The 144,179-nt window shown below is 38.0% G+C and overlaps 1 protein-coding gene across 1 annotated transcript; it reads right to left on the reverse strand.

Annotated features, from left to right (window-relative positions):
• Window positions 1-6,395: 6,395 nt before the first annotated feature.
• Snx7 (sorting nexin 7) lies at window positions 6,396-88,735 on the reverse strand. The gene is made up of 9 exons (XM_057793692.1): window positions 88,556-88,735; window positions 67,240-67,422; window positions 61,175-61,285; window positions 60,437-60,601; window positions 58,669-58,867; window positions 54,888-55,087; window positions 51,415-51,501; window positions 25,019-25,171; window positions 6,396-6,888 (listed from the first exon to the last, which is right to left on the reverse strand). Exons 1-9 carry the CDS (start codon window positions 88,715-88,717, stop codon window positions 6,811-6,813), a joined length of 1,338 nt encoding a protein of 445 aa, XP_057649675.1. The 5' UTR covers window positions 88,718-88,735; the 3' UTR covers window positions 6,396-6,810.
• Between the last annotated feature and the right edge of the window lie 55,444 nt (window positions 88,736-144,179).

Below are 144,179 nucleotides of genomic sequence, written 5' to 3' on the forward strand. Positions count from 1 at the left end.
TTTCTATGCATAGACTTTTACATGTTTTATACAAAGCAATGCCTATTTGCTAGTGGTCATTTTTTATAGCATAGATAATAAAAAATCAACATAAATGTAGCTCAGTTGATAGAGTGCTTGCCCATTGTGCTTTAAGCTATGCGTTAAATCCTCAGTACTCTATAAAATCTCAGAACCTGAAAAACAGAGGTAGGAGGATCATGAATTTAAAGTAAACCTATGCTACATGGTGAGTTCAAGTTCATCCTGGGCTATGTGTGGCCCCACCTCTAAAGAAAAGAACATCATGACAAAAAGCACGAAATTTGTTACATTCATATGGTCACAGAAATATAAATAAAATACCAGATTATAAACAAAAACATGACTCTAAAGCATGTTTCAAAACAGATTTCATGTACAGCCTTTAAGAATTCTTAGGGAATTCTTTCCCACCCATGATGTCATATTACTATTTAATGTTTGTCTTTGCACAGGAAGCACCAGTATGCCATGGAGGGTTGTTACAAATATTTCACTCAGAAGGACTAAATCAAAATCCAAACACTAATAAGATGCTCAGGTAACTTTAATACATGTCCAAGTTTAAGGACCAATAGTGAAGGGAAGATGAGAGCTGCAATTGATCAATTTGAAATAAATGTCAGTGTCAGGCATAGATAGAGTCATGCCCCATATTTGATGAGCTCAGGGGACTGGTAGGCAGGCAGCAGTCCAGGTGAGCCTTGAACATAATAAAATCTTCCTTGTTAAATGCAAAAAAAGACCCCAAAACCAAAAACCAACCAACCAACAACAAAAAAAGAAAAGAAAAGAAAGAACAAAGAAAGAGAAAGCAATAGAAGGAAAATATGGGAAGATATGAGAAGAGAAAGTGACCTATATGAAATCAGCTCCCAGGAAAGTAGACAATTATATGGGGCCTTCAAAAGCTAATAGTTCAAGTTCGAAGACAGGGGAAAAAAAAGTCAACACATCCATTCGCTGAGGTGGATGGGAGGACTTTGTACTTATGTGTGCAGTTTATTGAGACCCACATGAATTAGGGAGGGCAATCTGTTCTGCCACTGTCACTTCAAGCACCAGTGTTAAACTCCCTCGCACACAACCTCATAGAAACAATCACAGCAATTGACCACATACCTGAGTACCCTATGGTCTTGTTAAAGGGGCCCTCTGAACACTTACTTTTTGTTTTTCTAGGTAAAGTTACTACAACAGCTCTTAGTATATTCTAGAATCAGTGTGTCTAAGGAGTTTAAAGGGAAAAATTCAAAACAACTCAAATATAGTTATGCTTGGCTATATGACTAGCACAGTACATGATAATTCATTTTTCTCACTGTCTGGCGGACCATGGCAAACTCTGCCTGGATGAAATGAGTCAGAACATTGTGGCTGGATGTCCAGTAGTCAATGTCTTTGAAGGAGTGAGAAGGAGAGGCCTCCACACTGGCAATGCTGGAGTATGTTCGACGCGTGAGATGAGAGAGACAGGCAGGGGCTACTTACCCGTGGCATTTTTGTAACCTACTAAAGGCCAATAGAAATAATATGAGGTCCTGGCTCCTAAACACCAGGATCCAAAGATGATCCAACTAAGCAGATCAGTGAAAAGACAAAATTCAAGTAGCTTTCCCTGAGCTCCCCTCTTAAGTCTGGCTGAGGGATGAACTGTGGACAGAAATTTTGGAGGTCATACCACTATGGTGTTTGTGACTCTCCAATTGTTAGAGATCCTTGGTTATCCCTTTTATCCACAGAAGAAAAAGAAATAAGGTAAATACTACTTAAAAATAATGCGAAAGAAAATGCCACAGTAAGTCCCTTGCAAAACATCACATAGAAGGATATAAATGACTACATTACTGCTTAATCCATGAATGTGTTTCTCTATAATATTGTACTAATGAAGGTTTCATTTCAGGTCTATCAAACCAGTTGCTTCCAAAACACAGCCCTCTCTGTCTCATATCACCTGAATGAAGAGGTGCATTATAAAAGGGAGGTCCAGTCAAAGCATCACTATGATGATGGGGTTCAGCAATTGACTGACACACTAAAGGAATCATGTTACAGTTGTGTCGACACTTAATTGAGGTGTTCAAGTGCCATTAAACTGTTAAGCACCAACCTGGCTTAAAAACAAAAAAACAGAAAAATAAATCTCTAACCACAGAAACTTCCATGACTTTGAACTTTCTGTAAACAGTAGCTTGAACTTGAACTTCAGGGAATGGTGAATGTAGCCGTGCCTCTTTGTTCCTTTCATGGTAACATAATCACAGCTCAACCTCCTTGTTAAAGAGAAGATCACAGCCTTATCATTCATTATCTTCTCCACAGGGATGTGTCTCAATGGAATCTCATTTCAGTAGTTAGGATAGGAATGCATTTCGCATACTAAACTCATGTTCAATCAAATCTAATGTAAAGGTTATTCTTAATATAGACGAGCAGACTAACAGCTCTAATTTCATACTGTTGTGCTATTCCTTAGCCAATAAAATTATGACTGACTTTCTATGTAATTATAGGCACTGCACTAATGGCTTATTTACACTTGTAATTTCTCATCCATGTTCTCTGAAGAGCCATTTTTACATTAGTCCTTGCTTGCTGAAGAACTTCAGGCATAAGAACAGCGCTAATTAAGTAAATGTAATGCAATTCTACATGGATCATGTTCATTTAAAATTGTATTATGGACCTGTGATGTGATTGTTTTACCCTTTTGTTTTTCTACTTTTTATGTGTATGAGTATTTGTCCAAGTTTATGCATGTGTACCAGACATGTTTCTAGTGCCTTCAGTGACCAGAAGAAGGTGGCAGGTCCCTTGGAACTGGAGCCAAAGTTGTTGAGCTGGGAACCTAGCTCTAATCCTCAGCAAGTGCAGCAAGTGCTGAGCCTTTGATCCAGGACCAAGATTCTTCTTTCTAGTGGGCATCGATATCCTTTCTTTTGGATGATGAACATTTGTCATGTAGTCTGTACATTTTTAATTTGGCCACAACATTCCTATCTGCTGTATTTGGTTAGAAGGATGCACTAACTTTGATTCCTATGCACAAGGAATGACCTGTTGCAGGCCTGGATGGTGGAGATGACAATGGGGCAGGTTATTTTCCCCAAACCATTTTTCCTGGGGATTTTCAGCTGACTTTAAACTGGAAGGGACAATGTCTTTCTCTGTACAAGGTGGAAACCAATGAGCAATGAGCTAATGCTCCACTTTAAGCCAAGGTTCTGAATCTCAGCTCCACTCACATTTTCTGTGAGCTGAGTCTTCATTATCCCAGGCTATCCTGTGTATCCAGGACATTGAGCAGCATCTCTGATCTCAGTCTATTTTTTGCTAAGAGCACCCTCCTCCCCACACTGTGACCACCAAAAATACATCTGTGCTTTGCTGGATGTCCTCTGAGGATCAAATTGGTTACCAGTTGAGAATCCCAGATATAACCTCGAGGATAGGTGAAGCAGTGGTACCAAGCAATATCAGAGGTTTATGGAGACAGTGGTAAAACAGGAATGCTCAGAAATAGTTTTGTTCAATTCCTTTTGGGTACATGAATGGATCAATTTTCTCCCTTTTTTAGTTTGATTAGTTCTTTTGTCAAATGTAATAAGAACTGAAAGCAAAAGCCAGGCAGTGGTGGCACATGCCATTATTCTCAGCACTTAGGAGGCAGAGGCAAGGGCATCTCTGAGTTCAAGGCCTGCCTGGTCAACAGAATGAGTTTCTAGACGGGGTTACACATAGGAACACTATCTCCAAAAACCAAACCAAACAAATAAAAACACAAAATTAAGAGAAAGATGTGGGAAAATAAGCCCAAAAGGCAATAAAAATTAATCAATCAACAGGTTTTGAGTGAAGCATAGATTTATCTATGACATATGGAAAGTTACAGTTTTCAAAACAAGCAATAGTGGATTTGGATAAAAGGATTTTTGTTTTTGTTTTTGTTTTTGTTTTCGATACAGGGTTTCTCTGTGGTTTTGGAGCCTGTCCTGGAACTAGCTCTTGTAGACCAGGCTGGTCTCGAACTCACAGAGATCCGCCTGCCTCTGCCTCCCAAGTGCTAGGATTAAAGGCATGTGCCACCACTGCCTGGCAGATAAAAGGATTTTTGAATTAAGTCATTTATCACATATATGACATCCTAAGCAGGCTCCAGAGCAACATAAATTTATCCAAGGTAGCCTTGGTTGGTGTAAGAAGGCCCATTTGTATGTGCACATGTTCATTCTTGGGAATATATACAAATCATGATTTTCTGTTTAAAATGTGTTTGTGTGGGGATACATTGGGATATATCTTTGTGCTCATCTGCTTTTGTGGGGTGAGCCAACAAGTATTATACAGTAAATGAATAGCTGACGGTTCTATTGGACTATCCACGGGAAGTGTATACGTACATTCTACTTGGAGTAACCCGTTTGTGCCGAGCTACGGGGACATCTGTCCTTTGGGTAAGTTATTATCAGTTCTGTGAAATGTTGTGAAATCATGGCATTTCTCCCTTCTATAGCATCCCAGCAGTGTATAAACCTGATTTTTCCTGTAGGACAACCAGATACGTCCCCCCCAGACCATGCAGCCATGGTGTGAAAAAGATTCAGTCAAGTCCTTGTTCTCACAGCCAAAATCTACATAAAAAGAGTCCCCCACAAACTTTCTCTACAGAAGCCATTGATAAGAAAGGAGCCTCAAACAGGAAGGAGTATGTCTGCTCTAGCAGCAGACTCAGGGAGGTGTAAGCGACTGGTCTTCTCCTCTGACTTAACAATCTACTAATATTCTGCATTACCCTTTCTTTGCCTTGGTTTCAACTAACATAGGATCATAGCCCAGGAAATTAACAGTTTATACAGAAAAAGGCCTGAGTCACTAAGACTAGATTTAAAGAAAAAAATTCTCACCTGGGCATCATGAAGTCAAAAGCAGGGTCCGCAGAAGAGATTCCCACAGGTTAGTATAGTTACCAACACCGTGAGTCCAGCCACACCCTCTCTGAGACATAAGGTACCTCCTTGCCAGAGCCACTGGTTTCTTGTGACTCTGAAAATGCATGCTTCATACTATTGTTACTGCCTGTTGGACTGTATGTATGCTGTTTGTATTGTTAACTTGACTGAAAGCTTTGTGAAGATCACCTCCCGCCCTTTTTTACCCTTATCCCTTATGACCTTATGACTTCCCCCCCAAAACAAAGAAACAAGCAGGAAGAATGTGCCCGAGTCAGTCAGTTAGTTCTACCCCTCAGATCCCATTACCAAGATAGTTTTCACTTGTCGTAGAAGTCTGTTCTGAACCCTGAAGGAGTGCTGAGGCTGAAACTCAGTAGCTCCCAAGACTTTGGGTGGAGACATATACCAACTAATGTTCCCTTTTCAGTCAGTTCTGAGCTCCCGACCATCGTGAGCTGCAAAGTGAGACCTTGCCTTAGAAACCAGAATGAATAAATCGAAAAAAGAAGAAATATCAGCAATAAACATGGGATGCTGCATCTGTGAAGAAAACAGACTCAGCAGTGCTTCCAAGTCAGGTGTTAAATCTTGCAGCTCTCCTCCCTACCCTTGTCTCCCACCATGCCCCTGGCCCACCCAACAATTTCACGTCCACAGATAAGTAGATTTATTATACATACGTGTGTGTGTGTGTGTGTATGTGTGTGTGTGATATTTGAAACAGTGTCTCGTGGCAAAGACTAGTTTCAAACTTGCTATGTAGCCAAAGAGTCTCTTCAAAGAAAGTCTTGATTCCCCAGCCTCCACCTTAAGCACAAAGACAGCAGGCTGGTACCACTTTACCAGTTTATATGGGGCTAGTGATTGAGCCAGAGCTTTGTGAATTGAATGGAAGATGATCATTCTACCAAGGGAGTAAGCCAGTACTTGGGAGGAAGAGACAGGTGTATCTCTGTGAATTCTGACAGCCTAACCTACATAGCAAGTTCCAGGCCAGCCAGGATGACATAGCGAGATTCTGTTAATTAATTGATTAGTGGGGTAAGGTATAATGCTTTTAGCTTTTCTCCAGGAAACTGAAATGAAAAGGAATTGTAAAGATATGCAAAAAATTACCATAAAAGAGAATCCATTCGGTATTGTGAAGGAAGTTATACGAGGATTTCTAAATAATAAGATAAATAATAATTTGAGCCTTTTTGGAAAATTTTTACATTGTTGAAAACAACTACCTAATTTTTAATAAAAGTTTAAGAAATTGTTATGGATATTAAATCATTTTGTATATTTATTTCAAGTTCTTAATATCAAAGTAAATTATGATGGCATTAAGGTACATCTATAATATCCTTGATAATACATATGGAATTAATGTTAAAAATGTTAAAACAAAGAACGTATCATGGACACCAGTTTCTTATTAAAGATTTTATTAAAACCAAGCCTTTACAACATATTGAAAAATGTAATGTTCCACAGTAAAATATGTAAGAAAAAAACTGTATACGTCATTAATGGCACATAAATTTAAGAACAAAATTAAAATTACACTAAATCTCTTTCTAACCACATAGACATAGATAAATATCTATCCATATAGCAGATCTATAGATCTATAGAATATACATCATATAATAGACCTATATATCGAGATAGATATATTTATATCACAAATTCACGTTGATGACCTGGAATACCTGAGTTTTTAAGTTGTTGGTTTTCCAGAAAGTGCAAAATCATTTGTCATCCACTTCAGAAAGAGCACAGCCAATCCAGAAAAAGAAAAAAAAAAACCTTTGGTTGATAGACGCTGTCTCTCAAAGATCAAACAGGATTAAATTTTATCTTCAGAGTCTTCTTCCAAAGGGAGGTCAGTCTGTGATGTGAGGAATGATTCCCACGTAGCAAGGCACTGTGGAACAGAAATACCATGAGAGGGGTCAGCTGTATGCCCTACTTCTGTCAAATGGGAGTCTCTGTCATTTTTTAGATATTTTAATACCCTCCCATGTGTGAGTGTGTGTGTGTGTGTTTGTGGGCACACACACACGTGCACATGTTTTGTATGGGTGTAGACATTTTCATTGTGTGTCCACAGAGGCCATTGGCTGTCTTCTTTATTTGCTCTCTATATTGCTTTTTGAGACAGGATCTGTCATTGAATGTGACCTTCCCTGATTCAGCTTGACCGGCCAGCGATCACCAGGGATTCTTCATACTCCACCCATCTAGCACTGGCTGACTGACATGTTCCTTGACCCCAGGTACTTTCCATGGGCTGTCTTAGGTGTGCAAGCTGGTACAGCACTTTACCAACTGACTCATCTTCCTGTTCTGACATTCTAATTCTTAATGAGAGTACTATTGACAAATAAGAGGAAAACATATAGAACGGTCCATTGTTATCCCACTGACAGAAGAGAAAAGAGAGCTCAGATTTACTCAATTGGACATGAAACGGTGCACATTGGCATTTAAACCTGGTCATGATGCAAACAGGTTTAGGTGCCTCAGGATCGCACTACATTGGGTATAAAACACACGTTTGCCCCTCTTCGTACACTTCATACACACTGCCTTGCACAACGGTTCTGAGAAAGCTATCTGTTATTTTATTATGTGCGGGGAGTGGGTGGTAAAACTCAACATTTAGTGGCTAAAACATCATTAAAATCATGGAACAAAGAAATACACACAGTACACCAACAACAGGGGGGAAATAAATCATATAAGTGTCTATTAATCCCCCAAAGCCAGAAAGAAAACCGAAATAATGAGATGAATAAAGAAAATAACAGCAAGACAACACACTCAAACTTAATCCTGTCAATAGTCAATTTGAATGTCTACAGAGAACACATCTCAAAAGGAATAAATTGTGAACAGAAAACAAAGGCCCACCTGCACTGTGATTAAATTTCTTATGAGTATTTAAAAATAATGGCAAAATGAAAAATGACATGTGTTTGACAGGTTCAAAGAAAAGATTGAATAATAACACTACATTAGTATTAAAGACTTCAGGAAACAAGATCCTTATAAAGATAAGGATGATCTCTTAGTGCAGTAAATCTGGAAATTCAGGACACATTAAACAAGGGTAGCCATACAAGGAGAAGGACAAGAATATTTATAATTGGTTTTGAGGTCCTCTCATGTTTACCATGCAGGCAGAGAAACAGGGATACAAATTTGAAGCATGTGATCAATCACATTGGCCTAATGCACATCTAAAAAACAGAACCAGAGAGCACATCTTTTATACACCATTTTCCAGAGCACATGAGATGCCTCAACAGGCAAGAGTGATGGCACACGCCTGTAATTCCAACACATAGGGAATTGAGGCTTGAGAACTGCTCTTTGTTAGGATCGTTGTCCGGGCTGCATAGTGAGTCTCAGGCCAGTCTAGGCTACTGATGAGATCCTGTCTTAAAAAATATTTATACATACAAGCCACATGAATTACGGTCTCTGAATACTGTGAAACGAGGTTGGGAACCAGTAAGAGAAACGCCCATGAAAGCCCCTAAACAGGATTAATCTAAACAGGAGAATCTTAAATATCCAGACCACAGAGAAAACCAAAAGTAAAATAATGAAGTCTTTTGACTGAACGAAAAAGAAATCACAATGTATCAAAAACTTCCACATACTACTAAACACCACCAAGGGAGCGAACAGAGAAAGTCTAACTGCCTACAATAGAGAAGAGAAAAGTTCTCCAATCAATGAATTTAACCTCTACTTTAAAAAGCAAAAGAGCAAGAGCAAAACAGCCAACAACAAACATATTACTACCCAAAGTGAGCCGCAGGATGCTCATGTATGTATATGTTTGTGTGGGCAAACCAGAGTATGAATCAATACAAGACAATAGAAAAAATTTAGAGGAAAAATAATAGCACTAAATGTTTAATCTTTAAGAAGGTTAGTAATATGGTGAAAGTGCCTTACTGATGATAAAAAAGGAAAACAGTACAGGGTGATCGGGTGATAGTGGTACAACCCTTGCCTCGCATGCACGAGGTCCCAGGTTCGATCCCTCATCCTGTAACAATGACAAAGAAAAGAGGAGAGGAATCATCAAGAGTGGAGAATGAAAGGAAAGTGTCAGCTCAGATCCCCCCGACCTCCAGACGAAATGGAACAATGACCAATTACTCAAAAGGAGAAAATCACAAAAACAACTGCATAGAAAAAAGGTAACCCAGATGAATTTAAACTGAGGGGGTCATTTTCATTTTGCAAATAATTCAGTGGTGAATTCCATAAAACATTTAAAGAAATCATAACCATCCTGTACAAACACAAACGGAACTGAAGACACAGGAGCACTCTGTAGCTAACCCGAATCAAAGACACTGCAGAAGAAAACTGGAGACTGATTTTAATCAGAAAGATAGATGCAAAAATTCTAAAAATAATTAGCAAAGAAAAGTCAGTAATCTCTTCAAAAATTATATGTAATAGGTAAATGGTCTTATTCATGAAATGCAAGGTTTGATTAACTCTCAGCATTCCTAAGACCACATAAAAGACAGAATTTCTCAACAGATACTAGAGAGCATTTGGCAAATTTCAAAGTCATCTATTCCCGATTAAGACAAAAAGTCTCAGCAAGTCAAGAGAAGAGAAATTCTACATATTGAGAAATAAAATCTGTAAAAATAAAACCCTATAGCTTACCTCCTATGCAGATATGCAATAAGCACTGGTTGTTTAAGAATTTGTTTTTCTTCCCAATTTAGACACCGTTTCAGGTCTCCTTCACCAAATATAAACATTAAAAACGACAGAAGATCACAGTGAGAAAACTAACCCACAATCTAACACACAGTCTGGGAGAGCCATTTTCCTTGCAAACCCTTCGGGTGAGCTCTTGCCCCTCATCTGAGAGGTCACCCAGAACCAGCGGCATTTACTGCTTTCAGAAAAACAGTGTACCTTTTTTGACAACTCAGGGAAACTACCACTTTTAAATACTGACCATCCCCCAGGTGAAAGTCAAAGGGAAATTCCAAACAGCTTTCTTTGTTGGGAAGTCATGACAAATAAAGACTCTGAATAGTACCAAAAATGATGCTGGTTCACAAACAAACTCTCTTCTTTCACTACCATACTGTACTTCAACTCATTTTAATAAAGGCTATGACATGCTAGCTGCTATTCAAGTCAGTTAGTACAGTGGACCAACAATCATTTATAAAGTAAAAACTGAGGCTATCGAAACATGGTAAAGAGACGTACATTATTAAGTAACTTCGTTACCATTCTCCTAGTAAAAGGAGAGAAAATGGAAATCACAGAACAACCTCTACAGAATAACACATATAATCAACATTGGATACATTGCTATGAATACACAACAGGCATCACAATGGTTCTTTTATACATCATGTTTTTTTTCAGTGAACAATTACTATCACAAACTCTATTTTACAAGTAAGGGAGCTGAGCCTCAAATAACCTAGATACACTTAAAGCACTCAAATATCCCGGGGACTATAGTTAATGTTTATTTTTCAACACTTGGAGAATGACAGATCTCCTACATCATCACTGGCTACATTTAATATGTCGTTAGCGAACATGAAGATGCCTTTCTTTTACACAATGGAAGGACTATTGTGGGAGAAGAGGTGGGCACAAAAATAAGGGATATCAGGATGATCAGTTTTTTTTTAAAAAGAATATGTATAAAACTGTGGATGTGGAAGCTGATTCTCTTCAATCTCTTGTGGGAATTGGTTCTCTCTTTATACCATATGGATCCTGCCATGGTGGCAAGTGTTTGTGCTGAACCGTGCTGCTGGTGCTCTTCTGGAATTTTAGTGTAAGATCTTCTACTTTAAATGCATATATTTGGTAACTGTTCTTTCCCATTCACCTGGGGCTAATATTCACTTGAGTCATCTGGTAACTGGCACATATATCATGCCAATCTACAAATCCATTTTTAAAAGCAATAAAAAGAGGCCAGACGGCTCAGTTGGTAAAGGTGCTTGCTGCTGAGCCTGCCAACCTGCGTTCATTTCCTAGAGCAGTGGTTCTCAATCTTCCTAATGCTGTGACCCTTGAATACAGTTCCTCATGTTGCAGTGACCCCACAACCACAAAACTGTTTTCATTGCTACTTTATAACTGCAATTTTGCCATTTTTATGGATTGTAACGTAAATATTTTGGAGATAGAGAGTTGTCAAAGTGGTCACGGCCCACAGATTAAGAACAGCTGCTCTAGATCCACATAGCAGAAGGAACCAATCCACTCCTACAGGTTGTCCACTGGCCTCCACATGCATGTCATAGCATGTGCCCAGACACATGTACACATTCAAACGCTAAACAAACAAACAAACAAATAAATGTAATAAAAACTAAAAAAACCTTGATGTCTAACATACTTAATTTCTTGTAATTCTTTCCTGCTTTGCTTTAAACTAGAGAACCTGAATAAGACTTCAAGCAATGGGCAGTCCACACTGCACAGTTAATCAGTTTAGAGTGGTGAGCATCTACTGTGCTTAGCATTGTGACAATTGAAAAATATTAAGGATAAAGATAACAAAATCTCAGAACCTACTGACTTTGAAGTGAACTTTTTAAAATTGTCTATATTGAGCTATATATTTGCCCTGCCACCCTCCCTTTCTTCCTCCTCCCCTTCTACCCTCTCACATGATCCCCACACACTCCCAATTTACTTAGGAGATCTTGTCTTTTTCTACTTCCCATGTAGATTAGATTCATGTATGTCTTTCTTAAGGTCCTCTGGTTGTGAATTGTAGGCTGCTTTTTCTTTGGTTTATGTCTAAAAGCCACCTATGAGTGAGAACACCTGATTTTTGACAAAAAAGCAAAAAATATAAAATGGAAAAAAAAAAGAATATTCAACAAATAGTGCTGGCACAACTGGATATCAACATGTAGAAGAATAAAAATAGATCCATATCTATTGCCATGAACAAAACTCCAAATGGATCAAAGACCTCAACACAGAACCAACCACATTGAACCTCATAGAAGGAAAAGTGGGAAGTACACTTGAACTCACTGGCACAGAAGACCACTTCCTAAATATAAGTCCGGTAGCACAGACACTGAGAGAAACAATTAATAAATGGGACCTCCTGAAACTGAAAAGCTTCTGTAAAGCAAAAAACACAGTCAACAAGATAAAAAATGGCAGCCTACAGAATGGGAAAAGTGCTTCACCAACCACACACTGGACAGAGGGCTGATCTCCAAAATATACAAAGAACACAAGAAATTAGTCATTAAAAGAACAAATAATCCAATAAAAAATTGGATACAGACATAAACAGAGAACTCTCAACAGAGGAATCTAAAATGGCTGACAGACACTTAAGGAACTGTTCAACATTCTTAATCATCGGAGAAATGAAAATCAAAATAACTCTGAGATTCCATCTTACACCTGTAAGAATGACCAAGACAAAAAATACTGATGACAGCTTATGCTGGATTATGCTGGAGAAGATGTGGGGGTAAACGGAACGCTCCTCCATTGCTGGTGGGAGTGCAAACTGGTACAGCTTGCACTGTACTTTGGAAATCAGTATGGTGATTTCTCAGAAAATTAGGAAACAACCTACCTCAAGACTTAGCAATATCACTTTTGGGTATATATCCAAAGGATGCTCAAGTGTATCACAAGGACATGTGCTCAACTATGTTCATATCAACATTGTTTGTCATGGCCAGAACCTGGAAACAACCTAAATGCTCCTCAACCAAAAATGTATAAAGAAGATGCATTTACTCAACAGAGTACTACACAGCAGAAAAAAATGACATCTTGAAATATGTGGGCAAATGGATGGATCTAGAAAATATCATATTGAGTGAGGTAACCCAGATCCAGAAAGACAAATATCAAATGTACTTATTATTCATAAGTGGCTCTGAAGTAAGTTCTTTAAATCAAGTGCTTCTATCTATTTGGCCTTGAATTGAAATTAAGCATTTACACTTTATTTTCTTTAAAATAAATTCACTACTATCAATGAAGTTAGTTAGTAGTAGCATAAATCAGGATGAGGGCCAAAAATAAATTTAAAGATGATATTAATGATAGGCATCCTCACTGGCCTAGTCTTTGTAGCTAGCCTAAATCAAATTTAGCTTCTTATGCTACCGTGGTACTACAACCACAGGGTTCTACTTTCATTTGAATACTGTGTCACCATTTTCCACATTTTATTTTATGCAGTCATCTTCTGATGGAATCAGATAATCCTGTTTTAATTAAGAGAATGAGTTTGGGTGTACATGGCTCAGAGAGTTAAGGCACTTGCCATGCAAACCAGGTGACCTGCGTTGGATTCCCAGAACCAACAGTGGAAGGAGAGAACCAGCTCCACCATGTTGTCCTGTAACGTCCCCAGGCATGCCATGGCATATGCACACCTTCACATATATACAACAACAAATATTTTAAAAAACAAAACCAGCTGGGCGGTGGTAGCGCATGCCTTTAATCCCAGCACTCGGAGGCAAAGGTAGGCAGATGTCTGTGAGCCTAGTCTACAGAGAAAGTTCCAGGACAGTCAGAGCAAAACACAGAGAATCCCTGTCTCAAAAAACCAACAAAACAAAACAAAACAAAGCAAAAAGCAATCCTCGCTCCAAAACTGATTTACAGACTATTCTGCTTCTCCCCATAAGAACACAGAGACTGCTCTATACCATGGAACCCTAAGTAAGGTAGTGCATGTATGTTAGCCAGGAGGAGGCAGAACTGAAAAGGAGGTTCACCATAAATCTGTAACTGAAAATCCAGCAAGCATTCTCCCCAGGTTGCTCTGTTCTGTAGCCAAAGGATAAACAAGCTTTCTGAGAGCAGAGAACTCTGAGAGACAGTAATTGGGCAAAGGAGCCAGACCTGTGGATGCACACCGCAGAGAACACACCCCCTTTCGACATACTTGCTTCAAGCCTTTCTAAAGAGGATGAGAAGCTAGGAAAACGAATCCCCAATTCCAAAAGTAACTCTTAGTTTTGAAAGGAAATCTCTAGTTGCTTCAGCAGAGATGGTGATGACATTTCGCTACCAGAACAGGCAAATGTCTCCTTTGTTCCCAAGTGCATAGTAATCCCACAAACAGATGTGATCAAGGTTTCGAAAGAATCAGCGGTGACAGCACTGTTCCCATAGACACAGCAGCTTTCCGTGGTAGTGCTCATATTTAGGAGCCGGTATTAATATTGTGTCACCTTGTGGGACGTGAGGAGGTCTACCGTGACTCTCTGCTTTGTTGGGCTTATTCATCTACACATAAAATAAATGGGTTTCCATTAAAATGGTGGGTTCCAGAGGCTGACTGGAGCTGACAAGAAGTTGGCAAATGAAAATACATATGATTTACAATTTCGTCTAGTTCTGCTTGCCCAGAGCCATTATGAGATATGGTGATCATAAAAATTTAAACATTTCCCTCAAGTATCTGGTATTTGAAAGATAATTACCATTGTACAGTTTCCAAAAGTAAGATCCACAGGCACATGAGAAATCTCTGCCGTCTTCACTGTGGCTGCTGTAGTTCTGTTAGCTTACATGTGGCACGCGCTCACTGCCAGGTGGGCACTGAGTCTGGGGCTTTTCATGAGCTCATTTAACAGCTTTGAAGCCAGTTGTCTATACTGAAGATTCAGGTTCAAGTAAAATTAGTAGTTTTGGAGATAGGCTAGTCAGGCCTGGTGGTAGAAGACCATAATATCATATAGTTGGGAGTCTGAGGCAGGGAGATTGCAACTTCACAGCAAGTATGGACTACAGAGTGAGATCAGGCCAGGCTGGGCAAGCCAGTGAGCCTCTGCTTCAAAATAAAAATAGGCAAAAATTCAGAATATGTTTCTCAGTGACAGAACACTGGCGTATCATATGAAAGGCTCTGGGTTTACTGCCCAGTATTGCCAAAAAAAAGAAAAAAGAAAGGAAGATAAGAAAAGGAGAGGGGAGGGGAAAGCTCACTTCTGGAGAAGTCTGAATCCAGATTCTAGGAATTATCTGCCAAGTTTCAATTTTAGAAGTAGCTCTAAAATTTAAAATAACAGGATGTGCATATTACTTTTCTAAAAATACAATGTAAGCTGTGTGTTTAGCTTAACCACTGCAAGGGTTAAAGTAAAAAGACTCATTAGCTACAGACGCCATCTTGTGGCCCACTTATTTATTATTCCATTGGCTGTCTAACTCAAAATTTGATAAAGACAGCAGGCATCTCCGGTATCATTTATTCCATTTCTCTTACTTTTACACAGGGGTAGCAAGAGGTCTAACATGTTAATAATCTTTGTGGAATAAACTAATCCAATGGCCTGAACTTGAATTCATATTATTTCCATTCATGTGTTTACTACATTCAATCGTTTCTTTTGATATGACCAGCCAACTGATGGGGCTCATCAGCTTAAATATGGAATTTCAAGCTTACTTTTTCAATCTCTTGTTTTAACTATCTATTGACTCTACAGATAATTACAGTGAACACATTTCTCTCTGTCTTCTTACAAAATGCTGCTGACACACAATTCTATATTTTCATTAGTTAACTCTCGTTTTTAAAATATTATATTCTTGTATATATTCTCTGTATGTTTTAAAGCACTTATCCCTTTATAATCGTTTCCTATTAAATTTCTAAATAACTTAGCTGCATAAACCATCCCTAGTTTAAATTCTGGGAAGAGGCAGATAGCCATGCTTTCCCTCCATTGCACACATAAACTCATTTTTCAGGGTGGATAATTGAGAAATAATTATATTACAGGTCATAAGTGATGAGACGATTTCAATAGATGTTTGGGAACAGCAGAAACCTCCAAAATACCAAAAATGTTTACTAACTATGTGACAGAATAAAAAATAGCACAATCGAGTAGAACAATGGCTAGCGATGACCTTTCAATATCTAATTTGGATAGAAATTATCATCATTTGCTTTTTTGTTAATTTTTAGACAAAAATTCACTTTATAACTCAGCCTAACCTGGAGTCAACCTGACTCTTCTGCTTCAGCCTCACACAGTACTGTCCTTTAATATTACACGTGGATTTCTTTGAGTTCTGTTTATAATTCTTGCTTCTTTGCTTATTCAAAATTTCTAGTGACCATTTTCCACCTGATAAGGCAGTTTCCTGGTATCTATGGAAGCTTTGTTCCAGAATATCCCTCTTTCATATTCTTTATGGTGTATGGAAAGTATATTATTACAACTCTCTCCAGTGAGCAAGCCAGAATAATTAAAAATAAAAATAAATCATCAACTGAACATTAGGATGTATAGTCAATTATGAAGCCTCTTCTCAAACAGTGAAAACAGAATTTTTAGCATCCTAAGGCCATAAAACGTCATTATATTTCACATTCTCTTGTTCTATTTATTCCTATTTTACACCTCCTGGTTTTATTTGAAATAGGATCTTATTACTCACATGAAAAATAATTTTCCATAATGTAGACGGTACAAAAATGACAGTGATGACACAGCTAATTATTAAAAACTTAGTAATGTTGATCTTTCTCAAAGAAACAGAAATCTCTTAGATGGTCAATAGACGGCCATCACATGGCACTGATATGGCAAGAAGTAGCTGTTTCCTATCTGATGAAGATGACCACACCTAAGCAAATTAGGTGGTCCATAGGAAAACACTAGATTGAGTCTGCATTTCCTAATCCAGATGTTTTGGCTTCTAGTAGGTATCTTCGAGTGACTAAGAAAAAAATAATGAGGGTACAGGGACCCAATGGATTAAAACATTTAATGGCTCGGTTCAGTGAATTTCTAAGTCTCTGAGCTTCCTGAGTAGGTATGTTGGCTTTACAGTACTCTCACACCCCTGGCAAACACACACACACACACCTTAATATCCCTGACACACACACACACACACACACACACACACACACACACCAGAGCACTGTTCAATCCTATGGTGCATAATGAAATTGTGAGACAGTCTTCCCAGCGACTAAGACACTAAGAATTATTTTCTTGGGGAACTGTTTTTGAAACTATTAAGATATTTGTCTCCGTTCAGAGGCTCCAAGGGTGTGTGTGTGTGTGTGTGTGTGTGTATACCAGATATCAGTAACTATTAGGAGTTATTTTAGCAAAAACAAACAAAAGAGCACAAAAACCAAACCAAACCAAACCAAGCAAACAAAAAAGAACAATCAACCAACCAAACCAACCAGCAAAGCCACTCTGATATGGATTCCAAATTCCCAGTTCTAGACCATTCTAGAATCTTCTAGCTCAGCTATGCTGCAGCTCTGCAGCTTGGTCTTGGAACCCTGACTAGGGGCAGTGAGGGAATGAATAAAGGACAGACACAGAGACACACATACAGAAAAGCTGGCATCAGGTGAGGTGTGGGTTCTCTGATGGAGTGGCATCTAGGACCATAGCAACTTGGAACCTTTGCATGTTTATTATGTGCAGCAGAGGGGAAAGGGTTAATTAGTCTCAGTAGGAAGGCTCTGTAGGCAGCAGAGGTTGCAGTCACAATCATCTGGGGAGGAAGCAGCAGTTGCTAGTTTTTGTACACACTGGCCACTTGCTCCCTCACTAGGTAAGCCTTGCCATCCCGTGAGTTTCACCTGGGGAAGGTTTTGGCACTCCCATGAGGCTGAGGCTTTAGACTCCTGAACAGGGACAAGCCCATGTCTGCAGTACACATTCTCTCAGGACTCACTCACTCATGGCTTCCTACACTCCTTATAGCTTGACTTCATTTTTACAGTAAAACAGGAAGGTGTATTTTAACGAAGGTGCTTCTTTACTCAAATCTAGCCTGATACTGAAACTAAACAGCCCAGTTATAAGGCATCTACAAGATCTCTGTCCCAAGATTTTAAAAGGAAATTCAAAACATTGCCTGCATTCCTGAGGCTTAAAAACCACAGGAAAAAAATCTCTACATGAGTAAAGTTTCTGTCATGTACACCCTTGCCTTCCCAAGGTGATTCATACAGAGAATTGAGCAGTACTGGGTGACTGTGTGTGGTACTCATCCAAATGACAGAGGACATTAACTGGAAATGGATGGCAGTGGTTGCAAGTTTCTGGAGTTAACATTCATAGCCATCTAGGAAGGAAAGAAGAGATGGGTAGGGGAAGGGGAAGACCCACCAATCTTTCACTACAACTGAGGCTGTCACTCTGCTTTCCAGCTGGTAAAGGACTATCATAATACTTGGGAAGAAAATAATGTACCCAGCCTTTTCTTTCTGTAAAATGGACAGTTTTTATTTAATCTTTTCAAATATGCCATTATGTTTTGTTTTGTTTGCTGATGAGCAAATCCATTGTATTTCCATGATGGAAAGAGCAGAATCAGAACAAAAGCCAAGCAGCCATTTCCTCTTTTTATGACAATCTCCATTAGAGATTCCTTGTAATCATTTTATTATCTTATTAGATCTTCATTTTCTGTCGTCCAAAGAGGATCCACACACTGCACTCTGGTATGACTGGGACATTTCTCAACTCCCCCTCCTCAACTCTCACTCTCTCTTGAAGTGTGACCCCTGATACTTCCCATTCTCTTCTGGACTCATCCTTAAATGTATTCTGCTTTTATCTCCCTTTTCAAGGTCCACAGTCCACAGTGTAATCACATCCGATTCTCTCTATGATCCACACCTCACACGTTAAAACTGCCCCCTCTCCTAAATCACAGTCACTTTCAAAGTCTTTGAAAGTGTGACTAACTTTTCCCTAGTTTTTCAACCCACTTTACTAAATTCTAGGGAATATGGAAATGGCTAGAATTTCCCTCCTTTGCTTTCTCCTTCTGGATTGAAAAGGCACTTTATCCTTAGGTAAATGGCAGATAACAGTCCTCCTTTGCTAGTTAGAATTAAATTTCGCTAGACTATTCTCATTGCTCCTTTCACTAAAGTAATTTTTCTGATTTTTCAGCTTCCAAAAGAATGAAATTTGACAGAAATCTAGATCAGAGTCTTTCCTAGGCAGCGATTTTATAATTATAATCAACATATTTTTTACCGCGCATGATCAAAATTTTGGGGAGCTATCTTTACTTGGACCAGGGCGTTTTTCAGCATTTTTTTCCCACATCAGAAAAATGTGTCCAGTCCATAGTGTAACACTGAAGCTAAAGAACCCTTCGGCATTGCCCATTTTCCAAATGTAAGAAAGTATGCATTCTAGAAGTGAAAATGGAAAAGGAAACCACGCTCGAAGAACATTCGGGATTCTTGCAGCCCATTTGTCAATTGCTTAATTTTGTAGGCTCACTATAAAATCCAATTTAAACTATTTTGGGTAATTTTTAAATGACTCACAAATAACTAGGTTTGGATATTAGAGAAGCTTCAGCAGTAGAGTTCATTTGGATATAGATAAGCCTTTGTCAAGACATTTTCTTCTATATTCATTCACCTCCCATAAATGATTTCCCACTTCCTGGATGTCTGTGTGGACCCAAATATTTGTGGTGCCCATTGATACCAGAATCGTTCTTCACGTCTGTCCATTACAGTTCATCTGAACAGAAGAAATTTAAATAAACTCCCATTAAACATATTAGCACAAGCAGCAGTGGTGCCTGCCTGTGATTCCATCACTCAGAGGGTTGAGGCAGGAGGATTGCCATAATTCTGAGGACAGCATGGGCTACAGTGAGTTCTATGTCAACCTGGGCTACATAGCAAGACACTGTCTCAAAAACCCAACTATAAAGCTGTATCAAGCAAATGAATATGTATATTATTCTTCGACAACAAACGTTAACTGTATGAGCAAAATTGGAGCTTAAAATTAGATCTACCACAGTGCTTACCACATGGCTTTGATAATAGATCTTTTTTTGTTATTAATTTTGAAGGCAGTATACAAAGTACTGGGTTTCATTATAACATTCTTGTATATATGTGTCATTGTACTTTGTTCTATTCTGTCCCCTCTCCACAAATGCTCACCATATGTCCCCTGCCCTGCTCTGGCTGGTCCCTTAGTTCACTCAGATAATCCCCGACTTTGAACTTAAAGGTGTTTGCCACCACATTGGGCAATAATGGAATTTTAAATAAATCATCTTTTTACATGAGGAAAATGACATTCTAAAATAAGATATAATAATATAGTGATTACAAATGTAGAATAATAATCACTGATTAAGCAAATCATTTCTTTTTATTTATTTTAAAGGTAGTATATAAAACAGTGGGTTTCCTTATAGCATTCCCTTTGTACATCTTCGTTTCCATTGTATGTACTTCTCATTTGCACACATCCCCTACTGCACTGTCTCAGGTTTCCTGCCTGCATTTGGGATGCAGTAACCAGTGCTCTGGGTATTTAAAATTCATACTACCCAAATTTAAACAACTAATATTCATAATTATCTTAAGAGATGATGATGATGATTAAAAAAATATTAAAATATTTCTGTCCCTGTCTTACAAACAGCTTTGACTGCAGGTGTATGATGTCAGGTCCAAAAGAGACACCATTTCTTTCAAAAAGGGCAGGCCCACAGACTTGGTCCAATATTGAGTCTAGACTCAATTCAAGCTGGACTATAGAAGGATTTCTGGCTGTGAGATAAAAGATAGTATTCTTCAGGAAATTGTGAAACACGTTCCCTTGCCTCTAGCTCTCCACTGATATGTATCTGTGGTAGGTATCATTATATTCAAGTCCATGCTGGCATCCAGGCTCTCTCAGGCCCTGTTCAAAAATACCTATTCCTTGACTGTTACCTCACATAAATATGTTAGTATAACTAGCTTAATAGTTATTCAAATTTTAAATATAAAGAATTATCTACTCCCATTATGATTTATAAATATGAAAATTATAACTACATTAAAAATTGATGTGAGAAGTCCTTTTGTATATGTGTTGCTTCTATTGGTTAATGAATAAAAAAGCTGCTTTGGCCTATGGTAGGGCAGAGTAGAGCTAGGCAGGAAACCTAAATTGAATGCTGGGAGAAAGAAGGTAGAATTAGTGGATGCCAAGTAGCCTGCTGCAGGAGGCAGACGTGCAAGTACCTTGCCGGTAAACCATGAACCTCATGGTAAAATACGAAATAGTGGAAATTTGTTACTTTAAAATATAAGAGTTATCCAGAAATACACTTAAGCTAGTGATGAAACAGTATTGCAATTAATATAGTTTCTGAGTGGTTATTTCAAGTCTGGGCAGCCAGGAATGAACAAAAAGCCTCTGCCAAAAGAAAATTACGTAAAACTGAAAAATACTAAAAACCAAATATATTCATTTTAATTATCAATGCCTAAAATAAATAAGTTATGTATTTCCTGTGGGCACTTTCAGAAAGGGGCATGTAAACACTTTAATAAGTATGATAATCTTATGTTAGCAATTATTTTTCTATAATTATATATGAATCTATTTTTCTGTAGGAAGTGGGGTTAAGAACCTTTATTTCTTCTTTACATTATGATAATTATTTAATTTCTATGTGTTTGTTTTCAGTAAGTATGTACTTTTCTTGATTTTATATACCTACTAGTAATACTAAAATAAACTTTGCAAAGAAATAGAGTTTATTTGTTCATTATTACTTAATTATCATCTGTTTAGTTTGACAAAAGTCACCATCAGAAGTTTCTATTGCTGGGAGCTTGGGAGGGATGGTGTAGAGGTGGAGTTAAGGAGAAAGGCAAAGGAGATGGTTCATGTCACACTTAGAGCAAGGCTGATCATAACAGCTCTCAGCTGTGGAAAGCCTAGTATTGATTAAGAGTGTTGTGAGCTGCAGATGTTCTGGAATTCAGGTCCTTTTATTAACTCTGCTCCTCGCCACAACTTTCAGGTACTTCTGGTGAATTCCTTACTCTTTTTATTACTGTCAGGCGCCCTTGGTGTATGAGAGACAAAGAAAGCAAACACATTACGATGACAAAAGCATCTTCAAGAGAACTGGAAAAAAGACCGGGGCTCCTTGTAAACTCCTTAGCAACAACATTGATGTCGCTTGACAACATTCCCACCCCAAAGGTCATTGTTCTCTTTTCTAGTTTGGGTCAAAAGCAGAGTCATTCCAAAGCTACTTTGAAACTAACTGCACTCCCACAAGGCCCAACTACGTATGCAACGCTCATGCCTAGGAGGAGGTAGGTTAGCTAAGTAGATTCAATAATACTAAGATAAAGCTTTCATAAGAATGCAATCTTCTAATCCATTGTTTCTCTCAAGGATCAACACCATCTAAGTTTTCTCCAACTTTATAATAAGCATTGAGAACAACCCAAAACTAGTTTCTTTTTAGCTAGAGGGGAGCAGTGGAAAGCATCCACTCCCTTCGTTCCTCATGTCATTTTGTACTGTTTCAACATCCCTGGCACATTACCACATTAGCAAGATTTCCTTTGGATGCTGTTGTACAGTCATGCCCTGTTTCACATTGTTTCAGTCAAGGACAGAGCCCCCAAATGATGGTATTCCACAGTAATCCATCTCCTAGTGATGTCCCTGTGGTCTCAGTGTATGTAAACACACTTCACAATGTTCTCAGAGCAGTGCAATTGCCAGCGGCCACACTGTGCAGAACAGAGCGCTGAAGCAAGCAGATGCATGCCTATACCATCCAAGCGGGGTGTGGTTTCATGCAGAAGATAATGGAGTAACATATTATGTATCCACTATTTAGCTAGAGTTCGATGTCTTGTCCAAAATTCGTGAATATAGGTGTGACATTTCAGAACGGCAGTCACTCCATATATGTGTAATCTCATTCCCTTTGTCATTCTGATATTTAAATTTGAAGTTATACAAGCTGTGATCACTTCCCTTCATATAAGTCAATCCATAGGCAGACGTGTGAGCACTATTTTATCTTCTGCAATAGGAACAGACCCTTTGGGGATTTTCTACGTGAATGTCGATGAAAATGGAGGTATTTCTGTAAGGATGTGATAAAATGAAATGGGATGGAAAGATCACGAAGACTTCCTGTCTCCATCTATCTGAGACGGCCCGAATTAACAGACGACAACACACTGCTGCTCTTTAGGCCTTCACAGCTTTTCGACTGATTAAGCCTTCTTGATTACTTAAGGACACCAGTTTTGTTATCCTTCATTGGTGGACTGGATGTGACAGATACGTGAGAAGTTGCCACTGCGGGAAAAACAAATGTCCTGAGCAGGGGCTTTGTAAGTTATACTAGCGGAAACCAATCATCCTCCCCAATAAAGTGGCATAGTGAGACCCTGTCTCAAAACAGAAGCAAACATGCAAAAGAAAATGCAACCAAACAAAAAAGCCCAAACTTGGAAAAATCAGCAGACTTTACCTTTAAAAACTTAGCTGCATTTGCCATATTTAATATCTTCATGCATTTATGTTTCACGATAGTAACCAGGTACACTACATATTCTCATTTTTCAAGTCATTTTCTTTTGTTAATAACACGCACAGACACACAGACAGACAGACAGACAGACACACACACACACACACACACTCATGAAGCCAGAAGAAGGCATCAGATCTCTGGGAGGTGGGCTACAGGCAGCTGTGAGTGGCCTGACATGGGCACTGGGGCCGCACTCAGGTTCTAGGCAAGAAAGGACACGCCCCTAACTGCTAAACACCTGTCCTACTCCACAAGGTACCTCAAAGGCATCATCTTAGCAGATTGTCCCTGGGAGCCCATGACGTAAACACGCCCAGGTGGGAACATTGTCATACTAATGCCTTATGTGGATAAAAGGATTTTATTAAGGAGAGATATTTTAGATCATTCAAACCTGAGTTTTCCTGACATTTTTAGATACTTGAATTGCTTAAAGGGTATGTATGCCAGATCAACAATAAGGAAGGAGGTTGGAGGTGACAGGTATCTTCAGATAAAAACTCAATGGCCTCCTTAGAAGGAATGATGACACTGAACTTATAACATACTTGTCTTTAACTCAGCAGTACGTCCACTTCCTCCAACGCGGTTAAATGTTTGAATATTTCTCTCACGTCTATGTTTTTGTTCATGGGTTTTTGGTTCCTGAACTTTGATTTCTTACCTTGTCCTGTGGAGGTATCTCGTTCAACATTCAGATCCCAGCTTCAACCTACTCTCTGTGGATCATCCCATCCTGATATGAGGTTAGGTCTCCCTGCAATGACTTTCTATATTAGAACATGCATTGCAAATTTTGGATCCCTTGTTTCAACTGTTTCCTATACTAGCTCTAACTCCACGAGGACAGGACTGTCGTACATGCTATGCTTGCTCTTCACGGTTGCTGCGTGATGTTTGGTTGTGTTCATTTAATTCTCATTTTATGAAAATGTCCATATTAGTTAGTCTTTCAAAACAGATGACTTTTGAATTTCAAGTATTTGTATAATGATAATTATCGTAGGTACATAGTATAAATTCCTTAACCTAACAATTTCATATATTTGCTACTATCTTCAGAAGTAATATGAGAGACCTGAATTTTAAATATTCTTCCAGGAAAGTATGTTTAGACTATGTTAGATGGGATAGTGATTAGCATGACGAACTTCACTTAAGAAAGTAACTTCTTTGAGGAACATTTAGTTGCAACATTGAAAATGATTGTCCAAAAAGAAAAAAAAAAAACCTAACTACACATTATGCCATTCCCCAAATAGGAGTTACTCTTGTGTGGATACATAGATCAGTTGCGTTTTCCACGCGGCTGCGTTAGTTACGGGAGAGCAGAAACACAGGAGTCAGGGACAGCTGGGATTGATTTGACTTTTTCAAACATCTGCTCTTCTTCCTTTGTAAATTCTTTAGGAGACAGACACAGAAAAGGGGAAAGCAAACAAAGGGTCAGAACATTCCACCTTAGCGAGCAATGCAATTCCTTCCGGAATCATCAATAGGGTGATGGTGGAGTGCGGGGAAAACCCAGCAAGAAGTCACCAAGGACGCACTGGATGGTGGCAGCTGGCTCTTTCCTTGGAGTCTTTGAACAGTGCAGATAGACAGTCAAGAGCACACCGCTTAACAAGGAAGGGCTTTCAAGAACCGCGGCTTACCTGTTCGTAGTAGCGGATGTTCTCCTCGGCTGTGTCAGTGAAGGCCGACTTGAGATCATTCTGCATATTCTGCTTCCACCGCTCCCAGTCGGCTTTCAGCGCATTGTTAGCGCACTCCACTTTATCTTCAAGTTTCCCGATTTCTTCTGTAAGCTGAAGCATGCCACAGAGAAAGGTAAGTCGAGCTGTGTGGTCTCAGCATGTGGAGAATTCACTGAGTCCATGTAGACCATTGTGGGACGAAAGTTAAAAATAACTCGAGTTTGGGGTGAGAAAGGCAACCAGAACCGACCATGCACAGCCGTTAAAATGGAAAAGGCATGACATTCAGTAGCTATTGGATAAAGTCCTATGGTCTGCCACAAGACCATGTCAGCCTGGATAACATCTCAAAGCCGGTGCTTCAATTTCATTATTTATAAAACAAGAAAGACTGAAAAGCACATATCTGGAAAAGAATTATATTAATAACTCTTGTGATTGCAATCATTCATGGTGATATTTACATTTACGTTAAAAGACATGAGACTTCCTTCACTTCAGCTTTTAAGTTCTGGTTCCTCATTTTTAATTATTTATAACCATAAGCTAAATTAACTACATGTACAGGGACTATGTTTTCAAATACGCAGATTTAGGGGATTAATTTACACCATCTTGTTTGGGTAACTGGATGTCTTAGTTTGGGGTTACTGTTTCTGTAATGAAACATGGTGACCAAAAAGGAAGTTGGGGGAGGTAGGGGTTTATTTGGCTTATGCTTCCACACTGTAGTCTGTCACTGAAGGAAGTCAGGACAGGAACTCAAAGAGGACAGGAACCTGGAGGCAGGAGCTGATGCAGAAGCCGTGAGGGGTGCTGCTTACTGGTTTGCTTCCCATGCCTTGCTCATCTTGCTTTCTCACAGAAACCAGGGCCACCAGCTCAGGGATGGTACCACTGATAATGGGTTGGGCCCTCCACCATCAATCACTAATGTCCTACAACTGGATTTTATGGATAAATTTTACCAATTGAGTTCCCTCCTCTCAGATAACTTTAGCATGCGTTAAGCTGACATAAAAATATCCAGCACACTGGATACACAAGCAAGTTCACAGGCTCAAGATATCTGACATACAGTTCATCCTCTATTTGACAGGCTTAGATTTTTCTTCCCCTTCCCTACCAAACTTGGAGCATGATGTCATTGGTTCCAGCTTTAGATTTAGCACATTGAGACATTTTTCATAAATGTATGTGTTTGCTAATAAACTCAGAATAATTTATTAAGTGCCCCGTCTGTGCCAGGCATGCCTCTGGGACTGGAAGATTTAGCAGTGAAGAAATTAGGCAAACATTTTCACTCTTCCTAGAGTTTATTCTCTCCTGGGGAGAGACAAGCTATAAGCAAAATAAATAAAATATGAACCATCAACTAGTATAAAGGCTGAAATGGAAAATAAAGCCTAATGCTAGAGAGAAAATGTGAGGCCACTGAAATTTTTGACAAGGTGACCAAAGGAAACCTAAAGAAAAAAAATGGCATTAGAATTGAGATCTGATGTTTGAGAGTGAAACACGGGGTCATCTTGGTCAAAGCTCTCTTAGTAGAGGGCATGAGTAAAACATGAACCAAGGGATGAACACAAGGCTGGCCAACCCAAACAACATGCTCGAGTAGACTGAACAAAGTGGATGAAGTCCTCTGAGAGGAGGGAAAAGCAGCAGCAGGAAGATCTGATAACACCACAGTCCATGGAAAGGCTCAGGAGTTTACAGAACCATGACACAGTCCGGAGATACGAGCAGAAACCGTCCCTCTCCTGTTAATGATACCATCTTTTCCATGCTTTAAAAGGGACACTATACATAGCCATCATTTGTAGTTGTAGTTGGGGTTTATAAAGGGCCACCATTTAAGAAGCATTTCTTATTTCAAAGAAATTACAATGTGGAAATGTCTTAAAGTCAATAAAAATATTTCTTACTGATAATTAAATAAATTTTCATTTAATTTAAATTTTCCTTGTATGTTTGTAATTTTACACTTTGTGATCCCAAGAAAGATTTTATATATATGCACACCTCTCTCTCTCTCCCTCTCTCTTTCTCCTCTGCTACTTTGGTCTCTGGCAATGTGTCATTCTTCTGTTGATATCTTGGCCTTACCTGGATCACTAGTTTAGTTTCTAATGTTGTCTTTCTCAGTGTGAAGGATCACATATAAACTTCAAAGAACTATGACCAATTCTTGAAGCTTTTGTTGCTGCATTTTGAAGTTGTGGATGAGTTTATTATTTTGGTTGGAAAAAGAAAACTGAGAACATTTCTGCACAGTGAATCATTTTCCGGAGATGTTATTTCAAAGACACCAAAGACGCACATGATACCCGATCCAAAGAATGGTCTGCATGGTATTGTTCTAATCCATGAAAGCGGAAGTTCTATTCTCATAAGTTCTCAGTGAACTTCAATTTTCTCACTTCTTTTTTGAAACTGGCTCTTTATGTAGTCTATAAACTCAATACAAAGCAGAGGGTCACCTTAAACCCGGTCCTCCTGCTGCCTTCATTTTCTTCCTGCATGCCCATACCTGGTTTATACAGTTCTGAGGTTCTAATGCAAGACTTGGTGCATTCAAGGCAAGCACTCCATCAACTGAGCTATAATCTAGCCCCTTATTGCTTGCTGTGTTATGAAGATCGGGTATTTTTGAGTCGGCTATCTGTCTGGGTTCTGACAGAACATTCGACATTCAATAAGAATTAACAAATGTGTGGAAACAGAATGTGTTAGGAACCTGCCAGGCCAAGACAGTGCCTCCAGTGTTCTGGTGTCTCGGGCTCTAACAAATGGCAGACTCTGCTAACTATAACCATTTGGGATTCAATTCATATTCTGGATTGCAAAATAGTGTCTAAAAGGACTGGGTAAATTAGAAAAATTTTTCTAATTTTTCTTCTTTTAAAAAACACTTGCAGCAATTTGACCTCTGTTAGGTGAAACTTGAAAAAGCAAGCAATTACCAGAAATATGTTCTAAGACCAAAAAAAAAAAATTACTAATAGAATAATGGAAGGTAATGAGAAAAGGTTTCTATTTAATAGTAAAGCTAATAGGTAACTTCTAGCTTCTGTTTAATTCAGTTAGAAATTAGCCATACAGTTAAATGAAACTTATTACTACTAGAAGATGAATCAAGATTGTCTTCAAATAGTACATACCTATAGCAGTGCAACAATGAATAATTAATATATTTCTGCCAGCTGCTATCGCTTTAAGTTATATACTCACATTTATTATAACATTTAATCTACATAAAGATATTATAAATTAGGTTTTTTTTCTTTCTATTAGAAATTGGGAACCTAGGAGAAAGGACTAACAAAGACAACAGTGACTTGTGACATAACAGAATTTCAAATTAAAATCTGCCATGCATGGTGTTCTCTCTATGCCAACAGACTATGACCACCCAGGTATTGGTCTAGCCTGCCCATGACCTTCAAGGGTTAGCTCATTCAGCTCTGATTCTCAAGATTACCATCTATGAAGATACAAAAAATGCAAAATAAAGCAAAAGCCAGAACATAATGCATCTATCATTAAGGAAGAAAGTGTTCAAATGAATACAGAGATGCAGCATAGTAGATTAATTCTGTGGGTGGGACAGGCACTATTTTGACCACTCATTCACTGGGCCTCACATGAACATTATGCTACAGTGAGACAAAGAAGGGAGAGATGGTAGAATTTGGAGTGGACAAGAACAAAAGCAAACAATGCAGCGAGGAAAGAAGACCGCAGCCTGGGAGGCAGAAGTGACAACTGAGAAATGGAGACTGCAGCAGTCAACACTGGAGGCTTTATCCAGAACATGGAGGGCTGTTTTGAGTAGATGAGACTGAGCATGGCAGGGGTAACTAAAAAAGACAGTATGGAAGTGAGAAGTTAGGCAAACAATAGATTTGAATCAGGGCTCAGGAAATTAGCAAGAAAAAGAACAAGGAAGATGTGGCTTGTTCTCACTTGCCCTGTGGTATCCACTCAGTGCCCATCTAATCTACATCAGGTACTCAAAAATGGGGAGTAAAGGTGGTCCTCATGAACTCCTGCTGACAGGAGAAACACGGAGCAATGGGTTAAAGAAAATGTGAGGAACATTTCCTGTAAGTGAATGGCAAGTAAAATTAAGACGCATGCTTGTTTTGGAGTTTCAGAACTGGTGATGGCTCTTGACTGCTGGGACCCAGAATAGGAGCAGGAGAGAGAGGCAGATGGGCAGGTGGGTTGGCTGTGAAATAAGAGTCCATGGGGTGTTTGGGTTTTAATGGACGAGTTCCTGAAATAGCTTACCAAACAGATTTCGGTGCTATCAGGGTAAGGTGGAGACTGGAAGGCAGAAGCAGGGGAGTCTAGATACTTATCAGAATTACCCTAATTTGCATGCCCAGAATTGAACAGCAGAAACTCAAACAAAAAGGAGGACAGCTTCCAAATAAAAAGCACCATGGTCCACTGTATTATCTCAGGAGGTTCTTCTGTTTTAGCCCTGACCACTGTCCCCTACAGGTAACTGAGTAAATCTCTTTTTCTACTATAACCGGTCTTGGATGAACTATTTTAGCTTCAGCCTATGCCCTGCAACACTTAACATTCAATCAAGGGAGCAATTCCTCTGGTTTTCTTGTACCTTCCTATCTGAACATAAACTCTGCCATGAGACCACCTAGCTTCCAACCACCACCTTCAGTCCTATGCAGGCTTCTCCTTCGAGCATAGTGTTCCAGCATTCACAGAGGAACTAGAATAGAAAATGTAAAGGAAAACGGACTAATTTCAGTTTGGGGGAAAATAAGAGTAAAAGAAGCAGCTTCTCTCACCATGTCTGTGATCATTTTGCAATTCAAGGGCAAGCATGACACAAAACCTGAAAGCTATGTATACTTCATAAGGAGACAGTCCTTTGCTGGGGAGAGAACTATTGAGCCTCAGTTTGCTTTCCCTGTCTCCAAGCTCGGGATCTGTCATCTTTTTACTTCCACTGTCCCTATGTCATGTGAGAATTTAAGGACTTTTTGGGACTCTGTAGATTAAAGGAATAATCTTAGGAAATGTGTGCTCCTATTATATATCTAAGGATTTTTTTCCTAAGCCTGAAAATTATAATAAACACTTAAATTGTGAATGACCCTATCCATAAAGGCACATATCATCAAAATTTTAAGTGAAATAATATAATTTGAGAATCATTATTCTTAATCATAATATCCCTGCCTTCCTTTTTAAATGACTTCTCTATTATTTCCTTTTATGGAAAGCAAAAGTGCAGCCATTCAATTTATTCAAATGTAAAAAAACTTTCTCTTCACCGCAAGACAAGCTGAGGAAATCATCATTTGGAAAAGTTCTTGAAAATAACATACCTAAATAAAAAGATTTGGATTGCCACTCTATCAGAAGACAATAGAAAACTCAAAAGTTGAATTCTAATCTGACAGCTCCCTCTCCTTAACGAGCACTAATTAAATTGCAGGGGAGGGAGAAGAGGGCTCTTAACAATAAAATTGTATTATTTTCCGATTCACGAGAGAGGTAAGATGCGTCTGAAGAAATTAAAAGTCTGATTATACAATGCTGCTCAGGGGCACACGTGACTGCTAAGTGGTACCTTTCTTGGCATGCTTTAGGATTCACACGTTTCTCGAGAAGTACAAACCTCTCTCCTCGAAAACCCATTGCAGTTTTATTATCCAAATGTAACTTGTTCAGTAGTACACAATGGCTTCTCTAAAATGACAACTTGAGACTGGAAACACCCACAAAGACTGTTGATGAATCACGGTTGAAGCCAGCGCCTCCAACAGCATTAGCATCCTTCAAATAGTAATTATGGCTTCTCAGTACACTGTAGGTGCAGAAAGCCAATTATTTAAATAGCACCATTCTAGGAAATCAGGAGATCCCCCTTACATCTTCTTCACAGGCAAACACAGCAAATATTCACAGGGATAAGGAGAACTCATTCCTGCCTAAGGCTTCCAGTAGTCCACTTTTAAAGACCTTTAACAGGAATTGGCTTCTGCCTAGACCCCAAGTTCTCTAACCTCTGATCTAAACTTCTCTCTAATCAGAAAGTTCCAGAATGAGGGAGATGAACTTGAGGGTGTATCTCATGGTACTGTGTGAAGGAATTTCCATTTCCATTTAACTTGATTAGAATTTTTAGTATCATTACACTCCTTGTTTATGAAAGAGATTGCATACACAAACAGAGACATATAGGTAAATAAGCATATGTTTAAAATGTGCATGCATTGGGTGGTATAGTAAAAGATATTTAGGTGGTAAGAGCATATATGACAGGTCTGAATATGTTGCCCCAAACCTACACATTGAATGCTTAGTCTCCACTATAGAAAATCAGTAGAATATTTAAGGGATGAGGTGGGAGGGGTCTAATTGGAGATGTGGCCAAAAGTGGACTGTGGGATGCTCATCTCTTCCTTGTTCTACTTCCCTGCCACCTGAGGCAAGCAGCATGCTCTTCCGCATGTTACCGCCATGATGTACAGACTCACCAAAGCCTCTAAAATAAAATAACGTCTTTTGACCTCTGACTGAAAGCTCTACAATTGTGACCTTTCCCCTCAAAACAAACCTTTCTTTCTTAGACATTAGTTATTTCAGGTATTTTGTCATAGTAACAGGAAACCAATGCAGCATGTGATCCAAAAAAAAAAAAAAAAAAGAATTTGGTGATTACCATGATATCTCATACTTCCTAAAGTTTCTTTCATCACCTCTATTTGAATCATTATCAGAGCTAATGTTCCATGAGAAATGACTTCTCCTCTTTGATTGAAAACAGCTGTTGAAATTACAGCACACCCTAAAATGGAGCAAGCCCATAGGACACCCCACAGCGGTGGTTCTCAACATTCCTAATGCTGCGATCCTTTAGCGCAATTCCTCATGTTGTGTTGATGCCCAACCACAAAATTATTTTCATTGCTACTTCATAACTCTGATTTGTTACTGTTATGAATCTGATATGCAATATCTGGTATGCAGGATATCTGATACGTGACCCCTTTGAAAGGGTTGTTATTTGACTCCCAAAGGAGTCGCGACCCCGAAGTTGAGAACTGCTACTCTACAGAGAGCAATGCTCTACTCTGAAGTACCCTGTGTGCTAGCAATAGACATGTATGACTGCAACGCAGATGGTGAAAGTGAGGAATCTAAGTTTTGGATTTCATTTTAATTCACTCAAATTTGATGTAAATGTCACCTGTTTCTTGTATACCATGTTTGATAGTAGAGCTCTAGAAGGTCATTGATTCCTTCCCAAGAGTCCTTAGAGAGAATTGCTTTTGTTTGCTTCCTCAGAAGCCTCTTACATTATCAGGTATCACAATAACCTCAGTCTATATGAGGATATAACATGTTGGAAGAGGCATTAATCTAAATCAAACTCTTGTAAAGGTATTATCAGGTATGTACAGGAGTTTATATTCAAACACTTGAATTATGAGGTCATTCACAGAAACAGGTACCTTGCCGTTTACCACTGGAGCAGTAGCTCAGAGATCAAGGCCCTAAAGTAGTTGTATGCAAGGCAGGCAGCCAAGAAAACAGCTTGGTCAGCAAAGTGCTTGCTAGAAGGAAAAAAAAAACCCCAGGCATGGTGGTGCACGTTTGTGATGCATTGCGTTAATACATCCCTGAGGCTCAATGGCCAGGCAGCCTTGCCAAATCAGGAAACCTGGGGGCTCAATGAGAGAACATCTCAAACTAGGGTTATGACTTCTGAAAAATAAAATCTGAAGTTTATCTGATCTCCACACACATACACGTGCACTTGCATACGAAACTACGAGACCATGGATGCAAGCCCAGACTACTATACCCAGCCAAGCTTTCGTTCACTATAAATGGAGAAAACAAAGTTTTCCAGGATAAAAACAAATTTAAACAATACGTAGCCACAAATCCAGCCCTTCAGAAAGTAATTGAAGGAAAATCACAAGCCAAGGAGTCCAACAATACCCACAATAACTCAGACATCTAAAGACCCTTCACCAGCACAACTTGAAGAAGGGAAACACACAAACTCTACTACCAAAGGAAAGAAAGAAAGAAAGAAAGAAAGAAAGGAAAAATGACCGGAGTTAACAACCACTGGTCATTAATATCACTTAATATCAATGGACTCAACTCACCTATAAAGAGGCACAGGCTAAGAGATTGGATACGAAAACAGGATCCAACATTCTGCTGCTTACAAGAAACACACCTCAACCACAAAGACAGACATCTACTCAGAGTAAAGGGCTGGGAAAAGGTTTATCAAGCAAACGGACCTAAGAAACAAGCAGGTGTGGCCATACTAATTTCTAAGAAAGTTGACTTCAAACTAAAATCAATCAAAAGAGATGGACATTTTTTACTCATAACAGGAACAATTCACCAGGATGAAATCTCAATCCTGAATATATATGCCCCTAATATAAAAGCACCCACTTATGTAAAAGAAACGTTACTAAAACTCAAGGCAGTCATCAAACCACACACACTAATAGTAGGAGATTTCAACACTCCTCTCTCACCAATGGACAGGTCAATCAAACAGAAACCTAACAGAGAAATAAGAGGATTAAGGGAGGTAATGAATCAAATGGACTTAACAGACATCTATAGAACATTCCACCCAAATAGGAAAGAATATACCTTCTTCTCTGCAGCTCATGGAACCTTCTCGAAAATAGACCACATACTTGGTAACAAAGCAAACTTACACAGTTACAAAAAAATATCGGTAACCACCTGTGTCTTATCAGATCACCATGGATTAAAGTTAGATTTCAACAACAATGCTATCCCCAGAAAGCCTATGAACTCATGGAAACTGGACAGTCAACTACTGAACCTCACCTGGATCAAGGAAGAAATAAAGAAAGAAATTAAAGTCTTTCTTGAATTCAATGAAAACGAAGACTCAACATACTCAAACCTATGGGACACTATGAAAGCAGTGCTAAGAGGAAAATTCATAGCATTAAGTGCCCACTTAAAGAAAACGGAGAAAGCACACATTGGAGACTTAATAGCCCACCTGAAAGCTTTAGAAAAAAAAGAAGCAGACTCACCTAGGAGAAGTAGAAGACTGGAAATAATCAAATTGAGGGCTGAAATCAACAAAATAGAAACACAGAAAACTATCCAAAGAATCAATGAAACAAAAAGCTGGTTCATGGAGAAAATCAATAAGATTGATAAACCCCTATCCAAACTAATCAAACGGCGGAGAGAGAATACGCAAATTAACAAAATCAGAAACGAAAAGGGAGACATAACCACAGACTCAGAGGAAATTCAGAGAATCATTAGATCTTACTACAAAAATCTGTATGCCACAAAATTGGAAAATGTTATAGAAATGGACACTTTTTTAGATAAGTACCATATACCAAAGTTAAACCAGGACCAGGTGAACAATCTAAATAGCCCTGTTAGTCGCGAAGAATTAGAAGTTGTTATAAAAAACCTCCCCACCAAAAAAAGCCCAGGTCCAGATGGCTTCAATGCAGAATTCTACCAGAACTTCCAAGAAGACCTAATACCTATACTCCTTAATGTATTTCACAATATTGAAACAGAGAAGTCATTGCCAAATTCCTTTTATGAAGCTGAAGTTACTCTGATACCAAAACCACACAAAGACACAACCAAGAAAGAGAACTACAGGCCAATCTCACTCATGAACATCGACGCAAAAATACTCAATAAAATACTGGCAAACCGAATCCAAGAACACATCAGAAAAATTATCCATTATGATCAAGTAGGCTTCATCCCAGAGATGCAGGGCTGGTTCAACATACGAAAATCTATCAATGTAATCCATCATATAAATAAACTGAAAGAAAAAAACCATATGATCATATCATTAGATGCTGAAAAAGCATTTGACAAAATTCAACATCCCTTTATGATAAAGGTCTTAGAGAGATTAGGAATACAAGGGTCGTTCCTAAGTATAATAAAAGCTATTTATAGCAAGCCGTCAGCTAACATCAAATTAAATGGAGAGAAACTCAAAGCTATTCCACTAAAATCAGGAACACGACAAGGTTGTCCACTCTCTCCATACCTCTTTAATATAGTGCTTGAAATTCTAGCAATAGCAATAAGACAACATAAGGGGATCAAAGGGATTCAAATCGGAAAGGAAGAAGTTAAACTTTCATTATTTGCAGACGATATGATAGTGTACATAAGCGACCCCAAAAACTCCAGCAAAGAACTCCTTCAGCTGATAAACACCTTTAGTAGCGTTGCAGGATACAAGATCAATTCCAAAAAATCAGTTGCCCTCCTATACACAAAGGATAAGGAAGCAGAGATGGAAATCAGAGAAGCATCACCCTTCACGATAGCCACAAATAGCATAAAATATCTTGGGGTAACCCTAACCAAGGAAGTAAAGGATCTATTTGACAAGAACTTTAAGTCAATGAAGAAAGAAATTGAGGAGGATACCAGAAAATGGAAGGATCTCCCTTGCTCTTGGATAGGGAGGATCAACATAGTAAAAATGGCAATTCTACCAAGGGCAATTTATAGATTCAATGCAATCCCCATTAAAATCCCATCAAAATTCTTCACAGATCTTGAGAGGACAATAATCAACTTTATATGGAGAAACAAAAAACCCAGGATAGCCAAAACAATCTTATATAATAAAGGATCGTCTGGAGGCATTACCATCCCTGACCTCAAACTCTATTACAGAGCCTCAGTATTGAAAACAGTTTGGTATTGGCATAAAAACAGAGAAGTCGACCAATGGAACCGAGTAGAAGACCCTGATTTTAACCCACAAACTTATGAACACCTAATTTTTGATAAAGGAGCTAAAAGTATTCAATGGAAAAAAGAGAGCATCTTCAACAAATGGTGCTGGCAGAACTGGTTGTCAACCTGTAGAAGAATGAAAATAGATCCATATCTATCACCATGCACAAAACTCAAGTCCAAATGGATTAAAGACCTCAATATTAGTCTGAACACACTGAACCTGATAGAAGAAAAAGTTGGAAGTACTCTACAACATATGGGTACAGGAGATCACTTCCTACGTTTATCCCCAGCAGCACAGACATTAAGGGCAACATTGAATAAATGGGACCTCCTGAAACTGAGTAGCTTCTGTAAAGCAAAGGACACTGTCACTAAGACAAAAAGGCAACCCACTGACTGGGAGAAGATCTTCACCAACCCTGCAACAGACAAAGGTCTGATCACCAAAATATATAAAGAACTCAAGAAACTAAACTTTAAAGTGCTAATGAACCCAATAAAAAAATGGGGCACTGATCTGAACAGAGAATTCTCAACAGAAGAAATTCAAATGGCCAAAAGACACCTAAGGTCATGCTCAACCTCCTTAGCGATAAGGGAAATGCAAATTAAAACAACTTTGAGATACCATCTTACACCTGTCAGAATGGCTAAAATCAAGAACACCAATGATAGCCTTTGCTGGAGAGGTTGTGGAGAAAGAGGCACACTCATTCATTGCTGGTGGGAATGCAAACTTGTGCAACCACTTTGGAAATCAGTGTGGCGATTTCTCAGGAAATTTGGGATCAACCTACCCCAAGATCCAGTAATACCACTATTGGGAATATACCCAAGAGATGCCACATCAAATGACAAAAGTATCTGTTCAACTATGTTCATAGCAGCATTGTTTGTAATAGCCAAAACCTGGAAACAACCTAGATGCCCTTCAATGGAGGAATGGATGAAGAAAGTGTGGAATATATACATATTAGAGTACTACTCAGCAGTAAAAAACAATGACTTCTCGAATTTTGCGTGCAAATGGATGGAAATAGAAAACACTATCCTGAGTGAGGTATCCCAGACTCAAAAAGAGGAACATGGGATGTACTCACTCATAATCGGTTTCTAGCCATAAAATAAAAGACATTAAGCATATAATGTGTGATCCTATAGAAGCTAAATAAGAAAGTGAACCCAAAGAAAATCATATAGTCATCCGCACGGAGAGGGGGAAGTAGACAAGATTCCAGGGCAAAAACTGGGAACTTGCGGGTGAGGTGGCATGGGGCAAAGGGGAAATGGGATGAGAAATATGAGAAGGGGAGGATGGGAGGAGCTCGGAGGATTGGGATGGTTGGGATATAGGAAGGATGGATACGGGAGCAGCGAAGTATATATCCTATCTAAGGGAGCCATTTTAGGGTTGGCAAGAGACTTGACTCTTGAGGGGTTCGCAGGTGTCCAGGAATATGTCCCCAGCTGGTACCTTGGGCAACTAAGGAGAGGGAACCTGAAATGACCCTATCCTATACTGATGAATATCTTGCATATCACCTTAGAACCTTCATCTGGCGATGGATCGAGGTAGAGTCTCAATTTGGAGCAACGGTCTGAGCTCTTAAGGTCCAAATGAGGAGCAGAAGGAGGGAGAACATGAGCAAAAAATCAAGACCACGAGGGATGCACCCACCCACTGTGACAGTGGAACGGATTTATTGGGAGCCCACCAAGGCCAGCTGGTCTGGGACTGAATAAGCATGGGTTGATTCCGGACTCTCTGAGCATGGCGGACAATGAAGACTGATGAGAAGCCAAGGACAATGGCACTAGGTTTCGATCCTAATACATGAACTGGCTTTGTGGGAGCTTAGCCTGTTTGGACGCTCACCTTTCTGGACGTAGATAGAAGGACCTTTGTCTTCCCGCAGGGCAGGGAATTTGGACTGCTCTTCAGTATCGAGAGGGAGGGGGAATGGAGTGGGGGGAGGAGAAGAGGAGTGGGGATAGGGGGAGGGAAGTGGGGGGAGGGCAATATTTAGGAGGAGGGGAGGGAAATGGGAAATGGGGAGCAGGTGGAAATTTTAATTAAAAAAGAATAAAAATAAATAAATAAGTAAAAAAAAAAAAAAAAAAAAAAAAAAAAAAAAAAAAAAAAAAAGAAAATAGGATAGGACCTAATGGGTAAAACCATAATCACAACAGAAAGAAACAGGAAAACAAAAATGCATTCTTCATAAGGACAAGACAAACTAATCTAGTCTGGATGCTATTATTTTTTCTTTTTGGATGGCAGTATACCTACAGTTTGGTGCCACTGACAAGGCTGGGGTCCAGACATTTGTTGGATTCTAAAGCTATAAATGGCTTTCCTTTGGAGAATAGTTTTTTATTAATAATAGATAAACGTTCTAGCCATTCCCTTGTGTCAGGTATTATCAAGCATGAGTTAATGTAGTTAGCCCAATGAAGTAGGTACTATTGTTATCTCCTGTCCACAAATTAAGAAACAGATATTAGTGGTGTCCAAGATCTCACAGCCACTTCCAGACAGTTATTTATTTATTTATTTAAAAACAATCTTTATTTTACGTACCAATTCCAGTTCTCCCTCCCAACATTCCACTCCCCCACTTCCCCTCACCCCACCCTCTTCTCAGAGAGGGTGAGGCTTCCCATAGACAATCAACAAAGACTATAACATCACTTGAGGCAGGATCAAGGTCCCCACCCCACCCCATATCTAGGCTGAGCAAGGTATCCCTCCATAGGGAATGGGCTCCAAAAAGCCAGTTCATGCTCTAGAGATAAATACTGGTTCCATTGCCAGTGGCCTCACAAACTGCCCAAGCCACACAACTGTCACATTCTGAAGGCCTAGTTGGGTCCAATGCAGATTCCCCAGATGTTAGTCCAAAGTCAGTGAGCTCAACTAACTTGGGTCAGCTGTTTCTATGTCTTTCCCTATCATGATCTTGACCTCTTTGCTCATATTATTGCTCCTCCTCTTTAAAACTGGACTCCAGGAGCTTTGTCCAGGGCTTAGTTGTGGATCTCTACATCTGCATACATCAGTTACTGGTTAATTGATGACAATTAAGGTAGTTATCAATCTGATTACAGGGGAAGAGCAGCTAAGGCACCCTTTTTACTATTGCTTAAGGTCTTACCTGGGGTCACTCTTGTGGATTCTTGGGAATTTCCCTAGTGCCAGGTTTCTAACGAAATCCACAATGGCTCCCTCTATCAAAATATCTCCTTCCTAGTTCTCCCTCTCTGACCTTTACACAACTCGACTTTCCCAGTCCTTCATGTTCTCTCGCTCCCTCCCCTTCCTCCCCTCTTCACTACCCTCCCACCCTCCAGCCTTCCCCAATGCCCCCAATCTACTCAGGAGATCTTGTCTATTTCCCCTTCCCAGGGGGATCCATGCATGTATCTCTTAGGGTCCTCCTTATTTCCTGGCTTCTCTGGGGTTGTGGACTCTGGGTTGGTTATCCTTTGCTTGATGTCTAATATCCACTTGGGAGTGAGTACATACAATGTTTGCCTTTCTGTGTCTGGGTTACCTCACTTAGCATGGTTTTTTCTAATTCTGTCCATTTGTCCAGGCATTTACTTTACAGAATTACTGGCACATTCACAGAAAGTAAAATAGAAGGTTCTTCACAGAGGCATTGTTTAAAAGAGGAGAAATAACAAACATTTAGCAGTAAAGTAAGGTTAAATAAATTCTGGTATATGCACACAATAAAGTATAATGCAGTTATAAAAGGTCAACTGATGTATCCGTAAGACATATAGTATAAAGAAGGCAAAACCCCCCATACTGGGTTGCCTTGTTCAGCCCCAGAATGAGGGCTTTTCCCTTGTCTTACTGTATGTCATTTTGCCTTGTTTGGCTGTCCTTTCTTGGAGGTTTGCTCTTTTCAAAAGAGGGAAAGGAGGGAGAGTGGATTTGAAGGAGAGGGGAGGTGGGGAGGGGAGCTAGGAGGAGTAGAGAGAGGAGAAACTGTGGTTGGAATGTGTTGTATGAGAGAAAATTCTATTTTTAATACAAAAAATGAAGGTAAAGCTTTTTATATTGTTATGTACATAGTAAAGTAATATCAAAAGATGTATTTTTGCATATCAAAAAGGAAACATCTACAGAAGAAACTAACTAGACTGTGTGCTTATAACATATTCAGTGAGAAGATGGGATGTGTGGAGGGGAAGAAAGGTTGTCACTAAATACATTTTAACATTAATTAATTTTGAGACACACAAATATATGTTTAAAGCATGCCAATTACTTGAATTAGAAATTAGGAACATATCTTAAGAGAAAAATAAGATGTTGTTCATTCTAAAGTTATGTAAATGAGTAGCAGTGTTCAGAGCTAATGTTTGCATTTTAAGAGTAATTTTTTCAGGAAAATGAAGACCTAATTATTGATTAATAATGGTTGATTGTATGTCTGTAACAAGCTGAGAAAGTTTCATTTTAAAGATGTACGCCACAAATATTTCTGAATAACAAAGAGGGAAAGCCGTGCTCTACAGAGAAGCCTGATGAACACCTTCACAAAAGACTAAGGAGGGCATCAGCACTGCTAAGACACAGAAAGACCACATACTGCCTAATGGAAATAGATGAGAGAGTTACAGAATCACTTGAGTGAAATCTCAGGTACTAATAAATATAATATAATCTTGAAGAAATATTCAATGCTAATTCTGGAGCTTTCTGCAAAACAGCTGCTCCACGGCCTTTGAAGGCATGATAATCATGAAGAGGAAGAGAAGAAGAAGGAATTATTCCAGAAGGAGGAAGCCTCGAGGTGCTATTGAGAGCAGTGTTAAACTATAGGAAACTTTGCATGGCGTCTGAACATTAGATGCTGGGAATGGATCAGGTGGAAGCTACTGATCATGGCAGGTATCACAAGGCTATGGAGGAGAATGGCCATGTTCATAAAGACAGAACTGTTCTGATGTCATGGCTATAAGGTTTGCAGCTTACTCCTCAAAGGTCCAAGCAGAAAAATCAAAGAGCTTGAGCAATATTTAGAAATGTTTTGACGTCTGTCATTTTGAGATACAAAACTGAAATAAAGGCGGTTATCTTTCTGTCCTAACCCATGCAAAAGTTCTCCACTGGACCCTGGGCAAGCTCCAAGGTGGGCAGAACACACTGTATCCCTTCATTCTTCCTTTTGCAGTCACAAGTTCTCTATTTACCCTCTAGCTTCAAATGATTTAGCCTAAAACCTGTTGAGCCTACTCCCTTCTCATAGTCATGGATCTGTCTTTTTTATATTGAATGCTATGCTCCAGAATTTGAGCCAAAGGTCTCCTGCCATTAACTCATTTCTTCTTAATGCTGCCTACCTAGACACCCCATACACATACCCTTTACTCATCACTATATAGAGAGTTCCCTATTATATCATACTGTTTTATTTTCTTCATAGCACAAACAGAGCACAACTGTCTATCTAAAATCATCACAGACATTTAGTACCTTGTTCTACGTGTTTTCAAGCTCTTTCTGGTAGATTTTAAGTTCCTTAGGGACAGAGACATTCTCAATCTTATTTGCTGTGGATTATCTTCCTCTCGATGCCTGAGCATTAAAAAGAACTAATAACTACTGATGTGCCCTATTTATTTTAAAATATATTTATCAGTAACTATATCTATTAATTGACTTTCTAGACCTTGTTTTCCTATATAAGAATGGGATTTGAGGCTAGAGAGATGGCTCAGCAGTGAACAGCACTTGCTACTCTTCAGAGGACTGAAGTTTGGTTCCCAGCACCAATATCAGGAAGGTCAAAACCACCTGTCCCTCCAGTTCCAGGAGATCCAACTAACTCCCTCTTCTGCTCTCTGAAGGCATGTACATCCATGGGCACAGAGCAGCACATGGACTCCCATATACACATAATCTTAAAAAATAGAATAAAGTTTTTAACGATTTGATGTGTGCATTCAATTACTATCTACCTCATAGAATTATCCACTGCAAACAATTAACACCATGTTGGCATAAAATATGCAACCAAAAAAATAATGAACATGGTGACAGAAGGAAGGTACCAGTTTGGGCCTAGAATATATTCTGTAATTTTTGAATAAAAACTTGTTTTACTTTTGTTGCATGTATACTGGGATACATGCATGTGTACCACATGAATGCCTGGTTCCCAAGGAGGCCAGATGACAATGTCAGATCCCCGATAACTGGGTTTCCAGACTGTTGTGAGATGCCAAGTGGATGCGGGGAATTGAACCAGTGTCTTTGCAAGAGTAACAGCAGTCTTGACTGGTGAGCAATCTCTTCGGCCCTCTGGTAAGTATTTTAAAACTTGAATGGTGATGTGCTCACAAATTTATCCCCAATTTCTCCCCATTTGACTTTCCAGTTAACAAAAGATTCAGTAGAAATAAAGGCCTACTACCAGAAGCCTGAAGATTCATAATAAATCAAAATGTACTTACTAGAAAGATAACTATCTAAGAAACAAACGAAAGCTACCTGCAATTTTTCTTCCTTTGAGGTAAGAGCTCACCACAGGAAACCCCATCTGACCTTGAACTTTTGCTCACTGTCCCAGCCTCACCAGAGCTGCCTACAGGCATAGACTATCATGTCAACTTGGCTTCCTTTTTAAGAAAAATTCAATACTAATAAATAATAAAGTTGTTCATATTTTATGAGATATGTTTGAGGATATTATTATCTAATATTTCACACATTTGTACTGTAACTTAGCAAAGTTTATTACTCAAAGTTCCATATTTATTTATTTATTTATTTATTTATTTATTTTATTTATTTTTTTTTTTTGGTTTTTCGAGACAGGGTTTCTCTGTGGTTTTGGAGCCTGTCCTGGAACTAGCTCTTGTAGACCAGGCTGGTCTCGAACTCACAGAGATCCGCCTGCCTCTGCCTCCCGAGTGCTGGGATTAAAGGCGTGCGCCACCACCGCCCGGCTAAAGTTCCATATTTAAAAGTAAGTTTTTTTTAAGTAAACTTTTTTTTTAAAAGGAAACATTATTTCTGGGTGTTCACAGATAAAGAATGGCTAATGTCTAATTAAGGTTACAAGTTAAGGACAAGCGAATCAAAGCCCTCTGCAGGCTCCTGGCTCCCTGTGTGTTATTGCTCTAAGCATAATCAAATATTTATTGAGTGTCCAAGCAGAGCTGCAAGTGAAAGAGATATGTAAGACAGACCCTCAGGGCACATTTTTTATTAACAAAATGTTTAAATTAAAAAGAAATTGAATCTCTGTTGAGTGTCTGCATAGGACAGATGTTTAAACTATTATACTCGTGGCAGGAGGATTCCACAAAGAAAATCACAAATCCAAATACCAGACATAGAAGGTTGTTTTAAATACTGGAAAAAAATATGAAGCTAGAATTTTAAACTACTCTTTTTACTTATCCATCTGTTACTTTTCCGATTACAGTGAAGACAGGGACGGAAAGGGTTCTGGAGAAAGGCAGAGTTTGAGATCCTCCATGGGAAAAGGAGGAATAACAGAGATCTGCAATCTACGCTGGCCTTCACCCTCCTCCTGCCCTCTCCCACCACAAACACAGAGATACAGAGGCTACTGTCAACACTACCAGGATCCTCCACCCTCACCCCAGAGTAATAAATGGTTACTTCCATACATAATTTCTCACTGGCAATATTTTAGAAATACTATTTTTTTTAAACCTCTAGGATCTGTTAATGAGGTTTTTTTTTAGGCCAAAATGGCAGGAGCCATTTAGGGTTTAAGTTTTTATTAGCAAAAGAAATGCCAATGGCTGTATATTCCAAAAGAAATGCCTTCAAAAATAAAAACCTGGTCATGAATATGCTGTATAAAAGTGGCTGGTCTTGTAGATAATTTGGAGTTTTACCTCTAGTTCCTTTGTTTTTTTCACATGCTCCATGTTGGGATTTAGCAAGATTCTTGAAATTGTACTCTACTGGTTTTGAAATAGCAAGAGGAGAACGACAGAAATCCAGGAGCTGGAGAGACAGCTCAGTCATTAGGAGCACTTGCTGCTCTTGCAGTAGACCCAAGTTCAGTTCCCAGCATCCACATGCGGTGGCTCACAGCCATGAGCAACTCCAGCTCCAGGGATCTAATGCTGACTTCTGGCCTCTGAAGCACCTACCCACACATACACAAACGAAAATTTTCTCAAAAGGGCAATAGCGCAAAAGAAATTAAGTATGGAAATTAAGACTAGCTAAATTAACCGACGGTGTGGCCATCTCATCCACAAAGGAAACATGTACCAGACAGCAGTAGATCAGAATGGACTGATCAACATCATGGCAACAGATATAAAAAAGGAGTTGAGAAGAAAGTTGAGATCACGTGGTAAAGTCAAGATGAGAGAAAACTGAAAACACTACTCAAAAGACCGGACACAATCGCTGCTGCCTTGAGGAAATGAAACTCTCTCATGGGTCTTCAGAAAGGAAAATGGTAAAATGCTCAGAGCTGCCATTGCTAAGCTGAAGTAGAATCATGCTGCACCTTCACGTGGTCTTTATTGTGCATCGATGACATAGGACCAAGAGTAACTTAGCTAAAATGAAATCTACCAGCGCGACTTACGAACCGTCTGTATAAGCCAAAATGCATTAAAATATTAATCACAGGACCAACCCACTGGCTGGAGTGCCTCGCAGGGAAATGAAAAGATACACTTTATATTTTGAATTCTGCCTCCTTTTCTTAAAAACAAATCTATTACAACATTGATGCTGGACACGTTTTGTACCACTGAGCTAGCCCTCGGGCCCCGTCCTCGATTGTTTTCTTTTTTGGAACACTATGAAAGTCTAACAAGCAAACATGCAGCTACCACTCTCTACATTTTGATCCAGAAGAATGTTAAGCACGATGTACTCACCAAAAGAGTTCTTCTAAGATGTTTTAAAATTTACAAGCCAAGGTTTGAATAAGTGACTTGAGAATACTATAGGAAGGTACTCCTCACTCCCAGCCCCAAGCTCCAAAGTCAGTCCATGACCTCTGCCAGGAAACAGTGTGTTCTCAACAGCATATGCAATCCTGAGACTAGAAATAAGACCCTATCTTAAAATTCTTTTCCAGGATGCTGTATTAGAGGTGCTAAGGGCACTAAAACAAATGACTAAGAAGAAAACAGCCATGTTGAACAATTCCAGACTTAACAGCCTCCAGTCTGTGGACAACTTTCACTATCTCTCGTCAGATATTCGCTAGGGTTTCCTCTAAAACCATTTTTCATAAGTTTCTATAAATACGATATATAAATTACTACAAGTCAAGCCAATGAATCCTTGAAGGGACTCTAGCAAAAGAATATTGAAACAAAAGAAATTCATGGCATCCTCGGGTACATTCTGGCTCTTGGTCACACAACACACTCACCCATCCCACAGCCCCTCTCAGCTATGTATATGTGAATCCAGATGTTGCTACATATTTGCCTGGGAGCAGTTACACTTGGCAGTTCTCATTCTGATCCAGAATCCACACTACCCTGTTCTTGCTTTGTCATGAGATCTAGCTTTTCATGTCTCCGAGCCACGAAATGTATGGTAGCTGGAATAAATCATTTCTGGAAGTAACAGTCCCACTCCATAGTTGATCACATGGTGTCTTCTTATAATACTGATCACAAATCCTGAAAAAGATTTTGTGGGATTCCATTTAGGAGAAATTGATAAAAGTAAATATACAAGGAGAAAAATTTCCCTCCCAGTGGACAGGTGCTTTGTGGTCATGGGAACAAATGGACATGTTCCATGCAGAGCTGCTGAGACACATACCAATATGAAAACAGACAAAAAGAGGAAATCTGGATGAAAATATGACTCTTTGTTTAAAGGATTTGCCACCCAAGTGTGAGGACCAGAATTCAGAATCCATGATCTCCATGAATGCTAGGGGATAGAACAGGGTGGCAGCCTACCAGTAATGACAGCAGCAGGGAGACAAAGATGGGTGATCCCCAAATCAAGCTGGTTAGCTAGACCAGCAAGTTACAGGTTCAGTAAGAGACCCTCTCTTAAGATAGGAGGTAAAGATTAATCAAAAAAAAAAAAAAAAAAAAAGACATCCACGATCAAGCTCCTCTCGTCACATGCATGTACCTACACATATGGGAACATACTTGCATACATTCAAAATACACATACTATACAGAGACACACACATACACACAAAGAGAGAGGAAAACATGTGTGCACATCATATTAGGAATAAGGTATAGAGAATGAAGTAACAACTGAATGGTCAGGGAACAGAGGCGAGCCAGCAAATATCCAAAAAGGTGCAGCTTTCCTTTCTCCTGTCATGGTGACAGCTTACTACATTAATATTCTTATCTCCTTGGCTTCCTAGAATCAGAGAGCAGGCAATCGTTCTCTGTGCAGATTTAGCACACCACTAAGAACATTTGGAAATTAATAACCACCATTTGAGGATGAGAGTAAAACATTGTTTCAAAAATAGCAAGTCATACAGAGCAAGTAGCAGCCTGAATTAATTTGGTATCTGCTTGGAGCTACTGAAAATGGCTATATGCAAATTCATATTATAATGATCTTATGAAAATGTATTTTTTTTTTGCTCACACAAATATAGTACTAAACAGCTATGGCATTATATCTAGATCCAAATTTCAGTCTATGCACATATTGCTAAATGTCAAATGTATTCATATTCATTTATATCCGAATGCTGCATTGAGTGAAAAACTATAAATCATTCATTCCAAAATAAAAATAAAAATAAAAGGATATGCAGCCATATTTAGCACCACAGATGAACTTTATTTATTTTACAGTTAGGTGGGGAAGTGAATAAGCATTTTCAAACAGAAGCTCTGACTGAAAACTTAACCAAACTGCAAAGTACACTAGCTCCCACACATCTTCGTTTCTCTTCAGGATATCAGTCGTTCTCACCCTCTCCTTCCTTTACCATCAATGTGCAGTCTCTGTTTCATTGAAGACCTAGCAAAGACCTCTAGTAGAGCACACAGCGCATCCCAGACCATCACTCAATGTTCTACCTATATTCACATTCATTATTCTCTATCCAACTGCTTGAATAGCTGTCTTCTAATTGGAAAGCTGGTTAATTGCTGAATGGCCCTAATTAGATTGGTTTCTTTCACTCACCCACTGAATTACCTACCGGAAGTCAAGCTATATAAATTTCCTCTCTCCCTTCTCACTAGCTGTTTATTCTTTGATTTTCCCACTATCATTGACCTCTTAATGCTGGAATAAGTCAAAGCCAAGGCCAGGATTTCTTTCTTCACGACTCTCTCCCCCTATTGTCATCTCAGCTAATCCTAGAGTTTCTAATGTCGCCATTTTACTATCAATCTTTAAATACTATCTCAATACTACCTCTAACTGAGGCCCTCCCAAACCCCCAAGGGACTTCTGTGTATCTATATAATTCACTACTATATGTATCCACTTTGATACCAGTAGACACATCAATTTTACATGCCCAAGTCTGAGTTCCTCATATTCCCCCTTAAATTCATTCTTCCCAGAGCTTTCCCCTTCCTAACTAATGTTAATTATTTCCTTCCATTTACTCAGTCCTCAAAGTGCAGAATCTTTCTAACTTCCCTAATCTCACTGTAAACAACCCACCAACAAAGAGCTCTTCCTCTCAAAGATACTCCGGGTGTGACCACTCCACCTCTTTTTCACACCACCAAGAACAATTTTAAGTGAGTAATTACTTGGATGTTGTTTCTCAGCATCTAACTGATTGTTTCTCATGTTTCTCAGCATGATTCATGAGGACCAGTCTTCTTGATCTTCCTCCTTATCCTTCTCCTGCCTAGAACACACACTCCCACAGCAGCTACTCAACAAAATTCCGCCAGAATTTTGTTGAATATCTCTTCTCAAAATGTCACCATATTGTGATCTGAAGTGGCACATTTCTAAGCTTCTTCTTTACTTTATTTCTCGGTGTTGAGAGCCATCATTTGCCTCTCATCAGCTAGAAATAACAAAGTTAATTCAGCCGCCTGTCCACGAGGTAACAAGGAGTCTGTTCTCTACCTGTCTGTCTCCAATTAACCCTTCTCTGCAATCCACCATTACCTCTTCAGTTCAAGATCTCACTATATGTGCACAAAATATGGAGTTTCCTTTCCTTTAGCTGATGAGAAAGGCTCCCAGCCCAACTGCTTCCATCCTCCTGGTAGTTACATCCCCTCAGTTCTCTGGTCCCTTCAGCGCACACATCCATCTAGATTCCCCCAATTTGACATGCGTTTTGAACTTATACCACCTTTAATAATATCTATTTTCCACATTCTCCCTACATGTCAATGAGCAATGTATTTGCCATTTACAGGACTTAACGCAAACATCACTTCCCCATGGCATCAATAATAATAACCACTAACAACTACTGTGTGTGTATGCTATAATGTAAGTAATTTACTACCACTGTAACATTCAGTCTTTAAACAAGTCTACTAGAAAGATGCTAATAATTTCTGCTAAAAAAAACATGATGTAAAGAGAGGCTAAAAATATTTTTAAAATTGTCCTACAAGAGTTGTTTGTAAGTCTATCTAATGCTAAAGCATAAATAACAAACCTTTCAATGAACAGCTGATTTGACTTTGAAATAAGCATTCTGCTTTTAGGAAGCAGACGTCATTTTGAAACTACTCATTGGCTGTTTTGAGATAAGAAGTTCAGACCACAAACTCTAACAAGCACCCATTTTACAATAAGCTGGATAGTAAGACCAAAATTTCACTGTCAAACACAGTTTTAGATATATAAAAACATGTCAGTGGTGGATATATCTATGTGAGGAGCATAACTGGCCATGGTGCCATTATTAGCTAGCTCCTATATACAGTGACAAGAAATGTAAAAAAGATTAGAGCCTTGTATTACTTACTACTCAACCCAGTTAAAAGTCACCTGGTGTATTCAGCATGACCTGTACAGTGATACTCTGCTGCTGTCTTTATAAGCAGACATTATAATCCTCCTAATTTTCGAATACTTGGTAGCAGCTTCATTTCACCTAGCTTCTCATTACAAGTTGTTTATTGTTGCTTATTGGCTTTGCACGTGGCATCCCGCCCTGAACTGGGCTTGATAAAGCCTCCAAAGACAGCCTCAGGAGGACTCCATAGAAATGGCCCCAAGGCTGTCTCCAAAGTGGCCCTGTCTCAGTTGCCATGGTAAACAACTAGGCAGATTGCTATATTCAGTTCGCTGCCAGGGTCGCCATGGTGACTGCGAAGGCCTGCTCCTTAGAAGGACCTCACAAGGGCAGGTTTCCATAGTGACACCCATCCTGCATATTTCCAAGCAACATCTTTTTGGCTGTCCAGTGACCAATCATGGCAGATTCATTTGTGGGTGATTCCTGAAGGTTGCTAACAATGCATCATGGCACACGGGGATTTTAGTCTGTATAAAACACAAGACTGTGGTGGGCATAGCTATGTGATGAGCGAAAGGACATATAAACACAAGATTTAAAAATGTACATGCGGAATTTTATAAATCATTAAACTAGACAGATCTGTTTTGATGAGTAATAAAGTAAAATTTTAAAACTTGTCAATGAATATACATCAATTTAAAAAACTTGCAATGCTTCCCTTAAATATGACTGCTTCAAACCTTAATTTCAGGATATAGTAGAATAATTAAATTTTAAAAATTCCCCAATTTTATAACAACTATGAGGGAATTAAATACAGTGGGCACCAAACACACACACATACCACACACACACACACACACAAAGAATATATCAATTACTTAACTTTGAATTTAAAAAATAACTTAATGTAGGAGGGAGGGTCCCCCTGAACAAATGCTGCCTTTGTAAATCATGTTATTATTCTCTGGAAATGTTAAAGTCTCTAGTATTTACTCGAGTAGAAAATTTTGACTAAGCACTAGTCTTAAGGATTATTAAAATAATTTAACAAATAGAAAATAAATACTGATGTTCAAATGATTTAATTAAAATTTCTGTATATGTCTACTCTTTTTTTTCCTTCCAGTAGACTCTAAGAAAACAAGACAAACACAAATACAAGCTTGTAGGGAAAATGTTAATTTTCCATTTCTTTTCTTTCCTCTTCCTTTGATTACTAAGCTCCTCCATATATATATATATATTCCCCATTATCCTCCTTTGTGGATTTGTTTCCCTAGCTCTGGTCACAGAATTTCAGTTTGGAAAATACACAGAATCAAGAAACAAGAGTGAAGTTCCCAGTCAGATTTTAACGAAGTGTCAGTGTTTTTCACAAGTTGGGTTTGTAGAGATCTCTTGATTTTAGACTTTGGTAAGTTCTCATGAACCAGAGCAGTTATTGAGATGTTTATTCTTTCACTAAATATCTACTGAGTGACTGGCACAGTCCACTTCATACGGGCTAGGAATACTCAGTGAACAAATCACCAATTCCTGCCCTTAAAGTGTTTTCATTATAGACAGGGAGAGGAGGCAAAGAGGGGAGAGTTTGAGGAGGACACAGGAGGTTGTGAAGGAATTAGAAAATAAAATTCTATGTTATAAAATGGTTAAAGCAAGGAGAAGGGATCAAAACCCACTATTAGGTGCAGTTATGGAGGCTACAATATAACAGTTTCACAGGGGTTTCAAGGATTCCCTGACCACCGATTTGACCAAGTGTACTAAATACCTAGTCAATGCCAATCTAAATATTTATTTAAACTAAAAAAGCATTCTTCATAGAACATTCAATACAAGTTAATGTAGATGAGTGAATTTTCCTAAGTTTTCACGGTGAAGCAGTGTGGACTTGACAGTCAACAGCATCGGCTCCAACACTGTTGTGTTGCAACAGCAAAACTTAGGCAAACTCTCCCTGCCAAGCCATCCTCATTCATAAAGATACAAATTGGAATTCTACTGCTAATGTTGAGTGGAAAATATATACAAATTCACCGAAGTATCAATACTAAAATGCTGTGAACACAATGACATAACATCAGAAATTCAGTTACTCTAGAGTATCCGGCAAAAAATAAATATATAAATTGGACGGGTGCTATGAAAAAATGTTGGTTGAAACAGAATTGATGATGAGGTTTCCCCATGATGGGAAAGCATAAGAATGAATTATAATATACAATTTCACGAGTGAAATTTCCCATGTTATAAAGGAAGGAATTAAATTTAAAAAGGAGTTTATTTGCCAAGACACTTGCAAAATGTGCATTTTTTTCCCCACTGAGTACTGATCTGAAATGATGTTAAGTACTTTTTACATCCACTTCTAACACAGTGTGTCCTTTTGAAATATAGTTCCACATTTCCTTATAGCACAAGTCAATGAAAGCCACAAAGATAGAGAAACACAAGCGCTAAACTTGAAGACTTACAGGACAGTATGTTAGAGGCCTTTTAGAAGAACTTTGAGTATTCTTTGTTGAATACTAACAAGCAACCACACAACAAAGCTCTATATCCTTAGAGTTTTTAGACAGTGCTTTCTAAATAATTTTATCAACAAATTATAAGACATACCAGATCAACATCGGCTTTTTTGTAGGTCAGAGCTTCAACTTTGGAGTCCAGTTCTGTTTGTATTTGATCTCTTCTTTTCATAACGCCCTTCATATCAAAATAAAAAAAAAAGGATAAATCAAGCTGGGGTTTGCTGTAATATTCTTCTCCCATAACAACTATTTTTATTTTTGAATATTAATAATCACGGGGAATATAGTTCTGATGTAATCAGTCATTTGGGGTAATAATATTTTTATAGTTTAGGTTTCTTTACTCTTTAAAATCTCAATTGCTATTAATATTTAAAAATAATTTTTATAAATGTTTTATTATGTTTCCCAAAGCACATTTTATCAGTTTAAACACTACATGTATGCTGATGGCAAAGTCTTCAAAGAGACCAGAATGGGAACAAATAAGCAATAAATTCTATCATCCACTGGTGAATCTGAGGGAGACATGGGTCACTAACCTGGAAATATCTATAATCATTGGAGCATCTCATTTGACCCCAAAAGGACAGTTAATCAAATTACCAACTAACACAAACCAGAGAGCTGAAACATGCATTTACATCTTAAGAATTTTGCTGTAGCTCAAAGTGTGTGAATATTCATCCACTAGCCAAGCTTTGATGAGATATCATGGCTTCTTTGGCTAACTGATAGCCCAAGCTTGTCTTCTTATATAACTATGACTTCATGTCTCAGTGTACTTAAACTTAAGACACCCCTGTGAATCAATGGAAATGAAGGACCCATGTAAAACTTTATTTTCCTGGTCTTTCAGATTACCTTTCCTTAGGCAACTCAAATTTAGACTTCAACATCATAGGCACGAGGACTGGTTCCATGTGATCATCTTTCCCTGGGCTTAACAATGTTAACTAATGGGATATTAAATCTGACTCTGGGTAGGCAAACACTCCATCAGTAACAGAAGAGACATGTAAAGTGTAAAAGAGAGAAGCATCGAGACTTGGTAAGGTGCGTGGAAGTCAAAGAACACATGATTCAAGTATCTAATGAAATAAATACTTATAAAGTATTTCAATGAAAACTAGGAGGCACTGGGTTAAAAATGTGTCCAGAGACATATTGAGTCAAGTTTCTCTCCTCTCAGAATTGCCTCTCTCTGGTAATTTACAGGTAGTTAAGAGCTGCTAGAGCTAAGGGCCTCATGAGGTTATGAGAAATCTATAGGCTGTTAATTCTTGCTAGGGAAAGGAGAGAAATTTTCTTCAGTGGTGTTACCACTAAAAAGTTGGTCATGTTCCTATAACCATCCTCTTTGTTCTTGTAAGCAACCCAATAAAATTTAGTGGTTCAAATCAGTGACTCAATCAAACAAGCAAGCAAGCAATAAAGCCAATCAATCAAGCAATCAACCAACCAATAAAAAAGGCATGAAAGTGGAAGTTGGGAAGAAAAGTATCTGGAACAATGAGGATGTGAATATGATGAAAATATATGCATACATGAAGATGGCATAATGAAGCCAATTATGCACAAAGATATGCTATATAAGAAACAAAGTAGATTAAAATTTTTCCTAATCTCGAAAAAAAACAACAGAAAATTCCATGAATTATCACAAATTTCTTTATAACATTAACTTTGCTTAATGTCAAGATTCCTCTTTAGTGGTTTGAGTAGGTATGGTCCACCATAGACCCATGTATCTGAATGCTTTGCCTATAGGGAGTGACACTCTTAGGAGGTATGCCCTGGTTGAGTAGGTATGGCCTTGTTGGAGGGAGTGTGTCATTGTGGAGGCAGCTGTGAGGTCTTACATGCTCAAGTCTGGTCAGTAGGACACAGAAACCTTCTGCTGCCCGTGAATCAAGATGTAGAACGCACAGCTCCTTCAACAGCATCATGAATGCCTGCCAACTGCTATGTCCTGCTATGATGATAATGAACTAATGCTCTGAAACTGTAAGCCATACCCAATTAAACGTTTTCCTTTATAAGCACTGCCCTAGTCGTGCAGTCTGCCCACAGCCACAGAAACCCTAACTAACACACCCAATTTTTCCTCTAATCAAAATGACTTCTACTATAATTAAATTCCACATACTTGGGGTATACTTCTGTACTGTGCTTCACATTTATAAATATATTTTGAATATAAATATATACTTCATACGATTACACAATTTTAATTATTATTTTTATCAAGATATCGCTACTGATTATTTTAACTCAGATTACAAGATCCCAATAGAAAAAGAAGCAAAACAGTACTATAAAAAGTACTGGTTACATCATTGGTGACTATAAAATAATTCAATCACTGAGTAGCTAAATAATAATTCTTTCTAGTAGATATTATGATTTTCCAGGACTTTAATTACGCAAGAATTTGCTTTATTGATTCCTATCTTGACTTAGCACAGGGATGGATAAATACTATCTGATTGCTGAAAGAAAACCGACAAAGCAGATTTCCCTGAAGAATCATAAAGAGATAATAATGAGAGAAAACCAAGAGTTCAGCCAAGGAGATGTGAAGCCTAGGACTCTGATAAACAAGTAGTGTTTGTTTATGGAAGACTCCCCAGAATACAGATAAGAACAAAGTCTGAAAAGTTCACGCAAGATCTAATGACTCTCTCAAAGAAAGCCTAAACATGATAAACATGTAAACAAGAGAAGGACCTCATGTTTAAAAGGCTACCTTACCTAAATAGAAACAATTTTTGAAAAAAGATTCCTAGAAATCAAGGGTGTAAAACATCAGAAATCAATCACGGTTCCAACTATAAACAGAAGGGGCTATATTGGAGTATATGATTATACTCCCTTGTGGCTAGCCTATACCATTTCCCTAAAACAGTAGACACCAGAAGGAGCCATTTTTCTGTACAGCACACTGAGAGCAAAGGGCGATACAGGAAATAAAATTGGCACTACAGACAGCACTACCAAATGCAAGAATCTGGGAATTTTAAGTTGAACTGAGGAAGAAGAATGTAAAATGTGGATATAAAAAACAAAAGGTTTTCAAATGGTGGAAGAGAACATTTTAACTTAAAAAATTTCATTTCAGAAGCAGCCTGAAGGCAAAGCAGATATCAAGCCCCTACTCAATCATGCTCTACATAAAATATACATAATACATATTAAGTATGTTCTAAAATCATAAATGATAAAGGAGAGTAACTCTGGGGGAAATAAATCTATAAGACACACAAAAGGAATGTTTTGAAATAAAACGTTTAAGTGCTAGAAGACTGGTCCTGAAGTAAATCTTAATTGAGGATGCTTTGGATTGACAACAATCATATAAATCGTTGGTGCTGCTATTGAGCATTCTAATCCTCCTCTACGTGGTTTTCCAGTCATTGATTCATGGATGCTGTGAACAGATATCCCTTGGGCATCTACATGTAAAACATCCCACAGGAAAGAGGACAGGAAAGAGTGGTGGAAACACAGAGACAGGATCAAGCAGGGAAGAGCAGTGAGACTTTTGCTGGAGTGGCTTACCATTAGCATCTCACTGTAGAGCACGTACTCATGGACAACAGGGAGTAAGACCTCTGACAGCCCGGACATCCGCTTCTCAGTGGCCTTACAGCACTGGTCAATGCAGCTGGCGATGCCTTTCAATGTGTCAACCAGGTCTTCTTCTGATGCTGACCACACAGTATGAATGGGGCCATATTCTTTCATTTCATCCAAATAATCTAAAACAAAGAAGCGACAGCCAATTTACATTTTAATACACATTTTTATTTGTATTTACTTGGTTGGTTGTGAAACTGTGTGCTACATGTGTTTGTGCATCCACTGAGACCAGAAGAGGGGGTTGGGACCCTTGGGGATAGATTTGCAAGCTGTAATGAGCCAACATCCTCTGGGAGAGCAGTAAGCACTCTTAAATGCTGAGCCATCTCTGCAGCCCCTAAAAATGTTTTTCTTTTTCAAAATTCCTGTATCATAGACAATATGACAGGACATTGTTTCATTCTATACATTCACACTTGGATATAAGCAAATGCTTATATTATCATTAGTTAATATAATACCATCATGTTAACTAACCAGCTATCCCAGGTTGTACAAGTCAGTTTTTAAAGTTCCACTCTCTAGGTATAAACAAAATTGGATGTCCTTTTCACTGTCCAGGCTTGGAAAAATATATCATACAACCATCATAGCTATTATAAACTTCCACCTATCATATACCTGAGTATATCAGAGCCTAAAGATGTCCTAAACAAAATCTGTCTTTCTCCTTTTCTTTTAACTATATACACTGTCCAGTAGTAATCATGGCCCATTGACTAAGCAAATCTACAGGGCTCCTCCCTATACTCTCAAAGCATCACCATAAGCACAATGATACTCTTTACATTTAATCTTCTGTCTATGCCGGTACAATTCACCGAGATCTATTCTGCCAAGTGAAGCTGCTACTAGCACAACTTATTTTTTCATGATCAAGTGAACTCAAGATGTTTCAAAATAATAAAGACACGAGTGATCTCATGACGATAAAGGTGTCAGTCTAACTTCTTAACTTCACTCTTCTGGGTCTAGGTTCATCTTGCGTAAAGAGTGATGACACTAAACCAGAAAACAAAACCTTGAACAGTTCTGTCCTCAGGGTGTGTGCTCATTGATGGTTATTGTTAGGTAGCTATTTTTACCAAAGCGCTTTCTTTAAATTACACAGCATTCAACTCACACCGATATGCCAACATTTATTAATTCCCCTGGAATTCAACTCATAATATATGTATCAAGTACACTGTGCAGTCTGCTAGGCAGGTATAGTTGCAACCTCTTCCTTAGTCCAGAGCACAGAGAAGCAAGGCGACATGTGCTCAACAGCCAAATAAACTGGGGAGCAGAAAAGAAAAGAAAGCCAAGCATATTTTTTAAGTGGAGAATGAAAAACATCAAAAGAGAAATTGTCCTCAAATATTTCCTAATGTGGATATGAATGAATGACCTGCACAGATGAAGACTCCAAAATTCCCAAAGGACTCTCCATTAATATGAGTGGAATCTAGTCCTCCAGGTCTGTTAAGTGGGCTTTATCTCTCTTTTCCTTTTTTTTTTAAAATCAACATTTCTCATATAATATAGTTTGATCAAGTTTTCCCTTCCTCAAATCCCTTCTGGCCTTAAATAATGAGAATTCTCCAGGACAGGCTGGAAGCAATGACTCCGACAACAAGAACTTGACATGACAAAGTCTGTAAGGATCAAGGTTCCTTCACAAAGAGTAAAGTCTACTAAACATCCTCTTTGCCAGTAATTTCAAAGCTTGTGGACACCCTTATCACTCTTACGTGTCAATAATTTCCACAGAATGCTTTGAGTTGCTACCCAGCCTAACTGTGTATTCAGAACCTGCTTCAGAGTTCTGCAATCACAGAACCTAGCTAAAATCATTAACTTCCTGAGAATAATAAAAACAGTAAACCCGGTATAGGGCTGCATACCTGACTCCTAGCATGAGGTCAGCTAGACAGAATACATTTTGAGATCCCATGCAAAGAGGAAAGAAAGAAAAGAAAGGAGGAAGGAAGGAAAGAAAGAAGAAAGGGAGAGGAAGGAAGGAAGAAAGGAAGAAAGAAAGAAGAAATGAAAACATAAAGAGGATCAAACCCAATGATTAAACTGCATTCAGTCACTACATAGCAAAGACTGCACATCTTCTAGGAAAATAATTGCGTTTTTTTAAAAAATTATTTCTTTGTTAATTCTCTGTATGTTTCGGTATGTATATATGTATGTGAGTGTGCTCATCCATGTGTCTGCACATAGAGGCTAGTGGTTTATGTTTGGTGCCTTCCTCTATGACTTTCGCCTTTTATTTTCAGGCAGGAAGGATCTCACGGCGAATCTAGAGCTCCCCTGCCTTTGGCTAGGCTGACTAGGCAGGGAGCCTCTAGGATCCACCTGTCTTTCCTCCTCAGCTCTGCAGCTGCAGAGCTACAGATGGCGAGCCTTTGCGCCCAGGTTTGCACGGTTTCGGAAGATAGAAACTCAGTTTCCCACACTCCCGCAGCAAAGTACTTCAACCACTGAGCCGTCTCCTACTTCCAAACTCCTTTTTCCCCTTTACATACATTTACTTATTTATCTGGGGAGCGGTGTAGCACATGTGCCACAGGGCACCCATGGAGGTCAGAGGACAACTTGAAGAAGTGGATCTCTCCTTGGCCCACACGGCAGCTATCGACATAGTACAGACCAGAAATAAGATCAAATTTCCCTCTGCCTATCTGCAAGGGCCTTACAGTTTAATGACAGATGTAGACAATCAAGAAATTAACAAATAAGCCATCGATCGGTACAATAACTTCTGTTTGTATGTGACCCTTCGTCTCCACTACCAACATATATTAGAAAACGTGTTTGCTGATTCAGCTGTCTCTTGTAGTATTAAAATTAGAAAATAAAAATCATTTAGGAATAGGAATAGAACTACTGAAAACTAAAGATTAGCCTGATCTGTAAAAGGCAGTTAATAGTAAAGTCTTTATGACACGCATGGAAGGTGTTAACACATCATTCTGCCCCCAACACCACTAGTAAAACACGAGAGAATATGAAAACTGCAACTCCTAAAATGTCATTCTTTCACTTCTGGGTCAAGTTCATGTTGAATCTTGATACTACCACGGTAGAACTAAATTCAAAATCTCAAGCTCAGACCTAGAGTTGCCGTCATGGTCTACACACAGAAGCCAGAACAGCTAGAGCTCCACAGAACCAAATGAAAAGTGGCCACAACTACCTAAAAACACTTAGGAAATGTGTGTATGTGTGTGCAGGGTAAATATGTGTGTAAATGTATGAGTGTGTGTGTGTGTGTGTGTGTGTGAACTAGTGCACATGCATGAGTGTGCAGGTGTGAGTGTGGTGGGGGTGTCAGAAGTTAACCTTGGGTGCTGTTCCTTAGGAAGTAATTACTTTGTTTCATGAGAAGGGTCCTTGAGTGGGACATTAGGATTACCGACTCAAACCGACCTATTGGACAATGATCCCCAGAGATCTACCTGCCTCTGTCTTCCTAGCACCAGGATTCTATGCTTATGCTACTACATAAAGTGTGTATGCTAAGCACTTTATAGACTGAGCCACCTCTCCAGTTTCTGAAAATTTTTCAATGGATGGCAGAGCATGAGTCATGATTTATAAGTAAAATCCTAACAGGGTCAACCACACCACATCCCACATCACAGCAGCCAAAGTGAAGATCCAAAAGAGGCCGAACATCTGTATAACCATCTTAGGTGACCCGACGTACCCCTTTCTTCCTTGTAAATTCTCTGAGATATTTTATCTATCAAATTGATTTTCTGGCTAAACGTCTCGATGAAGTTGTTCATTTCTGTGAACTCATCCGGCCGGTTCCTCACTCCTCTCATGGAGGATGCCACGGCTCTGACTGTCTGCCCCATCCTGCTCAGCAAGCCAGGCCCTTGCTTCTTATAAGAAGACAGTTCCTAGAAACAAAAAGAGAAAGGAGTGCGGTGTGTCAATCAGCAGCATCCCACAGTGTGGTGAGTCAATCAGCAGCATCCCACAGAGCAGCAAAGAGTGAGACAGAAACAGCAACACACTGCACTGTGTGTCTTTTAAAGCACATGCATTTGAGGCATCTAAATTTATTTTTGGTAACATCCTCCCACACTCCAGTCTACTGGATAAATAGTCCATTTCAAAGCACTTGTGTAAATCAGGTGGGCAGTCTTTTCTCAAAGCATACATCTTTAAAACAATAACCCTGGGATCACGGATCAAGAAGATACCCAAGAAGTACATGATGTGATAGGAAATCTATATTCCTTTCTTTTTGATTTATGTTCATGTTATGTTCATGTGGGTGTGTTTGCCTGAATGTATATATGTCTCACATTAATGCAGTGCCCTTAAAAGCCAAAAGAGGGTGTCAAATCCCCTGAAACTGAAGTTACAGACAGTTGTAAACTGAATTCAGATCCTCTGCAAGGGGAGCAAGTGCTCTTAAACATTATCTCTCCAGTCCCCAACCTATATTTTAGAGCAGGTATTCCATATAAAAATGACCTCAAGATGATTTCTTAGGTTCCACATTAATAGTGAAAAGAGTGGAAAGCTTGATAAATTTTTCAAGTATAATAGCAGATTATTTATTGAGAGCTTGATACGTTCCAGTAACTACAAGCATCATCTTAAAAGTACAACTGAGAATAAACCCATGTTCTATTATCTTCCTCATTTTCAAAGGGAAATAGCGGCACAGGTAGAGCAAGTTCAAGATGTACAAGCAATTAAGCAATGGGAGGACGTGGGCGTGGATCACAGCAATCTGAATTTAGAGGTTCCACTGCTCCACTGCTCCACAGGACACACTGTGCCTCCTTCAAGTTCTCATCTTAGTTTATAAGACATTCTCCCATCACGGCTCTTCACCCAACTGCAGTGGGTAGATTGGGACGCCACCTCCGCTGACTGACTGTCTGCAGAGGAAGCTGTTTAATAAGACACGTAGCTAGTTATTTCAGAGTTAACATGGCAGAGAGAGATACAGACAAAAAAAAAAAAAAAAAAAAGAAAGAAAGAAACAAACAAAAATAAACAAGAACATTCTATAAAAGGCTTTGCAGCCCAGGAAAATCATCCCTTAAGAAATACAGTGTGCTTAAGTGAACAACAAAGCAAAGAGAACTCATGGATTTTGAGAAGGGCTGCAGCATTTGTGAAACGTATTTGGGATCAAATAAATTGGAGAGCAAAACACATAGGAGATCTATATACACGGAAAAGAAGGAACTCAGGCTGGAAGCTGAAGGAAGATCTGCTTGCTTTAGCAGAGGGGGGAGTGGGCGGAGCTCGTCCCTTAAAGGGACAGGGCAGACCATTACAGTCATTCCTGAAGAAGTTGCTCAAGGGTCTTTAAAAAAAGCACAATTGACTAACACACTTCAAGGGCACCTTTAACTAATGTGTAAAGGCAAGAAAGAGGGAGGATACAGTCTTTTGCACATGTGGACACTAAGGGAGTCTTATGAATACAAAATAGAACCATTTACCCAGGCCTGTGCAGTGAGGAAAACCTTGAAATCTTCATTAAATGTTAAAGTTGGATGATCAGCGATCCTGTTCAGAAACTTATGCAACGCCTTCCTGCGGGTTTCGATGAAGTCATCCTGGAAACGCTCCACCATCCCTTTCACGATAAACTTTTCTGGCAATGGCTGAGACCAAAAATAAAAACAATAACTATCTGAGAAAACATGGGTTTGACAGTGGACTAATTGCGGACGGAGATGGAGACAGGCTACATGGGGGGGACAGTCAAAACTAAGTTTACATGCCAATATATAAAAAAAAGAAAATATGTATTTAAAAAAAATCTATCTGAGGGTTAGTAAGATGGCCTAGCGGGTAAAGGCACTTGCTGTCAAGTCTGACAACCTGAGTTTCATTCCCAGGATTCACATGGTGGAAGACCAGGCTGACTACCTGAGTTCAATCTCTTGTGATCCACATAGTAGAAGGAGAATCTCCCTCCAGCCCACCCTCTGTGCCCAGCATCCCAAGTAGTTCTGAGACCTCTATACACATATGCATAAAAAAACAAAACATCAGTCCATATTACAATAGTTTTAAAAAATCTATAGGTAGGTTAAAGGGATTGGAAGTAAATGTTCCTAAGACACTGAATTTTAGTACCTTTAAAGGAATTGTGGTTTAGACATTCTAAAATACTCATGCTAGTACAGTGACTACAATATAAACAAAAACAACCACAAATCCTTAAAACTCACTGGAATAATGAGCGTGGGATGTGCTTCTTCCAGTTTACCCTTCAACCAGAGGAAATCTTGATAACGTCGCCTGACTTCAAATTCACTGGAATCAAATTCCCCACGAGATGTCTGAAGGAAGCAGGAAAACAGAACAGCCCATATAGTATGCGACGGAAGACATTCGCTTAATTCTATTTCAGATATTACGGAGGGGAGGGGAAACGGGTCTCCAAGAAAACTTGCATCCTAATTATTCAGTGTTTGTCAGTCTGCATGCATTTTTTTTCTGTCATCTATTCATGCGGCAGATGAAATGAAGCGAACTTTCCGGTTTTTCCAGAAAGAAAGCAAACACCACCCTTAAATTTGAAGTCCAAACTGAAAACTTTGCCTTCCAACAACCATCTGGCTGTTGGAACTACTAGTATTCTGGCGTGGCTTTCTCGTTTGGAAAGTGGGCTCGGAATGTAGGTTTCAAACATTCTTCTTTTCTTAATGTGATTAACATTCAGAATTTGAGGAAAGTTCTATTTTTAAAATCTGGAAAATAACCTGAATATAACTGAGAAGACTGCTCTCTTGGATGTGGTTCAAATGAACTGCTTCCACTAAAATTCGCTGTTGGTATGTAAAAATTCTAACATTTTGCAGAGTGATTTTGCCACTTTTTCAAAAAGAATGTAATTAATGGATATTTAATGTGAAAAGATATTTCTTTCTACAATTTCTCAAGGGGTTTTATTTTGAGCTACATGCTTAAACTCCAAAATTTTAGCAAATACATTAAGCTTTCTGTTCCCAGTAAATGAAAAATCGGTGCCAGCTCATGTGACAAGGACACGGGCTCAGTATCAACCTCATATCTCCTGCCTGCATCTCAGGCCAAAATAAAAGTAGTATTTCTCTAATTCATACTTACCTCTCACGAGAAAATAACCACTTATACCAATGTCTCACTTAGCAGAATTTTTGCATATAAAATACATATAGTAATATTTAGGTTGAAGTTTTCCTGCAGGAGTAAAGATAGAATAAAATATTGCAAACATATCACCCTCTCACAGAAAATAACAACTATCCAAACTGGTGAACTAGTTTTAAAATTAAGCAGTTTAAGTCATAGGGTATAGTTTTAACCATTTAGAAATCATTAATAAGCTCACGAAACTGTAGAAATCCTTAGAAGTCTATGTTTATAATATAACACAGTATATCTTAGTAAATGTTCTCTTTGCAGTTGGAAAAAGTTGGTATATATCAGATGCAGAAGCCTAAGAATCTAAATGTTCACAAAACACTTAAAAAATGTAATTATTTTGCAAAATGACACAGGATATAGAAACAGTAAAAACAGAAAATATAAATCCAGTAAAAACATGTTTAACAATACATACATGCTGACTGACATGTGGATGTATATATGCATGCTTGCATACATACACACACACAAACACACACACAAATGAATGAATTAGTCACTCTCATCCGACTGAACACCAGGCACTACAAACAAGTTCGTGAACAACTTCGAGAACAATAAACTGATGTGACTATTAGCATTCAAGTAACGGTTGAAGAAAATGTCTTTCAGCTGTCTATGTCCTCAGTCACTGCCAATTCTTTAGTAAACAGAAAACAATTTGTTATAAATTCCAGCATGAAGATGACAAATCATACCAAAGAATCACTCAAGTCTGGCCTCATCACTCTATCACGGACTTAAAAGAATTTTCTAACATATAACAATTGAAGAAAACAGAAAGTATGGCCATGTCTCAGCAGAATATTTCTTTCTACTACAGGATCTTATACTCCGCCTGAATGCGATACGGCAAGGAAAGAAGCAATAGCTATCTGAGTTTAGAAAACGACTGATTTCTGTGGAGTATACTTTAGAGACACCATCCCATCTAAAGCAAAGCAGAAGCTTCCCAGCTATAAGACTAATGAGGTCTGAAGACAGATCTTCAACTTAGAAAGAATACATAATTCTACAGGGTGTGCTTCTGGTAACGATATTGCTTCCGACTTGAATGCAGGTTTCCATTGGACCAATACTACAAACAGTGATTAAATTTTCATCTGCAACCACAAGAGCTCAGAAACTTGACTTTGAGCACCAACGGGTCCATGTGAAACACACCCTAAATGCACTGATTAGCTCAACAAATGCTGACCTTTGATCCAGGGTGAGCAGGTATTCTAAGATCAGAAAGTGTTGTAGAATATTATTTTAGGGCGTGGTTACTTTTGTTTGTGCTCTGGATCAGCAAAGATGTGCTTGATTAAATAAAATTCACCTGCAGACAGAAGGCAGCGGCAGCCACTAGCTGACCAGAAGTAGCGAGAGGAGCCAGGTGGAGAAGGGTTTTTAAGGAGGGGCAAGGAGCAGCACAGAGAACAACTTGGGAGAGGGTGAGCTGGTTAAGCTGCTTGCCATTCAGCCTCTCTGGGGAACAGAATCCTACCTCAACATTTGAATCTTTAGTTTTTGGGAGGGACAGAGATTTAGATAAGTTCTTTTGTAGTTTTGAAATAATTGGTGCTTGAGGGAACAGCATTTCAGGTTGTGGCTCTTGTGGCAGAACCGCTGTTGGTAGCGGCAGAGTTGAAGCTGCTGACAAGGATAGCCATGGCTTAACAGGCAGCAACAATTAGAAAAGAAGACAATACAGAAGATTTACAAAACTGCTTTAGAAATAGATGAATCCGAATATTCAATTCATCAATAAAGGGCATCAACTACTGCCTGCACACGATCAGACATTAACATATTTGTCTTCATGATAATAATTTAGGAGAAAAGACCACAGGTCTTAGAAACTAATGTCCACATGTCCAAAAGACAAAGTACTTCATCCAAGTAGCCACCTTAGGATGTCCATCTCAGTCCCTCTCAAGAACAAAAGCCCTTTCCTCTTGAGACAGAAGCCTTGAACATGAGAGTGCTGGCACCCACCCTCATATAGCTGAATAATTCTTAAATGATCCTAAGCATGAGGCTATCAGAGTTTACAAGTGATTATGTATATGTGTATATTCTTAAAGACCTTAGAATGCATGAACTGCAATATTATAAAACTAAAACTGAAGTTGGGGGTGTATTTCAGTTTGTAAGAGCTTGCTTATCTTGCATGAGGTATGATACTCAGGCCTGGCTAGGCCAGGTGGCTGGTGCACAAGTAATCTCAGCACAGAGGAGGTGTAGGCACGCGAGTCATAACTTTAAGTCACCCTAGTCATCTAGTGATCTCAAGGGCAGCTTGGGCAAGGAGTTTTCTCAGAGAAGCCATCCATAAATGTCCAATGTTTGTAGCAACTTTGTGTTTTCCTTCATAAGACTTAAAATTAAATAAACAGTAAATCAATTAACACCCAAATTTTAAAGCAGAAATCTCTGTCCAACATGGGTCACCTGGCCAGAGATAGATTTGTAACAGATAAAAGAAATACTCTGAACAACACTAGCATTCAAAGAAAATTGTATAAAATATTGCATGAATGATAATAATCAATAAAAAGTTATTTTAATAACAAAATGCACATCTAACAGATGTTCATATATTTATATATGTAATGTATATTTATTACATATAAGTGTAGTCAAAAAGTAGAAAAGGGCACTTAGTTTATAATAATGTGAAAGTCAGTTTGCCAGTTCTACATACATACAGGTAAAAATGTAGTAGAAAAAGATATATTAAAGTAAATGGTTTATGTTTAAATAGAACTCTGCCAATTATTATGCTGTAGAACTCATGTAAAATTGTTGAATTTCAGTTCCCAATGGAAGGAAATGAGGGCAAATAATAGTATCTAATTTCCTTAATTGCTTTCAGTTATGTAGAAAGTGTTTAAAGCATTGCTTACTCAATGTAGTCACCATTGATGGCAACTGGTTCGTATGTTCTAATGTCATTTTTATTATTACTTCTATAAAAGCAGCCCATTTAAATATGATGGAAAAAGACAATAAGATGGCTCAGCAGGTCAAGACACCTGCCACCAACCCAGACAATCTGAGTTCAAGCTCAGGGACTCCCATCTCCCTCAAGCTGTCCTGCACATACCCACTTACCCTTGCACACTAAATTAATTTATATGAAGTCAGTTAAAGTGTTGTACAAACAAGGACAGTTCATGTGTGTCACTGCTCAGAATCAGATCTCCCAGGTGCTTCATAAGAGGCATCCGAGAAAGCCAAATGATGGGGAAAGAACTGTTTCACAGATCCTCTTCTTGGAGGTGACAAGGACAAGAAGGTAGGTGCACAGTTAGGATAGAGAGAGCACAGAACCTCGGGTCCACTCTGAGCAGTAGGCCTGTATTCATCTATTCAGGTTTCTACAAAAGTCTCCAAAGTTAGTGCCGTTATCCTATTTACAAATGAAGAAACTAATAAAAAGAGGTTGATTGACATGCCCAAGACATAAAGCAAACGAGAGAAATCTAGATTCAGCTCCTTGCTGACTTGCTAAAACCCATCTTGATACCATAAAACATGAAGACTTTACTCATTAATTCAACAAAATAGTAAATTATCAAGTAAGTCGCTCCTGTTTGGAATTACTAAAACCTTCCTTAAGAAGGTCAGACTCCCTGGAAATAAATACAAATCCTCACACACTTTTCTACTTACTAAAGGGGAGACCCCAGTTACTAACCACTTACTGCATAGGGCTAAGTGTTTTACATTGATTGTTTCACCTAAGTCGATTCTCAGAGGAGCACCAGGTTCTAATACAGAACTAGCATCTGCCGAAATCTCGGGTTTTTAGCTTTAAGAACTATGAGACTTAGAAGGATTGAGGATGCAGTTTTAGCTGCTTTTCTGTAACTGGATACTTTACTTTCTTCAAGGGTTTCCTTGGAATAATATGGAAGAAGAGAGGAAAGCTGGGAGACACTGGGCAGCTAGAGAAACCATCTTAGGTAGTTGATATCTTGAAAAATAAATATTACTCTTTTCATCTAAGGAGATGGAGACATCAGACAGATGGAAAAGCATATTCTTATTCATGAGACCAAGAGGCACCTATAATAGTGACATTATAAAAGCCACTCTGCCTGAGCAAAGCAGGGGCTGGGAGGAAGATGAGGTGAGTTTATATTATGTAGCTGAGTGGGGGTGCACTTTGCACTGAGGAAAATGAGGGGCCAAAGAAAGAGGTTCGATATATACACTTTTCGGAAACCACAATGGGCCACAGGGTGGAGTCTGTGCTGAAAGATGGTAAGAGGACACTGTCCAGAATCCTCTCAGCTAGAGGAGACATTCTTCAGCACTCGAGAACCACGTTGGTGATGGGTGAGCCTTTCTAAAATAGATACTTAACTTGCAAAGAGAAATTAGAAATTAGTCTTAAAAGTACTTACTGAAACAGATTACATTTTTTTTCATTTTGTCTGACATTAGCTTTCTTTGTGTAAAGGATAGCAGACTTGCTTTCTGAATCGATTTCTCTTGTATTATTGAACGAGCACTTCATATGCAAGCAACGGTTGTGGTTTGATCCTTTCTGAGAAGCAAAGAGTATTATACTTTGTAATTCTCAGAAAAATTACAAAATGTTATGTGTCCTATTTTTAATGATTTCCTGTCTTTAACAGAAACTGAACTCTTCTTTTTTCAAAAGTATCTATCTATCTATCTATCTATCTATCTATCTATCTATCTATCTATCTTTTATTTCTTTGGGGTATTTCTTTTGAAATAGTGTCTCATGAAGTCCAGACTGTCCTTGAACTCATTACATTGCCAAGGTGGCCTCAAACTTGAGCTTTGCCTGTCTTAGCCTCCAAATGCTGGGATTCAAAGCATGCTCAACCACACCAGGCTAGTTATCATTTTGTATGATAAAAACCAAAATCTTATTCTTGGCAGAACAACCAAAAAACACCACTTAATAAAGTCAATTCAAATATTAGATTTCATAGGAGCCAAATAAAGGGCTCCTTGTACAATTATCTTACTAAAATAGCTTTCATAAGAAAAGTCAATGCACATGATTCTTTAACACTACACATTTTCAGAAGCTCGAAGAACACAATGGCATTCAAGAAAATGGTCCCTCAGCATTTACCTTGGTTATGATCCTGTAAGTGATGAACGTTTCAATTGTAGTGACATGGCTTTCAGGGGCATCAACTGTAATGAAGAGATCCTTTAGATCTGGTTCATCTTCAAATTTGACTTGGTTTATCATCGACAAAGGGGAAGTTGGCATCACAGGGCTGAAGGAGTTCATGTCCATTAGTGAGGCATCCTAAGGAATAAAGCATTTATAAAGTTAACACCAAGCACTGGCAATAAGACTCAGTTGAAAAGGACCAGTACACAAGCATGAGGACCCAAGTTTAGATCCCCAGGACCCACATAAAAGCTAGGTGCCATGGTGTCCATCTATAATCACAGGACCAGGGAGAAAGACAAAGGTGATTCCTTGGGGCTCCTTGGCCAGCCATCCTAGATGAATAGATCAATTCCAGATTCAGTGAGAGAGACCAAGTCAGAAAAGAGACCTATCAAGGAATACATTCAATCACCCAATGCTGACTTCTGACCTCCATATGAATACACACACACACAATGCACACTCATTCACACATACATGTACATGTATTGTACAGACAATACATATAACACATACACTCATACAAAAACTGACTTCAAAATAAACAGTAACAATTTTCAATTTCTGAGATACTACCAATATCACTAAAATATAGCAAAAGCAAAAAGGACTCCTGGTATCATAGTTGAATATGTATGCTAAGTACTTATTTTTATGTGGCTATGAAACATTTATAGTTCAGTGGTTAAGACCACTGCTGCTCTTCCAAAGGTCCTGAAATCAATTCCCAGCAACCACATGATGGCTCACAACCATCTGTAATGAGATCTGGTTCCCTCTTCAGTAAGAGACCTGGTTAGTCATCCTCATCAACATGGGCCATGAAGCTGAATATAGACAATTTCAACAGAACCACCATATATGGGGTGCCCATGCGTGTTTCAGCATTGCGAGGGCATAAATTTCATTTATTCATTCATGAAACATTTAATCTATGCTTTCTCATAAATTCTACCTAAAAATGATGAGAGAAAGAAAGAAGATGTAAAATTTCAAGATTCCACTGCTTTAAATGTTCATATTATCTCTAAAATACAATAACTCAATAGTTTTAAGAGACAGAATTGAGTTACTTTGGTTAGCTTTGGTAACCTTAGAATGAGGCTGGGGCAGGGGATGACTAACTAGCCACTTTACTTTCTTCTTTCTACATGAGATGACAGAGAAAAGACAAAATAAAATAAAACACCATTGTAGAAGCAGAGTAGTTAGTCCAAGACACCAAACCCATCAACACTTTGACCTTACAGAACTAAGAGGAAATGATTTTTATTCCAAAATGGTTCTGGAATTGGAAGCAACAGAAGTTGAACACAGAAATGGGAGTTGAGCTAAAATCCAGAGAAACTGTTTAACTTTAAATCGAACAAACGTTAGGGTCTGGGAGTTGGCCCAGTTGATAAAGAACTCTCCACGCAAATGTAAGAACTGGGATTTGAACCCATAACACTCATATCAGAGCCAGAAAGGTGGAGCATCCATCTGCAAACGTCCAGCAAGAAGAAATACTTGGGTGACAGCAGATGAGGTGTCACGTGGTCACAATCATTGTGGAGACAAGGATAACAATGGCTCTCAATGATAAGAAAATGCAAGCTGTTGTAATCACAAAAAAGACTTGTGAAGGATAAACAGTTAGGGCAGATTTGAACCAAGTATACAGGGAGAATCTCCTGACTAGTTACACAAAAAGTTCAAAACAAGAAATCCCCCAAAACAAAAGCTTAATGAGGTAATTTCTATCTTCATGACAGGTACAATAAACTGTACCCAAATGACATAATAAAATAAATTATCAAAATGATCAAAGCAGCTGGGGGGGGGTTGTGGCACACGCCTTTAATCTCAGCACTTGGGAGGCAGAGGAAGGTGGACCTCTGAGTTCGAGGCCAGCCTGGTCTACAAGAGCTAGTTCCAGGATAGGCTCCAAAGCTACAGAGAAACCCTGTCTTGAAAAACAAACAAACAAACAAAAGCAAACAAACAAGCAAACAAAAACTGATCAAAGCAAGTTATATAATGTTTTATACACTTATTTTTATTTTAATTCTATATCGTGTGTGTGTGTGCGTGTGTGTGTGTGTGTGTGTGTGTGTGTCTGTATAGGAATATGCATATGTGAGAGCAGGGGCCTGCAGATGCCTTTAGAGAAGTTCAGATTCCCCCCGAGCTGTAATGACAGGTGGTTGTGAGCCGCATGCTGTGGGTGCTGGGAATTGTAACTTGTATCTTCTATATCAGCACTACACACTATTAACCACTCAGCTAGCTCTTCAGCCCAGTGTAATACTTGGGGAAAATTTCACTGTGCATTACTAAAAAGAAATAGTTCATAAAACCTGTGGCCACCAAGATTCCAATGTTTATTATATGTCCGGAACAAAGGGGAGAAGAAAATGGAAGGGATAGGGAATAAACTTAGAAACGATACAGAAAAAAATAAGTTAACACAAGGGGTTTCAGACATTGGAACATTTCATGCTATTGCAGCTACCCAAGATCCAGCTAAGCTTTTGTGGTTCGTGAGTTTGGGTAGAAATGGATCCTCAGTACTTGTTCTTCTCTAACAAAGATGTTGTTCTCGATATATATATATGTGTGTGTGTGTATGTGTATATATATATTTTCTATGTGAAGTTTTTTATGTTTTTTGAATATCCTAAAATCAATATATTTTGTTTTATAATCAGAAAATTATACTAAAATTGTTAGAGTTATAGTAATTGCTAATGTTCTGAAGGAACAGCAATCACGACTGCAAGTTGGGACAGTTGTCTAGGGGCCATATGGCAAGAGACTTTGGCTAGAATTTGGTTAGTTTTTTTTTTCAACTCATCAAGGTTTACATGGCTGAAGAGAAATGTTAAAGTATTGCAACAAAAAGGATAATTGTCTAAAATGAAATAAGAAATGCTACATAATAGAATCCTAAGAAGCCATTAAGAGAACTTAGAGCTTCCAAATAAGTACTCCACCAGTATGTGTATATATATATGTACTCCCTTACAAACCTTCCAACACAAATAGTTTTCTAAACTGACAACTTTTAGTTTGGTAGGCAAATGTCCTTTAAATTTCCCTGACACTGCATGCAGCCCCGTGCTCCCGCTTTCTTTGTGTCCACCCACGCTGCTCACCACCACCCACTTCTTTTACCTACTTCGTAATTTTGTGTTCTATTTCCTCTGCTTAAAATGCAGCCTTTTGTAGAGTGGGAAGGAGCTGGGTTGGCTTACGAAAGCTCATAATTCCGCTGAATACAGTGTGGTGTCATAAAAACATGCTTCCATATCCAGCAAAGGAAGAAAATTACAGGCTGAGAATTCAGCAACATACAAGATTTCAGTAGAAGGATTTAAATTACTACGAATCCCTCAAAAACATTCTCAAAACTTCAATAAAACCAACGTGTTTTACATTTGTTCCCCCCCTCCAAAAGAAAACAAAATATGGTGACATAAATAACTGGGGAAAATAAGTGTTTGAAAAGATATGCAGAAGCAATTACTCCATTTAACCTCCTGTGGTTGGTGAGTTTGGGGAATGGTTAACACATGCTCTAACAAAGGATTCAACCTCCACCACTTCTTTCCCCTTTTCCTTCTTTCTCTCTCAACTTTGAAACATGAGCATTATCTTACAGTCTTTTAAGCATTGGAAAAGAGCTTTTTACTTTTTTTTTATTTTTTCTCCCAGACATGACAGCAGAAGGGACATGATCTCTATGACAAATCTCTTCTTGAATTATATTTAATACCCTCTCCTTTGCCAAGTCAATGAACACACACAAAACCAAGAAAACCAAGACGTGAAACCATAACAAAGAAGAAAGCTTAGCACATTGCTAAAATCTCTTGCATTCTGTCTTTACTCCAAAGCAACAGTCCACTTATTTTCAGAGAGAACACTTGAGCAACATCTGAATGGAATGTTATGGAATGGCCAAATCATTCACAGACATAAATAAAATCCACAGCAGGTTTCGCTGTTATTATTCTTGGTTCTTTAACTGTTTCTGTTCCATTTCAATCATGCCCTGCCCCTGCCACCTCCAAATCCTCTAGACTCATAGGTTGAAGACCTACACCTAGTACCTTTGAATGAGACATTATTTGGTGAGAAGGTCTTTGTGTGCTCGTGCATGCTCATGTACGTGGGGATGCACTTGTGTGGGGTACAAACGTGTTTGAGGATGTGAGTAATGGAGCACAGAGGACAATAGGTATCATTCCTCGGGAGCTAGTTACCTTTTTTAGACAATATCTCTCTTTGTCTCAGACTTCTCCAAGGAAGCTAGGATCACTGACCTGGGAGCACCAGCATCTAGGTATAGACCTGTTTTTATCCCCCTAGCTCTATGGCTCTATGCATGTAAATAGACCTAGCCTTTTCTTCTGCCTTCCCTGTCTCTTTCTCTTTGCCTCCCTCCCTCCCTCCCTCTCCCTCTCTTCCTTCCTTCCTTCCTTCCTTCCTTCCTTCCTTCCTTCCTTCCTTCCTTCCTTCCTTCCTTCCTCCCTCCCTCCCTCCCTCCCTCCCTCCCTCCCTCCCTCCCTCTTTCTTTCTTTCTTTCTTTCTTTCTTTCTTTCTTTCTTTCTTTCTTTCTTTCTTTCTTTCTTTCTTCTCTCTCTTTGGTAAAAATGGGCTTTGGGGAATCAAACTAAGATAGAACAACTGAGCTATCTCTCTACCCCTGACAAGGTCTTTATAGAACTAATTATGTTGAAATAAATTCATTCGGTCTAGAGTGCCTGCACTGATCCTGTAGGTGTGAGTTCAGACACTAGTACCCACATTAGGTGGCTCACAACTGCCTGGAACTCCAGCTCCAGGAGAATTTAACACCTCTGATTTCCATGGGAACCCACACCATCACCTCCATCCACCAACCCCCCCCGCAAACACACAACACCCTACACACAATTAAAGATAGTAAAAATGAATCTTTGAAAGTATAATAAGGTCATTAATGTGACACCTAATATAATATATTTGGTATTTCTGTAAACTGTATTCAATAAAATGGGGAAACATACATGGTGGGGAAAAAGATGAAGAAATACAAAGATAGCTACGAATAAGCCCAGGTGAAGGGCATGGGATAAGTCCTTCCCTCAAAGCCCAAGAAGGAAGCCTTACTCTTGAAGGATTGGCCTTCAGGCCTCGGAATGCACCATTTTCTGTTGCTGACATGTCCAATGTGTTGAAAATTTGTTATAGCAGCACTGGCAAACTGCCACAGCGTTTCTACACCTACCTTTGTACACAGTGAAAGCCTCAGGATGGAAGGGAGAGTGGAAGGAAGGCACAATGAGAAGGTGCCATCCACCACCTATCCTTTTCCTGCTTTGTAGGTTAATAGCCAACTCCAGTAACGATTCCCAGAGGAGGCTGCTGACTCTCTCCTAGTTCCCAAACTCTACAACTGAAATAACAGAGATCCACAACTGAAATTTAAAATCCAGGATGCCTTGTCAATAATTGAATGCTCAGAAGATAAACACCAAAAGAATTACGTTCAAAGGTGAGCCATGACCTCTCGGCGATGTGTCCTTTTCTAATATCCCTCACTAACAAGCTACTCAGAATCGCTCATGAATATAACATGAATTGCTCTGATAATACTAAATCGCATCCGCCATCTGTGCGCAAACCACGATTTTCTTTTTAACAAGTAGAGAGGGAAGAGAAATCAGTGTGAGAAGTGTGATAAATCAGAATACTGGCATGAAAAGGCCATGCGAATTAAATTGCTGAGGCACGAGAAACAACGCACACCAAGAGACATCTGGTTAAAAAAAAAAAGCGACGTCAAGTGGAAGGAGTTTGAGAAGCTGTTGTAAAGAGGGACACTCATCTTGATAGGCCTAAATTTAGGCTTGCCAGCTGTGTTTTGATTTACAAATCCTTCCAATCTGCCTGCTTATAAGAATAATAATAAAAATAAAGGAGACGGGCCCAGGAAGAGTGCTGAAGATGTGATTGGAGGGAACACTACCACTGCCGTTTCTATAACAGAGCGCACAACAACTCTAATCTTGTTTGACATAATTTCCATTTCTCAGTAGTGTATACATCCTTGCAAACATATACCGCAATTTATTTATTCATTCCTCAGTTTCTCTTATCTTTTAAAGTCTTAACAGTGCTGCCTCAGATATGGTTGTATTCCCTGGGGCTTCGTGTACTACAGTAAATTCTGAAAAAAGACATAATTTTAATTGACACAATTGTTCATAATTTCACTAGACATATTTTCTCTTCTGGAGAAAACAAAACATGCTATATAAATCCAGTGTGCTTTGTCTCTATCCAAGCTCATGAGAAGATTTAATTACCAATGTGGTGATATGGAAGGGCAATGACATCCTGTCTTTTCTGAAGTTTAATTTCTCATTTGCAGTCTTTTAGATAGGTCACCTATCACCTGGGATCCCACAGTAGGGAGACCATGAACACCCTTACTCTTTAAAAATGTTGTATTTATTGTGGGGTGGGGCCACACACTGCAGTCCATGTGTGGAGGCCAAGGAACAACTTTTAGGGGCTGGTTCTCTCTGTCCACTGTGAGCTCTGGGGATTGAACTCCGTCATCAGACTCTAACAGCAAAGTCTTTTAATTCGCTGAGCCATCACACCAACCCACGCAGTGTTGTACCAATAGATTTCTATAGTTTTCACAGGGCTGCATTAGTTCTCTGCAAAGTGGGGTGATGGCAGCTTTGCCGCCTACAATCTGCAGCCACATGCCAACCCACTCTGCCATCTCTACCATGAACTAAAGCAGCAAGACTTCTCGCTAGATGTGGCTTTCTGATCTCAAAATAGCCAGGCTCCACGTTCATCATTTTTTTTTTCTTTATAAATTGATCAACCTCAGGTATGATATCATAGCAACACAAAAAGAATTTGACATAATACATGAAAAAGAAAACTTTGCACAGTTGGGCGGAGCTAACCTCAACTCAAGCTTAGAGTAGAGTTGTGAATCTGGTCAAGTTACCAGGCTTTTCTGACCTTCAACTTTTCAGTTGCAAACTCTCAGGAAAGTCATATTTCGTCATGAATCATGGAGGGTCAGTGGGGAGAAGATAATAAATAAATAATAAATGTGAATGTGCAATGCGTGTTTGAAGGTGTTATATCCATTGTCTTTGTCACTAACCGACCAAACAGTAAACATTTGGGGATTCTTAGGCTACCTGTTCTCTGTTATTTTTTTGAACTTGACCACTACAATATGAAGTTGGTTACAGACAATATATAAATGAATGTGTGAGCCTGTGTTCTAGTAATTGTTTATAAAAATGAATCCAAATATATCTACCCTTCTTTATATAATAGACATTGTATAGATAGCTACCTTATATGTAAACTTTATCTTAAATGCAATGAGATATTCTGTTAGATTCATATTTATTTCTTCGTTTTTTGGCATTACTTTTGCAAGGCAAGTTATCAGTCACTTAGCTACATTCTCAGGATGAATTTTGTGTACTTTTAAGTATGATAAAGATACAATCCTGGTTAATGAACAAAATGTCTACCAGTTTTCTTTGCAGTTTTTTTCATAGAATTTACAAATACAGATTAGGTTTTGTTTTGTCTTTTTCTTTTTAATGATTGGCATCCACATGTGTGCCTCAGTAACAGATACTGTTCTATCGTTTCAAAGCTATTTACACTAGGAATGCTAAGTCTGCACATAATAACAGGCCTACTGAAACTGCCTTTTGAAAGCCAGGCTGGGGTATTGGATGCACACACGAAACATCAGCCAACTTTCCAATTGTGAATTCAGCGATGACTAACTGGAAACAGAATAAGCCAGGAAAAATTCTCTAACCAGAACTTCTGAAGAGGTTGACAGTAAGGCTCTTACAGACACAATGCTGTACAATACTGTACACTCAACTAGAATGTGTAGGGAGGAATGTTCCTAGCACAGCGTGGGCTGTGCTCATAACAGTCATGGGCAAAATGGACTTATAACATGATAAACTATGAACAGTCTCCTAAACAAAAATGTGGCCTTGACAGACATTTTCCAAGGACAGGACCTACATATCACATTTATAGATCATTTCAGGGAAGACTTAGTATATGCTTATATACATACTAGAAAAACCAACAGATAAATGGACACACTCAATATTTTCATTTCTGAGTCATTCTAAATAAACCGGTACAAGCTACACACAATGACTCATTCAAAAAATGGAATTATGCATGAGGTACAGAATTTAGGAAACATTCATAGACTTTTTGGTATCTTTCTCAATAATAATGAGAAATATATTTCTACTTATTTCAAATTAAAAGTATTCTACATCCTAAATTTTATCACCGCAGGGCCTCTTCTGACTACATGGAAAATGTTGCTATATCCCATACTGAATAAAGTAGCCACATTCCTATCTCCACCGAGACTATCAATACATCACCACAATATACACTCTTCAAAGAACATAAGCTGCAAAGAGATAAAAACATGCTTGTATGACCCTTGGAAGATCTCACCACAAATTTAAAGTACATGATTATACCACTGAAAAGCATCAATCTGAAGCACAATGGTGAACACTGAGCCACCTAGGTACGAGCAGTAATTGTGTGTATTATTTTCCTTAACCCTCTGAACAACCCGATGTAGGTAAATGTGATTTAAATGCCATCCAAATGTTATGTTGTATTGTAATACTAAAATTTACAGAACTAGTAACATTTGACCATTGTCACTACTTTAAAAAGTGAGTGTGGGGGAGCACCTACTCCCATGATTTTATTTCATTTACCAAATGTTCACCAAGTACCCATTTTGTGTCTGGTACTGTGTTGAAGAAGCAACAGTGGCCAAGACTGGGGGGGACTTCTGCTCTCAAGAAGTTTGTATAATACCTGCTTGAGTGTGAAGGAATTAATCATATATTTATAAAGAAAAAACTAATGATCCCTAGAAAAACAAGACCATTCCCCTGTGATGCAGGGAATAAGCTTTGTTGACTTTTATTTTGCCTTTTAAACTAGCTATGGTTGCATACACCTGTAATCCCAGCCCTCGGAAGGATCAGACTGATTTTGAAACACATCTGAGGTACTTAGTGATGCCCTGTCTATACATACCTGAAAACAAAACAAACAAAAAGCGGGAGTAAATGTCAACAAAGAAAGGAGTAGGGTCTAGTGAAAGGGGTAGCCTCTCTGGGGAACAGGGTGAAGGAGAAGGAAGGAAGGGTGCTGAAAAGCTGTCCTTGAGATGGAGGGACTTGCCGGGCGGTGGTGACGCCCATCTTTGATCCCAGTACTCGGGAGGCAGAGGCAGGCGGATCTCTGTGAGTTCAAGGCCAGCCTGGTCTACAAAGGGAGTTCCAGGACATGCTCCAAAGCTACAAAGAAACCCTGTCTCAAAAAATCAAAAAGAATGAGAAGGAGGGACTTAAGGAGGCTCTCTGAAGAGTTACTGTGTACAGCACTGAGGCAGGAGAAGTACTGTAAGAGATCATTAAGGCCAAGGCGATAGATAGATAGATAGATAGATAGATAGATAGATAGATAGATAGATAGATAGATAGACAGATAGATAAGGTAAACACTGAAGGGGTGGATAATGGGTTTTACTGGGTTAGACTCTCAGATAGCCACATTTTTGTGGTGTCGTTCTTTGTGAGTGAGGGGAGAACTCCAGAATGAACGGCGTCCTTGAAATTCAACAGGAAGGTGGCAGTTCCAGCTGGACCCTGCTGAGGAGCTGTGTCTTAGGTGTGTTCTTACTGGGACTCTAAATGGACCTTAGCCAATCGGATGCAGTTAATCATGAAACCAGTGCGGTTACACTTAAACTCAATTACACTTCTGTGATGTATTACCTAATGGGAAATTTTCCTTTTTAAAAGTACTTAACACTTGATTACAGATTTGGGTTTATTTCTTCAGAAAGACCCAGTGTATTAACTGCCTAACAGTTTTCTACAGGACCACAGTTAGAGGTTGCGGGCTTCATCCTGTGAGAGGACTATGCACTTGTTAAACACCAGGCAATCTTGTAATTCCTTTTTGTGGAAGATCAATCAAGGAGCCTGACCAGAGACTTGCTTTGGACTAGGGGATGCATCTGAACAGAAGATTGCAGAACCATGGCTAGTTTCCATAAGTGTTCGTGTTCTTTTCCCTCTGTCTCAAGGACAGCGTGTTCCAGTTATCAGTCACTGCCATAGCATGGACTGAAAATGAAGAGGCCTTATGAGGCAGACTCAAAGCCTATCGGAGGGCCAGTTCAGCCTTGACAGACAGGGCCACAAGCAAGAAATAAGTGCTTATTGTAAGAAAACCCCTGAGACTTGTGCAGAGCTATGGTACGCCCTAGTGAAAACAGAAGATGCTCAAGGAGTTAAAACCGGGGTCCACATTTGACCCGCTCAGTCTCTGACAAGAAAAACAAGCAGGGTTCCTTGTTTCTTTTTCTGATTCTAAAGACCCATCAGCCCATCAGCCAAGAATCTGATATGCTTTTAGCTCACAAACAACGAGGTTTCCATTTTAATTTGAAACACTCTTTGTATTGTTCAGATTTCATTTTAAACAATGAAGCTGTTTTCCTTGAGATAACCCAGACCCAGAAAAACAATTATCACCTGTATTCACTCATAGCTGGTTTTTAAACATAAAGCAAAGAAAACCAACCCACAAATCACAATTCCAGAGAATCTAAACAATGAGGACCCTAAGAAAGATATATATAGATCTAATCTACATGGGTAGTAGAAAAAGACAAGATCTCCTGAGTAAATTGAGAGCATGGGGACCTTAGGAGAGGGTTGAAGGTGAGGAGGGAGCCAGGGAGGGGAGCAGAGAAAAATGTAGAGCTCAATAAAAATCAATAAACACACACACACACACACTCACACACAAATGAGTATCATTTATATCACAACAACAACAAAAAATACCTATGTGGCTGGGAATGATGGCATAGGACTGTGATTCTAGCCCTGATGTGGATTCCCCTCTGTATGCTTTGATTACCATTAATGAATAAAGAAACTGGCTTGGCCTATAGCAAGATAGAACTTAGGTGGGGAAAACTAAGCTGAATGCTGGGAGAAAGGAGGTAGAGTCAGAGAGGGGCCATGGAGCCCATGTTGGAGACAGATGTGCTGAAACTTTGCTGGTAGGCCACAACCTCGTGGTGATGCACAAATTAATGGAGATGAGTTAAATTAAGATGTAAGAGTTAGAAAATAAGAAGCTAGAGCTACTGGGTCAAGCAGTGATTTAAACAATAAAGTTTCTGTGTGATTATTTTGGGAGTCTGGGTGGCCAGGGAATGAACAAGCAGCCTTCCTACAGCATAGCACTGAGGAGAAAAGAGAAATCTGAGTTTAAGGTCAAGTTGGGCTACATAAGACCTTGCCTCAAACAAAGCAAAATCTAACAAAATTTAAATTGATAGTAAAATAAATAATTTTAAATTATGAATAAAAGTAGAAAAAAAAATCACTTCAGAAATAGATTGGGTTAGCCATGGTGTCAAGGCCTGTAATCCCAACACTGAGGAGGCAGAGACAGAAGGACTGAGAGTCTAAGGCTAGCCTGAGGGGTATGAAAGACCCTGTCTCAATCAAACCAATCTCAATCAACAAAACAAATGTACCAAATAAAGCAAGTCAGCTATAAAATTCCATATAGGGTATGGCTTTATACATAAAATAATCTGAGGAATAAGTCTCTGAAGGAAAATAATAGTAAATTAGTAGATGGAGCTGGCTGGATGATATGATAAGTTTTATGGGGGACACAAAAATGTACTGAACAGCTGACATTGACTTTACCACTCCATTAACTGACTTAAGAAATTAACCCCCTCACAACAACGAGTGAATTTTAGCATATGTAAATTATACCTCAATAAATTTATTAATGGGAAAGAGGGAACATATCAAGTATTAACACTTCCCAAAGTAAACATTAAAAATAGAGGAGCAAGAGAATGGCTCAACAGTTAAGAACACGGACTGCTCATGCAGAGGCTCCCAAATCAGTTCAATGTTTACAACAGCCCATTGGATCTGCTGCCCTCTTCTGGTCACCAGGGCATCTACACCACGTGCGCGCGCGCGCGCGCACACACACACACACACACACACACACACACTAATAAATAAATAAACTTAAAATAAAAAAATGTATTAAAATATTATTTTTAATGTCAAATACTACTGGCTTAATTTTCTGACCTTACTGTGTTTTAGTGAATCTGCTGATAGCCTTACTTTCATTTATTATTTACACTACAGGGAATGTTGTGTTGTCCATCATGGCTAATATATACACTACCAGAGTTAATCAAATATTCTGTTTAAAACAGGCAACTTATTTTCATGACATGATTCTTCACCAACTTATAGGGAAGCCTTAAAATAAATCTCTCAGGTGATTATGTCAATGCTTAATGTTTACTTGTGCATTTTCTTCGGAAAGCACATAGTACAAACAGACACATGAAATTCTGAGTTTCCTCATAATCACTCTAGCCACTTGGAAAAATGAAACAGGTTGTTACTTCAGAGATGTGCCAGGGGACATCATTAAGTCCCTCAAGGATTAAAAACAGAAAAACTACAGAAAATAAGATATTTGGAGTCTAAACAATGTTGTTGACAGCTTATCAAAATATATGTAATAATCTCTATTGTTGTGGAGCAAGAAGATAGAAACAAACAAACCCTTGTGTCTCACTAAGGAAGCGTCCCTGTGGAGTCTCTGCCTGCTTTCCCAGCCTTCAGATTTGCTCTGCAAACTATTCATCCCTTACCATTTCACTTCTTTCCTTTGAGAGTTGCTTTCCAGCCTTCTAACCACCTGAGTCAGGTGTTAGTGACTTACTTTCTCAAGAACAGAGAGTGTGTTGATGATTCTCCTGCCATTTATACACCTTGCATTAGTCTTTCTCATACACCACCAAGAGGGGATTTTATCCAGGATCTAGGCACAACCCAGCTCTCTGTCATCTGGCAACGATTACTCAACACTGATTAAGACTAACTTGTTTTTCATCTGCTTAGTTTAGTATCTGGATTGGAAAGAATAATATAACGCCAACAGCCTTGCCTGAAATCCAGATAATTAGCAAATTATTGTTAATAATTGGGTTTATAAATTTAAAAATGTCAAGGCCCATATCATTTGCTAATACAAATGCATACCAAATATCAAACATTCTGTATTTAATTGTCTTATTCTCCTGCCTGCAATCTTAGCTTATTGGAAACAGGCAAGCAATAGAAGTTTTACATAGAAGAAAAATTATATGGCAAAATTTATTGATATTTGACCATTCACAACAGTGTCACAGAGAGCACAGAGCAGAAGAAAATTAACTACATGTATGTACGTATGGAAAGAAGAGTAACTCTTGGAGGAGGTAGTTGTAAGTTACACAGTAAATAGCAAGAAGGAAATTGTTTTATTTACTCCAATAATAATTATAAGTAAGTAAAAACGAGAGTCAGCTCATGAATGGCAAGGAAATGGACCTAGATCACCGCTAGAGAATCCTGTTCCAGAAGATTCTGAATCATCCTTTCTGGAAGAGGTTCTAAAATGCCACATTTCAGACAGCTCCAAAGATATGGAGCTCATCCTCAGGACACAGAGTTAAAGGGCTAGAGAAGACAGCAAAACGAATGTGTGTCCTGATCACCAAGAACCTTGACCAGAAAGCTCACCAGGCATCTAGGTATGCAAGCACACTTACAGAAGACAGGAGGAGATGAGGACAGTAAACACCCTCAGGCTCTATCAATCATTCTTAGAGATTACCAAGTAAGTAACCAGTTAGATGGGGCAGTGAGAGCCCAAAGCAGCACTAATTCTAATAGCAGAAAGACAAAACCAGGCTTGAGGCATGGCTCAGGGATTAAGTGAGAGGACTGGAATTCAAATCCCAGAACCCACATAAATACAAGGTGGGCATAGAAGCCCAACTGTAACCTCAACAGAGATAGGTTAGTTCCTAAAGTGAACTGGCGAGCAAGAATAGCCATATCAGTGAGCTCTGGGTTTGATTGAGACCCCCTATCTCAAGGATTGTTCCCAGAATCAACCTAGAGCTTACATACACACACATACACACACAACATGTGCATACTTACACACATGCAAAAAACATGTATACACACAGACATGAAAAATGGAAGGGAAAGGATAGAGCTGACAGAACCATTTCATATATATGGAAAGATATGGTGAGTGATTAGTGCGTAAATGCAAAGTAAATACAGGGCATTGTGTCCTAGATTCCTCAGCAACAACGACACAAAGAGCAGGAAATTAAATAGAAAAGAGAACGTTTGGTCTGCACTTCCTGATTGCAGAAAGAAATGAGAGCAGCCACCTTATGCTCCCACCATTATGTCTTCCCACCCTAACAGACTGTGTACATGCTAAACTATGAGTCAAAACAAATCCTCCTTCTGATTGGAAAGAGACACATTGAGAATTAGTGCATGGAGGGATATTATTCTATATGGGCATTAAATTGAAGGATTGGGAAGGACCACAAATTTACGATTTGTTTTTCTCCAATGCCTTTCCAGTTGATTTAGCATGATAAAACTCCATTGTAACCCCTCTTCCTGGTGAAAAGGACATTTCAACCATCACACCCTGCTTTCCTCTGGTACCATTTGTCACCTGGCTTGCACTAACATTTTCAGTGACAGGACTCAGGCTGACACTATGTAATCCTTCTCACTTCAGAAATTACAATGAGTAAACTCAACTTTGAATAGAGTGAAACTTCATTGATGTCAGGCCCTATGGTCCTGGTTGTGCCCCTCAAACTGCAACCATGTAACCCACCCAGCCCTTAGTGATTCTTCAGAAAGAATAAAGAATCCAGGTCTTCCTGAGCTAAAGCACTTTGCTTTGCTTTGTCTGAAGATTTTCTTTACAGCCATGGCCACCCAAACGCAACCTCAGCGGGATGGACACACACACAAAACTATGTGACAAAACTTGTCAGCTCCAGTGTCAACAGAAGGTGATGATATTGATTTCCAACTTACTCTCAACAGCTTCTTAACCTCTCCCTTAATACAGCTTCCTATAGAATGGTTACAACATCCGCATTTAGCAATGAGAAAGCATTTCTTTGCCATTTCTGGCAGTCTTTCAACACCCCCCATCAGCCCTGTCAAAGAAGGGGGGTGGAACATCCTCAGACAAGGCACAGACAGTTCAGGTTATAGCATTGTCAATACTCCTGGCTACCTTGGAGAAGCAACAATTGTTTAGATGCAGCACTGTGGCATTTGTGTGTATTGATCTTCCAGGCACCAAAACCCATATGCAATGTGTACTCATAAAACAGTTCAATAAAGTGTTCTCTTGCAACTTAGTCTGAAGTTTCTTCCTTTAATATTATAAGTGATCACATGTGCTAACTCAAACAGAGAACCTGGGGTTGCACCCTTCTCTTTCCATCTTTCACTTAGAGAAGAATATACAAGAGCGCTTCACATAAAAGAGAGCTGTGATAGCATCGAGTGGGACTTCCAGTGGGTGGACTGTAAATAGTCTTAGATTGGCTCTATAGTCACTCATTCTTTTTCCTTTCCTCCTCCCTCCCTCTCTCCTCCCTTCTGCTGGCATCTCTCTGAGCCACAATACAGAAGCAAGCCTTAGGAAAAGAGGAGCAGAGACATTTATTAAATCCTCATATTTACTGTTTCTCCTCATCTGGGTCATTGCCATCAAATGGCTTTCTTCATGAAACAATTTTCTAATTTTCTAATTAGTAGAGCCAGGATTTCAAATTCAGACAAATGGAGGTTGCCTCTGGTCCTAACCACTAAGATTATGCCTTGGGCTGTATTTTCACTTATAATGACCTCAGTGTAATCTCCCCAATTGGAGGCCTTATCCCATGTTTCTGACAAGATAGCATTGAAAAGCAGACACTGCCCCACTGGATGAAGAGGACTCAGTGTTTCCATCATACCATATTCATCAAGATGGTCACATACCCCACCTCCAGGTTTCATGAAAGAGGCATAGATCCCTCCCATAGCCTGACAGATGGATGGTAGGTTGCACCATAAAGGAACACGTGAAAAGGGAGATACAGAGTGGTTTTCCTTATGTAAAGCTACCCTCTACCTTTCGGTACTGTGTACAGTCAAACCAAGTCATTCTTCGTTTTCCACCTCAGGCTCCATCTATGAGTGTATGTTAGAAAGCTTGACCCTACCATGATGTCGCCTTGGCAGCTTCCCTTGGGGACCCTTAAGCATGCTCTCCAGGGAAGGTACAGGGAAACTAAGAAAGTATGCTCCATGTGATCTCCCTTCCATGATACAACCCTGCTGGCACGAGCTGTGTTGCTTTGTAAGTTCATCTGACACTTCCTACACAACTCCAGCCTTCAACAGTTTCTATACCTCATTCCTTCCGAGCAGAACAATGCTAATGGCTTTTTGATGCTATCGGATTTTAAGTGCTTCATTGGACTTTGCTTGTTCCTTAATATAAACCATAAGTTCTATAAATAATTCCGGCACTAATATTGCACTTAAAGTATTAAAGAAAATTCTGATTTTTATCAGAGTAATGACTGATAGAGCATCTAACACATAACAAAGATTGGGAAAGAAACATAAATATATAGATTTCCATATATATATGTGTATATATATATATATGTGTGTGTGTGTGTGTGTGTGTGTGTAGGTAGGTATTTCAAGTATCTTCTAAATATTTGATAGACTTTCTGGCTAGTATAGCACGTCATTCTGTCACTGCTGTGGTTTTAATATAGTCTGCGGAACTTCCTGTCAGTGTGTGCTTTCACAGAACCCATAGAAGGTTGTATCTACTGACAGAGCCTTAGGTTTAAAGGAGGACTCATGGGACCCTGACTTGGTTCCTTCAAGAGGGTCTTAAACAGAAAACAAGACTGGGGCCTCTCCTGGTCCCTCTGGTTTCCTGTCTGATAATGTGATAGTTCCCTCCTTCCACTGTAATTCATCCGCATGATGCCATTCACAGGAGATCTTCTCCACAGCTGAGCTGATAATCAAAGCATGTCCCTCAGCCTGTAGTATCCTGTGGCAGGGAAACTTTTATTCATAAAGTGATTTATCCTTAAAAATTCTATAATCGTAATGAAAAGGTTGACTATCTAAATGTATAACCTATCATCTTTCAGAAATAACTTCTAAAAGAATGTGCATTCCTTCAAACTCAAACTTAAAAATAAACATGTCTGTTACTAAGCTTCTGTTTCATCATAAATAATCTTAAGATTTCCATATTTATATGAGACATATTGACTTCTTCTACTAATCATCTCTTTCTTTCCAAAATTTATAAACAAAACACAAAATGATCCATTCCATGACCTTGTTAAAGATTGAAAACAAGACTTCTCCTGATCCTTATCTTTCAGAATCTCTTTATGGTCCATCTTTAAAGACTTAATTTATTTTTAATCTATATGAATACAGGTATGTCTGTGCATGTGTAGATGCAGAAGTGTCCATGGAAGCCAGGATCTCCAGGAGTTACAGGTGGCTGTGAGCTGCCCCACATGGGTGCTAGGAACTGACCTTAGGTCCTCTGCAAGAGCACCAAGCACTCTTAACCACTCTTTGGCTCTGGACTATTATTTAAAAAAAAAAAAAAATTTTAATTAATTGCATTTGGAGCTACAAGTTACACTTCTCAAAACTAACTACATGTGCCAGGCGGTGGTGGCGCATGCCTTTAATCCCAGCATGTGGGAGGCAGAGGCACGCGGATCTCTGTGAGTTCGAGACCAGCCTGGTCTACAAGAGCTAGTTCCAGGACAGGCTCCAAAACCACAGAGAAACCCTGTCTCGAAAAACCAAAAAAAAAAAAAAAAAAAAAACTAGATGTGATAGTGTATAATAAAAGTATGAGTAGTTTATGTGTATTATAATTTTCAGAAACTTTTTTTTTTTGGTTTTTTGAGACAGGGTTTCTCTGTGGTTTTGGAGCCTGTCCTGGAACTAGCTCTTGTAGACCAGGCTGGTCTCGAACTCACAGATATCCGCCTGCCTCTGCCTCCCAAGTGCTGGGATTAAAGGCGTGCGCCACCACCGCCCGGCATAATTTTCAGAAACTTTTTAGGGGTGAATTTCCCCCATAAAAGTGGAGAATACAAACTGGCATTTACGGTAAAGTGCTTGCCACACTCCATGAGCACTAGAATTCTGATCCCCAGAACCAAAGGGGTTGGGTTGGGTGGGCAGTGGCCTGCCTGTTAACTCCAACATGGGAGACAGAGAAAGGGATTCAATGAAGGAAGCTTGATGCCAGTTCTGGCTCTGTAAGTCACCCTGTTTCAACTCACATGGTAGAACATGAAGAAGGAAGATACCTGATGTCAACCTCAGGTCCCCATGTGCACATACACATATGAACATGAATGCACAGACAACACACACATATAACACAGGTCTATCTATGCAAGGGAAAGAGAATTGGCCTGTTTTCTTGTTGTTAGTATTTCTCTTTCATCTCCTTGTGGGCAAGTTCTAAGGCAATTTTTACATGATTGCTGTTATTTGCAACATTTTTCCTTTATTTCCTTGTGCTGTTGTTTATGTTCTCTGATCTCTTCCCCCCCCAAAAAAGTAGTAGTTACTTTTTAAAATCAATACTTGCTGCATTTTCCATGTTTTTTTTTTTTTTCAAGCAGGGGATCAATTACTCCTTGGTGAGTTTTTGAAAACTCAATAGGCTCCACTTTGATTTTTTTTTCTGTTCCTCCTGGTTTATGTTGCCACTTAGTGTTTTTCCTATCTTGCCATCTAGGCTTCAAGACTGTGAGAGGAAGAAACAGATATTGAATGTTTTTCTTAAGAGGAGAAAAAAACGTGCTTTTTCTGGGAGAAAATGTTTCAGTCAGTCAAAGTTCTTATTCTTTGGGTTGACTCTAGAAGGGACCTATATTCACAAACAATCTAAGGAGAAAAGGTGTCTCTAATTGTGAATGTCACCAATCTCACAGTAGTAAGGGTCACTGAGAGTTGGCTTCACAAGTACTGGGCAGACTCCGTCATGGAACAGGCCGGACAGTAGCAGAGCTCCAGAGAGAAAGACTGACGAGGAACATTGCCAAGAATGGGTCCAACGGAATCTTTCATGATTATGCTTGTCCAATTGTGGTTAATGGTTGAAAGTTTTAACCCCTTGGAATAAGCATGGGAGGAACTACATGTTTTTTCAGCATGGTAATTTCTTTAGACTTTAACCAGTATTACACATTTTTCACCTTCTAAGGCATAGTTCTTACCTTTCTCTAAGCAGCAAGTACATGAAGTTACGAAGCAGCAAGTAGGGCTTGGTACACATGTACAAGACTGAAACAATTCTTCTTCTTCTTTTTCGTTTTGGTTTTTCAAGACAGTGTTTCTCCCTAGCTCTGGAGCCTGTTCTAGGACTAGCTCTGGAAGACAAGAACTTGAACTCAAAGAGATCGCCTGACTCTGCCTCCTGAGAGCTGGGATTAAAGGCAAGTGCCACCATCTTTGGAAACTTTGGAAACTCATCTTTTTAAAAGAATAAAAAACCAGGACAGTATAAAAAGGAGAGGAGTGTATGACTCTCAGCAATAACCTCTCCAACGAAATCTGGCAATCGAAATCCTGAGGGGTGGTGGCCTTGTTCTGAAACTGCTTATGGCTTATTCATAGGCAACCTGGCATTTCCTTCTTACCAGGAACATCTATGACTCCAGCAATCCCAAACATTCCACAGACCCAAGCAATTGAACAGCTCCTCTACCTCAGACCATCTCAGAGTCATCTTGGACCCCAGGAATTCACTGAGACATGGGTTCTCCAGGGAGGCCTAAGGGACAGAATTTAAGAGAAGAGGCTACCTGGAAAGTTTACATCAATTCCAGATTTTGATGTAAAACCTCCAATTCCAACACTTCTCCCTCAATTATGTAAATTCCACACTAATCTGAACATGAAGTATGTGTGTAATGGGGGGAGGAAGTATTGAGTCACTGAATGGCTCAGTAGAGACAGTTGTTTGCTGCAGGGCCTGGGGACCTGGGTTCAATATCCCAGAGTGCACATGATAGAAGGAGAGGACAGAATGCAGGCAGTGCTCAGATCGTCACTTGTGCACCAGGGCACAAGCACACACACACATGTGCACACACAGACAAATAAATAAAAAATAAAATAAAATTTTAAAGCAGTATTGAAACTAACCATGACTCAATTCTACTTTTATAGTTAAATAAAAAGAAAAGCCGAGTACAAAGAACCGTGATACGACACCCACGGCGAAGACAACTGGGTGAACCACTCTGTAGGCTCTAAAGGGTGCAAAATGAAGTTTGTGAGTTCAGCACTGTAGTCCAAGTACACTGGCTAAGCGCTAACTTCTGTTTGCCGGTTGTTAAGCAGGTGGGCCGTTTTAACATCTCAAGGTAACCTATAACTCTGTCGCAGATGCCGCAGTCACTGATAACGATATTCCTACTGAGTTCAAGTCTTCCCTTCATGGCACCTCTGAGAAACTGCTGCGATACTGGATTGCGCCACAAGAAAGGTATTTTTGTTTGGAACTTTCAGAAAGTGCAAGTTTCAGGCCGCAGGCACCCAAGTCAACCACTAATGCCCATAAGTTCCTTTTTGTCCAATTATAACACTAGTCAGGGAGCGCCTCTGAGGTTAGATTTCCAAGCAAATGGGAAGGAAATATGCAGACTGCATCTGGGGTTTGGACCAGAGTTAACTGCACCGCTCCTCCACCCCCAATAAAATTCTTCAGCTCCGCCTATAGTGAAGGCCAGGCTTTCTCCTGCTGAAAGGATTTCCACACCTAATGGTCACAGGATTCCAGACTCTCTTAGGGTGTGACCCTACTTTCCCATTCATGCGTAACAACAGTAAACCTTCAGTAAAGAAATGCTTTCCTAGACTCCAGGATTATCAAGAAGCCGGGAGGAGGAGCAGTTTCGGGCCACACGCCCATGCATGATATGGGATGCCCCTGTCAAGGAAGGAAAACTGGGAAGAGTAAGGGGGTAAAAAAATCAGAACTTTTAAGACTCCATAAGCCTTTGCCGTGCCTCTGAGAAGGTCAAAGTGCGGAGAAGGGAGTGGCTGGTTGAGGCTGGGTGTACTGTCTCCAGCTCCGGATCCGACACGGAGTTGAGTCACCCTGGAACTTTCCCTGGACGCACCGCTCCCGCCACAGCCGCGGCTACGTCCCCTGCCCTCACCTTACTGAACACCTCCAAGTCGTCCTCGTCCTCGTCCAGATCCAGCACGTCGGCCTGCAGCAGGCTGCAGGAACCGCTGCCACCCGGGATCGGGGCGCCGCCCCGCGGGCTCTCACCGACCGCCAGCTCCGAGGAACCCGACGCCAGGCGCTCGCCGTCCATCCCGGCAGTGCGAACCCCGCCGGCCGCCGCAGCCAGCCCGGCTCCCCCCCTGCGCGCCCATTGGCTCCTGTGGCGCCCTGCACCTCCCCGGCCGGCCCAGCTCCTGCCCCTCGGCCGTGCGCAGACGCGGAACTGCGGGAGACGTGGCGCAAAGCCAGGGCGGGCAGCCGCTTAACCGACCTGGCCCCAGGTCGCTCCCAGGCTTGAGATTCCAAATCTAGGAAGCCCCACCGGAGTGGACATTGCAGTCCCGAGGACAGGAGGTTGCGTTCTCGCTCTGATACAGCTAAGGGCCACCAGATTTGTGAGTGAGGTGGCAGGATCTGGACGCACAACGAACTGACCCAGGTTTATTTCCAGTACCTAAAAGTGCCTTTTTCCTGGGTTGTGATTTTTTTCCCCCTCCCGAGTCTGTCTTTATAGAGACTAATGCGAAAATTAAAGACACTAGAACCCCCTGGGTTTTGATTGATTTTTTTTTTTTGACCCAGTGGTTGGACCTTGTGGTTATTTTACTGTCAAGTCAAAGAAACTGAGACTGAAAAATTATTTTCAGTTACTTTCAATTGTAGCTTTCTCCTAGAAGTCTTCCTGAAGTTAATGTGCAAGAATGTTTCCAAGAGTCAAGGCCTGCCTGCCAGCAGGCCTGGGTATTGCAAGGAGAAACAATCTTGCATGCTTTTTCTAACAGCAAAGCTGAAACTAGCTTTTTGTTCATTGCTTTTCATTACTTATTTTTATAGATCCAAACTGAATGAAAAAATTGAATGCAAATTGATATACGCTAGAACTAGCTTTATTTTATTTTTTATTTGTACTTCTCAGTCTCGCCTTTTTTCTTCTTTCTTTAAAATGTGTGAGTGAATGAAGGTTCATTTAAGAGCCGGACACGGTAATGTTTGCCTGGGGTTTTAGCAAGGGTAGGCTAGGCGAGAAGACCTCCAGCTTGAGGTCAGCTGATTTTAGCACAGGGAAACCCAGGTTGGAAAATACAAATAGAGCCGGGCGGTGGTGGCACACGCCTTTAATCCCAGCACTTGGGAGGCAGAGGCAGGCGGATCTCTGTGAGTTCGAGACCAGCCTGGTCTACAGAGCTAGTTCCAGGACAGGCTCCAAAACCACAGAGAAATCCTGTCTCGAAAAACCAAAAAAAGAAAAAAAAAAAAAAAGAAATAGGAAGGGGCAACATACATAAAAGAAATTTAAATATCTTTTTATTTCTGATGATGAGACAATTCCTCAATATATTCTCTTTTGACTATTTGAGGACCTCCTGTTTGTTTCAGGATATGCCCCAAGTACCTTTCAGCCCAGTCACTGGCCATTTAAAAGCACAAATTGGATTCTGGACCTTATGGATTCTGTCCCCCAGATACTTTTTACCCCAGAGATATCTAGGGTCTCATCAGTTTCAGTAAAACTTGGGAAGTGCTGGTCTGGTCCCAATTTCTTCGTGTTTTTTTTTCATACAGATTGTGTGTGTATTTCACACACGTGTTTTGTATTCCTTAGGAACTGAACGCTAAGATTTTAGGTTGAGAATCATGAAATAATTAGTAAAGCACATTACCAGGCACACTCATTCAAAATGACTCTTTACTGAGCTCCACAAAGAATGCAAGTTATTAAAACAATTTATGTTTCCTTCTCTAATTGCATTGTAACTATGGAGGGACACTTGAGGTCTCCAATTTGCAAACTTTAAATCAGGAAACTCTATTTGTTTGTTTGTTTGTTTGTTTGTTTGTTTGTTTGCTTTTGAGACAGGGTTTCTTCATGGCCTTGGCTGTCCTTCACTCTGTGGGCCAGGATGGCCTTGAATTTGGATCAGCGGTCTGAGCCTCTTGGAGTGCTGGGAATTAAGGCGTGTTCCAACACTGGCCAGCTTGAACCAGGAAACTCTATTTGTTTGTTTGTTTGTTTTTGAAGCAGGGTTTCTTGGTATAGCCTTGGCTGTCCTGGAATTCACTCCAAAGACCAGACAGGTCTTGAACTCACTCAGGTCTTCAGTCTCTGCCTCCTCAGTGCTGGGAATTAAGGTGTGTTCCAACACTGGCCAGCTTGAACCAGGAAACTCTAAATGATACTGTGCTGTGTGTCACCTAATTATCCAGAGAACTCAGAAAACGGGCTCAGGTCAGTTAGAACAATTGGCAGATAAACAGTTCAGAGCACAGCCTAAAATATGCCGTGTTCTCGCTGTTGCCTGATTTTTGAGATGCCAAACCACCTTCACTTGTTGCTATGGACACTGATGTTCCTGACATCAGCAATGTGCTATTTTGGAGAACAACCCTACAACTGTAACAAAAATGTCCCCACAGTTCTATCTCTTCCTGTTTCTTGCTTTGCCCAATCACCAGGTATCATGAAGTTTCCCAAGGCAGAGAATTTTCTAAACCTAGAAAAATCCTATTGATACTTATCATTAAAAATGAAGAGGAGGACAGAAAAAGAAAATAAGAGAATTCTACTCTAATTCACCCCGTTCACCATCCAAGAGCCAAACCACCTTTCTTCTTATACTTAACCCCATCTTAATGCAAAATACAAATCAGCTGAACCTCAGGTACCCAGGACTACAGTTACCAGCCCTGAAAAGGAGGAAAGCCTCGGAAGTCTGTTGTCCGTTATGTACGTCACTCTGTATCTGCTACATTTGACTCCTGAAAACTCTGCTTCCCATTAGAAATGACTAACACAGTATTCTTTAATAGAAAGATTCTTACTTAGTACTAAAGCCTTTAAATTAAGGTCCAAAACTTTCAGTATATGGTACGGTAATGAAGGCACCGCCTCTGTCTTGTCCCCTTGTCTCCTGGACTATTAGCATGATTGATATCCTTTATAATAGGTTAATACCACTTGAAAGAGAGCAAAAGAATAGATGTCCCAGGTAGGGGTAAATCTAAGGACATTGATGAAGGCCAACCCTCCTAGTAGGCAAAGCTTCTAGTATGACATTTGGTTGTAGACTCTGCCTAGAAAGAGACAGGCCTAGAAATACAAATCTAGGTCAATTCATGGCTAGTTGCAAATGTTTGGGTTGAATTGCCAAGAAATGGAAAGACACTTTGGTGAAAGATCTGAAGGAAGTATACAGATAGACTTTTTAGAATGACCATGGTCTAAGATATTTTGGAATGTGAAACATCCCACAGGAGTGCATATTGCAAAGGTGACTCACAGATGAGGCAGACAGAATCATACCTTCCAGGATAACTCTCCTATGACAGAGCTCATGCACAGGTCATTAATATAGGCATTCCTTCACCAATGTTCACCCACCTGAATCTACTGTTGCTATCTAATCTGCCTACAACACAGACCAGTAATGACACCCTGCTGTGGGGCAATGGTCTTGTACCTTGTAAAGATTTGTCACTTGTATTGGTTTAATGAAATGCTGACTGGCCAATAGCCTAGCAGGAAGTATAGGCCGGGTGACCAGAGCAGGAGAATTCTGGGAAGAGGAAAGGCTCAGTCTGCAGTTGTCACCGGGACACAAAGGAAACATGATGAGAATGCCTCACTAATAAAAGGTACCTAGCCACATGGCTAACATGGACAAGAATTATAGGTTAATGTAAGATGTAAGAGTTAATAAGAAAGCCTCAGTTAATAGGCCAACCAGTTTTTAATTAATGTAGACCTCTGTGTGTTTCTTTGGAACTGAATGGCTACGGAACTGGGCAGGACAGAAGCCTCCGTCAACAACACCCTCCTTGTAGCAACATGCTACCAAGCCAGGGACACAATTATAAGACATAAGTCAGCACCTTAAGCTGGCATCAGGCTGATTATATTGAACTTCTGTTCTTAAGGACTGGGTCGAGTTTCATCCTCACTAAAATGCACACATTCCAAGTATGAAAGTGCTGTCCTTGCCATTAATATTTCTGCTGACAGCATTATGAATAGTACAGAGAACTTCTTAAGCAGCCTCAATATAAACATTGCATACAGCATTGCATGTGACCAAGAAGCACATTTTATAGCATAGGAAGTCATCATGGGCTCACAGGCAAAGGAATCAGCTCATCATATATTCCATAGCCGGGACATTACACAGAACAAAATGTAGTCTGGCTTAGTGAAGAATGGTCCTGGGCTATGCAGGTTTCCAGGAAACTCAATATGTACCATTACACCAGGATACAGTAAGCTGACGTGGCTTCATGTGGATTGAACACATAGACCCATGAGAGACTAATGAGAGCGGAAGTGACATTTTCACAGTATCCCTCATCACACACTAATGTGCGTGTTTTGTTTTTTTCTATTTTGGCTCAGGAGAAACCCGATATCATTACTACTGCTGTTGCTATTATTTGTGCTGGTTTGGTCACAAATCACTGGCCAGGACCAACCCCATGACGCTACTCAGTCAAAAGAAGGCCATGAGGTACAGCCTCACTATATGTTCAGTAGGCAGTGAGTCAAAAAGGTTTTTAATAGCACAAATGACAGTTGTAACCTTTAAGCAGTTAATTCTAGGTGCTTAACATGAGGCAAAGACAAGCTAATACAGGGGCTATGACCTCAAGGCTGTGATTATTACCCAATTATCTGAAAGTACACAGTTCTTTACATGGAATTTCTTACTGGCTTTGAGAACTCAGGCATACATTTCAAATTATTAACTTCAATTTTCTCACCAACAAAGTTGGGGTAGTTAATAATAGATACTTCAAAGGTTATGAAGATCAAAGCAACTAATATACAGGAACTAAGTATCTATCTAAATCTTAATTGTTTTATTACTTTTACTGCTAGCGTTACTGACTTAAGTAATAGTATCAGGCTGCCACAGTTGCCCTATAATTGCATTTAGTGTCCTAAGCGATTCAGTTTTCACTAAAATTTATGTTTGTATTTTCAAAAATGTTTTCCTTAGTATTATCGTACACTGGAAATTACAAGCGCTTTGTCATTTTTTGGAATAAAATTACTATGAAATAATAAACAAATATGATTTTAAACATTTTTAACTTAGCAAAACTCAAAAAGTACAGACTATGCTTGTAATTTCATAACCTAAGTAGCCTGCTACTGTCTTAACCCTGCCACTAAATACAGAGTCTAGAAATGATCATCGGTCAGAACTTGAAGCAGATTTCTTGACATGACAGAAAACACAGAGGGAGGGTGACTTCTAGACACAATTAGTTATTGTTCAACAAATGTCATCCAATTACTTCTATAAATTTTATGGACTGGTTTTATAACAGCCTGATATTGTCAAATTTTCTTCTAAAGTTTGTTTTTTTTTTTAAACTAAAAACAAGTTTTCCCTTGTTTTCTAACCTCCTCATCTCATCGTCTTGTCTTTCCAAGGACAAAAGTGTTAGTCTGAACACTGTTACCGCAGAATTCCATTCAGAGCCCAACCTATCTGCAGTGACCCTGAAGATATTTTCTTTACTTAAACTTGGCAAAAATGATTCTTATAAAATGTTTTTTTTAAATGAAAATAAATTTTATTTTATTTATTTATTTATTTATTTATTTATTAAAGATTTCTGCCTCCTCCCCGCCACCACCTCCCATTTCCCTCCCCCTCCCCCATCAAGTCCCTCTCCCTAGTCAGCCCTAAGAGCAATCAGGGTTCCCTGCCCTGTGGGAAGTCCAAGGACTTCCCACCTCCTTCCAGGTCAAGTAAGGTGAGCATCCAAACAGCCTAGGCTCCCACAAAGCCAGTACGTGCAGTAGGATCAAAACCCAGTGCCATTGTTCTTGACCTCTCAGTAGCCCTCATTGTCCATTATGTTCAGCGGTCCGGTTTTATCCCATGCTTTTTCAGACCCAGTCCAGCTGGCCTTGGTGAGTTCCCGATAGAACATCCCCATTGTCTCAGTGTGTGGATGCACCTCTCGTGGTCCTGAGTTCCTTGCTCGTGTTCTCTCTCTTTCTGCTCCTGATTTGGACCTTGGGATTTCAGTCTGGTGCTCCAATGTGGGTCTCTGTCTCTGTCTCCTTTCATCGCCTAATGAAGGTTAATATCCAGGAGGATGACTATATGTTTTTCTTTGGGTTCACCTTCTTATTTAGCTTCTCTAGGATCACGAATTATCTTATACAATAAAGGATCGTCTGGAGGCATTGCCATCCCTGACTTCAAACTCTATTACAGAGCTACAGTATTGAAAACAGCTTGGTATTGACCTAAAAACAGAGAAGTAGACCAATGGAATCGAATAGAAGGCCCGGACTTTAACTCACAAACTTATGAACACTTGATTTTCGATAAAGGAGCTAAAAGTATACAATGGAAGAAAGAGAGCATTTTCAACAAATGGTGCTGGCAGAACTGGTTGTCAACCTGTAGAAGAATGAAAATAGATCCATATCTATCACCATGTACAAAACTCAAGTCCAAATGGATTAAAGACCTCAATATCAGTCTGAACACACTGAAGCTGATAGAAGAGAAAGTGGGAAGTACTTTACAACATATAGGCACAGGAGAACACTTCCTACGTATAACCCCAGCAGCATAGACATTAAGGGCAACATTGAATAAATGGGACCTCCTGAAACTGAGAAGCTTCTGTAATGCAATGATCCTTTGAAATAAATTCTTTGCTTTATTAAATCCTGATATTTTTATTTGACATTATCAGTACTGTGATTTGGGTGGCCTACTAGTTGTCCCTGAACCTGGTCTCCTTATCATGGAATTCATATTGGTTTCTTACACCCACAGGCCTTTCACTGATTTGATAAATTAAGATCTATTGTGGTGAGTCATGCATACTTTAATCTAGTCTGGGGACATTTTGTAGTTGTAGTGTGCATATTTTATTATTTATGACAATATAATTTTTCTTTCTTTATGAATATTTTCTATACTCTTCTTATATAGAAATTATGGGAATTTCATAAGCTCCCTAATACTCAAAGTTTGAACATCAGAGCTCCCTTGTCAGTCATGACTATATTATCCCATGGGTATCCCTGCTCTGTAACATTCTATCCCTCTCTTCTATGTTGGTCTCATTTAACATGACCCAACACATCACCGATGCAGTTTAACTTATTTAAAAAAAAAAATAGATACAAAGCTAGGCTGGTGCAATGAGTTTATAGGTACGTATATTTGCCTCAATGACTGATCCCTTAAGTTTTATCCCTGCAGCCTACATGGCAGGAGGACCTCACTCTGTCTGCAATATACATTGCACCTTCCCCTGAAGCCATATGCAGAAAAATAAAAATAAATAAATAAACAATAAATGAATGTAAAAATGCTTGTAAAGACCTAAACTTTATCAAAGACAATTCAGAACTTCAGTGACCTTTTTAGGAAAATGATAGTCTCCAATCCAGCTAACATGAGATCTCCCTCTTCTCATGCCCACATTTATCTCCTGTGGTCCTGTGAACCTTGGATATTTTCAGTGTTCTCAGAAACTGAAGGTGAAAATATCCTGCCAAAATTTTATTGCAACCATCATTATGTTATGTGGATATAGTGTCAGCTTAGAAAAAGTTTTCAGTCTTTTGCTAACCTCAAATCTTAGATTCATGCTAAATTATTTATACAAGGTATATGGATTGTCTCTCCGTTACAGAACAAGATTGATTTTGTCCAAAGTAAAATGATAGGTGTTCCAGAAGGAGAAAGAGGGACTATGGTACTAAACTGAATAAATAGAAAAACTTGTATAAGGCTTAGAGAAAATGAATTTATTTATCATAGTCAAAGCTAGGATTTGATGTTCATTTATAGGGGTTTTAAAGGACACTTTAGCATCAAATACTGACACAAAACTAGAATTTTTCTTTGCTAAAATATGACAGAAAATTTGTCAGCTTTTTTCTTCTTTTATAAAACATGCTTTGATTCCTACCATCTAATAACCTGCCTAGAAGACAAAGATTTTGCATCTTATCAGAATAATTTTCCATGTCTCAAGCTGACAGTTGGTTGTTTACCTCCCTGTGTTCCTGTTTTCCTTTCTCAGTGCTATGATAGAATAACTGACAGAGGCAGCTCAAAGATGGAGAGTTTGTTTCGTTTCTTATTTACAGGGTCTAATCACCATGGCAGGAAGTCACAGAACAGGAGCCAAATGTGTCTGCAGTCTGGAAAAAGAGAGTAAAAAATACTTAGCTTACTTTCTACCTTCCTCTTTGGAATGGGATTCCTCACATTCAGGGTGAGCATTCTTACCTCAGTTAAAACTCTCTAAGAATACCCTCACAGAAACATACTCACATTCTTTCTTGAGTGATGCTCAGTCTGGTCATGTTGACAATCAAGATTAATTACCCTGAATTAGGATTTCATTTCTGCTTCCAGATTCTAGCAAACGGCCTTGCAGCATGCTAGTCCCCTCTTTTCCTTATCTAGTACATCAAATGCAAATTTAAGCATAATTATCTCATTCCAACCCTTCAGTGAAATAATAGAAGAATATAAATTATGACAAATATGTATCTTTGAGCTGTTCTAAGATATCACTAAGAATTTCTTTCTTTATGAATATCTCACAGAGATCCACCTACCTCTGTCTCCTGAGTGCTGGGATTAAAAGGATGGCCACTACCGCCTGGCTCATGTTTGTGCTTTTGTTTGTGGTGGCACATGCTTGTAGAATTTGCTGAAAAAGGCAGAGGCAGGAGGATCATGAATTCTAAACCAGTCTGAGGTTTTCAAATATAGAAATTTAAATGTGCTTTGATGGCTGTCAGCAGAATAGATCCCAGGACAAAACAGTACCGGGGTGGGGGGGTTGAACTAGGGAGGACCAGGGGAAGGGATTGATGATACTGCTTTGGGGGCATGTTTAATAAAGTCCAAACTGTTTCCCTGGGCCTACTCAGTGAATTCCTGAGACATTAAAACCTGGCAATCCTTCCACATTATCTCACTCGACCTCCTACCTTGCCAGTCTGCTCTGCCCACACTGTTTTTGAGTTTCTGCTGCTGGTTTGAGTGAAAGCAACCCTCAACATCTTATCTGAGTTGCTTGTTTTCTTCTTAGCTCTTCTCACAGTTGTGTGGTTGTTTAGCAGCAGTATACACTAACTTACTGTGGCCCATCCCTGAATCTAGAGAGGGCTCTACAGGAAAATTCATCGCTTCTCATTATTGCTGTACCTAATACAGAGCCTTGTAAATTGGGGGTGTAAAATACATGTCTATGGGATGAGTGAGTGCAGCTAACGATTTAAGAAACTTTTTATTAATTAATTTTTTCTTTGACATTTATACACACACACACACTCACTCACATATACAGAGTACATACTGCCCACTATCACTTTCAACCCTATTCTATATTTATCCCCCCACATCAGTTCTATGCTCATCCTACAAGTTTTTTTCACAAACAGAGTTTAGTTGGAGCTATCTGTGTGTTCATGGAGCCTGTTATTTCACCAGAAGACACACAACTAAAGGACAACTGCCCTTAATCTGCCATAGTCGTTGAGTATTCAACAGTCCACTAGTGAGAGGCAGCATCCATTGAGGCCCCCTTTCATCATCCCTTGACTGCAGAAAGGACCATTCTTGTGCAGACCTCATGCAGTCTAGTCACCTATAGTTGTCAAGCGTTCTTGATTTCTTTGGCTCTGTAATGCCCAGAAGATATCCTTTAATTGCCCTTTTCTCTATAGTCTGGCTTTTAATTCAATCTGACCTCTTTTCATAATGTCTCCTGAGCCGTGGAAAGAATGCTATAAATTGCTTGCTTGGAGCTAAGTAGTCACACGGGAACTAAAACAACAAAAACATAAACAAACCAAACCCCTGCTATTATACATTAGTTTTTACATTAGTGAATGAAAAGCAGAATCTACCTGATGTTTGAATTCTATGTCTTGAGTAGAATAGCCAGAAGTTTTGTGTTTCCACTCATATGGTTTCATGTGCATTCATGAGAGAATTTGGATTTTTCATTTTAATTTCTAATAAGTAGTTTAATTCTTGATTAAATTGTGATGTTATATTGCTAAATTTTCCTCAAATTGAAGTTTGAGTATTAATTAGAAACTTCATATTTCTCTCAGTGAAAAACAAATTCAAGACCTACATATATTGCATTAGGATTTATTCATGTTGCTATCAAGGAGAAAATAGCACATATTCAGTTCAACATAATAGAAAACTCAGCATTTATTTAATCAGATGATTGGGAAATAAAATAATATGTAAAATTGTTAATATTAAGGTATAATAAACATTAAATTCCAAACCTTGAATGTATGATGATATTTTTACATTAATTTTCTTCACCTCATGTCAGCATTGCCTAGAATATTAGAAAAAGCTTTTTAACTCTATCATGTATACCCTCCTCTAGTTACCACCCAGACCCTTCACATCCAATGCCAGTAAAATGATGCTGAGGCTAAGTTTTGAAGACATGAAATTTAGGGGATATCTTCAAACAATAACCCATGATTTTGCATCCGTGGATAATCTAACATTGTGCAAGAATGGTGAGATATATAAAGACAGAATAAGTAGGGAAAACATGTCTTTAGGTGAAGATGGTCACTTAAAAGAAATCCCACACTAGCTCAGAATTGAGAAATAGATGCTTATTTATTTAGGGGTAAACTCACAAATCAGAATCCTCTGCTGGAAAGGAGATCAGAAACCAAAATCTGCAACCGGAATGAAAAGAGAGGCTGGAAAAGAGGCTGGACTCATGCTCTGCATCAGCATATATAGTATAAGAGGCCACACCCCAGTGGGCAGGTTACCACTAGCTATAAGACTTCCTACAGCATTTAGGTACATAAGTGGAAAAAAAAAAAAACACATATACTGAGTATCTGCTTCAATTTTAAAAGCAAAAAGGCTAAATATCAATAAAGTGTACTCAATATTTTTGATGTACATTTGATTGACTGTATATAAACTAATATTAAAATATTTAGTCTAAAAGTCTAACATAAATTGGGAAGATGAATCTAAAAGTTTTCCTAATGAAATAATATCAGCATAAAAAGTAACAAGGGCTTCCAAATTCCCCTCTCTTAATAGATTCATAAACTCCTGAAACTGTTCCCAAGGAGACATGGCTGAGCACTTCTGGTCTCAGAGTTTAAATGTTTGATTTTTACCTGCAAATATTATTAGAGGGGCAATAGACAAAACAAAGAAAGAATAACTGCAGCCTTCAGAAAAGCAATTTGGTTTGGATTGTCCACTTACAAAGATGGCTGCAGGGTTTTCATTAGAGATAAAACAACCATTTCATCTCCTAAATGGAAGTATAATTGGGATGCGCTTTGATGCCAGAGCTCGAATATCTTGTGAGTGCTGGGTGCTGTTCTCATCTTAAGACCTAGCCCTCATGCAACACACACCTCAGGTGAACCCTTTTTCATCCATTCTTCCCTTTCTGTTCCTTGAGTCACTGTACCCCTCTTTTTTCAGTTTTTAGCTAATACTTATACCTATTTGAAATTTGAATGTATGTAAAGTCATTAAACATTTCTTAAACAAATTGGCCTGTGTTTGGAAAATGGATTCTCTTCACCTCTTACAACTGAGCTGTGCATTAGCCCAAATATAAAAAATGATCTGGAAAACTTCAAATAAATTGTTCTACATTTGGGAAGATGTATATGTTTATAGAATTATGCAAACTTGTGCTATCAATACTGTGTTATCAGTGCTACCTTTGCACTTCTATGGTCTATGAAGACTACAAATTGCTATCACTTTTCTTTCCCAGGACAGAGTCCTGTATTTGCTATTCTTTTAGTGATGCTTTTATCAACCATCTTCCTTAGTGGTACTGAACCACTAAGCACTAATGGATGGACCACCTGGTTCCTGAAATTTCAGAGAGTTTTCAGAAGCTGGAGAAAGGAGTTGCAGTGACATTTAATTAAGTAAGTAATGGTCATTATTTAATTAAATTATTTAATTCATTTCTCCAATGAATCACGCTACCTCATTTATAATAAAACAATAAAACTTATAGTTGTATAGATTATGTGTCTAAGTATGGCTTTCTGTTTATGTATCTTACAAATTTCACACTGCTATAACACTTGCAATATAAATGGCTCAATAATTAATCATTTCCATAACTATAGTCATCATTGACTGTAAGCTTCTTTCCCTTACTTAATTTCTCACAATCTGTCAACCAGTCAGTATCATCTGTATTTTTCAATCTATATTCTTAAATAACACTTGTCTCAAGATTTTTATTTCTCTATATTTTGGCTTTTATTTTCTATGTAAACCTTGTCATTCCTCTGAAAAGGTATTCCTCTGATATCAAACTGTTAGATGAATTTTATAGCACATGTAAGCAGGAAACTGAATTTATTTTTATTATTTGAGGATAAATGTAAAAATATGCACCTAGGATATATGTACTTTGGGGACTGACGATGTGGCAAAATTGGTACAGTACTTGTCTAGTGTAAAAGAGACACCAGATTCAGTCCCTCTTACCACAGAAACTAAACATGGTGGTACATGCCTATAAGGAGTTTGAGGTCATCTTTAGTTATATTGTGAGACCAGCCTGGACCACATGACTCAAACAATATATATATATATATATATATATATTTATTGAGTGAAAAGAGAAATAAAAATTTTGAGATCTTAGTTATTTATTAGTTATTTGAGATTTTTCAATTTGGGCTATAAGGAATCAAATATGTTTGCAACTTATTTCTAAAATGAACAACTGAAAAGGATTCATAGAAGAAAACATTAAAATTGTGGTGTGTGATTCCCTCTGTATGCTGTAAACACCATTGGTTAATTAAAAAACTGCCTTGGCCTGTTGATGGGACAGAACTTAGAGAGGCTGAGAAAACTAAACTGAAATCTGGGAGAAAGGAGGCAGAGTGAGAGAGAAGCCATGTAGTCCCACCAGAGATAGATACCTGAACTTTAGCCGGTAAACCACAGCCACAAGACAATACATAGATTAATAGAAATAAGTTAAATTAATATGTAAGAGTTAGCCAATAAGAAGCTAGGGCCAATGGGCCAAGCAGTATTTTAAATAATATAATTTCTGTGTGATTTTTTTCAGGACTGAGCAGCCGGGAACCAACAAGAGGACCCATTGCAACAGATTGGCACCAACGTGGCCAACTAAAACTACTTTAAAACCCGAGAGAGCTTGAAAAGGAATTCTAGACACAAAATTACAGAGTTTAACACAGCTTCTTGCTGTATGCTGGCAGCATGCCACAGCTCCATTAAGAGAGGTTTTCCTGATTCAGCAGTGGCAGAAAAAAAAAGCCACACAACTTTGAAATGAAAGCTTTCTGAACCTTCCTGCCAGCACAACCTGGCTCTTTCAGAGGGCCAAGAATTTAAATGGGGTTCATAAGCAGCATGTTACAAACTACTTAATGGCACAGCATAGACCTGCTGTATACAGGGAACTGGGGCAATATGTACAGCTCGCAGAAGTGAATGGACTTCCATCATGTTGAACTGGGCAGAGCAAGAAGGCATTGCTGTATTTCCTCTAGCAATGGTGCAGCTTAAGTTTTTAAGAAGTGTTTAGCATTTTAAGATGCTGTTCCAGTCAGAAAATAATTACAGATATACAAATAAAGACAGATTCAGACAGATATAGACAGATATAGATCTCTAATGGTCTATATCTGTGTGATTCAGACAGATACAGACTTCTAATTGATCTATATCTGTGTTTAAATGTACATAGGCGAGAGAGAGAGGAGGAAAAAAATACAGACAGTTATAAAAAGAAGTAAATGGTTTTTTAAAAAAGTTAAAGTCTTTAAAAAGACAGAGTAAGGTAGTTATAAGCCATGTAAAGATGGAAAATTCACAGAGTTTGAATTTTTTGACTTTGAAGGAGCTAAATACAGAAACATTTCATTGTATGGAGTGATAAGATAAACCAGCATGTATTTTATAAAGGTATCTTGACTTCAGAATTTGGGTCTAAGGATATGTTGCTTTGGTAAAGAGATTCTTCTTTTGTTTCCACAGAAGATAAGAACCTGTGGATTGCTTCCAGGCTAATATGGTTTGATGCACCAAGAACCCCTAAAAGGTCGCTATGAACACCCCAAAACTTACTTTGTTCAACAAAAAGCAGGAAGAGGTATGGAGAGAACTATGTCCATATTCCCAAATACTGTTTATAAATGTTTTTTTGTATTTAAAGGGGTATATGCTATAGAGATTTGTATAGATATAGATCTTGGTTTATTGATACAAAATTAAGGTCAGTTTTGCTATTCTGTGTATGTTTTTCTGATCTTGATTGAGGTATTGTGTATGCAGCTCATTAAAAATGTAATGTATAATTAAGAAATGTAGGTTAATAGATAATCATCTATAATAGTCAAGTAATATTATATCCTTCTGGAGTCTTTGATGGAGTTAAACAATTTATAGTTATAGTTGTCCTCAGATACAATAAAAGATAAAACAGATATAATATTGTAACTATAATTCTTGCTTGATAACTGTTTTGTATATGTAATTTTACTATGTTAAAATTAAAACCTTCCGTTTTATTTAAACAGAAAAGTAGAGGTGATCTGGGATTTTCCTCTGTATGCTGTTTATACTGTTGGTTAATAAAGAAACTGCCTTTGTCTGTTCATAGAGAAGAACTTAGGTAGGTGGGGAAAACTAAACTGAATGCTGGGAAAAAGGAGGTAAAGTGAGAGAGTAGCCATGTAACCCCACTGGAGATAGATGCTGAACTTTAACCAGTAAGCCACAGTCATATAATGCTACACAGACTAATAGAAATTGCTTAAATTTAAAAAGTTAGCCAATAAGTAGCTAGAGCTAATGGGCCAAGCAGTCCTTTAAAAAAATAGTTTCTGTGTGATTATTTCAGGGCTGAACAGCAGGGAATCAACAAGCGGCCTCCTCACAACAAATCTTTCAACAAACATCAGAGACTAACAAGACATTAAGAAGGTCTATGGACTCTGAGAGACACGAAATGCCCTGGTGTTAGTTGTGTATGTGGCTTCACTGATCGCCTTCACACTTTCATTAGGAAGCTCAGCAGGGAGGGAGAAGTCACAGGAAAAGTATCAACTGAGGGTCTGAGGAACCTGGCAGAACTTCCTTCAACCTTATTGTAGGAGTGAAATAAAGATTAAGAACTTTGAAGTTTCACCCAAATACTCAGCTTATTCAGGAATAAGAATAAATAGAAAGCTGGTGGTTGCTCCCCCAAACTGAAAACATGTTTCCAAAGGGGAGTAAAGAGAACTCCCTCCCAAGTGGACTGGCAGATTAACAAGTGTAAATCTCTAGGAGAAGTTGATGCTATCCTTGACCTCTTATTACCTTCAATGTGTTTAAACATTCTATGATACTAAAATAATTCCAGAATAAAATCCCTATAATATTAAAATTCTTGCTAATTGAAAACAATATGAAAAAAATGGGCAGTATAAACAAAGCCACAGATGATCTGAGTGAACATTTAAAATTGACAGAGCACTGGAAGAGTAAAGAGAAGGTGACACTTCAACCGGAAGGTGAAAGACTGAAACACAGAGCAGCAAGACACAGATTTAGAAGACAAGCTGAAAATGTAGTAAGAAAAAGGTAAAGAGTATCTAAAATTTAGACTTTGAAGTCTCAAGGAGAAGGTGCATGGCCTTTGTGCTTTCTGGGTTAGAAACTTGCAATCTCTAGGAATCTCATAGTAAGAGTGAAGTCATGTCTTAACTATTTATAGCAAAAGCCATATTTTAATTCCCTTGTGTAATTTTTATGACTGAAAGCTTTAACTTCTCAGATTGTAATTCTATCTGGGGCATCTCATGAATCACCCTTTGATCTCATTTCTTTTTTCCAAAAAGGGGTGGTCATTTTAAAAACCTTGTTTCTTTTTATTTTTTTTTTACTTTTTTTTTTATTGAGCTCTACAATTTTCTTTCCCTACCTGCCTCTCCCTTCCCCTTCAATCCTATTTCTTAGTGACCCTTTGGTATATAACTTGAGAAACCAAAAAAATCATGCATTTGTCTACCGTTATGGTATCTGATCACGTCTCTCTCTAGAGAAGTCCACACCTCATTGCTTGTCTTTCTCCTAACTGTCATACTTAAACTTGTATGAAAGTCTTTTGTTAAAAAGTACAAATCCGCTTACACTGGGTCATCCTGGAATTCAAATCCTGACTTCACTGGTGTAGATGCCCCTGTGGAGAATGCCTCAGACTGCTGCTGGAAGCAGCATGGGGTTCTGCCCTATGTCTATATCTCTGTCCCTATCATGCCTCATTGTGACTGACAAAAATACACAAACATTAAAGTAGAGAATTTTATATTGAAATTGTTCTCAAAATATTATGTCAATTGACAGTCCCCCCAGCAATGGTGGAGTACAACCATTTTTAAGCAATGTGGTTTTTAAAACATCTTATTTTTTTTCATTCCCTGAAGTAATAGGCACAGTGGCAGCACTATTTTTGTTTTGTATTTCTTCGTAAGAAAGAAAGCAACTTAAAAATATTTAAACAACTGATATTTTTCATTTTCTGAGAAATGTCCTGTGCTAGCTTATTTATTTATTTATTTTTTGCTAGCTCGACAGTAACTAGAGTCACCTGGGAAGAAGAGTTCTCATTTGAGGAATTGCCTCCATTACACTGGTCTGCGGGCACATCTATGGGGCATATTCTCTCTATTAATGATTGATGTGAGAAGGTCTCACCTATGGTGAGTGGTGTCATTCCTGGGCAAGTGGCCATCACTTTAAGCTCCAAAGCAGTTTTAAAACCTAGTGGTTGGCGGCTATTACATTTTAAAACTGCCTCTCTTTTGCATTGCCATTGAATCATGGAATGTGTTTGAAGGCACATTTTTCACTGGTCATAACGTGTCTCTTGAGAGGCATAATTTTAATCAGGTAGAGACATTATCTCCATACTATGAAACTGTTGAGTGGGGAAATGGGCTCACGTGTACTATATTTGGTTAATCCACTTTTGGGGTGTTGGTCCAGTGATATAGAATAGTGTGAGAAGTCAGTATGAGTAAAAGGCCAAGATTTGTGCATTTGGACTTCGGTTTGGCGGAGGTTCAAAGAAGGGGGACTGAAGGAATAGTCTGTGTGTGAGGAAGTGGCGCATATGAGATTACAGGGAGTGTGAGTTTGAGCTACATTTCCCCTTCACAATTTTCAAGAATGGCAAATAAGGAAAAAAAATATTTGAATATATCTTTGCTTGCTATTTCATCCTTTATGGCACAAGTTGAACCTAGACCATAGGGACAGCCACTCACTGCAATGCCAGCAAATGTTTCCAAGGATTTAATAAAGTAGTGATTTAAATATCTCACAAAGTCTTGCCATATAGATCATCATTGCTGAAGACAATTTGATCTATAACCTTTCCAAGCTTTTTCTAGTATAAACAGATGCAGCCAAATGCATATCCATTTTCAATGAGGAATATGTTATTATTGGTATATGAATATATAGGTGTGAATATAAAGTACTCAGATACATCTTGTTTGTCTTTCCAAGTTATTATCTAGATCTATTTAATTCTTCTATATAATCCAATTCCTTAAAAATTGTCACATGTCATTCTTTCCTGTGTAGTTTCTATGGTTTTGTGCAATTAAAAAATTATCTCACAAAATACATCCCATATAATTTGATTCCATTATCTATATCAGTGTGTAAAGAAATATGCAAATTTGTAAAAGACTGGTACTCAAAGGATATCGGCTCTCATAACAGCCCACAATGAGGTATTTCAATGTTTATTCAGGTCATATGTACATCTTTCAATGAAATTTTATGGTTTTCTACAATGAGTTGCTTTTTTTGTTGTTGTTGCTAGAATTGCCTCCAGTATGCAGTATATGCCATTAGGTTACATCTCAATTTACTTAGCTACTGGAATGATTTACTTACTCATGTATTTCATTGTCTTTTCATATAATAATTAATGATTCCAATGATTCATCACTTTAAGTATGCCTTGTACTTGCCAGTGATTATATCCATTTTTCAAAGGATGTGAACGAATTTATCAAGTGTCTGAACCAAGAGGTTCTGGCGCACCCATGATTTCCATAACCATCATGTGGATTGTATTAATATGGCAAAAGAGGTGACATGTTAAATACTCCCTAATGTAGACATTTTAATATTAAATGACAAAGACTGCATGCTCATAATGACCATCTACTAATTATTAGTGGTAATACACAAAATATCAAATAAAGTACAAGGTCATTATAAGTAAGGATGAGTATTGATTAGTATCATCCAAAGATAAAAAGGAAATCTCTCAGCTAACCTCTCAGCCAGAGTTTGTCAAAACATATCACATTCTAGTAGCTGTTAAACAGACAGTTAAACAAGCAGATGGTAATTTCCGGAAAGCATTAGGAACCTCAGTTTGTCTCATTGGAGGTTTATTTAGGTATAGATAGGGAAATATCATCTTTTCCTATCTAAAGTGATAAAAACCCAAACCAAAACAAACAAAAACCAAGTCAGTTTGTCCATAAATACAGTATCTTGCCATAAAACTCTGCTCCAGTATAAACACAGACTATTGAGGACATGAATTCCTTTGTGTGTGGGAGCTTAGGACAGGCAGTGCAGTGGTAAATTTTGGCCAATACAAATGCTGAAAGAAGAAAATGAAAGGAAACTGATGTAAGAAACTCATGTTCCAGTTATAATGGGTTTACTATTACCAAAATAGAACTGCGATAAACAAATAGATTCCATCAGTGTTCAATGGACCATTCAAATTAACAACCACCAAACACCAAGGGGCTGAGGTGTTCGTTCAGTCAGCAGATGGTGAATCTGATCCCTGGGTCTTAATGTTGAATGTTTGGAATCTTAGGGCTGGGAAGGTACAAGTGGGGAAGTCCCTCTGCCTCACTGGCTATCTATCCTCGCCTAATTGGTAAACTGGCCAATTTGAGGTTGTATTTCAATAAATAAATAAATAATGTTGATAGAACTGGAGAAATGCCACCCAAGGTTGTCCTGTGGCCTCCACATGGAAGTGTACAATTGTGGATGTACTCTATGCATCCACACAAGACATCACACACATGCACACAAACTTATACACATACATAGGAATGCACACACATACACACAGACTGGTCTTAGATAATATGCTAACATACACTGAATGGAATGAAAAATGCATAAAGCATAAAAATGGAGAAATGGCTAATAGGAGAAATAGTAAGAACAGAGGGAATAAATAAAAAGCTCACACTATATTAATCCAAGGGACGCTGGAGGGGCTATTTTAATTTGAAAAATGTGGATCTTTGACCAACAAAAGCATGATCATGGGAAAAGCAAGTTGTTCTTCAGCTGCAAGGGAACAAGTCAAATACTGACATCACATCGCTCAGCATTTTATTTCTTCATAGCAAAGTGAAATAATGAAACAAACATTTATAAACCTGTAAAAATAAACAAGCAAATTCATAACTGTAGTATTACATGCCTGCATTCCTCTTTCAAAATAGAAGGTAATAAGGTTAATATTTTATACAGTTTTCTTGACATGTAGCTCAGTGTAGTGTCTGCCTGGCATGTTCAGAGCCATGGCTGCAATCCCAGTACTTACCAAAGGAATACTAAGTAAGTAAATTTGAATCACACACTTCAAACAACTGACCTAAATTGCATTTCTGGAACATTCTATCCCCATATAGTAGAATATACTATTTTAAGATGCACATTTAACATTTACTCCAATGAATCAATCTTGGCAATTAAATAATGCTCAGTAAATTTGAAAGGAATAAAATTAAATAAAATATGTTGCTGGAACACACTAAATTAATTATATCACACAATAGCAAGATACTTTAAATATCTCCAAATATTGATAACTTTTCAGTTTTTATTTATTTATTGTTGTATATGTAGGTTGTTACTATGTGGAGGGAGGCACGCACACATGCATGCATTTGTGTGGAAGTCAGACTTCAGGTATCATTTCTAAAGAACTATTCATCTTATTTTCTAGGACTGAATCTCATTATTCTGGAGCTCTGAAAAGCCTTGTATGGCTAAGCAGTGAACCCTAGAAATCCATCTATGTCTGCCCACCAATCTCTGGGATTAGAGGTGTGTGTTGTCATGCCCATCTTTCCAGCCTCTGAAAAAGGTTTAGTCAAGATTCCACAGAGGAAAAGAATCAGTGTGAGATAGAGAGAAGCTAGATAGAGGATATCAGTTTTGAAAGTGAAGGGGGCAGTTCCACCAGAATCATCCTCTGAAATCTGGAGGCAGAGTTCTTCAAAAGATTTCACTTGAGCAGGAAATGTCCATTCCTATTTGAGAAAGATTTGTTTTCTTTCATGTCAGTTGTATCTGAAAAACAACATTCTAGTCACACGTATACCAGTGTTTGCCCAGACAGTGCCTTACAAAAGTGTGCCCAAGCAAACTTAGAAAGGTAGCCATCATACAAACTACATGACAAACATCTAACTGACTTACTGACCAGTCACAAAATTGTAAGAGAAATTGGGTTTAATTTTGTATCTGACTAAAAAGTAATAAATGAGATGTTATGCAAAGTTAGTGGGATGAGGTAAATGCAGTGCTTAGGAGAAAAAGACATCACACATTTATATTAGCAAAGAAAAAACTAACTCTTGCCTTGAAAATTAGAAAGAAAAGTGAAAGTCAGACCAAGAAGGAATTGAATAAGGCAGTTAATAAGGGTTCAGACTGAAGAGAAAGGATACAAATTGTCAGCAATAGAAATGTGAGAAGTAGTCTAATATGAATTACAGTTTCTCTAGGTACTACATGAATTAGAAGCAAACTTTATGAAACTATGCTAAGCAAATTAACACCCTAGATGAAGTGAAAATTCCTTAATAGATACTGTGCAAAACAAATAAACTGAACAAGAGCCTCCTTTCAAAGAAAATGATTTAGTACTTATCATCCCAACAAAGGAGAGTTCAGATCCAACTGTCTTTTCTAACAAAGTCTACCAAATATTGAATGGAAAATAGGAGTTCTCTACCAAATTTTTCAAAGCAATTAAAGAAACGGTAGTATGTTCCTTTCTTCCCTGCCTCCATCCTTTCCTTCTGTTTGCCATTCAGAGAAGAATTAAACACCACATGATTTCCATGTTTAGAGAAAATCCCCAATTCAAACAATTTGAGTTTTCTGAGCACGTGTGCATTTACTTAACAGTGAAAACTATGATTTAGTCGAGAATGGAATAACTTGTAAGTAATGCTATTTGTGTAATCTCAGCACTCAGGGATAAGGCAAGATCCTGAGTTTGGAGTCAGCATAGGCTACATACTGAGAGCCTGTGTCAAAAAACATAGATAAATTTCATAAAACATGTGATTTCTCTCAAAGCAAGGATAACAAATATTGTATGGGGGCAGTGCTGGGAATGTTTATTGTATATTTAAAAGTACCTTTTGCTTATACTTTTCACTATTTTAATGTAAATTCCTGGGTAATTATTTTAAATTTTAAGTTACAATCCCATACCATGTTATTAAGTTTTGTTATTTAAGTTTTTTGTAATAATCTAATAGTATTTTATTAATGATGTGACTCAAATGCTCATGGCCATTAGGAAGGAGTTCCTTTTGCTTGACTAGCCTCCATTTGTTTTATTTCCATTGTTTTTTTTCCCACTTATTTATTTTCAGTGGGATCAGGGTTACCTCTTTCTTTTCAGGCTCACCCTAACCCCATCACGTGTAACTCTCTAAGTTCAGTTACATAAAGATGATATTATAGTTGTCATTTTATTCATTGGAAGTCAATTTGGGCAGTCACCAACACTGAATGATAGTGAATATGAAAATAGTCTCTATAAACAATCTCATAAGCATTCTTGTGTGAACAAAATAATTCAGTTCCTTATGGTAATGAAAGAGTGCTGCTAACTTTTTATTTGGCCCTTTTATCAGAACCTACTCAACATTTTAATGTTGATAATATCTGTTCCTTTAAAGATTATTTTTGTAGTATCAATTCTAAAATTGCTTTCTAAAACTGAAGATCAAAGTTTAATTTTTGTTTTTGTTGTTTGGGAACTTTAATATTTGTTCATACACTATGATTTTATTTTGAGTTAATAATTGCAATTGATCCTTTGGTCAGACTCACTTTTTCATGTGAGGTCATTTGCTTGTTCCACCAATTTTTGCAAAGGCTGCTTTCTCCACTGAACTGCCTTTCCCTTGCCTCACAAGGGTCAGCTGACAGGACATTCAGGTTCACGTCCAGGCTCCCCGCTGTTTCACAGACTTCCGTGTCTACCCTTATGTCAAGTTTTTTTCTTATTTCATTATTTCACAGTTGTACCTTTTGTATCATCCTAGATACCAAGTAGGGACTCTTTGACCTCCTCTGAGCTGTTTTAAATATTTTATTATTGTATGTATGTGTTAATTTTAATTTGCTAATTAAATTTGTTCATTTTAATTTTAATTAGCAAATTAAAATTAACCATAAACATACTAAAATAGGGAAAACATGGGCACAAAATTTTCATCATAAAACTTGTAGCTCAATTGATCTTTTCAAAGATAACTGAAGAAAATGTTAACAGACTTGGAATATATAAAAGATAAACCAAAGGGCAAAACACCGGCATTTAAAGAATAGCAACTGAACAACCAGAGTAACCTGGGAAGATGAACACAACTGAAAGGAAAATGAATAAGGTTTCTGCTGTAGACAGCAGGTATTCATCACCTCTGAACATGGCCTGTGTGAAATTACCTCCATTAATCTGATTTCACTTTTCGTAAGGACCTTATTGATTATCATCTTGCTTTGGATTTTAAAGCAGGAACACTGTCCAGCTTCAGCAGCAACTGTTAGGTGTAAGCTTGTGAATTTCTTTGAATGGCGCATTCCTCTTTTGTAAAGGAAGAATTAAAATAGTGCATCTCCCAGAGGATTCTTATTGTAATTAAGTAAATCAATGCAAGTCAATGTGCTAGACGACAAACTACATAAATGAGAATTGAATAGCAGTAATTTGGATTTCTACTGCTTTAGTAACACCCCAATTGACTTATTTCTTAAGGATGGAGTGCTAGCTCAGAAATGTGGGAATTACCAAAATCATAGAAGAGATATATGGATGGAGAAAAACTGCACCTTCCACATAAGAATACTTCATGCTAGCAATCACATGTTTCTCCTAGAAGTTTCTAGGAAACTCAAAGAACAGTGTGAGAGTAGTCACATCAGTGGGGAGGGGATGAATAGTGAATAGTCTGGGAAATAGAATCAACTAGATTTGACATCTGAAAAGGATACATAAGTATACACTATTCCCAAGATGTTTAGTAGACAGAGACAGAAAATTAAGCAGAAGCATTACTGATGAAAAAAATTCATACTTGGAATCAGAAGAAAATACACCGAGCAATTAATAATTTTTTGTAACTGGAAAGAATTTTTCTTCAAACTGTGTGTCTTTTATTTGGTGTTTATTCACCTATACATTGCAGACATTTAATTTTCCATTTATCTTTTTAATATGTACTAAAACATTTTGAAGTACGATGATATATTAATCAGAATTCTCTAAAGGAATAAAAATGACACAATGCATATACAAATATAGATTTACACAAATGTGGAGAGAGAGAGAGAGAGAGAGAGAGAGAGAGAGAGAGAGAGAGATTTACTAGATTGACTTGGCTTACATAATACTGACTGCTTAATTCAATGAAGCCTGCCTTCGGACTGAAGAGGTTGAGAAATGAGTAGCTGTTCATCCCATGAGGTTCAGAACTTCTAACCAGGTCCTTAGAGCCTGGAGGTTTTCTGTGGAACCACTGGTCTTCAGTCCATGTTGGAAATTCAAAGAAACTGAGCTCTGATATCAACAAAGAATGTCAGTATCATTCTCCTGTGAAAGGGCCAGAGAGGATTTTGTACTTTTTGGGGCCACACAATTTCTATGACTGCTTCTTCATTCTGCCATTAGACTAAAGAAGACCATTTTTCAACGTCATGTTTTGTCCTTAATGTGAGTCATTTGGGTTTTTCAGGCTCGTATGTGTCATTTTAGATTTCCAGAAATGATGAATTTGCTCATATGTTAACTGGTGGAAGGAAAGGAAGCTGTGCTGATGGGGCAAAGTTTGTGTGGAGGAGCGTGTCAGCATCAGTAACACAGCAATGAATCAGCAACCCACTGTGAACACAGCACCTCAGTGAGTTTTACTTCTACAGTTGAAGAGAAACAAAAGACAATGAACTGCACTCTCTGCCAGTCAGAACAACAGTTTCTAGATGCTCAATTTTGCAGAAATGGTCTATATTGTCAAGACAAAGGGTGATACCTACTTTAGTGGAGTAGAATGAAAACTTCCCAAATGATAACATCACCCATTGGACTGAAAAAGAGAGAGCTACCACACAGCCCAGTTTGGAAGCAGTCACAGTTGATTAGCTTCCATTATGAGATTCTTGATGCTGAATCAGATAAACCTGAAGCTTTGGATAACTCTCTGATAGAGCATTATAGAAATGCATTTCGATACAATTGGGACAATTATAGAGCAACCAATGACTGATGATGGGTGTGCACAAAGCACCTTGTTTATTTATAATCGTACTTATCTGATTCTCAAAAGAATTTGAAGTGGCTTACAAAGAAGATGTGTGTGTGTATATATATATATATATATATATATATATATATATATTACAATAAATGTGCATTTTTATCAAACTTATCAAAGCTAGATGAGTATTAGAGGACTCAGAGCAAAGCACGGGTACCATTCTTTAGTCCTTTCCAGAAGTCATGATTCTTTCTACTTCCTCATTTCCTATTATTTGTAAATAATGTACTTTGCTATTCCTTGTGTTAATTTTTTTAATGTGTTATTAATCATTTATTAGTGCTCTTATTCCTCTTTGATGTTTCTCGCCTTTCTCTTTCCCTTTTATTGAAGACAGATCTTTTTTTTCTGAAGGGTTGAAGGCTATATGCAGGCATAGGTTCAACTTCCCCACATTTATTCAGCTGTGTAGGCATTGTTTTCAACAATGGGACATTATGGAGAGCAACCTATAGTCTTGGAAACATCCGAAGTTGTTTGGGGTTCCCATGAGACCCCTTTGGCCAACAACCCTGTCAGATCTAAAACTGGTATCTAGCATCTGGGTTTAGAATGGTTATAATAATAGGTGCTGATATCTAGTCTTGTCTTTGTTGGCTGACTGTTTTGTCCCATGGTTCCTGTTCCAGTTTCTGGGTCTTAAGATAGTGTTATATGAAAACAGTCATTTTTTATCTCAACCATCAGTTCCCAAATAACTGACTCAATGTGTGAATATAAATTAGAAATGCTCAGCTGATAGCTCAGGGTTATTACTAGCTAACTCTTACACTTGAATTATCCCATATTTCTATTAATCTGTGCATTGCCATATGGCTTGTGGCTTTCCTGTTCCTGTAGCATGCCTGCCTCTTGGGTGGCTAACTGATATCTCTCCTGACTCAGCCCTCTTCTTCCCATCATTCTCAGTTTGGCTTTATTACCTAACTTTCTGCCCAGCAACTGGCCTGTCAGAATTTTATTAACCAATGAGAGTAATACATACTCAGTGTAGAAAAGGATTACTCTACAACATTTCCCCCTTTTTGTCTAATTAAAAGGAAAGGTTTTAATCTTAATGTCATAAAACTATATACAACAAAAAAGTTAATAACAATAAGTATAAAACTATCTAATCCATTTGAATTTGGAAAAATTTTTAAAAATAATTACATATCTTATTTTGGTGAGCCCGCTTTGGAATTGTTATTGTCCATATAATAAAGAAGTCCAAAGTATAAAAGGTAGAGCCTGAAGAGTCTGGTATTTAATTGGTATTTATTGAGAAGCCATGAATAACTCACTGAAATTGTGCTGCAGCCTAGGTAGCTGGAGAGATAAGTCAATGAACACAGAGTTCCTCATGTACAGATCATTACTTACATATTCTTAAAGTTTTCCATACTCATATAAAGTTTTTATATACTCAAAACATAAGCAGTGTTAGAGGAAATAATATTGAACCAGGGGCTAAAACATTGAAAGAATAAGTTAGACACCCATTGAGGCATTTACAGATGACTAGGAGCACAGGTCAGATAGTAGATGGTATTGTTCAATATTATGCAATTCAAACCTTCATTTTCCACGAAGAAAGAAGAATCATTTGAAGTGACTCTGAGAAATATAATCCTTCAAAGACACATTCTGTTCTTGCGGTACTTGATGCATGTGTGAGAGAAAGGGAGCCAGATTTCACAAGGAACAAGCGTGACGAATGTGTAGAAAAGAATTTAAAGACAAGGTTTGTGAACGTGGTGCTTCCTAATGATGCTTAATACTTTCACCTTTACAAGATCTAGTATCACCTAGGAATCATGCCTCAGGGCATGCCTACAAGCCATCATTTATCTTAGGTGAGAAGGTGTGCCTGAAATGTGGGTGGCACTATTCCCTGAACTGAGGTCTCAAACCTCATAAAAAATGAGAAAGCTAGCTAGCCAAGAAAATGGCTTTCTCTCCATTTCCTGACAGCAGACATATGTGACCAACTAACGCCACCGTGATTTCCCATCACGACAATCTATATCCTGCTTACGTATACACAATTCTGAAGATAGTTGAGAAAATCATTGACTTGACTTTTGAAGGATGTGTAACCAACAACTGGTATAGAAGGGAGGAAAGGAATGACTGAATTTGTTTTATTTGGAGTAGAGAGTTCATGATCATGGGAAAATGTTTCAACAGCATTTACCCCAAAGCTACCAACTGAATGACAGCAGCCTACTCCTATAGGTGACTATCAAGTGCATACACTCATGAGTGTTACTCCTGAAGAGCAGCTCAGTTAACATTTGAGTTAATGTGCTTATTGATTTCCAATCACCATACTGCAAAGATTCTGAAATGCTTCATGGTTGGTCAATGTCCTTTACGACCACAGAACCAGAGAACCTACAAAGGACAAGAAGCATACAAACTGAAGGAAGGGCTATGTTAATGACTCAGTACACCATAACAATGCTGCTTAGTTCTGAGAAGCATACTCAGCTCCTGGTACTTAAAAGAAATTGTACTTCACCAGGTACTGGCTGGAGGCCAAAAGCCATACATCAATGCCACATGATTGAAGATTTTAACCCACTCTATCCTAACCCATGTTTTATCCCAGATGCTGCAGCATAAGATTAATATGGAAGGTCACATGGATTTCAGGGAGATCAAGTGACTATAATTGGTTTATCTTGCCATAACTGCCTTTGGGTTTAAAGTCTCATTATGATTCATCTTTAAATTAAGTGACTATAATTCTCATATATATATGAAAATGACATTTCCTCTTTAAGTCCCCAGTAATTTCTTATTCTGTTAGCCCCATAACCCTTGCTCTGTTTTTAAGAAATATTTTATTTTTAATTACACATATGTCTGCTGCATCTCTATGAGGATCTGTGTATACCAGTGCAGTTGTTCTCAGATGTCAGTGGTGCCAGATTGACAGGTGCTATAAGTGGATCACACAGGCAGCCTGGACAAGGTGAGGCTAAAGTGAAGGCAGAGGTCTCTGACCCCACTCAAGACTAGATTCATAGAAACCTGTATAAACGTGGCATTAGGCCAGAATAATTATATGTTAGACTATATCACTGTTTGCTGTGTGGATCCCCAAACATTTAGTATTAGCCATGTTTTAGCTGACTCATACTGTATTTATATTAGTACCATGTACTATAAACAGAACAGTCCTTATAGTCTTCTGTTCCTTACAAGGCTACCTAATGAGTTCCATCTGTTCTAATGAATAAGACAACTTAAAATAAATAAGTAAATAAACAGAATTTTTAAAAGTGATTTTAGGTTTATTTATTTTTATTTTACGTGTATGAGTGTTTTTCTTGCATGTATGTCTGTGCAGCACATGTATGCCCGGTGCCTGTGGAGGTTGGAAGAAGGCTTCGGATCCCCTGGAACTGGAGTTACAGATGGTTGTAAACCACCATGGAGGCTTGGGAATTGGATCTGGGTTCTCTGTAAGACAAGTCAGTGCTCTCAACTTTTTTTGGATCATTGCTCAAGCCCCATATATAAATATTTAAGAAGAGTTTCTTTTACAAGCAACATTTTAGACTTAAGTGGTTGTTTCATTCCTAGTTCCCTATGATAAAACTTAAAACATTGATGTAAATATCTTTTCATTAAATATTTGGTCTTGTATTTCTTTTGATACAACTAACATTTTTTGTATGATGTTTTATTTTCATCTGATTCTGTTTTACAACTTCCATTGTGATTTTCCTGACCAATAAATATTACTTAAATGTTACCTAATTTTATTCTTGTGGAATATAAAATAAATTTTCAAGGTATAATCTCATGCTTCTCAGGCAGGCTTTTTAGTTGTTATGTATCCAACGAAGGCCTCAGACTTCTAATCCTCCTGACTTCAACTTCTGAGTGCTGGGATTGCAGATCTTTACCTAATCCTGGCCTACGTAGAACTAGGACTCAAATCTAGACCTTTGAGCACGTTTGGTGGATTCCATAGACTAAACTAGATCCTCAGTCCCACAAATACCTTTTGAATAATCAAAATACAGACCTTTTTGTTTTTTTCTTATTTGAAGTTTATTGAGGTTTGTTCTACAGTTCAGCATTTTCTATCTTGGAAAATATCCATGTATAGTTGGGTTACTGTATCCTTTCATGTCCTTGATAGAACCATTATTTTGTTAACTGATTTTTGTTTTGTTATTTGAGTAAGTAAATTGATTTTTTATTCTAATTTTAACATCCTTTTAAAATTTATTTTATTTTGTTGTTGGGAACAAATTCTTAAAATACAGTATATTTTGGTACTGGTTCCCCTCCCTCAAATTCTCTCAGATGCTCTTCACTTCCCTGCCCACCCAAATCTTATGCCTTTCCTTTTTTCTCTTCTTAGAATACAAACAGACATATAAAAATAATAATAAAAATAAAATTAGTTAAAATATGTTGATGGAGGGAGTGGGCCTGCTTTTCATCCAAGCTGCCCCACTAGCTTACATTGAAATAGTCACATAGAAACTGCATTCATTTAAACACTGCCTGGCCCATGATCTCTAGCCTCTTATTGGCTAACTCTCACACATTAGTTTAACCCATCTTCATTAATGTGTGTTGCCACTTGGCAGTGGCTTACAGGCATGAGTCTAACCAGCGTCCGTCTCGGGCAGGAGAACCATGGTATCTGCCTGTCTGTCCTTCTTCACAGCCTTCATTTCTCTCTACTCTGCCTACCTAATTGCTGCCCTATCAAAAGGCCAAGGCAGTTTCTTTTTTCAACCAACGAAAGCGACACGTAGACAGAACTTCCTACAGCAAAAGTAAAAACAAAAACCAGTGATAGGACCAAACAAATAAAACAATAAAACAAATAAAAGAAAAAGACAAAAGAAAAATCTCAACATGCAAACACAGAGACACTCATACTGTCAAACACAGAAAGCTCAGAATCAAAACCAGAAACCATAATATACATATGCCAAGGATCTACAAGGTAATAAATAAATAAGTTAGTAAATTAATAAATAAGCGAGAAAGTCAAAGAATCTCCAGAAATGTCAGAAATGCCACTGAGCTGACTTTTTGTTGGCCATCTACTGCTGGTCATGGGGCCTCCCCTTATGAGTGGTTTTTATACTCAGTAAGACCTATTAGAGAGAACTCATTTTTCTTTTGTGAGTGGTGAGCAATTGAAGACCGCTTCTGGGTTAGGGATAGGAAATGGATTTGTATGCACATGTTCTGATAGTTATTTCAGAGACACGGAACAACTTCCAGCTAGAACTGACAGGTGTCCTGTTAATGCCGGCTTTATCCATTTTGCTTCATTTAATTTGAAACTTTAGTTCAAAAACATGTACATGATGATTACAGTGATTAGCAGTCACAGTGATTATGTCTTATGTTAGGCACAATAATCATCACCATTATGCTATGTCTGTATTTCTGGTAAAAAACAAAACAAAACAACCTCCCCAATCCTTGAATTTTAAATATACTTTGGTAGGAATGTGATTGATCTTTGCTTTAGATAGGTTTTCTTGGCTTGCTATTTTGTTCCCCTCCCGCTGGATCCTTACACAATTTGAATTTGCTGTATTTACAATGTTCTAATATTTCAAACACCTTGGCAAGCATTTTATTAGGCTTGTCTGATCTAACATTTGCTTCTTTAGTAATATTCTTTCCTCTTATTCTAGTTCAATACTTTATGCAGTTTTTATAATTAGTTGTATTTCTCTTTGTTATTTTTCCTATATAGAGCTACTATAAAGTTCACATTATACATAATTCACTTATTATGATCTAGTCTTGCATTTTATATTACTGCATGTGTCTTATAAATATTCTTACATCTCCTCAGTATTAGATAATACACTAATTTTGTCATCAATGTTATGTAATGTTTGTATTTTTGATAAAAATATCTTGAATTAAAGTTTAATTTGATACTAATACAGTTTATTTTTGCTGTTTTGTTCCTCTGCCCTGTCTCCACTTCACAAAATTTGAATTTTCTATATCTGCAATTTCCTAATACTAATCTTTCAAATACCCTGGCAAACATTTTGTTAGGCTTGTCACTTTTACAAAATTATTACACAACAAAATACAGACACTACATAATATTGATGAGTATCATGTCATTCTTAATTGTATCTGTGTCACTTCAATTTAAAATATAGGTGGACCTCTTAAAAATTATTTAAAATTCTAAAACTTAAAAAATATATTAGGATATTTAAGAAGCAGTCTTTCATATTTATTCTACTCATTGCTGTTCTTCAGGATCTTCATTTCTCATACATTGCAAAGTTTCTATCTGGAAACCTATAATCATTCCTGAAGTCTATGAAAGTTCCTTCCTTCTTGGTTTATCTATTTATTATCTATAATGAGATCATTTAACATTATTCTTTCAAGTAAAACTTAGAAGTAGATCAGTATATAACCACTAGTACATATGATTTTCTTATGACTTGATTTTCAATATATGCCAATCTCTATTATAATTTTAAACTAGTTTTTATTATAATTCTTCCTCTAATGTAAAACTTTACTGTGGTCTTTGGAAATGCAACAATCTCTGTTTGACTATTTTTTTTGTCCCACTGTTGTGATACTGAATTGAAGTTCACGGCTTTGTTCCAATAAAGCTTCACTTATTAAAAATAAAACAGACAGCAGACAACTAGACCACATTTGTATATTTATTTGAATTTTATTCAAATGTCTCTTTGAATTTAATAAAAATTTACTATGTGTCCTAGCATATGTTAATTTTAATTAAAATTTTCTATCTCCTGGAAAAGAAGCTGGATTTTATTTTAGGCACTTTTATAAACTCATATTCAGGCTATTGGATCACATTCCCATATTCAGATCCTTTACATAGTGTTTTGTTATATATTCTCTCTCTCTCTCTCTCTCTCTCTCTCTCTCTCTCTCTCTCCTCTCTCTCTCTCCATATATTTCTCTCTTTAATTTCAGTTTTCTAGGGATAGAACGTGGGGTCTTGACCTTGTAGCCTAGTGATCTATCACTGAGCTAAATCCTCAACTTCTAAATTGTGTTTTTAAAATATGAACAATTTTCTCAAAACTTAAAGGTTCCTGGAGGATAGTGACAAAGTGATGAACTATGAGCCATCCTCCCAAAACACAAAGCATGGCTACATTAATTTAAATGAAAGTTCCTCATTATGGTTATCAATACATATAAACTGGTATTTTGAGTGAAAAAGCATTAGCAATTTGCCTTATATTAACACTGTAAGGCAAACATGAGGTTTTGTCCTGTATTCAGTTATTATTCAGCACTTGCTTCAACGTTCCTAGGATGATTAATACTCTCTGTAAAAACGTTATTCACTGGCACTTTACTTAATCTGTTGTGCAGCTCTCTTGCTAGCCATCTGGAGAACATCTGAACTAGTGGGATTGTGTGTTTGGGAGAATAAATAAAACTAAGGCTTCTAATTTTATTCACTCTGTGTGTGGTATATCAGATCTTCATAAGGTCTGTTAGGAACACTGGGTAAAGTCTTCCAGCACAAAAAGGACATATATCCAGGAGAGTAAGATATCTGATATTCCAGAGCTCAGCATGGTAGAGCATGCACTTAGCAATGGGTATGAGATTTACATGGTACAGTTGCTTGGATGGGTAGGTTTTACATATTACTTTTGCACTCAAATCTATGCTTTGTACACCTATGACTACAACAAGAACTTATACTGGGGCTTATTCAGTGGAACACTAGAGAGACCAGGAACTGCAAAGAGAGAATGAAAATAATGTTAAGGACAAGTTTAGTCTGCTGATGTTCTAGCTGCAGTGCTGCCAGAATCTGCAAATTGATCTTCATGGCAGTCAAAACACAAATGGTGATCCCAAAGCTAATCTAAATTTCTCAGGTGGAAAATGTAGACGTGTTTCTTAGCAGGAAGAACAGGTATCCTTCCCATCATCTACTTTCTAGCAAATTGATTGTACTCTCTTGGTTTCTTTAGAAAGGGAACTTTTCATAGTTTGAAATGAGGAGCTTATAACTCCTCTATCTCAAAAGGAGAGAGTCCCATAGAAGTTTCTATGTCTAAGCCCCTCTATAGGGTGTCATAATACTGTGTTGTAAGGTGAGATACTTTCCATGAGTTGGCTGTGGGAGTTGCACATGCATGACACTGCTCAGCTGGGCTCAGTCCCTGAAATATCTAACTAGAGATCACAGCACTGAAGAGAGCACAGTAGGCATATGCTACAAGTAATACAAAGACAATGATTTTTCTGAGTAATTTTTTCTATACAAGAGCCCAAAGTAGAGGTCATGATAAAGGCTAAGACATACAGCAACCAAAACTCTGTCTCTAAGTGGTCACATGATTTCACCAGTGTAATATTGTGTAATATTGGGCAAGCCAGTTAACATTCCTGAATCTCTGTTTACATATACATAAAACAGACACAATGCACATAGCTGCCTAACAATGATTTCTATAAGCATCAGTGATTTGTATATGCAGGAAAAACCACATAAGACTTTAACAAACATAATATTTTTGGGTTCTGATACTTCAAATCACTGCTATTTTAGATGCTAATCAAAATGTAAACATTTCATTTTCTCTACACTCTCCAATATTGATTCTAGGTTTTATAAGGTGAGACTTATTTTAAAACAAAGGAATGATAAACCTTTATTAAGGGCTTAAAGTAGATTAGAAACACAAGCTTATCTTGGGTCAGAACAGGTCACCTTTTGCATTCCTCTTTGGAGAAGAATTCATAACAAGAAGTTTCAGTGCACCCATTGATGCTTAGAGGACATGTGCCTTTAACTGTTGGTATTGTTGCTTTCCAGAGATGCATCTTCAGGAATTAACAAGTGTTCTTGTCCTATTTCTTCAAATGTAGAAATAGGGATTAGAGTGCATGATTTCAGATCTTCCATCTCTGTTACCCTGTGCCACTCACTGTTGGCTTCCTGTGGATGCTACATTTTGAATAGCTAACCTAAAATAAAAAGTATAGATAAATCTGGAGCCCATCATGGTCCAGAAGTCTGAGATTACTGAGTATGTGGGAGCGAAGTTCCAGTGTATCAACAAATCAATTTTACTACCATTTTCCTGTCTTCAAAATGCAGCACTTTATATCAAAAGAATGCTGTAGAGGTCTGTTTATTGGAAAGTGATTTAAGAAAGAGTGGTTTAGAGAGAATAGCTTGAGAAAGACAAACAAAGGCTGGGGAAAAAAAAACTCAGGGATGATTTTAAAAATAGACCCTGATCAGGAATCAAATTGACATTAGGATTTATATTAGTATTTCCTAGTTTCTAAGAAAAAGCTCCTCTGTAAGGAAAGAATATTGGAAAGAATGAAAGTTTAGTAAGTCCATAGGCTTTAGGAAAGAACGTGAAAGAAGAACAAAGAAGACAATATTGAGAGCTGGGAATTTGGGTTAATGAAATGATAGACAGTAAATGAACAGGCTCGGGCACTTTGTGCTCAACTAGTAACCACACCCACCATTGTCATCTTCCCTCTTCCTAGTTCCATTGCTTTCCACAAGAAACTCTCCAGAGCTATTGCATCCTTCTTTTAAAATATATGAAGAATAAAGATCACTCTGGGTTCTGGCAATCCCTCTCATATTTTGTGAACCAATAATCAGATTATCCAGTTAGAGTACAATAATCTTTGAACTGGTGGAAAAGCCATGTTAAAGTCCTTCACTTAAAGGCTTCCCTTTCTATGCCCAGTTCACATTTGAATTCTGCATGACTTTATACCCTATAATATCACAAGACAAGAAGATGTAAAAACTTTCCTCTGTCCTGTTGATGCACTAGTGGCAAAATGGACAGACTTAAACTGATGCTAAGTATCATATTTTTCAGTGAATCTCTAGTTTTAAGTTACGTAACTTTAATTGAGTATTAGAAGAACTGAACTTTTAAAAGATTTTATTATCACATATTAATTACATTTAATGGGATTCATTATGACATTTTATGTATGCATACAATGTATTTTGATTGTATTTACCTATTAGTCTTTTTTTTTGTCTCGTCTCACTGATCCCTTTTCCCCACCAATTTGTCTCCCTTCAATTCTTCTATTCTGTTTTTTGTGACTCAATGAGTTTCACTACAGTTGCTTATAAGGAGCATGGATAATTCACTAGTTCCTATATCATAAAGAAACCATGGCCTTTCATAGATCTTCAGGGAGGGGCTGGCCTTCTTGAGAGAATCAGACAATTTTATTCTTTATCTTATCATAATTTTTTTTCTCTATGGGGATTTCAAAGACAGTTTGATGCTTATAGTTGGTTAGTTCTCTGTGCATCAAATTTTTTCAAATAGAAATTCTGAAACCCCGTGGGGGATACTGAACTGTCATTGATTTTGAACAGAGCAATCAAATATGCTAGCAGGATGATAAATAAGCCTCTAGGAAGCCAACCCCTTCAAAAATTACCCCAAAGAAAGATCAGTGCCAATCAGCATTAAGATCTCATTCAACTTGTATTATTTAGGAATCTATTTCTATTGCCTTATTTAGTTTCTAGTGTGTAAATAAAAAGGCACTGGCAAATAACAGCCTCCTTCCTTTCTGACCTAGGCAGCTCTACCACAGGCATTCCAGTTTCTATGCTTACAGTTTTAAATGACATTTTGATTCAATAACTTTGTTGTTGATCAATACTTAAAGGTTTCCTTTCTTTTTTCCTTCCTTCCTTCCTTCCTTCCTTCCTTCCTTCCTTCTCTTTATTTCTTCATTTCTTTTCTTTCTTTCCAACATCCTAAGTTTGAAAATCTGACAAATGTTGAGCCTAAAATATTTGCCAGGTGAAATGCTCCCAAGTCCTTAATTCTTTTTGGCAGGGTATAAAAACATTTGCAGTGAACTCCTAGAGCTAGAAGAATTGATTTTTTAATGGGTACACTTTTCTCAAATGGAGTCTATTGCTTAAATCCAACATCAAATCCTTTGTTGAAGGAACAGTTTCTTGTTTCCCAGTAATTATTGTTCTTTTTGTCACTGATAATGCTATGACTAAGAATCCATATATTCTCTCAAGAAAAATAAGTTTGTCTCCTCTGCTAATAACTGGAAGTAACTGGATATTAATGACTTATAGGATTCACCATTTTTATCCCAATAAGTTTGAACTTTATTCCACATAAAAACACATTATATATCTCTTGAATATAAATTGATTTAATTATTTAGATTTGAATAGGAAGGACCACCTTCTATTTTTAAACAATTCTCTCAAAAATTAGAAATAGTGTATGAGGTAATTATTGAAAGTTCTTTTTCTCATTTTATATAAAATAAAAAAAATATACTATTGGGGAATCACTATGCTCATTTTATCAGAAGTTGTGATCTTTAATGTTCTCAAACAACATGTCTATAACCCATGATTTATGGTAGGAAATAGTGATATCTGTGGTATTCCTTAACAGTTTAGTGCTAAGTCTCTTGCACTAGACAGGGTAGGATTCAGTCTTGTCTATGATATCTCATTCCCTCCTAGTTCTACGAGTAAAATGAAGCCAGCCCACCTATCTATTTTGATGTCTAAGATGGCCCTTGCTCATATGCTTAGACATATACTTTCTTTGCTTCTAGAAAATTAAGAGTGCAGGGCAATGGAAAATCAGAAGTAGCTCAATGGCTCTGGAATAAAACATTCAAAAAGTTCATTATGACAAATTAAGCTGAAGAAGTTGAAAGCCGAGTAAGTGAAACATTAATGAGAAATTGTTAAGTGCCTGCAATGGACATTCCTTTGGTAAGTTGTCATATTCTGTTTAACTTACTGAAAATAGACTTTCCCTACTCTTTGCCTCAGATTCAAGTACAATTACATAAAGTGTCCTGCATAACTTCCATTGCTGAGTTAAGTTACTTCTGTCTCTGAAAAAAGAGAAAGGTTAAAAACATTGTATCCTATAATGGTTGTTAAAAGGGTCATTTAAGAAAGTGTCTTAATTTGGGTTTCTAATGTATGGTAATTCTTATAAAGGAAAACATTTAATTGGTGCTGACTTACAGTTCAGAGATTTAGTCCATTACTGCCATGATAGGAAACATGATGGCATGCAGGTAGACATGGTACCAAAGTGGGAGCTGAGAGTTCCACATCTTGATCAAAAGGCAGAAGGTGACTGCGTGCCACACTGGGTATAGCTTGAGCATATAAGACATCAAACACCACCCTCACAAGTGATATACTTCCTCTATCAAGGCCACACTTATTAATAGTGCCACTCCCTATAGGCCAAGCATTCAAACATATGAGGTTTTTTGGGGGGCGGGGCATTCTTATTCAAACCATCACAGAAAGTAACTGTATTCTTAATTCTCTAGAAGCAAAGAAAGTATACGTCTAAGCATATGAGCAAGGGCCATCTTAGATATCAAAATGGATAGGTGTGCTGGCTTCATTTTACTCCTAGAACTAGGAGGGAATGAGATATCATAGATAAGACTGAATCAAACTTATGATGAAAAGCAACTTGTAGGTAGCAGGTAGAACTAAGAAAATCTTGAAGAAAGAATACATCTCAACAATCAACCTCAGAGGGGAGCAGTTTTCAGATTCTGATGCTGCAGCACAGCAGACCACCCTGTACCTAGAATGCCCAGTGTAAGCTCGGGTAAATTTCTTGAATTCAAATCAAAGTTGAGCTACATGTGAATGCCAGAGCTCCTTGTGTAAACCTGTCTGATCATTTAACTGTCCACATTGGCAGAAAGGAAATTTGCCTTCTTCTGCACTTTCAGCTTTAACTTCTTTGGTGGATTCCCAGTATACTACCTAACCAAAGGCATGCTATATTTTATTTTAACTGTTATTTTGAGAAATGAGAAAAAAATCTTTAGAAATATTTTAAAATGTGTCCTTGAGAATAGCTATCAGATAAACTATTTCCAGCAGACATTATTGCTGTTTATCCCATAGTGTAAAAATACCTTCTCTGGGAACAAGAAGCCTGGAGCTCATCTGTGGAAAACCACCATTCCGTGTAGAGAATTTGATCAGGATATCCAGCATGGCTGTTTGCTTCTTCAACTGATTTCTGCTTGATTCTGTAAGCAGCAATTTGATGATTTTATTTTCTTTGCTCCTTCAATTGGAATGAATTTATGTCTCGTAATCTATTTTCTAGTTGTTAATTTTTTCTCTTACTTTGGCTTTCCATATGTTTAATACACCCACTCATTCAAAATCAAAAGAATGGTTGTCATCGATTATTATTTGGGCTATATAGAACAGAGACTACTTGTGTAAGGCTTAAACTTCATTGGGTAAGGTTTAAAAAGTTGGGGAGTCATTCAGTAACACTGAGTAAGACAGTAGCATACTCATAAATTGTTGGTTTTGATTGTTTTATTTTAAGATAATTCATGCTGAAAATTATAGAAAAAAGCTCAGAGGCGTAAGTAGAGATAATCTGGTTAGCTAGAAAGCCTCATAAACATCAAAAGAAAATTGAATGCACAATGAATTTAAATGTTAAGATAAGAGAGAGAGATTAGAAAGACATTAGGAAAAAGGGTTAGCAATATATAAGAAGACATTCATGTCAAAGGTGATTACAGATTTAATTTGGTCATTGTGTAGAATTTGAAAACACTTTATAAAAATCTTATGTACTAAGATTTAACAAGTTAAAATAAAAAAATTAACACATCTTAGAAGGAATTAGGACTAGAGGGCATCAATATCAAGAAAGAAATATTTTGCAATGAATGAAAGAAAAGCAAGACACTTGGGAAGTACTAGTATCATAGTGAGATAAGGTAGACGAGGGAGGGGCAGTGCACACAGAGATTAAAGAAGGTCTGTGACCTGCCTGAGGTGGCCACAAATCAACTTTGCACACAGACATTTAGAATGTTTTCACGGAGAAAAGTATGATCAGTTAATAAGATCCTTGCAGTTTCCTGGGTGGAAAGCCACAGAGTCACACCTGCAGAATATGCAATCCCTTGTGCTCTAGCAATCAGTGAAATTCATGTCTAGGAAGCAATGGCACTCTTAAAGGAGGATTGCAGAAAGAACTGGGCTTTTTTGTTTTTGTTTGTTTGTTTGTTTGTGTTGTTTTTAAGAAGTAGTGCTGAATCCATTTCTGTCAATTTTGTATCATACCATCTTACATGGGTTTCTTATTTTTTGTACAAATCCTCTCCTTCCTATCTATCATTCTCTGCTCATCTTACCTTCTAATTCTTAGTCAAGAAACAACTGTGTTTTTTAGCATCTGTGCACTCTTGGTAAATGTTTCCCTTGTGTGAACTGTTTCCTTGTTCTGCTTTAGCAAATCCATCGTTGCCTATGTTGGAAATGAAATGATCTAAGAATGACTTCACCAGTCCTACAGTTCATTAAAGTTTATGTAGGTTCATCATGTTTACAAAGAGAAGAGTGTTGTAAACAAAGTTCTGAAGGAATTCCCTCCATCTTCAAGACACACTGACTACTTAGTGAGGGGGTTCCATAGTTAATAAAAGACATTTGGTTGGTTATAATAGAAGCAGGCACGCATGGATAACCAAGACATATTTCTGATTGAGTCATGTTTTTAATATGAACGTATCTTAGAAAAAGATGGCCTGAAGACTGCAGTAGGAACTGCATAGACCTTGGAAGTTCTTCATGCTAGAACAGGGGAACTCTTCCTTACAAATGAGGCTTCCAAGCATCAGAGCCATCACAACCTCAGCGCACCTGGCATGCAGGTAGACAACCCTGCCATGGCCTAACTTTTCAAATGTCTTCAAATGCATTCGTTTAGGTTATTTGAAGTCTCCTTCCAAGCACAGCGAGAGAATCCTGACTTTACCTAAAGAACTCACAGACATAGCATCTTGACTTACAAATAGGAGCCAAATCCCGGGGTCAGAAAGATCAACACAAAAGGGATTTGTATACCAAGCAACAGATATCTCAAAACAATGTCTAATAATTGTGCTTAGACTCTTCTGGGAGTGCCCAGAGCACTAAAGTGATGTAACTGCAGTGCTCCCTTTATGGCCTTTCAGTGATTCAAAAGAAAAAGACGTCTTGTGTTCTGATACCTTTTTAAAAATGTGTAAAATTGGATGTTTCCCTGGGAAGTTATGAATTCCTCCCTTCATAGAGCAGATATTTTACCCAGAGTCCCGCCTCTCTTCCTTTCCCTTCCTCATTCTTCTTTCCCTCATTTCCTCCATGTGGTTTCCTCACAATTCTTGTCTCTTTATGCTTTCTCCTTTGTTATCTCTAAATCTCCGTCTAGCTACCACCTAAGCTTCATCAAAGGGTACCACTCTTTGTGCACCGCTGAATCCTCATGCTAAGAGTGCTGGTTCAGAAAGTTATTATTATTTCAAAAATAAAATTAGCTCACAATAAAATGTACTTTTGGAAATGTGTAAATGTTATAATTTAATTAAAAGCATAGAACTTCTAGAGTTTCATCAAGATTTGAAAAGGTTTATAGAGGATGTCACTTAGTAGCTTAAAATATATTGAGTCAAAGCATAAACCCTTTCCACAATTAAATTTTTGAAGTTATACATTAAAAATTCTACAGTCCTTATTTTTGAATGGTACATGATAAAAATCATGGGAAGCAAGTGATTTTCAAGAAATTTATTATCCAATACTGTCATAGTCAGATTTACTATTGCTGTAGTGAAGTACTATGATCAAAGCAACTTGTGGTGGAAAGGGTGTATTTGGCTTACGCTTCCATAGCACTATCACTGCTTACCACTAAAAGAAGTCAGGACAGGAACTCAAACAGGGCAGGAAACTGGAGGCAGGAGCTTGTGCAGAGGACATCAAGGAACGTTGCATATTGTTTTGCTCCTCATGGCTTAGTCAGCCTGGTTTCTTATAGAGACATGACCACCGACCTAGGGTGATACCACCCACAGTGGGCTAGGCTTTTCCACACAGATCACTAATTAAGAAAATGCCCCACAGGCTTGCCTACAGCCTGATCTTAAGTAGGTATTTTCTCAATAAAGGTTATCTCTGCTCAGATGGCTCTAGCGTGTGTCAAATTGACGTAAAACTATCCAGTACAAATGGTGTTATAATTTTAGTTTTAAGGTTAAATAATAACATTCAAGAAAAGAAAGCTTGGGGCTGGAGAGATGGCTCAGAGGTTAAGAGCACTGCCTGCTCTTCCAAAGGTCCTGAGTTCAATTCCCAGCAACCACATGGTGGCTCACAACCATCTGTAATGAGGTCTGGTGCCCTCTTCTGACCTGCAGGCGTACACACAGACAGAATACTGTGTACATAATAAATAAATAAATAAATATTAAAAAAAAAAGAAAAGAAAGCTTTAAATTTGGCTAATTGAAAAGAATTCTTTATTTCTTACTTTATTGGGATTATACTGTAAAGAGAAAGTATATAATAAGCATACTAATGGATATACTTTGATTTTATTGGTGGTAAGTGTGTTTATAATTTAAATACTTGCTGTTGTTTTATTTATGCGAAGACAGTTTCAAAACCCAAGGAATTGCTGCTTGGAGCTATTGTTTCTTTTAATTTTCCAAAGCTAAATTATGAGGGTGGGGATATTTTTCAGGCAACCATATTTATATGCTCTTCCAGAAAGTGGAGACTGAGGCCTCTTGTTATATCAAATAAACTGCCTTCCCATTCCTCTTCCTTGCCTGTTAAGAGTAAAGAAAAACAATGACATAAATATATAAAGGCAATGGGTAATAGAAGAGTGATCTAGCATAAGTTCACTGGCTAAATAACAAACAGTAGCATTGAGCAGAATGGAGGGAGCTTCTCAAGCTTGTGTCAAAAGACTGAAGATATACAGACGGTTAACAGTTTAGTGAATAAAATAGAAAAATATGAGGCATCTAAAAGTAATCATTTTTGGATATTTTTCTTCAAAATATCTCCAAGAAGTGTAAAGTGTGATGAGGGCAAGTGAGGCCTTCTCTACAAACAAACCAGTGAAAACACTTTCTGGGATTTCCTTATCTTCTAACCATCCTATCCCTTCCCCTTGTCCCCATTCATAATACTGTGAGGTTTTATCACAGTCAAAGGAAAGTTCCACAGCAGGCTTGCACTCTTGGACCAGACGCCCTACCAGACAAGTATTCTTTGATAAGGGATAGAAACAAGCAGGTACCAAGAATTAAAATTCTAGGTAATATCATCAGATATTTGGACATGAACATTTCTAGAGAAATCTAGAATCCATTGAGAAGGCAGGGAAAATGTCCAAGAGTAAATGAACTAGGGAGTAGACAAGACGGCCTCAGTGAGGAAAGGATGGAATGCTTTGACTCGGAGTCATGATTCAGGAAACGAGACAGACAAGAGCATGATTGAAAAGGGAAATTGCTGGCTTGAGGTGGAGGCCAGCTGGGCCGCAAGATCCCCGAGCAGCTAGAGAATACTGTGGTATAATGCTGAGGAGAAATGAAGGTGAGATTTTTTGGTAGCAAATAAGAAGTTCAAATTAACTCACTATGAGAGAAAAAAAACCTTAAGTCCAAGTCAGTAAATTGGTTCATCTCACAGCATAGACACCCCAGAGTTCCCTGGCGACGTTAACAGAGTGAATCTAACAAAGATTAGCTGGAAAGTAATCTAATTTAAAGTCAGTTCTTTTCCCTTTATGATGGGGAATGTGGCTCTCCCTGCCCTTCCTGGGTATTGTTCTATTATTATTCTGCCAGAGGATGACTTGTTTAACCATATTCTCTTTGGTCAAATGCCGAGCCCTCAATATCCTCTCTATTTGCGGGCACACTTTGAGTAACTGTGGCAACCTTCAAGGGGCTCTACATTTTAGTATTCCAATGCTCAGCAAATATTTTATCATTTGTCACAGTGCCAGGAGAGCTTCCTATTAAATATTGTAGCATAACGTGCGCTTGCTTCGCGATTTGTCATTTGCTGTCATAATTTCTGTACCTCTAAATAGATTTTTTTAACACATGAAAAAAATCTCTGCTAAGTTTTAAAAAATACATGTTACAATACCAGTACAATAATTTGTATTACCCATAAATGAAACCCGTGAAGCTTATTCAAGGTCAATGGAGTGGCAAAATTGGATGGTTGATTAATGTCTCCTTTTAGGAAGAGATGCCTTTATCTTCTCAATCCAATATTGCTCTTTTGAGTATATGAAAATGTATGCTCTGCAGTGCTCAAAATGTCAAATATATGTCTAGCATGTAATGAGTGATCGTACGTCTTCAGTACGTAAGCAGTGGTAATTTATGAATCCTTGCTTCATATGATTAGTTTTCTGTATCCACAATTTCCTGTTTTGCCCCTTAAGTCCCCCCCCAACCATGGTCTACTTGATGTGGGAGCTGGGGACTGAACTCTGGTCCTCTGAAAGAGCAGCAAGTGTTCTTGGCCTTTGGGATCCATCTCTCTTGCCTCCTAATCAGTACTCATATGGATCATTATTCCATTTTAGAAGAAATTTTACTATGTGATATTTTTCTCTTGAAATCAATTTTTAAGACAAAAATAAAAAGTGTATACTTTAACCCTGCAGTGCAATGAGTTGAAACAAATGGACACATCGTTGGAAGGCAGACTATTTTCATATAAAAAAAAGTGTGTTCCTGTTTTCAGTTATTTTATTCCTTTGTCTAAACACAGGATACAACTATTCCAGGTATCACTAATAATATGAAAAGAAATGGAATAACAAAAATGAAAGTAAAAAATTTCATCTGTTTAGGGACTTGTTTGTAAATGATATATCTAATTTAATATCTTTTAGAGATTTGAGTTGAGCTAAGGAGAACATATTAGGATGCCTAATATAGGATTTGAGGTATGACGTCTAGATGAAATCTAAGGATGTGGGCATGAGGTGTCATCATGCTATTTAATGTACATTAACTGGTTGTGGCAATGAAAAGAACAAAGATAAAGAAATAATTTAAAATGTGCCTTGAAAATTATCTGTACTCAGTCCATTTCCCATCTTACTTTCTTTTGAAGCCTTGGATTGTTGCCCAAGATACTGATAAATGAACTTACCCTCAGAAGAATATCCACCACATTGACAAATGCAGTTTTATTTTAAACCTTTCTATTTCGTTAATTTAGCTACACGTATCTTAGGTGTTAGGTTCTTTATGCTTAGCTACTAGAAACTTCAAGCTTTCTTTCATATTTTATGTCTACATATCTTAGTATCAGCCATGAACCCTTTTGCCCTTTACCTCTAACCAATTTGTCTATAACTATTAATGTTTGGCTTCAGTTCTGGATCCTGGGCATCATGGTTTTGCTTGTTTTTAAAATCGGCACAGCTTTAGGAATAGTTAACATGGCATAAAGTTTATCTGTTTTAACTTTTTCTCATTTATTTATTTATTTGCTTTGTGTGTATATAGCTGCCATGAGATGATAGAGTTTTGGAGCTGGAGTTTCCAGATAATTTTAAGTTGTTTGAGGAGGGTGCTAGAACTGAACTTGGGTCCTATGGTAGATCTATAAGAGCTATTAAAGGCTAAACACTGCTCCAAACTTTTTCATTTTAAGCATGCAGTTAAATGGAGAGGTGAGGGTGAAACTATCAATGCTATCCAATTCTCAAATTCTTCTATTATCCCCCAAAGGAGCTTTGAATTATTTGTAGTCTTTTCTTAATCAATCAAAGGCAACTACTAACCTACTTCTTATCTCTGTAGAGCTATTGTCTAGTCTAGATTAATTTTACAAGTCAGATCATCCAATAGATGGTCATGTGTGGATGAATTCTTGAGTATAATGTTTTGCTGAGAGTTTATGGAGAATTTTTATTGGTAATCATTGTTGTATGGGCTATTTTAGCCTACATAGTAAGCTCTACCTCAACAAGCAAGGTCTGAGAATATAGCTCAGAGCTCTTGTGTACTATGAGCAAAGACCTGGATTCAATCTTTTATATTTTAAGAATTCTATTTTATAATATATTGTAACATATTTGTTATGTCAACTGGCTAGAATGTAAATTCTTTTGACAGCCACATTTACTTAATTCTTTTCTGCATTATTATTAAAGGTTAGAATGCTTTGCTGCATATTTGTTGAATTAACAAAAAATGATGTATGTTTTTCTGTGTGGGTGGTAGGTATTAGCATATATTTTCCGACAGAACTATGTGAAGTGTTTTTTTTTTGTGAGATATTTTGATTGCATTGTGACCACAGAGACTGTTAAATAAATAACAGTTAAATAAAGTTAACCATGAATCAGGTGGCAGAGCCAGCACCTGGCTGACTGGAATTAGCCGGAAAGAAGTGAATAATTTTGATAGAGACAAATGTATGTAGGAAGGGAAGGGTGGGACCTAGAGTTGGAGCTTCCTTTGATTCTGGAACAAGGGAAGAGACACGTCTTTTTCAGTGTCTCCGGCCTACAAGAAAAGTCAGATAGTTGCTACTCAATCTCTCTGAGATGGCAGATTTTTACCCAGCCTTTAATTTCCAAGTCCTATTGATAAATAGAATATTGGAGACTTAATTTAAACCTATGTATGGTGGCCACAGCAGAGGGGCGGTGAAACGAGAAGCCTGACCAAGCCCCAGCCTGAGCGAATGGGAAGGCACCGAGTTCAGGGCTGTGGGGTCTCATAGGATAATTAAAAGATCAGTAGACTCACGTGCAGCCACGAAACTTACAGAAAAATGTCAAAAGTTTCGAAATTTTATTTTTATTCTTTATGTATGGATGTTTTACCTGCACGCACATAATGAACTGTGTGTGCACAGTGCTTAAGAAAGTCAGAAGACGGTGTGATACCTTCTGGAATTGGAGGTACAGTTGATTGTGAGCTGCCATGAGCCATGCTCTGAAATGGACTCAGGTTCCCTACAAGTGCAGTAAGTTCACCATGGAATTCTCTCTCCAGCCCCAATGTAAAATCTCGCTTTGTTTGTAAAGCTTTATGAAATCAGTTTGGAAATAAGTTTCTTTGATTTACTATTCTGTCTACTTTATACTGTGTTAACCTGTTTTGTTTGTCTTTTTTTTTTTTTTTTTTTTTTTAGATTGTGTTTTTCACAGAGAAACTCCATTCTAAACCAGAAGGAAGACTTCCTACCTGGGTCAGTGGATAAATGGCACCATCTTTCTAGCACCCACCATGCAACACAGAAAATAAAACACATATTCCTGTGAGTAGGATAGGTACCACCCTAAAAATGTATGAATTTGAATTGAGAGTGCTGGGGTATATGGGTATATTAAACTCATTACACAGAAACGAAGTTCAAAAGCTTGCTGAGTACACCAAACCAAGGCTTTCCTCTCCTGGTAACCACCAAGAACTGCAATAGAGATAACTTCAACGACCCTATCATTTACCTCTCGGTGTGTGCATTGGGGCCAACAGGAAGAAAATTCCACTCTGTCCCCGTAGCTTCAGCTTGTCTCAGTTCTGTCTGTTGTATGGATTACTCATATTTCTGTTTGCCTATCCACCTAAAAGCCAGTCTAGACCTGCCATCTCTTCTTTGTCTGTTCATCTGGAGGCAGGCCTGCTCTTTGGCTTCTTCAGCTGGACTCAGATCTTCAGATTTACTTTGAAATCTCTGAGTCACATTGGTCTGACTCACCAGAGCAATTTTTTCTCTGCAACCTAATCAGATTCATCATCTTATCAATACAGAGATGAATGCATTTCGGTCTTTGGGTTCCTAGCCCTCTTTGAAACTCCTTGTCTGTTGACCTCCTTTTAGCCAATGTAACCTGTGTAAATATTTACTGCATGATGTGTGATTCAAGAGTTGATACTAGCAATTAAGATATAAATAAATGATTTTGTGTTTGCCTCTGCCAGATTATCATGGAAAGTATCTGACAAATTACTGTCCTGGAAGCCATCATACCATAAGAATTTTTGCAATAACAATTTATTGTAATTGTATTGGCATGTTCATCTGTGTTTCTCACATTGCATGTTTATAACATTAACTTAGTTTAACATGAATGGAGTCTTTGCACGGAAGATATAAAACCTTGGTTGCAAGTGTTCAGAGGTGCTTAGATGCTCTCAGTAGCAGTGCAGATGCCTTTATTGATATATGAACGCAAATATAAGACAACACCAAGAATAAGACAAAGGAATACGATGGGGATATGTTGAAATTCTTTGTGATAGAGTAGAGAACAGGCTCATGAGAATGTGAATTTCTGATTTAGACTCAGGGTGAGAAACATGACCCTTTCCCAAAGCTTCTTATTTATTCTTCCCTTTCATGGCCAATAGGAAGCTTGTGTTTCATGGTAGTTTGTCAGGATAATAAGGTCAAGTTAAGATTAATAGAAAACCTCCCTTTTACTTAAAATTCAATGAAACCATGCCATTATTTAGGAAAAACATCATATCTTAATTTATATCAAAGATAGAGAAGCAAATAATGTCTTTTATGAGCATTGTAAGCTAGAATGCAGCTCATCATTGTCACAAACACCCTTTCTTACTCATTTTCAGACAAACACATGTTATTTTAAAAGACATACTTTATTTCTCCTTACAAATCTTCTGGATCCTGTCAATGCCAAGCAGGTTGCTGGCACATAACTTAAAAATAAATCCACAGAAAAGTCCCTCACATAATGTCACATGAGTACCCAAGAAAACTTGCTGCTTTGAATTTTAAAGTTTAGTCATAGAATGACAAATGATTTACTTCAATACTCAAGACATATTTCTGTTAAAAATTGTTATTTGCAGATTTGGGGAAAATTTAAACGCATTAAGTTTTACAAAAGACAATAAAAAGGCCGTGGGTGTATGATAGGTAAAAACAACCTAGAATTTGAGATCAACGACTTTTATTGTTATTCTAGAATAAACATCAGGAAGAAAATAACTATTCATTAGACTCCACCACAGGCAGAAACCACAGCTGGCACACAGAGTGTCTTCCCTCGGCAGAGTCTTTAAGTAATCCTTTTGATTTTCTTTCTAAGGCAGACTGATTCACATTTCCTTGTATTTTTCTTTCGTGCTCAGCCTTCAACAGAGTATGCTTTTGGGATCATTTTTTTATTTACCTTTAATTCATTTTCTGATATATGAGCTCATTTTTCTAGTTGAAGGAATGACACAATGCCATCGCCCAGTGAAAAATTAAGCTTTTAACCATGAACCCAAATTATGGGGATAACAAATGGTAATATGTTTAATGGATTGATGTATCCATGTATGCTGTACACCTTAAATTTCATTCTGATTTTTTTAAAGTTTTAAATTCATTTGTTCTTTGAAAACATTGTAGAGGTATATATACACTTTGATCACATCATCCTCCACCTTCTCTTAGCTTTCTCCCATCCTCAGCAACATCCTCCTCCTTCCATGAAGTCCCTATCCCATTTCCATGTCTTTTTAATTATTTTGCTCACTCAGTTTAACCTTAACATGGGCTGAAGAACCAACCTACCTCCATCTTAGTCTTAAAAACTATCTTATGGTAATGACAAACTAGGTTCTGTTTAGAAACAAACTTGTATCGCTTTAGAGGTTTAGAAACACACCTCTGTTTCTCAAGGATTGGACTATGCCTCACCTATAACCTTAACTACAAATGGTTCTGAACTGCCTGTTCCAGCTAGGTAGTTTTGTCTTTGTTTCAAAAAATTGTGTATAGACATCTTGCAACCATACTTTGTTTCAAAAGGCTATATGGTCACCTACACCTATAAATACCTTGCTCTGCCCACCTTGCAGCCATGTCTTTGTTTCAAGAGGTTGTTAGGGCTAACTTGTTTGTCCTGCCCCTATAGTCCTACTCATTTTGCCCCCCAAATCTCCAATTCGCAACCCACATACTCATGAATACAAAAGCTCTATCTTCATCACATCGAATGAGTGCTGGCTATGAATATTTGTGTTGCTTTGCACTCAACAAGCTGTAAACTCCTTGTGTTCTTTTACAGATTGCATTTGTAGAATTAAATGACAGAAGGAAACATCTTTGAACCTTAAGGTAGATCATTAGAAACAATTCAGTCTAAGCAACATTGAAAAGAATATGAAAAAACTTAGGAGCTGATGAGATAAGACCAAAATATTTTGCCAATGTGATCAAATAAAGGGAAGAAAAATACAATGTAATAGAAAATGGCAAGAGGTATAAAATGAAGCACTGATTCTCTGAAATGATTAGAAAGATTGACAACACTTATCTCAAATAACCAGAAGAGAGAAGACAAACTAATAAGAATCTGAGATGAAAATAGGGACATTTTAATAGACACAAATGAAATTCAGAGCACCATAATGGGCTAGTTTGAAAATATACGTTCCAATAATGTGGAAGACTCTAGAAATAAAAGATGAAATCCTAGAAACATGATATCTATCAAAATTAAATCAAGACTGCATAAACAATACAAAACAGATCTTATAACAAACAATTTGATGAAAGTAGCAATAGTCTCCCAACAAAGAAAAGCCCAGGACTATCCAGAGTCACAGCTAAATTATACCAGCTGTCTATAGGGCAACAAACATCAACATTTCTCAAAACATTTCATCAATAAAAGAGGATAAACATCCTGAAAATAATCTTATAAAGCCTATATTATCTTGATGTCCAAACCAGATAAGAGTATAACCAAAAGGAACACTATAATCCAAGTTCCCTGAAAAATTCTCAACAAAAAGTTTCCAACTAAACCCAACTATACATTAAAAAGATGATATAAGATGGTAAAATTGTTTTCAATTCAGTAATTCAGTGAGAGTTTAACATGACTATAACATACCATATAAATAGACACAGGAACAGTGTGGTATTTTGAATGTAACTGGCTTCCACAATCGCATAGGGAGTGGCATTATGACAAGGTGTGGCTTTGTTGGAGTGGGTATGGCTATGTTGCAGGAAGTGTGTCACTGTGGCAATGGGCTTTGAATTTTCCTATGCTCGAGATACTCTTCAGTATCTCAATCAATCTCATGCCTGCTATTCTTCTATTCTTTCTATTCCTGTTTCTGTAGGAATCTTAGCTACTAATCTGCCTCCATGTCCACCATACTTGCTGTTATGATAATAATGGACTGAAGATCTGAATCTTTAAGTGAGTCATCCCAATGAAATGTTTTCCTTATAAGTTTCCATGGTCATGGTGTCTCTTCACAGCAATAAAACCCCTAACTAAGACAGACATAAATCAAATAACCCTTAGAAAAATCTTCTGGAAAATTTAAGGATCTTTTTATGATGAAAATTCTGTAGAAACCGAGAATAAAAAGAGCATATCTCAACATAGAGACAAAACTATAGCCAACATCATACTACATAGAAAAAATTTAGAGATTTTTCTTAAAATCAGGAATGACACAAGGTTGTCCATTCTTTCTACTCTTATTGGACATAAGGCTTGAAGCTTTAGTTAAAGCAATAAGAGAAAGAAAGAATAAGGTTTCAAATAAGAAAGGAAGAAATCAAATTATCTTTATTTGTGGATGATATTATCATAAACTTAAAAGATCCTATAAGCTCAGAAAACTCTTAGATCTCATAAGCATTTAAAGCACAATACCAGGACTCAAAATGAATATATATTTAAAAAAACATGGTATTTCATCACACCAGTAGTGAACTTGTAGGAAAAAAAAATCAGTAAAGTGTTTAGAATATCTTCAAAACAAACCAAAACAGAACAATAAAAAACCAGGACCAAGCCTACCTAGGTACCATAAATGCCACTACAATAATAAACTTTGAAACATCAAAGAAAGAAATGGAAGACACTAGAAGATAGTAACCTGCCTATGATCATGGATTTGCAAAACTAACATTATGAAAATGATAATACTATCAAAAACTACAGTCCCTTCCAAATTTTCAATGATTTCTTCAAAGAATCAGAAAATAAAAGTATTCTAATATTCAATGGAAGCATGAATGACCCTGAATAGCTAAAGTAGGAAGAATATTCTTGAAGGGACTAGTGGCCTTATGTCAAATTATACTACAGATCAGCAGTTCCAAAAACAAAATGGTGCACAAAACCAGATCTGTAGATCAGTGGAAAAAGACTGGAAGACTCCAAAATAAAAACTTAGAAAGCTATAGTTACCTAATCTTTAACAGATGCAGGTACCATATCTTGAAGAAAAGTGAGCCTCCTCAGAAAATGATGTTAGAACAACTGGTAGCCACATGTAGAAGAGTGTACAAAAACAATTTCAAAGACCATAATGCAAAGCTTATAATTTTGTCATTGTTTGAGAAACATATGTAAAAAGTTCAAAGTGGATATAAAAAAGGATGTTCTAGAAAGATCTCTGAAATCTCACTTAATAATAATAATAACTGAAAAATGGATTATATGTATTTCTAAAGTTCTGCAAAGTAAGAGAAAAAAACCCAGCAGAATGAAAAGATATTCTACAGGATGGGAGAGAGTCTTTGACAATTATATATGTGCAAGTGGATTGATATTTAGACAATGTAAAGAACTGAAAACATGCATTCAATCAATGAGCAAGCACATGAATTAGTGCTTTCCAAAGACAAAATACAAATAGTCAATCAAAATATGGAAAAATACAAATCAGTTTAACACAAATTAGAACTACAGCCAGAACGGCAGAAGATGCTAGTGAGGATGCAGGGAGAAGGAATCTTCAACTCTGGAAATGAGAATGAAGCCTCCAGGTACTACGCGAATGACCTGAAGATTACCCTGAAAGATAAAATTAGACTATGCTAAGAGCTTTCTAGTCTACTTCTGGATATGTAAATAGAAAAATTGAAGTCAAAATAACATAGGCATTCACAGTAAACAAGGTATGGCACCATTACAGAAGAATTGTGGCACATGTACACAACAAAATTTAATGTAGCTCTATTTTTCAGGAACATCTGAATTTCTTAAAATTTGCTATGTATCCTCTTTTAAAGTTTTTCTATCTTAAAATTTCATCTTTATTTAATTTTAGAAGCCATATTGTCTACTTTCTTTTGAAAAAAAAAACAACAGAGCCACTTAAGATTACAATTGTTTTATAAAGGATAAATTTATTCTGCTTTGGCTGTAGATAAAAAAGAAACTTAACCTACCTAGAAAGGTCAGTATAACTGAAAGCATGATTTGCTAAAATCTGTAGAAAAAAGTAGAAAAAACTGTATGTGGGAGGCAAAGTAGAATATATCTTGGTTTCCCTTAATATTGATCCAATGACTTCAGGTCTGAGTTTTCATTTGACCGCGGTCATGTGTTCTTTTAATAGGACCATTTCCTATGTTGCTAAATTGTCTTTATTCTTATTTCAAATTCCAAGCTTTAAACATGTCTACCTTTCCTCTATGCGCGCCACTGGGCATCCAACTCTCTATCAACCTATGTCAACAATACCCCCATGACACACTGGAATCTCTTTACAGATTGGTTTTTCTATTGCTTTCAATGTTCTTTAGCATATATGGGAAGTACATTCATTTGTCCTCAATTATCTCTTAATATATCATCCTGTTGATTTCATTATAACAAGTCAAAGTCTAAAATAACTTTTCCCCCTTAAGATCTGTAAATCCCATTTCAACCATCATTAATTTATTTTCTGTTGTAATAAAACACCAAGACCAACCTCCACTTGGAAGAGAAGTGTTTACTGCATCTTACAACTTTCAGTTTCTCTTCATCATTGAGAGAAATCAAGGTAGTTACTCAAGGCAGGAACCTGGTGGTAAGAACTGATGCCAAAAGGAGCCAGAGAGTCGAGAACACGGGCCACAGGATCAACTGAGCAGGGCTCATAGGGGCTCACAGAGACTGAAGCAACAGTCATGGATCCTGCATGGGTCTCTGATAGGTACTCTGCTTATATGTTATGGTTGTTAGCTTGGTGGTTTTGCGAAACACCTAATGTTGGGAATGGGGTTGTCTCTGACTGTTTTGCCTGCTCTTGGGACCAATTTTATCCTAGATAACTTCACCCAGCCTTGTTATGAGGGTTTGTGCCTAGTCTTATTGCATCTTGTTATGCCGTGTTCAGCTGACATCCTTGGAAATTATGCTCTTTTTTGAAGGGAAACTGAAGAGCAATGGATTTGGAGAGGAGAGGGGTTATTGGGAGGAGTGAAGTCAGGGGGAACTGCAGTCAGGATGTGCTGATAAAAATAAAATTAAAAATGTACTGGTGCCAAAGCCACGGATAAGTGTTGCTTACTGGACTGTGATTCAAATCTTGTTCAGCCTGCATTTTTATATACACCAGGGTCACCTGTGCAGGGTTCCCAGTGCCCACACTGGACTGAACATTCTCACACCAATCACTAATCAAGAAATTGTACAGCAGACTTGCCTTTAGGTCAGTCTGATGAAGCTAATTCCTCAATTGAAAGTCCCTCTTGCCAAATGACTGTCTTAAAAGTTCAGTTGCCATAGAACTAACTTATACAAACATAATCACCAGCATCCAGAGTATTGCTTGGTGCACAATACGCCACTGATGAGTATTTATGATCAATAAACAAATGTAAGCATGTCATTTCTTAGTTCCACTACAGAGAAAATAGACAACCATTGGTGGTCAGAATCACCAGGATTATAAACCATTTTATATCTACTAGATAGGATTTTTGTTTGTTTTTTGTTAGTGTTTTTATCTTGTATTCAGATAATTCGAATTTGCTACATTCCAAATGTGTTCCTTTTAAAACCTCATTTCTGACTTACCCCACTTCTTCATTGTTGGTTTTATTTGAGCTTTACTTAATAAATAAAAAGATTAAGTCAATTTTGTATATCAATAACCTCAGTTTTCACTCATGCATTTTTTAGCTTACTTGTCAAAAACAGATTCAATATTTTTTGCCTAGAGTATTAGGTTTGAGATCACATGACCTCTGCCTCTCTGCCCCTCCACCATTAAGATGTACAGAAAAGAATCATGTTCTAAACAACTTTATGCTGAAGTGCCTACATAAGCTGCTGTCTGTTGTTCAAGATGTACAGCTTTGGTTTTGTTCTTTTTGGTCATTATGTTATGAGCTATGTACTCCTAATAAACTCTTCGGGAAAACTGCTATAATAAAAGTGCTTTGATAGGGCTGAAATGATTACAGTGCTGGCTACTCTTCAAGAGGACCTAAGTTTCATTCTTAACACCAACACGGCGGAAACTCTAGTACCAAGGGATAAGACACCCTTTTCTCACTTTCATGGAAATCAGGTACACAAGTCACTCACAGTCTTACATGCAGGCAAAACATTATACATATAACTAACATAAAATTTAAATTAAATAAGTGTTCTCCTTACTCAGTGCCTAGTGCAGTAACAGTTGCATATTAATCACTTGAAGCATGATTAGTACCTCTAATAAGTAAGTTTAACATTTTAATTAATATTAGTTTAAATTTAAATTCAAAATTAAATGTGCATTTGGATTAGTATAATACTGAGCAGCACAGATGTAGTCCCTTGGGTCACTTAAAGGAGCTATTACTTGATCCATATAGTAATGTGTGTTCCTTCTCAGTGTCTTTGTCTATACCATATATCTTGTCTGAAATCCCTTCTGTTCACCCCAGGACTCTCCCAAATATTATTTAGACATTTACTTTTCTTCCACCAGAGATTGGCTTAGTGAATCTTCTCTTTCTTCCTGACCTTAGTATCCAAATTTGGAAACTTTTTACGTTTTTAGCATGCAAATTTTCTATTTTCATTTATTATTTCCTTCACAAAATTAATTAAACATTTCATTTATTTCTCTGATTCAGAAATATAAGCTTAATGGAGGTATGACCAATGAACATCTTGTAAAAATAGACCTATATATTAAGTGAGTAAAAAAAAATTATGGTAAGAATTTAGAATTTATTTTGAAGAATTGAACAAGCACAACTGACTCTAATTGTAGTATACAAAATGTTTTGTGGAAATACAGAAGTAAAAAACAAAACTAAGAAAATATGCCTCAGGCTGTAGCAGAAGTAGGGCTTAGTGAAGATTTTTATGGAAATCACATTTGTGCCAAGGGAGAAGATAGTAAGGAAGATGCTAAGCAGGAGAAACATTCTCTGTAAAGGTGTAGAGGCAGGAAAAGCATGCACCAGGTGTGAACAGAGAAATCACATGTGACTGAAGAATTTCTGTGTCTCTATTTAAAACAACTTTTCCTTTTCACAGGAAAGATTTGTTTCTTTCTAAGACAAAGTTGGCTACCCCATCATTTGCTTAATACATTTCCATTGCCTGATGGGATCTCTCCCATCAACTCATATTTTATATCTCCTGGATATCTACTTGTAAATCAACATTCTATTTGATCCACCAGATGGAACCACTTTCAAAATACAAAAACAAACAAACAAAACGGCTCCATTTCATTTTCCACTTTTACAAAACCATTCACAGACTACATATACTTTTTGAGCTCATTGTCTTATCTTTCACTCAAACACCGAATTAGATTTATTTTCTGAACAGTATTTCCTAAATGGATTTTTCCTACAGCTGAAAACTTTAATATCCTTTTAAGATCAACTAGGTGAGTAAAAATTTAATCTCTGCTTTTATATTCCTACTCTATTATGAAATATGTCTTCTTTTTTTTCTTTTTTCCATTCAAAAATGTACACTTCCTCCCCTCCTCCCATTCCTCTCCAGCTCTCCCACTCACCCTCCTCCCTCCCCCTTCCTCCTTAAGAGAGGTCAGGGAACCCTGCCCTCTGGGTAGTCCAAGGCCCTCCCCCCATATCCAGGCCTAGGAAGCTTTGCATCCATAGAATCTTCATCAGGCAACGAATGGAGATAGAGACAGAGACCCTCATCAGACAACAAACTGAGCTCCCATGGTCCAGTTGAAGAGCCCAAGGAGGGAGAAAACGAGCAAGGATGCAAGGATGTCTTTTTTTTTTTTTTTT

The sequence above is a fragment of the Chionomys nivalis genome, chromosome 18, assembly GCF_950005125.1.
Source record: "Chionomys nivalis chromosome 18, mChiNiv1.1, whole genome shotgun sequence".
Classification (NCBI taxonomy): domain Eukaryota; kingdom Metazoa; phylum Chordata; class Mammalia; order Rodentia; family Cricetidae; genus Chionomys; species Chionomys nivalis.

Excerpts from the sequence above, each read along its gene's own strand:
- Snx7 (XM_057793692.1), bottom strand. The coding sequence starts at position 88,717 with ATGGACGGCGAGCGCCTGGCGTCGGGTTCCTCGGAGCTGGCGGTCGGT. Across the intron at positions 61,286-67,239 it reads CTTACAGGATCATAACCAAG|ACATCTCGTGGGGAATTTGA; the intron begins GTAAATGCTGAG and ends TGCTTCCTTCAG. Across the intron at positions 51,502-54,887 it reads TCTACAGTGAGATGCTAATG|GGCGTTATGAAAAGAAGAGA; the intron begins GTAAGCCACTCC and ends TTTGATATGAAG.